Source organism: Aquila chrysaetos, chromosome 17 (genome assembly GCF_900496995.4).
Source record: "Aquila chrysaetos chrysaetos chromosome 17, bAquChr1.4, whole genome shotgun sequence".
NCBI classification, from domain to species: domain Eukaryota; kingdom Metazoa; phylum Chordata; class Aves; order Accipitriformes; family Accipitridae; genus Aquila; species Aquila chrysaetos.
This window is the reverse complement of record NC_044020.1, coordinates 22449332-22591606: the sequence shown is the minus strand read 5'-3', so window position 1 is coordinate 22591606 and position 142275 is coordinate 22449332. Positions and strand designations below refer to the sequence as shown.

The 142275-nt window shown below is 44.1% G+C and overlaps 4 protein-coding genes and 1 long non-coding RNA gene across 9 annotated transcripts; 2 read left to right on the top strand and 3 right to left on the bottom strand.

Annotated features, from left to right (window-relative positions):
• Positions 1-33919: 33919 nt before the first annotated feature.
• On the bottom strand, positions 33920-37921 carry LOC115352423. 2 transcript variants are annotated; one of them, XR_003927142.1, is made up of 2 exons: positions 37792-37921; positions 33920-34101 (listed from the first exon to the last, which is right to left on the bottom strand). It is a non-coding gene; the product is annotated as an uncharacterized LOC115352423 (long non-coding RNA). The 2 variants fall into 2 exon arrangements; XR_003927143.2 differs by having other exon boundaries at positions 33920-34244; positions 37792-37902.
• Positions 37454-81124, top strand: CCND2 (cyclin D2). Of its 2 annotated transcripts, XR_005934207.1 has the most exons (6): positions 37636-37891; positions 39494-39709; positions 42280-42439; positions 53290-53420; positions 72116-75000; positions 81115-81124. XR_005934207.1 is itself a non-coding variant. In XM_030040558.1 (5 exons), the coding sequence occupies exons 1-5, from the start codon at positions 37697-37699 to the stop codon at positions 72269-72271; spliced, it is 858 nt and encodes a 285-aa protein (XP_029896418.1). In that variant the 5' UTR covers positions 37454-37696; the 3' UTR covers positions 72272-76291. The 2 variants fall into 2 exon arrangements, 1 of the variants encoding a protein (XP_029896418.1); XM_030040558.1 differs by lacking the exon at positions 81115-81124 and having other exon boundaries at positions 37454-37891; positions 72116-76291.
• Positions 81125-84523: 3399 nt separating this feature from the next.
• On the top strand, positions 84524-97309 carry TIGAR (TP53 induced glycolysis regulatory phosphatase). Of its 3 annotated transcripts, XM_030040515.1 has the most exons (6): positions 84524-84645; positions 86724-86761; positions 88936-89057; positions 92731-92808; positions 95297-95407; positions 95833-97309. In XM_030040515.1, exons 1-6 carry the CDS (start codon positions 84614-84616, stop codon positions 96289-96291), a joined length of 840 nt encoding a protein of 279 aa, XP_029896375.1. In that variant the 5' UTR covers positions 84524-84613; the 3' UTR covers positions 96292-97309. The 3 variants fall into 3 exon arrangements, with proteins under 3 accessions (XP_029896375.1, XP_029896376.1, XP_029896377.1); XM_030040516.1 differs by lacking the exon at positions 92731-92808; XM_030040517.2 differs by lacking the exons at positions 84524-84645; positions 86724-86761; positions 88936-89057 and adding an exon at positions 90309-90518.
• Positions 97310-109792: 12483 nt separating this feature from the next.
• Positions 109793-113677, bottom strand: FGF23 (fibroblast growth factor 23). The gene is made up of 3 exons (XM_030040533.1): positions 113192-113677; positions 111086-111189; positions 109793-110560 (listed from the first exon to the last, which is right to left on the bottom strand). Exons 1-3 carry the CDS (start codon positions 113412-113414, stop codon positions 110123-110125), a joined length of 765 nt encoding a protein of 254 aa, XP_029896393.1. The 5' UTR covers positions 113415-113677; the 3' UTR covers positions 109793-110122.
• A 21800-nt stretch (positions 113678-135477) lies between these two features.
• On the bottom strand, positions 135478-139860 carry FGF6 (fibroblast growth factor 6). Its single transcript, XM_030040551.1, has 3 exons — positions 139214-139860; positions 138197-138300; positions 135478-136133 (listed from the first exon to the last, which is right to left on the bottom strand). Exons 1-3 carry the CDS (start codon positions 139551-139553, stop codon positions 135957-135959), a joined length of 621 nt encoding a protein of 206 aa, XP_029896411.1. The 5' UTR covers positions 139554-139860; the 3' UTR covers positions 135478-135956.
• Positions 139861-142275: the final 2415 nt, after the last annotated feature.

The following is a 142275-nucleotide window of genomic DNA, read 5'->3' as shown; positions in this document are numbered from 1 at the left end:
TACATTTCACTAGACTTTTCCATGCAGACATGCAAACTGAAACCACAGAAAATATTTTCATGCACCCTCCACCCTCCAGAGCAAACCCACCACGTTCTCCCCGACTCCAGTGAGGTGTGACGTGGCAGCTTCCTCAGAGGTGCCAGCCAGCTGCAGCAGGCAGAGAGGCAGCAGAACCTGGGTGGAGGGAAATAAAGCCAGCTTTTAGGTAAAAATCCTGTGCTCACTGCCTTTTTCCTTCTTTCTTTTGCAGCCGAGCTACACAGCGCTAAATCAATAGACTCACAAATCTGAGGAAGTTTATAAGCCACTCTTAGCAGACACCAGTGACAATCCTAAATATGAAGTGTCCACAAGCTAGCAAGTCCTGCTCTGGGGAAAGTGAGCGCACCTCCTATTGAGACCAGAGGGAGCTGCTCCCAATTACACTAATCCTGAATATGGCCCCATTACTGACTTTTTTTTTTTATTGTTGGACATTGTTAAAAAAAAAAAAAAAAGACACTGGAAAAATGTGCATTCTATCAAGTGTTGTGAAACTGTGTGGGTTGGAGAAGGCTCAGTTTTTAATAAAGGAAACATTCATTGCATCCTATTTCAAGGACTTCTGTTAGATAGAAAGGAGGCGGTAAGCAGGAAGCTGAAGGCTTTCTCCTGCTAGTTCTCCCTTTGCTATCAAACAATAACATTTTTAATGAAAAAGGAAGGAAAAAATGAAGGGGGAGGGGGGAGTAGGAAACGGTGTGACCGTGGAGGCCAGGGAGGTTTCCTTACCTTTGCCAAGGTCAGAACCTGGCATCACGTAGAGTGCGAGAGTGCTGGGTGCTCAGCTGGCTCTGTGGGGATCCTGACTGCGTCCCATTCACAGGAAAGGGTGACAGACTAACCTTTTTCCAGCTACTCTCAAGTTAATTCTTGAAAGGTTCCTATGGAGTAAAAAAAAAGAAAAAGTATTTTAGGGGTAGATTTAAACCAACCTGAAAACACAGCACATGCTCCTTGAGTCACGTCCAGGCACACCTACAGTCTTCAGTTCTATTACATTTTCTAAGGCATTTTCCACAGGGACAGTACAGGCCTCTAGGGTTTTAGGTATAGTTCATTCTTCCCAACTTCCCTCTGCTCTGCTTCCTCCTTATTGTTTTCATCTGCTAGTACATCCCTGCCTGATTTGTCATAATTTCATGTTGACATACTGTAGTAAGACAATTGCAGCTGCTCTCTCTGAAGAATGCAAACAGGGATCTGTCATCTCCTCTCCCTTCCTCCCCCTCCCGACAGGGATGGATTTCACCGGGAATGAAGGGACCATCGCCTCCGAGAAGTGGCTGCGGTCTGTCCATGCCGAGGGCTGGCAGATAATCCCTTGTCACTCGGATCGTTGTTTGGACATTACAGTTTATGTTCAGGCTAAATGCTCACCCGTCCCAAGTGTGTGTATGTTTATGTAGTCAACTCTGGGATGCAAACGGCATTCCTCTTATCATACGGAGAGAGGATATGAGCTCATTCATAAAGAATCCCAGCTCTGGGGTGCCCCGCTCACTTAATCCAAGCATCCCCTGCATGCCCCTTCTTCTGAGAGGGTGGAAGAAAAGCAAAGCACAGGGCTATTGGCTTTTAATAAGTGGGATAATATATTTCAGAGAGGAGCTCAGACAGGAGAGGAAATGAACTTGGCTAGACAGTCACTTAAAATAAAAAAGGAGGGGGGGGGAATTTGCAAAACTCATTCCATTATTTCATGTAAATATACTTGGCTGGGTTAAGACAGGCTGATATAATCATAAGATGCTGAATAAGACTAAAGGCCATCTCTCCCCTTTAGACAGATTTAGCAATGCAGCACCGTTTATTAGTCTGCTTGATAAAGAAACAAACAGATTATTGGCTTGGCAATTGCTGTCAAAATAAGCAAAGCTCTAAATGTTGTACTAAGCCTCTGATCCTGAAAAAAGGCCCCAGGACTGGTACAGCACCCAAATCGGCTCGCTGGGGCTCCACCTGGGCTGAGGGATCAGCTTGTGTGGTACGCTTTGCAGGTCTGGGCTTAAAACAGGAGCGATGAGCAATTCATGTTGCAGGCTTGTGACTCAGCGTACAGACAAATAGCAGCGTAACTGGGACACGGCGGCTCATCGGAAAGGTTTTCTGCCCGGGGCTTTGGTTGAACACATAACCCCCAAGTGGTGAAGCAATTAGTAAATGAGATTTAGGTGGGAGAAGAGCAAGGGAAGAGAGCTGTTGCCACCGAATGTGGTGTTACTGTTTGGGCTCATTAAAACAGAGGACACGAAAAAGCTGGGAACGGTTCAGAAAGGAGCTGCAAGGGTCCTGAAAACCTGCTACGAAACCAGAGCTGGCTCTCACCGTAGGCAAAGCAGGAAGCTACCACCTAAGAGAGCCGACAACCGCAGGCAGTGCCTGCTCTGCTCTGCCTGTGCCGCGAGCGTGCCAGGAGAAGGCAGGACATGTGGCACCGCCGCGAGCGTGCCAGGAGGTGCATCTCTCCTGCCCTGCTGACCCAGCTTCAACTGCTTTCCCTAGTTCTCCCCTTCCCTGGACAAAAATGTCCACCTCTGACATCCCCGCAAGATGAAAAAGCTCAGCTCTGCCAGCAGTACCAGGGTGCCTTGTGAAACACTGGAGCGACTTGGGTCTGTTTATTTTACCCAAGAAGATGTGCCCAGGCAAAGGTTTCTAAGCACTCACGTGGAAAGACCAGAGGGCTCTCACCTAGCAAGTGAAAAGCCCAACAAGACCTCAGATAGCCAGGTGACATGTGAAAAGAAGTGTGTTTAGGCTAGGGGTAAAATGTCCACTCCAAGGAGAGTTATCCACTGGAACACCTCACCCAGCTGTGAGGTTTCAACATAACGAGACCCCTTTGGATCACGGTGACTGACTTTCCCTCTGGGCATAGTCAAGTTCAGCCTCCAGATACGGGGACTCGACACAAGAACTGCTGGACAAGGTGTGTTTTTCAGTGTGAGCAGACAACGTAGTTTCAAGAGTGACTGCCAGCTGTAGTGCCAGAGGGGCTCCGAGCAGCCCCAGTGAAGTTAGGACACCATCTCAAAGTCCCAGGGAACCCAACGAAACAGAAGCTGCAGAGGGTGGAATAAAAAAGGCCTCATAATCTGCAGCTGAGAGGTAGACCAGTACAGTCGGAGCTGAGGAGGGACGATAGTATCTCAAAGGGGATACTAGCACCACTCAGTTCTGCAGTGCTCATACAGGGATGGAGCAGGTCCTGCGTGAACCTGCATCGGGGACCGTGTACACCCTGGATCTGTGCTTGTCAGCCCGCTCTCCAAGGGGGTTAGAAACAGCTCTCTTCCTAAATCCTGCCCCACTCTACCACCAGTCCCACCACAACCCACCAACCTACTACTCCTCAGGCTGAGCTACGTCTCCCGCACTCCTAGCAAAGGTGCCATGCAGGAGCACAGGCGCAGGGTGACACCGTCACCTTCAAAGGCTTGCTCAAGATCACACAAGAAGCCTGTCTGAATGCAAGGTTCAGAAATAACCTTCTGAGTCTTGAGCTAGTCTCTATCCCAGGAGGCACATTTTTCTATTGGGATTTTGTTCATAAAGCCATGTCTGAAATGTTCCCATCTTGCTCCTGTGCAAGTCAATGGGGTGTCTGTAGTCATTGTCAGCAGGAACAGGATCATCCATGTACAGTATTGAGTTAAAATGTTAGAAATTGAGACAGCTACACATTACAGTGAATTACAATTTTGCCAATGCATGGGATTTATCATGACTTCACGATACTCTTCTGTTTAAATTCCCAGCTCCTGAAGATATGTGGTGACATAAGCAACTCACTGGTATTCTTTAAGTGAATCTTCAGCGCTTGCTGCTGATGGGAAAGCTTAAAAATGTAACAGGAGATGAATGAAAACTGAAAAATGTGAACAGAACTTGAACTACTTTCTAAATCTCATTTTTCAGCCACTCCCGTAAATACTTGCAGCCTGAACTTTTGGCACTGGCAATATTTCTTATGCTTATGCTTTAAAGTGCGGGGTGCAGATCATAGTCTTTCAAAATTAATCGTAATTTACTATCAAAAAAATGCAAACACTTTTTTTAAGACCTGTAATTTTGTAAGTGGTTTATAATTTTCAAAAATGATTTTTAGAATGTTTTCTTTTAAATCTCATGATGTGACTGAGCTGGCCCCATTTTTTACTCATGTTTTCTGCCACATGATAACAGATAAAAATTATTATAAAAGAATTTGAAGGGAAAATATAAATTTAAAATGAAGATCATTTCAAATTTTTTATCAAATTTATTCATTTTTCAATTCAGCTAGTAATTTGGATGCTATTTTCAGAACATAATCTTGAATTAATCTAAAGGAGCCCCATTGTCAGAAGAATTCAGTTTCAGCTGTGAACATGCAGCGCACAGAAAATCTAGTCCCTCTGAGGTATCACATTATGAACAGCTGGAAGCGAGGCACAGAGTTCACCAGCCAGTTTAAAAACTCTTGCCTGTAATGAATTGCTGCAGTTATACTCTTTAAAGTGCAGAGGGTTGAATATATTTATTCTATATTGCTTTTTCAACATACATAGTTCCTTCAAATTCAAGCCAGATTTGCCTCTAGCAGGACACCACACATCTGGGGACACCTTTGACAATGCTGTAACTTCAATTCTCAGCCAGAAAATGCATGTGGTAGTAGGTACCTTATTTTCTGAAAGTATCTCTGTCGATATTTGTGGAGTGCTCAAGGGACGAGGATGGTGAGCGTGGCAGACAATCACAGGAAGGTGGTAATCGCTCTGTCCTCACAGCAGGGTTCAGCAGTGGATGGTGAGGTACAGGGCTGTACACTGACCCTGATGATAAAACAAATCCTGCATATCTGCTTACTGAGCAAGCATGATGGGATGGAGCTGGATGTTCATTTGTTCCGTCACTTCCCAGCCCTCAGGGTGCTTGCATTTAGTCAGAATGGCATTGCTTTTCCCATAACACGTGGGGTATAGCTAGCTGGGAGAAGGTACTTCCCTCTTTTAAAAAAATATAATAATGACAAAACATTTTCACTAAAAAAGTAACTTTGAGTTTTCTCATTTTCATCTAAAAAAACCAAAAAGAACCACGACTCACTCAAACATCCTCTTCAGTTTGGTAGGAAAAACCCATAGGCTTTCTAGAAACTGATTTTGCATACAAACTTCTACAGAATTAATAAACTGCTCTGTCAAATACATTCTGGCAGAAAATTTTCCACTGTTTCCTCAATTAGCGCACACACTTGTACACAAAACTGCATGCATATTTCTTTCCATTTCTATCCGGTTGTCTTGCAAAGGTCTAAAAGGCTCACAACAGCTCCTGTGAATGAGGAAAAAAGAGCACTGCATCCATTTTACAGATGTGCAGCAACATTAATCAGATTTACTCAAGGACACACAAGAAGTCTGTGCAACAGCTGGGAAGAAAACCCCAAGTCCTAGTCATGTGCTTTAGCCACAGAATTATCCTTACTCTTGGAAAAGCAGAGGGGTGCTTTTGTGGAAAACAATGAGTTGTAAAGCCTGAGGAAAATAAACTCTCCCAGGCTTTTTCTTAAGCAGGGCTGGAGAAAGAATTTGTCATAGAGGGGTTGCTTGTAGGGATGTTTAAATGCGGATTTTGGTCCCATTTGTAGTTTGGTTTGCTTTAGTAAATAAATATGTACATGAGTTTAGGTGGGCTTGAATAAACCTCCATCAGTGAAAGACTCCTTCACAAAACCACTGGTGCAGAGAAGAGCCCAGCTTCCCCCCGCTCGCATGCAACTCCACGCCCGTGCCACCCCACTAACGTCATAAATGCTAAATTCTTTCATCGTTGTTTGAAACAAGACCTCCATTATAAGCCCAATTTTGACTCTCCCTCTAGACGAAAAATAATCAGCCTGAACTTTCACAGGCATGATATTATCCCAGGGTAGAATGTCCTTTTAGGAAACTTGAGGCTGACCGAAAAAAGTTTTCAAGAGTTTCTGGGTGAGGGAAGCAGGGGGGTGAGAAGAAAGTATACAAAATTGAGCTGGTTTTATAATTTCCTAGCTTACTATTTAGGAAAAACCTTTTAGGCAGGAATAACCAGGGGGACTAAGGCAGATTTTCTTTTCCACATGGTATCATGAGATGCACATGCTGCAGCACCATCTGTAAGCTCTAATTGACCGAGCAGCCCCAGAGCAGCCTGCACCAGGAGTGGCGATGCAAGGTGGAAAGAGGCGCTGGAGGGGCTAGAACAGCCTGCAGGAACTTTGAGACAGTGAATAATTCGGGTGGGGAGGGACCTCTGGAGGTCCCTAGTCCAACCCCTTGCTCACAGCAGGGCTAATTCCAAAGCTAGATGAGATTGCACAGGGCCTTGTCCAGTCAAGCTTGGACAATTTCCAAGGATGGGTACCCCTCATCTTCCCTGGGCTCCTGCCCCTGTGCTGCACCACTCTCACAGGGAAAAGATTTTCCTAATCAAAAATCAGATTTTTTTTTCTTGTTGCAACATGTGCCTCTTGCCTCTGGTCCTTTCTCTGTGCACTTCTGAGAAGAATCTGGCTCTCCGTTTTCTGCCCTTCAGCCGGTAGAAGACCGCACCTAGATCCATCTGAGTCTTCTGCAGGCTGAGCAAACCCAGTGCCCTCAGCCTCCCTTCATACACCGCATGCTCCGGCCCCTGACCATCCCCGAGAGGCCCTTTGCAGGACGTGCCCCAGTTTGTTGAACTTCTCCTTGCCTTTCCTTCAGGAGGAACGCATGCAACGGTGGCACCTTGGCATGCATTGACTCACCCTACCTCAAGCTAGCCTGATCTGGCCGCGCCGGCTGCAACTAGGGCTTCAGATGCAGTGCACGCAGAGGGAGGCGAGAGGGAGAGCAGAAAGGCTGATGCCAGCTCAATGCCCTGGCCTCAAGGTCCAGAAGTAAGCAGATAGGCGTCTACAAGGCCAGTTCTTCCCAGAGGCTGCACGGAAAGGATGCTCTTCTGTTTCGTGCCTAGTGTGGTCCATCCTTATTTCCTTTCCAGGCCTCTCCTCCTCCAGCCGCCTCCAGTTTCCCAGCTGCAGAGATACACACTAGTGTTTTGAGCATGTGCGGTATCTGAACTGCTCGCCCACGGAGTTTTCCAGGCGGTGGGCACAGCTTTCCAGATTGTTCCACTCCATCGCGGCCCGCTGCAGCCTTCAGTGTCGCTGCCGACAGATTTTCCTCTGCATCTGCACAAAAAGAGCGTGTAAGGGACAGCCAGGGCAGGCAGCGGCACGGCTCTGAGAACTGGCTGTTCCGCACCAGAGGAACGGACTGGGGTTTTTGAAGGCAGAGTTATGCCTGACAACAGCTCAGTGATACCGCAGTTATCTCCGATGTACTACATGAAACTGTCCTTCGTCCAGCCTGGGGCGAGTCCTGGGGACTAAAGGTGGCTGAGTTGTTCGGTTCCTCCTCCCAGTAGCGGGGTGGAAGGGAAAAGAGGCATGATCAAGATGTTCATGGACAACAGTCGAGCCTTCTTGATAGAATTGCTTTCTGGAGTCACTCATACGGGGGATAGCTGAAATAATAGCTAACGCCAGGGGAGCTGCCTGGTCCTGGATCTTAGAGCACAAAGAACTTAATGTCTTTCTTGTGGCCCTGTATTTCCTGTATAACACAGGCTGTAGGCTCTGACTGTAGGTGAGGACTAGGGCTTTGATACCTTCTAGAAGCCTCTCCTTCTCTTAAATAATTCAAGCAAATGGTATTAACACGAGTTTTTGCACAGAAATTGAAACCTAAGTATGCCTGGTATGTGGTAGAGATAATCAGAGCAATACTGAAGCAGCATATGACAAATTTTGTCTTTCATGCATCTTTGTCTAACTCTCCAGCACTTTTGCTGTCTAATCTGTCCTCCACAGGACCTCTGCCTAATCTCTGTGTGGCTTCATAGTGCCATCTTTGGAAAAGAAAAAAAAAAGAAAACAAAAACAACTTGTCAGGGGCATATTTTTCCATTTTCTTCAAAAATAAGATACCCACACACCCTAAAAGCTACAGCAGCCAGAACTGCAGAACCAGCAAGAAGGAGTCTAAACCCAGTGGCAGACTGAAGACCTGATGTGCTGAGGCAAATGATGAGAGAAATCAGAGCTTCCTACTACTGAAAATAAGGAATTGCTGGATAAGCAGCAGAGCGTGTATCATTTTCTTCCATCCCCAGAATACCCACTGACACTAGGCTTTTAAAAACACAATTTTATTCAGTTAGAAAATCTATTTTACTATAACTTTCTGACATACAACAGTTGTAATGTTTTTCTCCTTCTGAGACTTATCCAGTTGCAGAGCCCTGGCAAGTAAAGAAACTTGGCTTTCCAAGCAATAGGTCCTCTAAAAGCTCTGTAGTCTTTGCAAGCTTTTTAAAAACTTTTTTTTTTAAACTTTGTTTTTAATAAACAGAAACCTTACTGACGTGACCTTAAAGACTCACCAGCACTTGTACAGAGCAAATCCATACATTAGCTGCATGCCTTCAACATCCGTGAGTAATGAGGCATCTCCAGCCCTACAATAAGATTTTGATGCCAGACACCACTGTCATGTATTTTCTCCCTCTCATATATATGCATGTGTGTGAGAAAACCCCACCTTCATATATGGTATGTCTTTCTAGCAACATTTTCACATGAGAGAGGGAGGCTGAGGTAATCTTATTATCACCAAAACATTGTAAAAACAGCAGAGCATTGGAGAACTTTAATCCTTTTCTAAATTATGGACTGAGAACATTACAATCGTGCTGAGCACAAAGGCAGAGCTGTAACTTGACAGGCTTGTATAATTTACAGCCTCCATAGTAAAAGAGGTGTTTTTATTAAATGACTGCCTGAATTTCTACAGCCACTTCAGACTCTGATGATACTGGGGAGGCTTGCATTTTGCTGCCATCATTCAAATCCTTCCCTTTCACCACATGAATATGGCTGGGATTCCAGTTCAAAACCCATATACAGTTATTTATCTATTACTGCTCGTCAGTTCAGAGCTGAGGCTATTTATGCTGGTACCTCATTTCACACACCTTAAATAGTTTTTGTTTCTCATTTTATAAAGTGAGTTTTCTTTATCAAATAAGCATAAAACATTAACTAAACAATAAGCAAAATCCATTTATCACCACGAAAATGCCCCTTGCAAAGGAGGCCTCTGTTTTATGTTCATGTATTCAAATTTCTATTTAAACTAAAATAACATATGACAAATAAAGAACTGAAGCTTTTTTGCTGACTGAATACTTATTTGCCATTGGTACCTAACATTATTTTTCCCTTCTGTGTTGTACGGAAAAGAAGAGCATTTGTACAGTGAAAGTTGTAAAAATACTTTTATCAGCATCAACTAAAGAATATTTTTGCACTGATAAAAGACCAGGCAAATGGGGTTGGTGACTTCAATCTCAACATTACAGTGCATACTCTAGAAGGATGTTTACGCTGCTGGAATGAAAACAATTCACAACCAAGCTTTTAACTTAAAATAAGTAATATAAATATTTATCAGACTAGTGTTCTAAGGCCTATATTACTAAACTATTTCTGTATTATATTGGGAGTGACAGCTATTGTTAAAATTGAAATGCTTTCATAGCCAAAAAACGACTGAAATCCATTTAGACAGTATGGAATTTTGCATTAGTGAGTATACATTTTCTGGGCTTAGAAAACTCAGGTCAGAAATTTCACAGATAGACCTTATCCTGGGAATGTGTTTTGTCTTAGCTTGACCTCTTCTGTGGATCCCACTGATATTTAGTAGAGAGTCTGCATCCCTCCCTCTTTCAAGGCAGGTCCTAGAGGATGAATTCTGGATATCATTCCACAGGATATAAGCAGCTGCTGAGCTTTAAGCCTGTGAATGCTACCATTGACTCCAGTGCAAGCAGATACACACTCAAATTAGCTAAGTGCTCTTTACTGGATGAGAGGCACAGCAGTCAGACCCTTGCAATATCAAGCTTTCATGCCCCAGCCGGTCATCCTCGGATCAACACTCTTCACTCTCAGAAAGAAGCTCCTTTGCTTTTCTTCATCACCTTTGACTGACATCCCTCTACAGGCTTCAAAATTAATTTTTTAATCTATCTGCCAAATGCTGTTGAGACAACTGGAGGTGGAGCATAACATCCTCAGCACAAATCCACAAAATCAAGGAAATGCATCTTCAGGCCGTCAACTCACATATGACACTCTCTCCTCCCCTCCCACAATTACTAACATGACACACCTCCCACAGTCTGCTGTGGGTGGCTGGGCCATGCTCAGAAAGCCAGCAGTGCTCCATGCCTTGCTCAGCACCATCAATTCATTCCCTCTCCACCTTCCTAGCTCTTCCAAGACATCCCTGCATGCCCTGCCTAGAGTTGCTACTGCCATCTCCACATCTATGCCAGCTCCAGCCATGTCAATGCTGAGGCCAAAATAATAAACTGGATTGGACCCACCTGACCCTATCTAAAACCCTAGAATTTCTATTTCCAGGAGAATTAGGAAAAGACCATGAGCAGAGACTCACCAGTGAGACTCACCCAGCTCAGCCCTGTGCAGAGCTTTATCTGAAAAACATTTTTGGCTGTTTGGGTACCACAGATGCTGTGTCACACCATCCTTAACTCTGCCCCATTCAATGTGCAAACCTTTATTAGGTTGCTTTTTTTCCTCCAGCTCTGCTACACCTGGTGCAGGAGTATGTTGTGCTCAGAAAAGCTGGTTTGGAAACAGGTGCTTGAGGAAGAGACATTAAAGGGAGAAAGAGACGTTTTGTCAGAAGAGCTGGAGATGAATATGGAGAGCATGGTCAGTGAGGTGAAACAGTGGCAGGAGAGATGAAATAAGTTCCTCGTGTGTGGCAAAAGAGAGGAGAATGCCAACTGTTTTATTATTTCCCTGACTTTACAAGTCTAAATGAGATATATTTCATACTTATAGAAGCCTAATTACCTCCAGTGAGGTTTTGCATAGCAATTTACACGACAGTTTAACCACTTAATGATAAAAATTGCATGCAGATGGATGGGGATAGAAGAGCCTTGCACTGAAGAACACACCTCCAAGCAGCTCCACATCAATGCTTCTGCATCAGCAGCTCCATGAGCACTAGAAAATCATTGCTGTTGAAATCCAGGGTTTACTGGTTAAAGAAGAGTGTAGTTATGCCTACCCCAGTCAGCAAGATCTGTGTACACTCAGCCCCATCAATAACATGAAGGTGGTGTTGCTTAGTAACGCCATGGATAATGGCTGGAAATGGAAGGAAATCTAATTTCAGTTTTAAATCAGCTGTTAAATCAGAAAAACTTAACATCCAGGACACTAGCCTTTTTTTACCAACTATGTATTTATATATATGTAGTCCCCACAAAAAAAAAAAGTCCATATATTTATGTATATATGAATTTAAAAACAGAAGGGGTTGAATTTCACACAGCATCTAATTTCAAAGACTTTCTGTAAGAGTCTTAAGAGTATTAAGAGAAGAAAAAAAAACTAAAAAAAAAAAACCAAACTGCAAAACAAATGTCAAAGGGCATTAAAACTAAGCTTACATGAAATTTCACACCAATTGGCCACCTAGATTAACCAAGGAATTTATGCTCCATTTTCACGACACCGTTATAGTTTTGGAGTCACTTCAAGGTACCGCTTTCATGCACTTGAACAGAGGGAGTTGCATTTGCCCACAGAAAGGCACACTCCTGATTGCTTTTCCAGGTGACATCTCAGATATTGTGTCTGGTATCTAAAGGTCTTCCAACTTTCAGTAGACTTTTAGGACTCTTTCTATATTTGAACACTCTAGTGTTTAATAAAAGCTGGCACTTTTGGTTCATTTACTGTTATTGTCCCACCTGAGCGTTTCATGGTGGCTAATGAAGTACAAAGTCTTAAACGAGTCTTTCTACATGAGGTGACTCTTACAGAAGGCATTGTGTTGCAGCTTCTTTGAGATCTTCTCTGTGCTGAGTTTTTAGTAATATTTTCCCCCAAGAGAAAAACAGTTCATGCAAAGAAAAGTGGCACAGTACAAGTCCCCGGAGTAGCACAAGGACAGCATGTCTACATGGCACCGTGCTTGAGTCGACAGGACAGCACTGCTTTTGGACCATGATAATCTCCACACGCAGTGCTGCTCTGCAGCATGGCGATGTACAAGTTCCTCTGGGCCCAATGATACCTTTTAGAATATTTTTGCTACGGGACTTTTTTCTTTTCCCACTTACGGTCTCTCTTTTTGTGGAAGTTTCCCGGTGTACAGCACTGTGTAAGTTTCTGGGGATCAGCTTCACTCAACTTTTTGCTCGTCTCACTTTTTTTCAGATATCCTTCTATTTTTCTGACTTGCACTGACTGTCAGACTTCTCTTCCGTCACAGGTCTGGCAAATGTTCCCACTGGAGATTCCTCATCTCGCCTCACACAGTTCTGCTTTCTCAAGAACATCCTGTTGCAAAGGATCTGCATTTCGGTCATGATGTACTGGTTTAAAAATAGATTTATCCAGAAATGATTTATCTCCTAATCATTAGAGTAGGAAATCCTGGAAAGGGAAAATGTTGTGAAGGGTTTCTCATTCACCAGGAAAAAACTCCGGAGAATTTTTAAAATCAGTTTGTAAATTCTTCAAAACAGTTTTCAGGCAGAGCACTAAGAGCCTCAGGAAAGCCTGAGCTCTGCCAACCTTTTAGAAGTGTGATTAGGCATCCAAAGCCATTTATGAACAAATCATTCACTGTCTATATGATTTTGGGAAGTGGAGAAGTCAACTAATTTTGTTGCCTTGTGACTCATCCATAAAAAATAAGAATTATAATCTTCGTCACTCATATTTGGTCTTTTTAGTCTGCTTAACGTGCATGTTACTCAGAATGAGGATTTTTCTCTCTGTTTGGTAGAGTTATAAAACTAGCAGGAATTACTAATGGTGAGAAGATGGTTCTGTAACCCTGTAAAAAATATTAATGGCATTTTTATTCTATTCTACATTTCTGTTTATGTTGTCTAATTCTTTAGCCGTCCCCAAAAAATAAATATTTCTTTCCTAAATGCTTCAATTGCTGAAAAATAACAAGTATGGGAGAAGGGGATTGCTTTTCCTTGGTAAAAAAACCCAGAAATGTTGATAAAAATGTACATAGTACTTTACAGAGAAATTGCTTCAAACTAAAATGTTTTCAGTTCTCAGAATTTATTTCAGGCTAATAAAATGAAGTAACAGTGACAAACTTGCAAGCCAGCTGCTAGTCTTTTCTCACCTTCCCACTCAAACGTGCAGGACATGAGGTAGACAGATAAAGACCTAATGACTGAACCAAGCCAAGGAGAGCGCAGTACCTAGAGAGCTCACCTGATTAGTGGGCAGGTGAATTCTCCATGCCCTCAATAGAAAGAATAGGTGAGAAACAAATCAATTCAAGCTAAAAGCAAGAAGGCTGTGAAGACAGAAGATAGTATTTCCACAAACTGCTTGGGTTCTCACTTCTTCCAGTCTCACCACATCACGCTCAGTGTTGCAAGTCTCACCTCATCAAGCTCAAATGAATTGACCATCACAAGTCTGACAGACCTGAGAAGCCTTAGGAGAGATCACCCAGGAAGCTCTGTAATCCCCAACATGAAAGACTACCAAAAGTCACAATAGAGTGGAGCTCCACGTTAGTGAACCCATTCCCTGGAGTGAAGGCTGTAGCTTGGTGGCTGTAATCCAACCAAGGTTAACGGTGATCAAAAGTCATTCTCTATTGACTGCTGATTGCAAAGATCAAGGTCAGTGCAACACATTCGTGAGGAATTAAATAATCTGAGTTTCTACTGAAGAAATGCACTTCCAGTCACCCCTTGGTAGCATGTCATGCTGGCATCTGAGAATTTTAGAGGACAATATGAAGACCAAATGGCTTGCATGCACCATGGGAAGGGTTATTAGTGCAAGGAAGGATGGCAAAGCTGTAAGAAAAGACCTGGATCCATTAACTATTGTTTGACACATATTCAAACCGCTGGGATTTACGTGAAAATATGTAATTTTCGAGTGCTAAGTCAGCCACAACAAACTCCATTTTACACCTTAGTTCTCTCTGGATGACTTTTGGTTATAAATCTTACCATTAGAAAAGGACTCAGCTGCAGTATTTCATAGAAGACAGAATCACAGAATATCCTGAGTTGGAAGGGACCCTCGAGGATCATCGAGTCCAACTTCTGACTCCGCACAGGTCAACCTAAAAATTAAACCTTATATCTAAGAGCATTGTCCAAACACTTCTTGAACACCACCAGGCTTGGTGCTATGGCCACTTCCCTGAGGAGCTTGTTCCAGTGCTTGACTACCCTCTCAGTGAAGAACTATTTCCTAATATCTAAGCTGAACCTCCCCTGACACAGCTTTAAGCCATTCTCTTGTGTCCAGAGAGAAGAGATCAGCACCTCCCTCTCTGCTCCCCCTCGTGAGGAAGTTGTAGACAGTATTTGGAGGGAAAGGATCAGGATCATCAGAATTTGCAGCACTTCAGAGACTCTTCAAGTCTGCAATATGGAGAAAAATGTGCACTGCACAGTTTACCTCTTAATTCTGGATTTTACCAAATTCTTTGTAGCTACTGCAACAGTGCCTTTTGTCATGTTTCTTGAGTCAGTCTATAAAAAACTGAACAGCTCCTCTGGTTTGGCATTGCTGGTCTTGTAGGCAACCTGAAAATGGTAAAAGTCATGTTTTAAAGAAAAAATGAAAGAACAGACACCGGCTGGCCTACCCTGCACTATAAGATCCTTGCACATTTACCTTTCTTTGTCTTTCTCCCACCCCCACTATTATTAGAAGGTGGTAGAATTAGAGGGCACTAGGGATAAGACATTAATGCAAAATGTTTTCCAATCAGTTTTGACATCTCAGGCTGCCACTGACAGGCTGGTGTAATGCATTTCATGATCAATAGCTCTAACCAACACTACCTCTCCCTCCAAATCTTTCTGCTCGTGTCTCATAACTGAGGAGAGACCTAGGAACTTTGAATCCCTGTAATACCTGAGCACCGCACACATCCATGAGAGGTTTTAGCATCATCACAGCCCCTTTTACAGACAGCTGAGGCATGCCCCAAAGTCCCAAGGTCTGCACCTAACTAGGAACAGAAAAATGGTCATCCACAACCTGGTTAAAAACCTTAGCCACTAGATAAACTCGTTGAGGTGTTGCCAAGACCAGTTACCGTGACAGGCAAGCTTATTTGCTCTTCTTCTTACTCTGCAGGTCTAGGTGACCTCTGTGGTCACACACAGAGACCTGCAGCTACCATGACCCCTCAAACAGCTTTTCTTTTTGCTCAAGAAAAATGAGTGCCTCTAAGTCGGTCACGAACTGCCACACCAAGTCACTGCCTGACCACGATGTGCCTGGGAGCTCCAACCATCCAAGTGCTACAGCCGAGGCAGGACGGCAAATGTTGAGTTTTTAATGACACCTACTGCACACAAAGAGCCATGGAAACTCCCCGGGATCATCCACCACACAAACTGTAGCAGCAAGTGTGTGCTGTCCCTTGGCACCTGGAAAGGGCAGCGGGCTGCATCTCTCCTCTCAGCTGCGGTGCAGTTTCAGTGGCACTCAACCTGGCCCCAGAGGCATTTTCCTGGATGTAAAACACCAGGCAGGCTTGGTTTTATTTTTATTTTTAATGCTATCTTGGTAGCAGTATGTTGCCTTCACGAACCACAGTATGATAGAAAATTAATCTGGTCTTAAGTAGCAAAGAGGAATGCAGTGAACATACATATGGCTGTAAACAGCAGACCCAAAAGTCGGGGGCCTGCTCTGTGCTCCCTTCTTGCTGGGTTTTGCACTACCTGCACTAACCCAAATATCCTGGGATGTGCAGGCGGCCATCTGTCCTTCTGTCATCACAACTACAAGCTCAAGGCAAACACCCGTCGGCCAAACGTTTCGGGATTTTCCGCAGAGGACGGGGCTGTGCATTGCAATGAAGCCCGCACTGCCATCGTGTTCAAGCGGCGGCAGGAAAAACTCCTGCAAGCCCGGGACCCGGCAGCAGCCGAGCCGGGAGAAGCCGGAGCTGCGGCAGCACGAGGAGCCCTCTGCCCCACCGCCTCCCCAGCTGCTCAGCTGCTGTCGGCCCGCCGGGGACGTGGAGGCAAGGATGGATATCTCAAGGATGGATGTCTCACTCTGCCCAGGGGACCGGGGGATGAGCTGCCCAGCCGGCCCTGCCACCCTGCCCTTCTCACCAGTGGCACGGGGAAGACTGAGGGCCATTACATGTAATCTGCTTGACTGACTCCAGACCGGGGTTATTAAAGGCTATAATTTCACAGCCAACATGCAGAGGCTTTTTTTTTTTTTTTAAAAAAAAAAAAAAAAAAAAAAAAGATGCCACTTCACCCTACCTCAGGAAAGCCATCAGGACCACCCCATCTCAGAGGCAGGGAAAGCCCTCAGCCGCACTGGGACCTGCTTGCCGAGGGCTTCTGCACCTCAGAAACTTTCAGATTGGAAAATCTGTGCTTTTCTCCCCCGCTGCGCTATTACGGCGGTGTTATTATTTGCATTACAGTGGTGCTTAGAGACCTCAGCCAAAGGCATAAGCCTCATAGCACTAGAAACAACACACACGCGCTGTTCCAGACTGCCCCTTCTCCAACACATTGTAACCTAAATGGATGCAGCAGACAAAAGCAGGCAGAAGAAAATAACGGTGAACCCATGACAGCATCGCAGTAAACAAGAGTTGTCTCTACTTTCGGGGCAGTTTGCTGAAGTGAGAAGAGCATAAGTAAGAATCATACCCAGAGAAAGTGAAGAATTTGTCTGAAGTCACACAAGAATTGTGTTGCACAGTCAGGACTTTAAGCATACAAGATGTGTTTCTGAGGGCAATATATTGTTAAGTACAGAAGCACTAGGCAAGATGATAAAAAAAAATGTACTCCTCTTTCCTTTGATTATTACTGTCTACAACAGGAGTGCCTCAAACGAGACTGGAGCCACATTGTCCTGGACACCCTACAAACACTGTGAAGCAGTGTTTTAATTTCTTTTTTGCATAAGTCTTTCTGCTGAGAATGAATTGGTCTCTGCACCAGTACAAAGTATTGAGCCTTTTATTTTTATTAAAAAGTAACTATATTGTATTTGTGGACCATGATTTATTAACACAGCAAACAACTCCCCCCTTGGCTATGCTGCAGCAATTCATATGTCACTTCATTAACAAAAGCAGTTTATAATTGTGAATGAGATCAGAATCTATGTCAAATCCCCAAATGTGCAACAAGGGTCAAATTTTACCTTGTTTTACAGGTCAGCAATTTATAGCCTTGGTACACCAGTCTCATTTCAGTGAAGATGTCCTAGATTTACGTCAATGTGAAAGTTAAGAATATAAGTTCAGGATTCTCCAGCAGGCAAACACAGGTTCAGGGAGAGGAGAGGAGAGGAGAGGAGAGGAGAAGGTTTATGGTTTTACTTCTTCAGATGAAAGCACAAGCCGAACCAAGGCAATCCTTTTGCAAACTTTGGCTTTTGCTCATAACATCTTTTCTGAATGGAAGGTCAATGGAAGATCAACAATAGATTAATTCTCCCGTAGTGAAGACTACACTTTTAAACTCAGATGGTTATTCCACACAGACACCTGCATTTATGTATGGGGAAGCCTATCAAAACACTGGAATGAAGACTGAATGGCCAACAGAATTTGCTCTTTTTGCTGGGGGGGGCGGGGCAGGCAGCCTTTAATTATATGATTACATGCTATTTCTCAAACTCAGAGATCTCCCACCTTATAACTGAGCTGCAACTTCACACAAAGATTTTCTTTCCTATCAGTAAGGGATTTGCTCCTGCAAGATTTAGAGAAGCTACCTAAGTTATTTTGTAGGGATCGTATTTTTCGTGTTACGCCCGAACCGATTCGATGACCAGTTGTCCCAGAGCTGAGGCCGTCCTCCTGCCTTCCTCCGGCTCTGTGTGCCACAAGCTCTGGAGCTCAGCTGACCTCCCGCTGAACTAATTTGGGGGACGGAGGGGGGACACACGACCTAAACTGGCGGCAAACTAGCGCAGCTGCAACAACTGAACAGCGTCCTGCTGGGTCGGCCCCGAGGCTGGCTCCCTGCCGGATCCGGGGAACTCCACCACTGGCACAAGAACGGCGAGGGGGGGATGCTGGAGGGGGGGGCAGGACCGCCCTGTTAAGCGGCAGTAGCTGTTTGATCAGCACAACGCATACTGCAGCCTCGGGTCCACTAGCTTAGTCTTTTCATACTAGGGATTGTGATTTTTAATTGTTTTCCAGCTGTGGATTTGCCAGAGGAGTGGTGGACCTCATCCACAGACGCCTAGAATACGTTAGCCTGTACTCCCTCCTTGGAACGAGTCCACCAGTGCCCCAGGTGTCTGTAGGTAGAGCGTAACGGCAAGCAGCATCAAATACTTTCAGATAAATGGTTGTCTTGCTTCCTTTGAAATTACTGCAAGCTCTGGCTGGTCAATGAGAAGGAAAAAAAAAAAAAACCAACAAAGGTTAAAATATCTTTACCTCACTGCTGGCAAAGAACAGGGAAAAGTCATGTTGAAAATCCAGTGGTTTATTCTTGGCAACTCTGCTTTGCTAATGCACCAAACTGGAGAGGAAGAAGAAACCATTACTGGCACCACAGCTTTGGGTCTTCTTCGGCACACAAAGCTCTGCCGTGGGCACAAAGTCTAAGCCCAGCCTATTCACATTCACTCTTAGAGAAACAACCAGCCAGCCTTGGGAAGACAAGCAAACCCGAGGCTTTTCGAAAGTGTTTGAAATGGATTAAGCCAGGTGGAATTGGGTCATGGGGGAAACGTTTTAGTTACATTAGGTCTGTATCTAATCTGATTGTGCTGCATAGACACCTCAATATACTACAAGCCAGCAAAAAAGTAGAGGAAGCCTAGTAAAAATTTTACAAGTGTCTTTTCTACAAAAACCTCTGAGCATCCATGAGTTTTTAAAATTATAAAATATGTATCCCCAAAATGAGATGGAGAAGTATAGCTCTATTTATAGCCCTGCTACAATGACTTTTCACAGAAAAGGTCATGTACCTATTATATGACTGAAGATCCATTGGTGCAACCCTACGTGAAGGGCAAACTTATGCTACAAGGTACTCATTTTGTACCGGAGCTTACTGAGTAGACAGTGTATTGGCCCAGATTTTTTCTGGAAGGAGCTGGTAAACAAAAACTACAAAGCAACTGGCCATGTTCCCGGGTAGGACAAAATCACGTTTTGCTGCCATTTACCAGTTAAGACTCGGCCGGCACGACAAGAAAGGCAGGACGAAAGCACCGCGTTTGGCTCTGACTCATTTCCCAGTGGCCAGGTCTTCAGCAGGATGGTCATAGTGTTGTATTTACATGGGCACCAATTTAATCAAACATAACCTTACCTGATAAAAACCTAAATAAAACTAAGTAATGACTTTGAGATTTAACCCACAGTTTGAAGTGTTAAACAGCCCTCCTACATTTAGAATAAATATTCCAACTTTCTTCTGAGGTTTCGAGTGCATGACTTCAGAGAGAAAAGGAACTAAGGTTTGGCATTAAGAGACAACAGGTATGCAAGGATGCAAACAACTGCATGCTGGAAAATGAAATCATTTAGAACTTGAGTTGAGGAGAACTAGGAACTTCCAACACCAGGAAAATATTACAATGTTTATTTTTCTCCTGCCTCAGGACTGATTCATCAAATGCAATAGTAAAAATATTATATAGAAATTGCAAAAACTCTTAATTTTGTCACTCTCTATCAAAACAATTTCAGCATCCCTTGACTGATATGTTTCAATCTGTTGAATTCATCTTATGCATTTCATTTTGAGCTAGCTCAATGTTCAGCAGCACTTTTCAGTGGTGTCAGGGTGCTGCCTCCTGCGAAGGAGCAGTGAAGGAGCTCACAACCTTCTTCATTGCTACAGGCCATCCCATCCATATTCTCTTGCCAACTGGGGTTGCTTGCTTAAAGGGGAGACTGCATTACATCACTGGGGAACATGGTCTGATCAGAGACCCAGCCACGGGACTGCAACTCCCCTTCCCAGGAAGCAAAGCACCATGGTTTAATGGGGAGTCTCTGCCAGTCAAAGCATCTGGGGCCATTTCAACATCAGACTCACCTGAAACAAAGCACTGTTGAGAAGCCTGTTAGGAAGATTCAGATTGGTTTGAAAATCTCAGCAAGATCTAATTTTTTGCTTGGAATAAAAGAAATATTTTGTGGTCACTGAATTGTTATCAAGTATGCAATGCAAGTAGCTCTCTTGGAGCACCGACACATGGAGAAAACTCTTAGTACAAAATGCCAGATGTATGAGGATCTAGTTTTGTTTTCCATTGTTTTCTCAACCAGATGGTTTTATATCATACCCCTGACCACGGTTCACAAAGCATCAAAAATTTAGCTTTAAAAAAAAATAATTATTATTCTCAAACTCTCCTTTTACTGCCTTGGATTGTATTTTGTTGTGGTAGATACTTGTTAAAGTTCATTCTCTCCTTCCATGCAGTCTATTCCTCATCACTGGCAGCACTGTACACTACTTCACAGTTACAGTGAACCATTTTGGTTCAAACATTTGTATCATCTCCACTATTGGCTCACAAGAACGTCCTTCCTCCCATTGCAGTGGCTCTTTTCCTAAGAAGCCTTTTAATTGAAGGGTAATTCAGAGGCTGGTCACTCCAACATGCCTACTTCCAGTCCTAGCTGAGACATCAAGGGCTTTTTCAAGGTATTTTTAGGTGTAAGAATTTAAATAACATACTGTTAGCCTATCCAACACTGATGGCTGGGTCATTTCAGACCATGAGTGAGAGACGCAAATGTCCAAAGTGATGAGCGATTTTGTTTGCTTTCCTTTTGACTGCTTAAGAGTTGATGCTTACTGTTTTGAAAGTGCCCTTTGGAACATAGTCCAAGGATGACACTATGTGAAAGCACTCCCAGTCACTGCTCACTTGGCAGGGAAGTGTTTCATCTGGTGTCGCGCCCAGTAACATGCCCTTCCCAGCGGCACTCCTTCTTCCCAGGATTTACAGCCCAGTGTAATCCAGGGTGGCCGTGAGACTCCCTCATCCCGTAAGTCCAGCTTCTATCCAAAATACAGTATGGAAACAACTCAGGGGGGCAGGAGGGAGTGGTATATTATTAGACATCTCCAGGGTAAGCGAATCATGGGAAACAGGCAGCAAGAGGTTGAGAAGACTGGTTTTCACCAGATAAATTTGATTAATTTTTGGATGGGTTACACAATTAGTGGGTGAAGGGAATACAAGAGATACAATGTGTTTGGATTTTAGTAAAATATTTGATCCTGTGTCCCATGAAGCCATCAGTGGAGAAATTAGTCCAAAATGGCTTGGAAAAGAAGTATGAACATGTGGGCTGCAAACTGGCTAGAAGACCGGAAACAAAGGGTAATGAATCAAATTGGAAGGACTTTGGTTTTTCTTTCCCAAGGTGTTAAAATGATCAGTGTTAGTACCAGTGTTATTAAACTGCATTCATCATCAAGGATGCATGAATGATCTGTGCATGAACAAAAGTTGCAGTTGATAAACTGGGAAGAAATAGAAACACAAGCAAGGAATCAAAAAAAAAAAAAAAAAAAGCAGAGGTATTAAGGAGTTTCTGCTGGAGCCTGGAAAATAAAGGGGTGGGAGAAGAATCAGGTGGGGATCTGGACTAGGGCAGTGATACTGAGGAGGGTAACAGTCTGGAAGTGGTGAGTTAAAAATGCACCTGGTCCCAGGGGTGCCCAGCGTTCAGGCTGCAATCCAGCAAACTCCCTAAGCAGGTGCTTAACTTCAGGCATGTAAATAGTTACGGAGTCCCTGAGAATGAAACTAAGCTGGCTAAATCTTTGCTGAATTGAGACCAGACTGCTCAGCACCTTGCAGATTGAGCCCTTCGCTGTTTTTCCCCCACGATGCATCTTTCATCTGCTCGATACGCATTTAGGCTATGGGCTCGGGGGGCTGTCTCTTAAGGAGCTGTACCCAGCAGCTGTGGATTCTGCTCACACAAAAGGATTTTGGAAGTCCAAATTCAGCTCAGCTTCAAGGAGAAAGAAGACTGAAAATTCCGCAGTTCTCCATGGACAAAAATTTCATCAGCAATGATAAATTGCTTCAGAACAGTCCAGAAGATTTCAGTTTGTGCTCAGATATTCTTTGACAGCGAGATCACACAAACTCAATATAAAGTCTTATTGAAAGAGTTGTTTCAAAGTGAAAAATGATACTATTTTATTTAAAAAAAAAAAAAAAAAAAAGAAAAAAGTTAGACTGGGTCTTTTCCTGAGTTTTCCTTTACACCATTTCAGAGAAACTGAAACCAGTTTACAAAAGAACTCAACATTTTACAGGATTGGCATTTTCTAACGAAAATTGTCTGATCTGTCCTTTTCTCCTTGCATTCATCTAGTACTTTTCTATCTTTGCCATAATAAATACTGAAATAATATTACTGATTGTCTGCATGCCTTGTGCAAGAATTTCTAATATTTTTTTTCTCACCAGCAATTCACATGCTACCCAGTGCACACTGTTCCTACTGCTCTCCAGTCCCAGGACTGGCAAACAGCCTTTCCCTTCACAACTCATCAGAAACTTCACCACCAGCTCTGCTTGGCCCTGAAAACTCCAAAGAGTTTGTCACTTTTTTGAGAACATTTCTGCTGGGTCAACTCTTTGTGGGAGGAAAAAAAAAACTCAAAACAAAACAAACTGGAAAACAGCATAGATCTTCCTCCACACAGTCACACTACCTAGAGTGTTTTATTAGGTCTTGTGGCTTTTTCTTATGGCCCCAAGTTCTGGAGCCATAGATTATGGATGAATTTTTACCTTCCCAGAAAAAAAACCCAACTTGAAAGTAAGGCTTCGGTGTTCAAACTTAAAAGGAATGAAATGTACCACTGTTTTCAAGCTCATGTGTCTTAGGGGATCCTTGCTCATGGTTTGTTAAGGTTTATGCTGGCAATGTAGCAGCTATCACACCAGGACGCCATCCGACAACTTGCTACATTACTATTTTGCCTCCTTATCAGAAGGCTTTGTCTCATCACCTGCCACCCCAAAGTCCCCACCATAGCTCTGCCCCAAACTCCAGCCGGGACTGTGCCGCCGCTCAAAGAAACCTCCACCATTCAGAAGAGAAAACACCCAGGAAACTCCCTGACAACTTCTTAGAAGCTCTTTTTCCCTCCACGCCCAGGTGGTTTTTGACTCGATAGTGACTCAAACCGTCACCAGAGGACTTCTGGGTAAAAAGCTTATGCAAATGAAGCTCTACCACTGACTATCCCTCCCCTTAATCAGCAACAAGTGGGAGCGGAGAGCTCCCTGGTCAAAGCCCCTGCCAGTCCAGCAGTGCCCCCCAACCTCCCCCTACCTCCTGCCCTCCTTGCAGAGGGGTCTCTTCCATCCCCCCGAACACTGGCAGGTGAAAAGGAGCGACGGTCAGGCTCACAACCTCATCCGTACCCCGCTGAAGGCTGTGATCTGTAACTGGGACGTTACTACCGAGGCACCATGAGGAAAAAGCTTTATCAAAAATGTTACGCAATGAAACACCTCAGAAGTGGTTAAAACTGAGCAGGACGGTGCCTACCAACAGAAGATGCTTAGGCTCCTGGAGACTTTGAGGGACACAGCAGGCATACACTTTTCTTGTGCAATACCATGCACTTTGCAAGGTTAAATTCCATCTGCCCTTCCAATCTTCTTTCCTTTACTTTTAGCCCGTGAAGATGAAGCTTGAGAAACTTACAAAGAGGAGATTATAACTAAATGGGAAAACTCCCAGAGGGAGAGAATTATGCCTGTGATTGGAGCCCATAGGTGTTAGCATCACCTCCACGGGAGCTGGCAAGAAGATTGAAGTGCTCTTCGTTTGCACCAGCTGATGAATACCATGCTTCCATGAAAACTGTGGGTTTTGCCTTTCCCTGGTCAACCAGTTTGAAGGAAGGTGTGGGTCACCATGCAGGGCTCCTCAGAGCCCTGAAACCTCCAGCATCCCTGGCTAGTGGTCATGCTGACATCCTCCGAACAGAAGCAGCCTGCTGACTGACAGAGCCTTTGGAAGCTGTTTGATGAAGAACCAATTTATAGGATCAACAGGGAAGTAAAACTCCCTGTTAGTGCAGCAGCTGACCATCCCAGCAAAGTCCTTGATCTATCCCACTCTTCCCATGGCTTTGCTTTGGGCTTTTCCTGCAGGACTTTCTCACGCAGTGCTGAAAAACCTTCTGAGCTGTGGTGGGGTCGTTGGGAATAAATGGTTGATGAACCCCTTTGAGCTCAGCACCTTTGTCCAGTGGCCAGTGATTTGCAGAGGACTTGCCTTGGTGATGAAGGTGATCCCTTCCAATCCCATGCTACTTCTTAGAGCAAAATTTTTATTTCTCTTGTCTACAAAGTATAGTCTCCGTTAATAAGGCTTTACGGATAATAGTAATTCCTTGGTGCAAAATATTAAGTGTGTAATATATTACTGTGTAAGCAATCCCCCAACACACTTTGTTTTCTTTAAGTCTCTAGCTAAAAGCGTTTTATAACATTTGGGTTGTCGCCGATACTGTGTTCCTTCACCTCAGCTCCTTGGTTTGTTCAGATTACTGCCAGATTTCTTAATTCCCCCTCATGCCAACTGAGATGATGCAGTATCTCTGGGCCAGTACCATGCTGCAGCCTGTCAAAATGTGATGGAAGATGGCCCTGAAGCCTTCCTTGACTTAAACTGCAGCTGTCATTTTCATTCAGTGCCCACTGTTGTAGCTTAGCTCCTGCTGGCACAGCACCCTATGCAGAGTTGAAGCTGTGCTTTTTGCTGCAGGTCTCCACTTTTCACACAAATGACAGTTTTAACTCTCCCCTCCTTTCCCCCCCCAAAAGCTTCCTCTTGCTCCTCTGACTTTTCTTCTCTCACCCTGTTCCTTCTGTGTCTAAGGTCCCACACAGTTCTCTCCCCTCACTGCCCCGTCCATGCTTTCACCACAGTATTAAGCCATCGTTAGTGGGAGCAGAAAACAAAAGGATTCAGAGGAACCTCTTCCCAGGCTCTCAGTGTCAGATGAGGAGTATTTGCAACAGGGTAGGGCTAGCAGCAACATCTCCCCAGCCTGAGACCCCGCTCTTAGGATGACACTTCATCTACACTGACTGGGGAGCACCGTCCCAAGCAGGGCTGGTAGCCACAACCCATGGCGGTACCGGCCACACATGCAGCAGGACAATGAGAGGCAGCAGGTGGGTCTGAACTGAAGGGCAGGGAGCCCAGGGAAGAAATTAGATGGTACCATTCAGCATGCTGAGCGGCAATCACAGGACACCAGATGCACTGCCGCTGCCAAGTTTCTGTAGGGGTCGGTGAAGGGAAGAGCAGCATGGCAAGGTCTGTGGGAGGGCGAAGAGGCTCTGCTCTGTTTTGTAAGGAGCACTTTCCCAACGTAAAGACTGGTAGAGGAGAAAGCGCACATTTGTCGGCAAGTGCCAACAGTGGGCTAGCTGTGTCCATTACACCGCTACCTCTTCACGCTTCTTTTCCTCGTCCCTTTCAGTTACAGGTCCTGGTCTCACCCATAGGATGAAAACGGGGACTAACTTTTCCAAAGCAGAAGCTGGCACTCTGGCTTTGTGTCGGTCTATGTGAGAGCTAATTCAGCCGGAGCATTGCATTTTTTTCAGTTGACGGCAAGATAAAATGTCTCGCAAGTCTGACTCTTCTCCACAAGGCTGTAATGCACATAGACCTACACCAACAGAGCAATGTGCCTTGGCAGGCTGACATTTGCCCAAGGCTGTCTTCACTGTCTTAAGCTGTTAAAAATCATGTAACATTTTCACTCTGCCCTTCTATCTGCTGTAAGCATTTTGTATAACAGGTGAATGCCATTGAAGCCTTCACGTAGTTCTCCTCGCAGCTCTCTTGTTGCTGGGGAAGTGGACCACAGGTCTAAAACAACTGGGCTGCCCTAAGAGAAGGTGGAGCTGAACCCAAGTCTCCTTGCTGGCACACGGACATGTGTCCCCGGGTGTCTGACTCTGCACAAACACAAATCCATGGCACAATCTTTGCCCCAGCAACCTTGCAATACCACATGTAAGCCAAGAGACGAATGAAGCAAAGCAGGAAAACAATGGGACACAGCTGAGCCAGTTCGGACCAAGGATCCACCCAGCCCTCTATCTTGTCTCCAGCTATTCCCAAATTTCTTTTACCGCTTTCTTTTTCTGTTCCAGTATCAGACCTGGGTTTGGTGCTTCCCCCTGCCTCCTACCATGCTCACACCAGAGCCCACCGCTGGCAGTGTCCCAAGCAGCTGTGACACAGGGCTCTCTCGGGGAGGCTGAGCAGAGCTGGGCATAACCCTTCTACCCTCCCTTATCCATCTGTCTGCATATCCCTCCCCCTGTCCTGAGCCCACACTGCTCTCCCCAGCACACACAAATGTCCATGCTGGCAAAGCCCCTTGGCAGAGGGGGCAAAGGGTGGCCAGCTCTGTGCCAAACCCATCGTCGTACACCCCGGCCTTCCCCTTCCCTCCTCAAAAAAGCCTCCTGCACTTTGCCTGGGGGGAGCTGGCTGGAGAACTCCCCATGGTGCCCCCTCCCACGGCACCAGGATCTGTCTCTGTCCTTGTGCCCACTCGTGCAAGAGTGGGCAGTGGATGGTGCCAGCTAAATGGGTCAGTCGCTGCTGGCTTGGGGTTTTATTCATATGTGCAGAAGAGTTACTTCAAGAATGGAAAAAAAGTTAAGGAAACAGGAAAAACAAACAAATAAAACTGACGTCCCCAGGGTCCACAGGCAAAACCCAAAGCTGTAAGGAAACGTGAGGGAGATGCAAGAACGGGACAAGCGTACACGATACTTCCCCACGTGCGCTCCCGTTGCCATCCCGCTCAGGAGACAATGGCAGTCAGTGTGCCCGGCTGGGCCCACCGTCCTCTGCCTGCCGAACAGCTGGCAAAATTTACTGAATCGAACCTCAGAGCGTGCCTGAGATGGACGTACGTCGAGATAACTGTATCTGCTTTCCTTGTAGACAGAGGGAAGCTATGTGATTTGCACGTGTCAGAGCTGGAGCTACCCGGGAAGCCCTGATCCTCTCTTAATCTCTGACCACTGAAAACAGGGGCTCCCCTTGGAAGGCAACGTCCAAGTTAAATGGCTGATAGAAATGTAAGCACTAGGCTGTGAGATAGCATTTCCCTTTCTGTCACATGAAAGATGAGTTCATTATAGAACATCCTCTCTGAAGCCTGTAGGGAAAAGCTTGGAGGCTCACAGATAGAACAGATTGAGTTATGTCTTCCTTCGCTTTCAATGAGTACAAGTACAAGGATTTTTATTGTCTGCAACGTTAGCAACATGGCATCGTCCAAAAGACCTTGTTCATTTATCAGCTTTCTTAAAAATCTTTTGTTCACAAGCCTGTTTGTGTGTGAACGCAGAAAAAAATTCAGCTCTATCTCGTATCAGCCTGCAGCTGTTCAGTGACAGAAGGACTCAAAAGCTACGGATATGAACATGGGAAAATCCACCCAAAGCAGAAGGAAGACACAGTAAGCAACAGCTGCATGACAAGAATATGCTGTTTCTGTAGTGTGAGATTAAAAAAAAAAGCTAAGGTTACAGTAAGCATCAGAAAGTTGTCAGCAAACATTATAATTGTGATTCAGTTCAGAAGAGAAGCAAAATTACTTCTCCTTCTAACTTTCTCTAGGTATCTGATGCTCTTCTGGACATATGTTCTGATTCCCAACAGGGTTTGGAAACTCTGAGCCAGGAGCTGGGTCCTTTGAACCATCTTCTAAGCGCTGGAGCCAGCAGATTTCAATCTGTCCCTGACTTTCACAGGAAAAAGGACAAAACAAGGAAAAAAAAATAACCCGCAGTCCCCCAACCTGCTAAATCCTTTCAAAACCCTACACGCAATATTCTGATTATGCATAACAGGGCTGTGTTCAGGTCACAGCATGTTGGACCTATGTGCTTTTTATGCTTCCTTAAACCAAACAGATCCCAGGCACAGTAGATTTCTAAGCGTGTTCTCAGGGCATGGGTCCTCCCTCGAGTACTTCTCCCCGAGACCCCACAGCCAGAACCAGAGACTAATGCTGGCTTTGCCAGCTCTCCGGGAGTTTCAGCTTATATTTCTGCAGGCACCCCACCCTTGCAGGTCCTCTACTTTATAATTTAGAACCTCAGGGATAAACCAACTATTAAAATACATAGCAGATCGACTATGTAACATTTGTCAAAATAATCACTCTCTACTTGAGATGCGCAAGAAAATATATAGAGCTAAATAGTGCAACAGAAGAGCCCATCTGTACTTCCCCGTGTCTGGTTCTTGGCCACCCTTTGTCAGCCCCTTTCCAGGTCCTCTCAGGAGGACCTCCTTTCACTCCTGCACAAAGTGGCATCACAGCAAATTGAAGCCTTTCTTCTGCAGCTCCAGTTCACAGGTACCCTCTCATTATAAAGCACTCTCTGGCAGAAGGATGTTCCTCTCGCTTTTTTACCTTCCCAAGGTTGCTTTGCAGAAGGCTTCTTAGCCCTGCTTCCAAGGGAGTGCTTGTCCCTCAATCCCAGCCTGCTCCAGAGAAGCTGGGAAGCCTGACCTTCTCCAGGATGGAGCAATTCATTTGTTATCTGAAGATAACAAGCCCATTCAGGTGCCAACAGTCTCTAATAGTCCATCTATTCATAGAGAAAGCAGCTCCACTCCCTTCTTTCCCAGTGCAATGTTTGTGAGATAAGGGCACAACAGAAGACAGTGCCAGAACATAAGGGTGGAAACCACCTATAAAATGAAACTGGGATTCTAGACTGTGCATAGATTCTTTAAAAATACTACCTATCCCGTCCACTTTGATGAGAGAGTTGTTTCTGTTCAGGTACTGCTCCGACATTGGAAAGGCAGTACTACTCCAAGATATGCTGTGACGCTCTTGTAGGACGTTGCTTTACACCACAGAGCCTCAGCCTCCCCTTTGTAAAATAGAAATGATGCTTTCCTAACCCGCGGGTCATTGTGAAGCATCTGTTCTGCGGATGGTCACTTGTACCAATGAGCCTTATAAATAAAGATCTGAAACCCAAGAAAGAAACAGTTTATGTCTGGGCATCAGAACAGCCACTGAGGCAAAAGGTGTCCTAGCCCCGTGCCCGGATTCTGCCAGCAGACAATACCAAGGGAAGAGTTGAAAAAAGGATGAGGAGCTAGCAGCATTGCCCCGGGAGCTAACTCCTGGTTCAAAATGGCAAGATGAGGTGAAAGCCCGGGTGAGAGTTTCAGCATACAGAGAAATGAGAGAGCAGCACAGCAGAGTTTTGCTAGGGGTACTAGATTTGCAACATCAGGGATGAAGAGCGAGCATAGCTCACAACCAAGAATGAAGCCGAGGGAGGAGACAGTGGAGGAGATCTGGAGGTTTCAATGAAGGAGAGCAGTGTGGAACATGTGCTAGTGATTTTCTTAGTTAATAAGGCAGTTTAGTTCCATTTACCAATAAAGCCCACATCTACAGATCCTGCACACTACATCCTGAGCTATGTATATGGAGTTATGCCAGTGGACAGCAAGCACCTATCACTGCTTCTTGCTGTTTTTCAAATACACCAAAGGAAACTTCAAGGTGATGGACAAACGTTGCAGCCAGGCAAACTCTGACCAGGCACAAGGGAAAGGTTCTTCTTCCCTGAGGGTGGTGCAGCACTGAGGAAGATTACCCAGAGAGACTGTGGGCTCTGCATCCTTGGATATTTTGGCTGGACAAGGCCCTGAGCAACCCCATCTAGCTTGGAAGGTGGCCCTGCTGTGAGCAGTGGATTGGACTAGATGACTTCCAACCTAACTCTTTCTATGAGTAATGTTTCTCTCAGACTTGTATATATTTACATCCAGTACGACAGCTGAAAGGCAGCAACCACCCACAGGGAGCATCAAGTCACGCATAGGAAGTTGTGAATGCCGGGGAACACCGACTTTGGAATCGGGGAAAACAGCAATCAAGGAAAAGGGTGTCCCAGTCGAGAGCAAACCAAAATGCCGTAGAAGCGAGGTAGCAGAGCTGCGAAGAGGAGAGCAGGACGTTTCTTCTGATAGCCCCGGGCAGAGGTAGCCCTTGAGGAATCGCTCCCCGTCGCCCAGCTGCTGCCGAAGTGTTTTGCCCCTGTGGGGTGATGGAGGAGCTTTGGGGGCTCTCTAAGGGCAGCAGCAGTGGATTTCACAGAGACCTGTGAGAATTTCTTTCCACTTCAACAGGGGGGCAGCTATCATTTCAGCTGCCTTCCTGTCTCGGTTCCCGCCCAAGCGACTTTCTCACCCACATCAGGAGTTTTGCCCAGACCAAACAGGAACCCCTTTAGACTTCGGATGTAACTCAGGCAAAGCAGACACGACTTTCACCATGCCTAGCAAGACACCCCAGTTGGCCAAAAAATACCTGCATGAAATCAGTCCTGGAGGTCTTTGCTCCCCGTTACTCACACAAATGCCCAGCAAAGACTCGACAAGGGCAGCAGTGCTGAGCATGAGGACTCGGGGTAGCAAGGGATGCTAAGGAGCTCATGGGCGAGAAGGGTTTCACACCACCCACAGTTTCTTACTTCTCAAGAAAACCATGTCTTCAAAAGCCATGTGGCACCTGGCAAGTGACTGAAGACTCTGGCTGTAATTGCCACTGTGAAAAGAGGCACAGCCTTTCAAAATGCTTTAATTTCACAACTAACTTCAAAATGTGTGCTGCTTCATTTGTAGCACACTGGTGCTGAGACACTCCATTACAGGAATAAAATACTGCATTCCCAAAAGAGAAGAAGAGAAAAAAGAAGAAAATGATAGTACTGCATTCAAGTGGTCATTAATATTATATGCAATGTAACATTTTAGGCTATTAATGTTTTAAAAGTAGTTAATTTTCCCAGGTGTAGGTGTAATTGACACAGAGCAGAGTAGTAAAATATCTAAAGTATTTATCCGTGGGAATAGCTTTTAATTCAGCAGGTTTGGAAGAGGAAATTAACAAGTAAAATTGTTTACTTCAATAGAGGGCATTTATTTACACTGTTTTATTTTGGTTTACTCTTGTTTTGGTTTTTATGTGCTCATCTGCTTGTCAGGCAATAAAGTTTTCTTCATTCCATTTGTTTGTTTGACCATGTTAAAAAGACTGAAGTCACCAGATCCAGAGAGTATTTCATAGTCCCTGGAATGCAAAGGGGACATGCAAGATACTATATCCATGGTTATTTAAGCCAGAATACTTGTGAAACTAGTATTTCTTTATGGACAGGTTTTGATGCTTTTACAGAGGAAGCAAGCCAAGTGCTGAGGGGAAACCTAGCTTTTCTTCCCTTTAAAAATCCACCTATTTTCAGAACTTGGATGTGCTCTATACATCTGCACAAAATGAGCAGTCCAGCTTATCCCCATAACAAGTTGTCACTTAACGCAGTCATTCACATGGTTTCCAAAACAAAATCTCATACTGATGTAGCTCCATATAAAATACCTCGCTATTTGCTAGACAATATATGCCTCATATGTTTCAGCAAACCATTCAGCGTGGGAACCTGTGTCAGGGTAATTCTCTCACTGCAGATTAACAGAATCATTACACTTACCTTTAAAATACAGCTGCTGCTGGGAATAAATACTGTGATTATTTAGCAGCTCACAGCAATGTTAAGACAACCAAGGCATGCAGTATCCCTTCCCAACTCCCCATAAAAGGAGCAATTTGCTTTGAAGGTCTTCCTCTCCCCTTCCCTGTTTGTATAGACCTGGGCATGCTACACACGCATATTAAATGTAAAATCTTTGCCTCGGTGTAGACAGAAAGAAAATAAACCAGAATTGAAGCGCCACATTTGTTTTGGTAAGAGCAAAACAACATGTATTGGATGAAGACTGAGAGACCGCAGAGAAAAGTCAGAACGTTACTTTTGAAGGAAGGTGTGTGACAGCATGATGCTTCAAAACTTGGAGATCAGCTGAAGGTTTGGGGACACAGAGTCTTTTATTAATCTCTCTTAACAGTCTGGAAGGAAAAAAGATTGTACATTTCATGCTAAAGCCATCTTTGAACTAAGAACTGATACAGACATCCCAGAGAGCAGGGAAACCACTCAGTGGAATGCAAGAGGTTAACAGCAAAGTCAATTTTAAGGAGAAAAGCAAGCTGATTCATAAGCAGAGGGAAAAAAAAGAAAGGGTTCTGTCACCTTCAGATCCTATCATACTATTAACGATGAAAGAGATGTCAGTGGTCCATACCTGTAATTTGTCAGAACTGTTCTTGCTCTTTCAAATATCTGCTCCAAAAGCCAACTTTTTTCCCCACGCCGCTTAGCAAAAAAAAAAAAAAAACGACAGTGTTTATGTACAGTTCTGCATACCAGGGGCCCAATCCTGTAAAAAAGATGTCAGGAGCTCTCCCTTGCCATTGAGTTCCTGGCGTGTGGGAGGCACCTGCGATGTATTCCTGCTCCCTGTAAATGAACCGCAGCCTTATCACCCAGCTCACCCAGGAGGGGATCGAGTCGGCAGCGGTCGCTGCAAAGTACATGGCACCCCCGCAAGATAAGGCACCAGGACAGTTAAGCAACACAAAAATTTCCCTGTCTCCCGTCTAGCAAGAACAATCTCAATCCTAGACTTTCAGCTCCAGCAGAAATTTCTCATCTGTTTCAACTCCTTTGCTGCAGGAGAAACTGCAAGATCTCACCCTAATTCTGCATGTGCCTGTGTTACCACAGGTTATGGGTTCTATACAGATTCACAGATCAAATCATTTTCAGGCCAGAACGCATCATGGGGATTATGTATCTGATTTTTTGGGGTGTAACAGTGGTCACAGAACCCCACGCTGTAACTCCTCCTTCAACTCTGCGACTGTGATTTGTGGTAGAATATACTTTTTAGGCTTTAACCCCACCTCACCTTAAAAACACAGCCCTAAAGGAAATATGAAAGTTTAAACTTGCAGTTGAAACGTTCACTTTGTTGCTAGCCTAAACGTACTGTTACTGCCTCCACCATCCTAAATCTCCCTGAATTTCTCCAGATTTCTCTAGCTTGATACCTTCATGTCAAACCTGGGAGTGTCTTCGGGCTAATTGTGATGAATTTACAAAGTCTTCCAGCCTAAAACCTGAGTCCCAGGTACATGATCATTCTTGTAGCTCTTTTTTGAGTCCCTTCCCATCTAGCCTAATAAAGAAATCTATGAGTGGAGTTGTGCACACCTTGCACTGGGCATTGCACAAACACAGCTCCTAATTACTGCTCTGAAGAAGTTTAAGCTAAGGAATGAGAAAGGATAAAGAAGAAACTTTGAATAAAACAGAAGGGAGTAAATAATTAAAAATATGTTAAGCAATCACACAGTACTCATTAGTTAATGCTGTAACTGTTGTGCCTGCATACAATCACCCTCTAAAGACAAGTACAGTTTTATTACAGGATATATTTCACCTGCTCAGTAATTATGTTGTTTAAGGTGGCTGTTACTGATAAAGCTGCCACTACACAGGTATTTGGAGTTGAAAATTACCTGCACGATTAAAAATAACTCCTTGAAAAATACATGGGCAATGTGCAGCAGTTCCTGTGGTAACCAAATCCTTTTCTAGTCTTTAATCAGAAACCAGACGAAAGAAAAGATAATTTTTATCATGTTGTTCCTGTTGAATGCACAGCATGGAATTTACCTATGAACAGCTAAAACTCAGATATCAAAAAAAAAAAAAGAAAGAAAGAAACCACCGAGATAGACTGCTTCCAGTGACTGAGGCTGGAATAATTTTATTTCAAATCTATTGCACATTTTATTATTCACAGTGTTTGTTTGCTTTTGGGGCTTTCCTCAGCTTGGACAGTGGAAACACATTCATCTGTTTCTTTTTTGGCTTCCAGTCGGTTTCACTTTCAGATTCTCATGTTTCACACTCCAGCCTTCAGGTTTCAAGCACTGCAAGGGAATACTTTCATTTAAACAAACAAAAAACCTGCGGCCGTCGGGCGCACATACAACACGTCTAGGGGGCTGCGGTTCAAAGGCAAAGCTTGATCCCACACTGTCCCCTGAAGCATCTTCAAGATGGTTCTCTGGGACTTGGCAAAGAAGAGAAATGAAGGAAATCGGAATGATGGCAAATTAAGGATGTATTTTTAAAAAAAAGCCAAGAGCCACCTCGTTTTGCAGCGCTCTCGGACTAACACCAATAAAATACCATTACATATTACCGATTTCATGATAACTGCGCGTGGGATTAACGTTGAGGAGCCGTGACACCAGACTTGATGACCTGATGGGGAAGGGCTCCCAGGGCATAAGCGGTGACCGCGGGATTGCCCCCCCCCGGCGGCTGCGGTGGGGCTGGGAGCAGGACAGCAGGACAGCAGGACAGCAGGACAGCAGGACGGGGAGGGGGGAAAGGCGGTTGTCCCGGGAGCGCGGTTCTTCCGCGGCCGCGGCGGCTCCGCGTAGCGCTGCTCCGCGGGAGCGCCCGCCTGGGGCTGCGCGCACCGCCGGGGGGGGGAACCATATACCGCCGACGTTTGATGTAATCCTTTATGCTTTTAAACGGGCGAAGCAGCCCAGCTAAAGAAGGGGACCGAGTGCGAAAAGTTTTTCTTTTTTTTTTTCTTTTTTTTTTCTTTTTTTCTTTTTTTTTTTTTCTCTCCCGGAGGGAGGGTGGTATTTAACATATGGCACTCGGTAATCTCTACACGGAGGCTGTTAAAACATCTGCTCCCTCCAAACGCGTGCGGCAGCGCCCGTGGGCACGGGGACAAGGGGAAGGGACAGCACGGGCACGCTGGCTTCCGCGCCCGCGGGTCCTCCGCCGGCCGCGCTTCACAGCACCGGCGTTTCCCCGTTGGGAAACGGGTACCGCCTGTATAAAAGCCGTCGCACCGGGGAAAAGTTGGGTAGGGGAGGGGTTGTTTGTTTTTGGGTTTTGTTTGTTGTTTTTTTTTTTCCACGACGTCGCTGCAGATCAACGGCACCTCCGCGTGCAGAGCTGGCATGCTTCCATTTATTGATTTAGGGTTTGCTTTTTTTTTTTTCCTAACGGGACACCCCCCCCTTCCCAGCGAGGTGGCGGGGAGGCAGCGGCCCGCCCGCCGCATCCTTGGCTGCTCCCCCCCGGCGGTCGCCCCATCGCGGGGTGCGGGGGTGGGGGGGGGGGTCCCCGCATCCCTCCCCCGGTCTCCGCGGCTCCCGGCAGCCGTGCCGTGCCCCAGACATCACCCCACTTCGGAAAGTCGGTGCTGGACAATTAGGACACCCGTTGTCTTCCCCACCCGAAACCCACATAAATCACAATCGCTGCATTGTCGGGCTACAAAGCCAGACGGGAGCGCTTATGAATTTAAGTTTGGAGAAGGAAAACGTGCGCTGACACAACACGCTCCCTGTTCACAGGAGTAGCCAGGAAGGGGAAATGAATGGTGGAAGTTAAAGAGCCTTTCATTGCGGAGCACGCCGCGTCGCAGCGGGTCCCCGCTCGCCGCCCTCGACGTACGGCGGGGGGGGGGGGGTGTGTGGGGTGTGTGTGTGCCCCCTCCTCGCTCCTTTCCTTCGCCCTTCTAAAACGCCAGCCTTGCCGGGTAAAGCTCTGCCCAATTCCGCCTAAGGCGGGCTCGGTCCCGGTAAGCTCCCGCCTCGGGGTTGGGGGGGGGGGGGGGGCGAGGGGCCACACACGGTGCCCGGCAGCCCCCGGACGGCGGCCCCGCCGGGAGCTGCTCGCTTCGGGGATGGGATGGGACGGGGGACACGGAACTGATTTTGCGGAGAAATGCTGCTAGCAACGCATGGAAGGCTCGGCTGGTCCGGCCCGGCGTTACCGGGGCGGGGGGGGGGGGGATACTGCTGGCTTTTTGGTGGCCAAGTAGCCATTTGCTCCGACGGGCCGGGTGAGGCGCGGGGCCGTCCCAGCCGGTTTTTGCAAGGGAACCTTTGCCGCCGGACTCGGAAGAGAGGCAACCCACGGCCAAGCCGGTCCCATCCCTCCCATCCGTTCTGATGCCGAAGGGGCGAAGGCTGGCGTGGGACGGGGGCGCGTTTGCCCACTCGCGGGCGATGACGGCCGGTCGCCCGCCTTTCCCGATACCGGCAGGAGCCCTGCGGCTCCCGGGACCGGCGGTACGGCCAGGTGAGGGGGCTTCACCTCGGCCCCTTCCCTCCCGAGCTGCTTTCGATGCCGGGCAGCATGCGTCCTTAAAATATAATCTGCCCGGTAACAATCAGCGCGCAGCGGCGAGAGCCCCAGAGCTATTGGCTATGCAAATAGAGGGAGGGGAAGCGGCTCCCCAAACTCCCCACTCACACTTTTAAGGCGGTATTTCTCCCCCCCCCCCCCCCCCCAAGCCAAGCCCACCTCGCCGGCTCCCGACCGGGGGGGGCCCGCTCCGGGGAGCGTGTTCCTGGTATAACCCGGCGGGGCCACCGCCGTTCCGTGCCCGCCCCGGGGGTAGCTCATCCCCCGGGGGCAGCTCCTTCCCCCCCTCGGGAGCCTCTGCTCTACCGTAATAGCAGGCAGCGGCAGAGACCTCGCAAAGTTGACACATATTGCAGGCGGGGAGCGAGTGCGACCGCCGGCGAAGTGCGAGGAGGGTGGGAGTCACCCGGTGCGGGACATAACTCCTTTCCCCTTCCCCCCCCCCAAAAAAAAAAAAACCCTCCCTGCGTCCCTCCCCCGCTGCGTTTCCTAGAAAGTTGTATCAGTGTGGCCATGCAGTGCTAAAACGGTTCGCTTGCTAGAAACGCGTGTGTGTGTGTGCCGGAGGAAGTAGCGTGGTGATTATTGTTCGATTTCACCCCGAAAACTCCGGGGAAGCCCCAGCCCTAAAAGGAGTTTTGGGGTCTTTTTCGGGTTTGCTGTTAGGCTGCAGGGAGCTCTGTCCCCCTCCGGCTGCAGACTAAAGGGGTGCCGGAGGGGGGGAGTGGGTCAAGGGATTGACTGGGGGGGGGCACACGATGATGGGACGTGGATCTGGCACCCCGCAAAGCCAGGACGTTTCATCTTTTGCCCCCATCGTCTCGGTGGGTACCGAGAGGGAGCCCTTAGTTTTTTGCAATAAGAAAAGGGGGGGGGAATAGATTCAGACGGGCTCCCGCAGAAGGAAAGTGTGGAACGGATTTCATTTGGTCGCTGGAAGGAAGAAAAAGAGAAGCTGTCATTTGTGTGTGTCCCTATACGAGGGCCTCCTGGTTCCTTGTTAGCTTATAGAGAGGAAAAAAAAAAAAAAAAAAGAAACCGCGTTTGATGTTACGTCTGACCAGCTGCTGTTCTCCATAATAACAAGAGAGAGAGAACTGCCTGCCCTGGCGAGTTGCGTCACTTTGCTTCAACTTTAGGCTAGAAATCAAGAGAGAGGGAGAGACGAGTTTCAAGGGAGGCAGGAGCGAGCTGGAAAGCCCTGCCGTCTTCCTCCCACCCACCTACCCCCCCTCCTTTACCCCTCTCCTTTCCCCCCCCCTTTCCCCCCCCCCCCAAAAAAAAAAAAAAAACCCCAAAAAAACTTTTCCATCAGAGAAAGAGGGAGATCTCTTTGGAAACATGGAGCTGCTGTGCTGCGAGGTGGATCCCATGAGGAGAGCTCTGCCTGACCCAAACTTGCTCTACGATGACCGCGTTTTGCACAACTTACTAACCATAGAGGAGAGGTATCTGCCCCAATGCTCCTACTTCAAATGCGTCCAGAAGGACATCCAGCCCTTCATGAGGAGGATGGTGGCCACTTGGATGCTGGAGGTTTGTATCCCGGTGCCTTCCCCCGGCCCCCTCAGAGCGGTACCGGCCCGGGGCGGGGGGGGGGGGGGCAAGGCAGGGCGGCCGGCTACGGGCTCCCCGCCGCGGGCAGCACCTCCGCTTCGCTTCGTCCCGTGTGTCCCCCCCCCTCCTCCTTCGCAGCCTCTCGCCCCTCCGGTCGCAGTGGGGGTTTCTTCTTGTTGTATATGTGTATCTCCCCCCCCCCCCCCAGAGCTCACCCGGTGCGGTGGGGGAAGGGGCGCGGGGAGCAGCGGCAGCCCCCCCCCCCCCAGCTGGAAATGGCCCCTTCCGGGGGGCTGCTGCAAAGCGGGGTGCAGGGGGGTGGGGGGTGTGTGTGGAAGAGTGAGTTGGAAAAGTCATTTGCAATTAAAAAGCAAAAGAAAAGCCGCCTCCGGCTGCGGGCGGCCGGGAGCGCTTGAGATTGAGGGAGCTGCGCCCGGGGCAGGGCGAGGAACGGGGGGGGTGCCCGCTGCCCCCCGCGTTTTGCCCAGCGAGGATTTCATGCCCACGTATGCAGTGGTGAGAACGTGCCTTTTTTTTTTTTTTTCGCCATGTTGCATTGCAACTCTGCTGAGAGGCGCCGAGCCCGTCTTCTTCCCCCCCCCCCCCCCCCTTTTCCAAGAAGGGGCTCGGAAATGCACCCCGCCATTGCGTCCCGCTCCCCCCCCGGCCTGGCGGGGGGCTCTCGGGAAGCCCGAGTCGGTGGCGACCCCCCCCCCCCCCCTTTCACCCCGATACTTTGGGCGGCAGCGGGCCCAGATCCCCGCAGAGTCGCTTGCTTTACCCTGGCCCCACCACCCATCGTTTACCCCTTCGGATCTCATTTGGGGGTGACTTTTCCCGGAGCAAACCCCCTGAGTTGGAAAGATCAGACTCTCCGCTTGGTTTTCATGTGCGATTTGTGCTTTTTCTCCCCGGCTCCGATTTTTAGTAAATTTTTGAAAGAATTTTTTCGCTCGCTCCTGCTAAAAGGATTCAGGCTGCTCGGGCTCTCCCCACCCCACCTCGCCCTCGCTGTGTCTCCCGTCCTTCCCCCCCCCCCCCCCCGTGCCGGATCGGGGGCGCAGGGCTGGGGGACACCCCCCGGGGGAATTTTTGCGATTGTCGGAAACGATAGGGGATCGTCCCGGGATGCCACCGGCACCAAAACCGGGAGCCCCGGGGAAGTTTTAATATTTTTATCGATTTTTTGAAAATATGACGAAATCAAAAAAAAAAAAAAAGAAAAAAATTGGGTCGCAAAAAAAAAAAAAAAAAGTCGGAGGCTGCTCGCTTGCTGCTGGATGGGGCTTTTCGGCTCTCCCACACAGTGTCTTGAATTCATTTCTTACTGAATGAACTAAAGGAATGTGAAAGCCGATTGACAGCCTTCCCAGCCTCTCCAGAGATCTCCCCCTCCCCCAAAATTTAGCTCCCCGGGAAACAAAAATAGCAGGACCCGTAGCAGGGAGGCAGAGGTCTGTTTCGTGGGATCACTCATTTATTTATTTTTTCCTTCTTGTCTCTTTCTCTCTCTCCACCCCCCCCCCCCGGCCCCAAATCCTCCCCATCCTCCCCTCCCCTCCCCACCCTCCTCGCTCGCAGGTCTGTGAAGAGCAGAAGTGCGAAGAAGAAGTTTTCCCTCTGGCCATGAATTACTTGGACAGATTCTTAGCTGTGGTGCCCACTCGAAAGTGCCATCTGCAACTGCTGGGAGCAGTGTGCATGTTCCTGGCCTCCAAGCTCAAAGAGACAATCCCCCTCACAGCCGAGAAGCTGTGCATATATACGGACAATTCCATCAAACCCCAAGAGCTGCTGGTAAGCAGCCCCCCCCCCCCCCCCCCCCAGCCTTCCACCTTTTCTCCGGCAGCTCTTGCGCTGGCCGCCTTCTCCTTCCCCTCTCCCTTTCTTTGCACGGCAAGCCATCGCTTTTGCCACCCCGGCCTTTTAAAAAAAAAAAAAAATCACCCTTTTAATTTTTTTTTTTTTTTATTATTATGCATTCAATGAATTGTCAAAAAAAAAAAAAGGGGGCTAAAGACTCTGGAGAGGGGTCGACCTGAAGACGGCAGGCGCAGGTTGCCGGCGTGGGTGAGGGGGGACACCCACCCACCCACAGACGGGACCTCCTCCGAAGCGGCCCCCGCGTGTCGTGTGTCCGTGTCCCTGTCCCCCGTCCCCCCCCCGGCCCCGCGCCGTGGGTGCGGGTGTCCCCGCAAGGGACCTCGCCGGGCGCACGTGCGCGGGGCGGGCGGCGCGGCACGGCGGCGCCACCTGGCGGCAGACACGCGTCACCGGGCGTGACTTCACCCCTTGAAGGGCTGCCAGGCGGGAGGCGGGAATAGCCCCCCCTCAGGGCCAGGGGCGGCCGGCCGAGCTGCCGCCGGTGGGTGCCTCTCCTCGCTGGAGCCCCCGGGGGACGGTTGCCGTCGGGTGGTGGTGCCTCAGGTGCCGGCCGGGGTTAAGAAGTTGGGCGGCTGCTGCGTGGCCTCGTTGCCGTGGTTCGCCGTAGGTTATCGCAGAGGTGGCGGAGGGGGTGTGAGGTGAAAATTCGGCTGGGTTACGCGAGGCGCTGTCCTGGGAGAGTTCGAGCTCGAGTCAGGCGTAAGGGAAAGCAGAAGCAAAAAGAATCACAAGTTGTTTCGGGGAATAACTAATATTTGCAAAGCGCTTCGTGGTGCAGAGCGCTAGGCAAGTATTTCAGCCTCGCAGCGAGGCGTTCCTTCCGTCAGGTAGCTCTGTTCTCGCAGGTCCCGGTGAATGCGCCTAGCCAGCCGAATCCAGGGAGAATTTCTCCTGCGAATGGCGGGGGGGGGGGGGAAGGCGCTGGGAATTCCCCCTGGGAAGAGGTCGGGAGCTCACGCTTCCGCAGAGAGCTTTGCACTGCAAAGCCCTGCCGTGGCCGTCCCAGGCGTGAGGTGTCCCGCCGGCGGTACGGGCCGTTAGGGAGGTGCCACGGCCCCCGGGCGAGAAGACGTGGAACGACGCGCCTACCTTTTGGTGCCACGTGGATTTAAGCACGTGTTTTAAGTGCCTCCCTGTGTTCAGTCCTCTGGGTGAAGCGCTCTTCTGTATCAAAATCTGTAGTGTTAGTAATGTGGGGAAGGTCAGGCCTTAGTTAACGTAATTGCCAGTACGTTCAAACATTTTACAGGTTTTTCTTGAGAAAGAAGAAACAGCCCCCGCTGGTTTCCGGGGCCTTTTACATACGTGCATGTGAGATTTTTCAAGCTATGGAGGGCTCTGTCATAAGCCAGTAGGAATGTCTGTAGGAAAGTAACGTGCTGTTAAAGCGGGCATCTATTCAGAGAAACGACTGCAGAAATGGCATTGTGGGGTCCATGTTTATGGTTTCTCAGCAACGCTGGTTGACGTCTCCTCGGCTGCAAAATTAAAGGACTTTTTTTCGACTTGCCAGCTCTACAAGCTTAGCTGGGGCTCCCCGCCACGCTGGGCTCCATCAGGCTCACGCATCATCAGGACTCAAGAATCAGTGCATGGAATTTAGTTAATAGCTAATAGTTGATGCATGAGACAGAAACGAGTCCAAGGCCTGAGCTTTGCTCACTCTGCGGGGCACTGTAAGGTATTCAAGACTTATTTTAAATGTTGAAGCATGCAGGTCTAGCCCTGCTTGAACCCCGTGGCTGGTTCTGTTGATGAGGTACCATTTCTACATGTAACCACGTTGCAGGGAATGGCGAGTAGTTACATAAGCGCCGGAGCTTTCCTTTGATTTCACTGGGAGTTTTGGGCGTGCAAAGAACGTGGGAATGGATCCTACGTGATTTATTGGCCGATAATTTGCACAGACTAATTCTTGGCTGTGTTACGTGCATTTCCTTTCTGCAAAGCCTGTCTTGGAGTAGTTTAAGCACCATCAAATCTATCTGCAGGAGCTTTTGAATACAGTTTTGGGAGGGAATGCCATCAAGCTAACTTCCCCACTTGTGAAAAAAAGAATGTATATCTAGGTTATTTTTGTGCATGGTTATCCCTAGGGCTTTAAATGGCTATAAAGTAAGGACTATAGCCATTTAAAAGAAGTTACTAGGAAAGGACCACAGTGACCTTGGCAATATCTAATTGCAGGCTAAACTTTCTGGGTGGGCATTCAGCACTGGATACAAAAAAAGTAAAATCTTGGCAGGAGCTGCCAGGTCTCATTATTTTCAGTAGAGCTTGACATTTCCAGTGTTTAAAAAGAAAAAAGAATAAAAAGAATAAAGTCAACAACTTCAAAGCAGTAGGGGCATACGGAAAAAAATGTTTGAGCAAAACCAATTTAGCAGCGATATAATTACAATCAGAGAAATGAGCGAAGCGGGTTTTTTTTTCAGGCTTGCTTATGCCTTTTCCTTTCTTCCCTCCCCGTCCCCCCCCTGCAGGAATGGGAGCTGGTGGTGCTGGGGAAGTTGAAGTGGAACCTCGCAGCCGTCACCCCACACGATTTCATTGAACACATCCTAAGGAAGTTGCCTCTACCTAAAGACAAACTGCTTTTGATCCGGAAGCATGCACAAACGTTCATTGCCCTTTGTGCCACAGGTAGGCCAAGGTGCTCTGGGTGCTCCTGCTGCTTGCCGTGTGGTTGAAAGGGCAGATTAGTCACTGGTGGTACGAAGGCTTTTCACCCCCTCCATCCTTACGTGATGCAGGAAGAGCGGCTGAAGAGCAGCTCAAGCGGGTGGGACTCTTTGCAAAAGGCATCATGAATCAGGCCCCGAAACTGCGTATAAACGGAATTCTGGCAGTCGGGAGCAGTAATGCAGTTGCAGTCCTGCTCTTCCTAACGCGTGTGGTGCTTTTGCAGTGAAGTCAGTAAGATGGGATTAGACCATACGATTTTCTACTTTGCCCGTTCACAACGTTTTTTTAAAGGGCCGCAGATAGTTTGTAAGGACAGATGTGGGACAGCCAAAATACTAGAAGCTGTTACGGCACATTAGCCCAAAATGCATTGGGCTAACGCATTAGATTAATGTGTTTGTAAATTTTTCATTAACTGGACGCTGTCCGGATAAAAGGTAAAAATTGTATTTTAGCATGTACGTGATATTACCACATCGCTGAAGCATAGGGAATGACAATTTAAGAAGTAATGACTTCTTTTTTAAACATTTGGGTTCTTTCCCTAACTTCACTCCAAGAAAGCAGTGAAACTAGTCTGTTTCATAGGGAAACGTTACACTCCCCTTTTGTCGTATGTTTGGCTGAATACAGTTTCTGAAGATTTAGATGAGAATAATTGCTTCTGTGGAAGAGAGGCTTTTAATTTATACCTGTCTGCAAAACACCGTTTTTGGTTTTTTTTGTTGTTGTTTTTTTTTCCTCAGTGACTTTTAGAAAATAAGCGTACTCTGATTTTCATCCCAAGGATTAATAGTTAGACCACTTCTTAGAAGCTAGACTTGGAACAGATAAACAGCATGCAGTGTTTTCCAGGGTTATTATCAAGTAGTATATGGCTCAATGTTTGAATTCACTACAGTTGGACATACCTGGTCCTTTGTGATAGGAACTGTTCTGCCTGCGTGTTTGCAGAGGGGGAAGGAAGATGGGGTGCAGCTTTTGGGTATGAATGTCTGCTGCTGTGCCTGCTTCTCGGTATTTGAGGTGTAGTGACTGCTTTTACAATATAGGCCAGTTTTTGCTACCTCAGTTAATCTGTTTTAGAGAATCTTATATGGGCTGGGTTAGGGTAGGTGACTTTTTGGTTGCCAAGATGCTTTCCCTCCTTTTCCCACTGCTGCGTGATCCTTTTCAGGCAAAAGACCACAGGACTCAATAGAAATACTGCTCAAAGTCTGCAGGATCGCTCTTGGTAATTAATCAGACATTTCTGGACTAATTAGCTTTTTACTGTAGGGTTAATCTGTTACATCAGCTTTGCCTGCTTTCTTTGTCTTCGCCCCTTACCCAGGATTCATTCACGCTGCCCTTTTTCTTCTGAAAAAGATGGTCTTTCCCATGGACGTTTCTCTGGATCCTAACAACACCATCAGCCATCAACCTCCAGCATACCTGGATGTTGTCTTCCAAACCAGATCAATCTTCTCTCTCTTTGCTTTCAGGTCCTACAATAGTGTTTTGGTTGGGTTTGTTTTATCCAAGAGGACATTTTCTTGAGTGACATAGATTTCTTTACGATTTAACTTTTCAAATTCTGGTTTGTAATCCTTTGCCCTTAGAAGTTTTCTGTATAACCAAACCATTGCGGGCTTGTGGACCATGAAGGAGTTTCCGAAGTCCACGGCTTCTTTCCACTCTTTCTCCATTAATTCTTCGATGGTTAGCTCCATGCTTTACTAGTCCATTTACTGAGATCCAGACCAGCATCCCCTTTCCCACCCTTAGCCCAGTCATGCACTTCTCTCATGTGCTTCCCCGTGTGATCTGCTTCTCATGTTGTATGTCTCCAGTGGGTGAACTGAAGTCCTTCACCTAGTGTTTAAAGAGGCAACAAGTCAGTTTCTTTTCTTGCAAGTGAAAGACATAATTGGCTGCGTACAGAGCTTCCCAAAAGACAGGGCACCATGGTGCTGGCTGTAGATTTTCTTTTCTTCTCATCCCATTTTCCACAAACCACTGTGTTGGCATTTAGTTTTGAGAAGGACCCACAACCCCTCGCAGTTTCAAAAGCAAAGATCTTACCCAAGCGCTCATTCCCAGTTTTCTACCTCATTCCCAGTTTACTAGCAAGCTACTACCCCCATTTGCATTACAGAAATGTTGTTGTTGCTGCTGTATTTCCCTTTCACTGCCACTCTTCTCAAAGTCATTCTTACCCTGCTCGGTGAAGAAAAGCCCCTTCTCATCAGACTTCCTTCCAGATCCAGTTGTCATTTCCTTTTCTTGTCCTATTTGTTGCAAAGCTCTCATCGGCCGCCATGTTTCTTCTTTCCCTTTCTCCCTCAAAGCTTCTGCTCTCTGCCAGCTGGGGTTAAGCCTGGTGTTTCATTTCCCCATTTGCCTTCTTTCAGCAATATGACCTCCTTTGACATGTGGCTGCCTCTTCCCTTGCTCCCTCCATGCATGTTTTTAGCCCAGTTTTGACTCTTCACTGTCACCAGACCTGACCTCGCTGGCTGGCTAACAGCTCTAGTCTGGAGCACAGCAATGAATCTCTTTATTTCCAGATTCATCTCAGTGCAGCTTTCTCTGCTCTCAAGTACTTTTTCTTCTTCTTTAGTGTATCATGCAAAATCTGGCGTATTTTGAACTTTTTTCCTCTAGCTGAGTTCTTCACCAGCTGCTCCGTTTTAATTTCCCAGCAAAAGCATTATACCAGAAATTCCCAAGTGTTCTCTGCCTTTACAAAGCCGGCTGTGATCTCGGTCCTGCAATACTGTGTCAGCAAACCGAGAAGGAAGCAACCATTAACAGTTCTGGATGTTGTGTTGGATGTGTAGTATCACTTTGATATTCATCTCTAGTCTCCTTTCCATTTGAACATTACTCAAAAGGAGATGATACTCAGTTCTTCTGCATATTCCTCTCAGTCATGTTTTATCATTTTGGCACGCACTATGTTTCTCTGCCTTTATTTTGAGCCCAGTTTCTGAAACAAGCTGCGTGGATATATATCCGTGGCCTCTCCCCAGTCCTTGCGGTGATTAATGATTCACATGAGCATGACTGAAACTGGAACGTATCCCTCTTTGCCCTTGGTCCCATCTGAACATACAGTTGCTGAACAAGACAGAAGCTTACTCCCTGAATAAAAAGTTTTCTCTTTCCCCTGCCCTGCACTCGCAACGCTTTCAGGAGCCTCCTTCTCCACTGGAAGGGGCCAAAAGCAACGTCCACCCACAGCCTGTCCCTGGTTGTGCTGCCAGCGCCGTGGCCATGCAAACAGGGTACTGTCATTAAGCGAGAGCTCAGGCTGTTGAGTGGGAATTGCCCATGCATAGACCAGCTTTCTTCAAGCTGCCTCGCTCTCTGTGCAGTAAGAGCATATAGATTGACACGCACTGGCATAGCCTAGCCTGTCATGATGTCATTTGTTTTCTCATCCCGCTGGTGGCTCCCTGTGCAAGCTAAAATCTCCCTTCAGGAGTCTTCTAAATTTTAAAGGCACTAAGAGGCTGCATGTGGAGCCCTTGTCCTTACAATATAGCTTGGCAAAATTGATCCTTACTGCTTTTTCAGCATGGGAGGATCCTCTTAATCTGTGACCCCAATGGAGATCGTCCTTCTTTTGCTCTCTGGGATCGCGTCGCTCTGCCGCTCTGACCCCACCTCCATCTGTTAATTGCTTTGCACCCTTCGTTCCTCCTCTGTCTCTTCCCACAGCACTCCACAGTTTGGAAATGTTTTCTCGGGGATTGGTGCAGGATGCCCCTTTTTATCTTGGTGCCTATAAGGGAATGGGTTTCGGGAGAGGACAGGCTGTGCAAGTCAGGCTTTTGGAAAGAGGAGCTGTGCGTCTCTGAACACAGGCTGTAATGGAGAGACTAATCTCAGTGAGGAGGTTTTCAGTGTTTTATTTAAGTGGCATGCAAAACTTGGAAGCAAAAGCTTTGCAGACTTGCAGAGACAGAAGGCAACTTGTGTAGATCCCTAGACTTGGCCCTTTGCATGGTCTCTTCTGTGCTTCAGCCGAGTCCTATGGCAGGTGAGATGTTCCTGTGATGGATACAATGCAGCATCTCATAGACTGGTGGCTTTCAAAGCCTGTGTCTGCAAAGACGCTAAGAAAGAGGAGGAAAATTTCAGCTTTAAGTCAGTTTTGTACAGTGTGCCAAACCTCTGCCCACTGTTTCTGGGACATTAATCATCTACATTTGAAAGCTGAGAAGGCTTTTTTTTAAACTTCTGGGCCAAATCCTGGGTCCTTACTCAGACAGAGGTTCTGTGGAAGTCAATGGGAGTGTTGTCTGAGCAAAGACTGCAAGATGAGGCCCACAACCCTAGTAGTGATTTGGAGGGTAACCACACAGAATGCTTTGTAGCACCAAGAGGTGTGTTTGGTCCCCAGGACTCCTGCTGGACAAGTCGACTATGCATCCTTCCCCTCTCAGCCAACGTAAGAGTTACTGGGCTCTGTCCTTGCAGAGGATAAAAGTGTGATACGAGTTTTATTCGGGACCTGTTCTTTGCAGAGGGAAAGAAAGAAGTCCACAGAGGCTTCGGTGTGTGGATTAATCTCTTAGAAATAAAATCCATGCTGCAAAGTGGCAGTGGTTGCATGAATACTTCTTGCATGACAGAAGAAAGAATAATCCACACAAATATATTGCCATACAAAAGACAGCTCTTGCTTGTTCCTGGGAGAGGCAGCTCATATCAGTATATTGAGCTTTCCAGCAAAATGAAGCCACAAGAACCATGCAAGCTCCATCAACAAGTAAGCAGGGCCTGGGGAATATTTCATACGAGCAGAATCACTCCTTAAGTTGTAGGACCCATCAAATCTGGGAAGATGAGGTGGAAGGAAATGGATGAAGAGAGCCTTTGCTGATACAAACTGGCATAATTCTAGCGCTGCCAGATAAATTGCCCTCCTTCTTACCAGGTGCACATCTGACCTTTTGGTGGTTCAAGCGCTAACATAATCCTGATCCTTGGTTAGGCTTCCTTAGTGAAGGTGTAGAACAAGTGAAAATGATAAGTGCAAACAGTTGTTCAGAAATAGTGTTTATGATCAGCTAATAAGCATATTATAGTGCATGCTCATACACTTTTACATAGACTGTTCAATGTGTTTCACTGTCTCTACCTCACTTGGATGGTTGTGATGAAGCATTAGCAATTAGTAGACCCATTTGTATAAAGGCCAAATACTTTTGCCTTACCGTAGCCCAGGAACAGAATTAGGTGTCTGCCCTCCTGCCTACTCAAAAGAGTAGAAGCAGGTCTGCATCCTTTCTTACTTGACAGTTTTTTGTTTGGTTGTACTTGGCACTGCCATGCCCTTTTTTGAAGGTTTTGCCTTTAAAAGCAGAAATAGTTAACATGGGGAAAAATTGCAGTGTCTTGTAGAAATAGGAGAGCAGGAGAAAAAAATGGCCAATGCAGTTAAAAGCAACTGTGTTTGAAAAAAAGGTAGCACACTGACGCTGGAATTGCATTCGGATCAAAACAGGCAAGAATTAAATTCACTACTTGCATTGTTTCCCTTAGACCTTTACTTTAAACTTAGCTGGTTAAATATAGATCCATGCTTGTCTTCATAGTACAATCATTGGCTGGGTGAAGTTTGAGGCTGGGTGAAATTTGACCATTATCTGTATTGTTTTATAAACTGGTATTGATGACTGTCATGATTCTGTTCTCCTGATGGAGGTAACAGTCCTTTTTTTTTTTTTTTTCCTTCCTGTGAGAAGCATTACCTTCCTCAAGACAGCAGTTTCCAATTCTGCATTAGCAGCTCTGAAAATAAACCTCTATCAAATTATAGAGATGAAAACTGGCTGTTAAAAAAACCAGCCAGCGGCCAGAGCAGAAACAGGGGTCATTGTAAGAAGGTAGAGTTCCCACCTGGCTTTGGCACACCGAGCACGTTCAGCCTGGATATTTGTCAGTACTCTTTTCCTTCCGGCAGTTTTCATTTATTGGCTGCAAGTTAGGGCTTCCCCTTGCAGGACCTCTCTGGGTTCCTGCCTCCAGTTCCCTCCTGCTTTAGACTGACTGTCAACCTTGCATTTCCCTGGCTCGGAGGTAGTGAAGTCCACTGGATCAGGAGAGAGCCCAGCAAAACAGCTCGGCTGCGGTGCGCAGGGTCCTAGAACCTGGCCACCCATGACATGTGCCGAACCGGCAGAAAAACCTCCTCGGCACATGCGTGCCGAGGTTCATGCCCTGGCTGTGTGAGCTCCAGTCTGCAAGCAGGGTGCGGATTCAGGGTACCCTGAATTTGTTTGATGACCCCGGCTGGCTTGTCCAGAGGTCGCTGTGTTTCAAAGGGCACCGTTTCTTTGTCGGCTTTGTTTGTTCCCAACACTGAAGTCAGTGGGGTTGTGCACGGTTGGTCCCTTGTTTTTAACATCCTGTAGGAAAAAGGTGATACTGAAATGGGGATGGGATGGTTTCCAGAGTCTGTTGCCTGGGAATAGAAGGTAAAACAGGTCTTGCTTTCTAACAGCCCAGTGTCTTCCCTTGAAATGTTCATGTGCTCAGATTCTTGTAGACTACACGTTATTGCACTACTCCTCTGACTTTTAACAAGACTCTTTTGTACTTTCCCGTGGAATTGCATAAATCACAACAAAGTTAGTCAGAGCCATGCCTTCGGTGCAGGCTCTGGGTGCCCATTAACCAAGGTTGCACATAGGTCTGAAAGAAGGATTTAGCCCATAGCCTTGCTTCAGGTGTCCAGTAAGAAGGGCTTTTTAGAAGATTCCCTCCATAATTCAAGGTTCATCATCTCCAACAAGAATTTAATGTAAAAGCGTATGTTTCAGCTTCACATGTTTAGGTTCTCTTGCTCCCCCTTTTATTTTGATTTTGTTTTAAATCTCAGGGCAAGCTTTTGACTTAAGTCTGTGGGCAGTTTTACCTGGGTGAACACTGAGTGAGGATGGCGGGACTTGGCTTGTTGTCACAAGTGAAGCGGGGATAGAGGTTTATAATTGAAAATAATGTGTAAAAAGCTTGTTTTGAATTTCTCGATGGAATGTAAGGGACTCGGAGGGGGGTTCTGCATCCCCTCAGATACGGTACTTAATATTTATGCTTTCATTGCACCTTGACAAACATTTCACGTAGTTATTGCTTTGCTTGAATATGGAAATATGTTAATTACGGCCTTTATTCCACTGCCTGCTCTTTTCCTCAGCCTTTTCTATTCAACCCTCTAGGTGGCCCAGCACAATGTGGCTTCTTTTCTTTCAATGAGCTCTTTCCACACTAATAGGGTCCAGGGTGATGTGGAGAACCATGTGCACAAAATTGGTGCACCACCCCCCATCCCTTTGTGGGCATGTCAGGTTAAATTCATATCAGCAGGAGGGTCACTGCCATGATTTTCAATAGCGCGAGATGAGGTGATGACTTCAGACAATGGTGCCACACTCTCCAGTTGGAGACACTTGCCTCACCAGTTGCAGTAGTTAATTAATATGCTAAAAATAGAAGCCAGTGATACAAATCGCTGCCTGTTGTACAACAAAGACTGGGCATGTGTAGCTTTGATAGCCAAGTTTATGGTGCTTGTTATGGAGGGAAGTTAGTTTAGAGCTAGAGGCAATGTAAGACTTTCTGGATGCTGAGCTTTAGTCACTCTGGGCCTCTGGCCATTCGCTCGCTGTCTCATTTGCATTATGAATGACATTAAGGGAACTAACAAGGTTATTGGGCATAGAAATGTTCTCATGTGACCCCACGTGGAAGCAGACCTACAGCAGTGCTAGTTGGCAGGGGCACTGTGGCTCTTTATTCAGCTTCCTAGGAAGACTGTTTCTGGGAGTAGATATAAAATCAACCACGAGAAAACCGGTGTTCAGATAATGTGAAGGTCCTGATGCAAGCCCCTAGGAAGGAAGGAAGTTCAGAGGGCAGGCTGGAGCTGGGTCCTTCACTCAGCCCGCTGTGCCTGGCCGGAGCTGAGCATGGAGTGCAAGACATGGGAGCTCCCTGTTGCTTGGGTCTCGCCACCAGCCACTCAGGGCTGGGTGAAGCTGCTCTGTGCAGGCTCAGTGACCACGCATGAGGGTGTGGGTCCATCCGGGCCTCCGAGTGGGTCCATTTTTCCCTGCTGCTGGCTCAAAAGATGGGTGGGAGGGGGTGGGTTTTTGTTCTCACCCACCGCATCATAGCTTCCATAGGGACTGTCCAAATGCCAGTAGAGTTTGAGAGGTTTCACGCCATCTTTTTACTACACCTTCCCCGAAACTTGAGACAAGGAGGGGTAAATTATGGAAAGTCCATTGCCACCCGTAGTTCCCATGCATAACTAGGAGACGGTTTGGTAAGTCCAAAGATTTAAATACGGGAGTCACATCCCAACTTAGGGCCACGTTGGCCAAGTGCAGCCCAATTCATGCCAGTGCAAGCACATGGGATTCACAAACCCAGGCAAATGCAGTGTGTATAGGAGGAGAAACAGACCCGTGGAGATGTAGTCTTTAATTTATCCATTTTCTAAAGAAATTAGTGGGTTTGCTGATGAATCGCTCTATGTAGATGACAGCACGATTTGGGAATGCTAGGTCTCTTCCATAAATGTTTGAACATTCTTAAATTTTATAGACATTTGTTCTTTGCTCTGTGGACCAGGAGGAGACTCTGGACAGTCATGCAAGCACATAAACATTTGCGACCTTTATAAAAAAACTCTTGTTACTGGAGTCCTTTAACCATTCCTGCTTTTCATGTTGGACTTTGTAAACTCGTGACCCAGCGATCACACTTCTTCCATGGAGCCACTAGCTACCAGATCAACCCACAGGAATGAGCTACTGCAGCAGTCACCCAGAGCTGAGTCCTAGGGCCCTGTCAATAGCCACGAGTAATAAGAGAGGCAAAATGGTGTAAAACGAGGGCCATTTCGAGGGCTTAAAATCCCACTGTATTTATGACCTGCTCTTGAGGTCTGGCCCGATGATAAGTGCAACCACAGGCTGAGGCACTGGGGATAGGGTGGGCTCTGTGGGCAGGGCATGTGCTGTGTGTAGGTAACTATTTTTCCTGCTCATCCATTTACAGGCTGGATGGGGCTAGCCCTTGCATGCGTGTGTATAAATCCATGTGAGGTAAATGAAAGCAATTTTGATTATGAAGGTGCAATTCTTGTTACCTTGACATGTGTTGAGATCAGCATCCTCAGGGCTGCCCTCATAAGTAGGAGTCGAGGCTCTCCTGTTGACTCACTCATTAGTGGGGGCGATATAACTTAATTTCCAAGATTATCGGCTTTCCTATGTACAGTGGGTTCTTACTATTATAATAGTGCATAATTATTATTTTTATAGTAATGGCAGTCCATATTCATTGCTTCAGTTGGTGGGAATTTGCTCCTTCGGAAGTAGTTTCTCAGAGTGTGATGTCTGCTGAGCTCCCCTGGTAGGAAGGACAGTGGGCTTCAGCAGTGTGCAATGGTGGGCTTGCAGGTGGTCACCTCCTGGTGGCTTTGTGAGACAGATAAATCCATGACAGGGTTTCAGCTCTTCTTTTCTCTCCCCACTTCTAACATTCTCCCTCCAGTCCATCTGGATGAACGTTATGACCTGAGTCCCATTCTTACATGACTGCTTTATTCCTCATGGGTCCCAAGGACATATTCCAGCCTGAAGAGCATGCCGTCTCCACAGCTATTGCAGTATCTGCCAGCTCAGAGTCTGGGAGGCTGAGAACAACTCTCCATGTGTCTAAAACCTGAGCGGTTATGCAGACATCAACAGAGTTACAGAATTTGTGCTAGCTGAACAGAGAGGACTTGGGATCTGCCCTTAACAGAAGGGCAGTTTTCTGTAACAATCTGTTTCTGTAAATAGACTGAATATATTGACTGTGGTTTATTTCATATTAAGTATTACTGGGGTTTCCTCTTCCTTCTTCTCCAGTCCTCCCAACTGAAAACTGGTAGAGAAGGGTTTGTTAATGGGTTATTGTTGAACCAAAGAACTTGCAAACCAAGTTTCATTTTAGGAAGATATCAGTAACCTAGAAGATCTCCTGGAAATGGTATTTAGTAAGACATGCCAATATACCAGTGCCTATGGCAGTGTCATAAACCATAAAATCATCTTATAAAGGTCATAAGAACATTTAGTTTTATTTTCATTTCTCTCCCGATCACCGCAGATGTGTGAGAAGAAGTTTGAAATGTATTTTCAACTTGTTTATTAAGAAATAGTAGTAATGACAAATGTGATCTTTGTTTTTTCTTTGATTACGTAGCTATGGGCTATAAGTGTTCTCACTTCCTAATTGCAAAGGTGGTAAAGATGAACCATTAATTAAAATCTCTTTCCCGGAGAGGTCTTTAAGTGCTCGAGTTAATTAGGTCTTTAAAAATTGACATGACTACAAATCTCAGTTTGGTCCTTTGTGATACCTTATTCCAGTTAGTTTTCTGGTTGTACAGAGAGCTCTAATGTGACCGAGACCCAGATTTCTGACATAAAACTACAGAAAACCTCCTTCTTCTCTTTCCTTTTCTTTAAAACTAAGGAAAGACTATTAAAAATTGTCCAGGTTTACTTTATGCCTCAGTGAGAATAAAAGACCGAACCGCATTTCCATTTTAATTTGCAGATCTGTTACCCCTCCTTTGACTGCTTGTGATGAGCAGTGTGACTAATGAGCTCCGCCAGACCAAAAAGAGTGGCACTTTTCCCTTTCTTCTACTTCTCCATTTTTTATTCTTGGGTGTGGTTTTTTTATGTTGCTTGCCTCTGATGTTTTGCAGCTTTTCTGGTCTGGGCTTGGACTAATTCCCAGATCTGTTCTTGCAGATTTTAACTTTGCCATGTACCCACCGTCAATGATAGCAACTGGAAGTGTGGGAGCAGCCATCTGTGGCCTTCAGCTCGATGATGGGGATAGCCTCACGGACCTCCTGGCCAAGATTACAAACACAGATGTGGTGAGTGTCCTGCATTCCTCTTCTCCTTTCACTTCTGAGGGCGTGGTGGAGAACTGGGCCATCAAGCCCGGCCTGATCCTGAAAGCCCAAGCAGAGTGAAGGAGGGGGGTGCTCCCAGAGTGAACGGGTTGCAGGCATGTGCCCAACACCTTGGTTGCGGTGCTTTGAATGTCCAAAGCTCCTTGGCCTCCTGGGATCAGTTTTCATTCACGCTTTGTTCAGCAGCTTGGTGGGGAGAGCCTGCTCTGCCTGCCCTGGCTGATGGTCAGGCGTGCTAGAGGGGGGAGCCGCCTTGGGTACCACCCTGGGCGATGGGGCGAGCAGGCAGACAGCATCCCCAGGGGCATAAGGTAAACCACTATGTGCGCCGGTCCTGTGTTCGCAACCTTGAAACTGCTCTTCTGGTTTGAAGGAAGTGAATAATGAGCTAATCCTCTGGTGCTGGCACAGTGTGAGGCAGGTGTAACCCAGGCTGTCTGGGTTTTTGTCTGTAACTTCACTAAGCTTACCCCATGAAGGGCATTTCTTGGCTTGTCAGAAAGTCCCATCATCAGTAGGAGAGGTGAATCGGATGGCATTTCAGTGGTGCTCAAACTGACTCAAAAGTGAGTTTTCTGGTCTGGGGTCAGCTTCTAGTGGAGACATCAGAAAAACCCAAACCTGACAGCTCTGCATGGCAGTCTCAGCAGAAAGCTGGGAGGACTGAAAGGAGCACTCGGGGTGCCTTCCCCCGTGGGGTGGTCCCTCTCCTGCTGTGCCCCTGTGTCGGTGGGACACTGCGGGGAGACCTTACCCTCCTGCAAATCCAAACCACTTTGTCTGTGGATAAACAGGGGTTCCATCTCTTGTGAAGCTGACGTGTTTTGCTGTGATGAAGTTCACTCAAAAGGAAGGAAAATGAGTGAGGCTTTCTGTAATGCAGGCCACTAATCAGAGAATGCTTTTTTTACCATAGAAGTATCAGTTTCCAATGCTTCGTCCTTAACATGGGCTAACTGCAAAACTTTTTATTGCTTTTACTTCACAGAGTAAATACACTGTGCAATTATTAGATCTATGGTAAGATTGTCAAGAGAAGGTTTGGTTTTTTTCCAGCGAATATTGTGCGTTTTGGTTAAAAAGGAATAGTCCAGTTTAACAAAAAGGGAAGAATGTTGCTATTCCTTTTTTTCTTTCAATCAGATTTATCCTAATTTTCCAGTGCAGTTCTGGGGCTTCCCATTTCTTTTGATTGGAACTGGGTTTTGCACAGAAAAAGGAACATTTCCAGTTTTGAATGCTTATTATGTAAATCAAGTAGCTGCAAAAATTTAAGATACATTTATTTCAGTGGAAATGAAAATTTTATACAGGTAGTTGCTCTTCTATGTCTGTTTTATAAGTGTGGAGAAACAGAGTGGTGATACATTACAGTAAGCAGCAGGAGTGTGCAAGAAGAAGAATCTGATATAACAATTTGGACTGCATGGCCTGGTCCAAGTATTGCACAAAGCTTGTGCAATATGTTTAGTTGTTAGATTTAGACTGGGTAAATCCATTAAGTTTACTTCATTTATGTGGCTAACAAGAATTATCTGTTACTGGTGCTGATACTGGCAGTTACTGACCGAATGAAATTTTCTCCTTGGATGGTTGGCTGACTGGATGTAACATGATGAGTTTTGGATGCTGCATCCAGCAAATGTCTGGGAGGACTCTTAAGACAAGTGGGCAGATGTGAGAAGGACATGAGAAACCAGGCGGAGGAAGACGAGGATTTAGAGAGAGACTAACATCTTGTTAGGAAAGGTGCTGTCTTCAGCCAAGGCTGTGAATATCCACAGAATAAAGAAAACAGTGCTAGCCACTAAGAGCTTCTTGTATAACTCCATGTCTTTAACTCCATTGAGTGTCTGAAAGGTTGGTGCCCTACCGCTGTGATTTTCCTTGTGAATACGATAGAATCGTAGACTGGAATCACAGAATAGTTTGGATTGGAAGGGACCTTAAAAGATCATCTGGTTCTAAGCCCCCCTGCCATGGGCAGGGACACCTTCCACTAGACCAGGTTGCTCAAAGCCCCATCCAACCTGGCCTTGAACACTGCCAGGGATGGGGCATCCACAACCTCTCTGTGCAACCTGTTCCAGTAAAGAATTTCTTCCTTACATTTAATCTAATCTACCCTCATTCAGTTTAAAGCCATTACCCCTTGTCCTATCACTACATGCCCTTGAAAAGGTGCCTTTCTGGCTTTCTTGCAAGGCCCCCTTTAGATACTGGAAAGGCTGCCATGAGGTCTCCCTGGAGCCTTCTTTTCTGCAGGCTGAACAACCCCAACTCTCTCAGCCTGTCCTCATAGGAGAGGTGCTCCAGCCCTCTGATCATCTTCGTGGCTCTCCTCTGGACGTGCTCAAGGAGGTCCATGTCCTTCTTACGTTGGGGGCCCCAGAGCTGAACACAGTACTGCAGGTGGGGTCTCATGAGAGCAGTGTAGAGGGGGAGAATCACCTCCCTTGACCTGCTGGTCATGCTTCTTTTGATGCAGCCCAGGACATAGTTGGCTTTCTGGGCTGCAAATGCACATTGCTGGGTCATGTTGAGCTTCTCATCAACCAACACCCCCAAGTCCTTCTTCTCAGGGCTGCTCTCCACTCATGACCTAGCCTGTATTTGTGCTTGGGATTGCCCCGACCCATGTGCAGGACCTTGCACTTGGCCTTGTTGCAAACCTCGTGAAGTTCACGGGCCCGCCTCTCAAGCCTGTCATAGTCCCTCTGGATGGCATCCCTTCCCTCCAGCATGTTGACGGCACCACACAGCTTGGCATCATTGGCAAACTTGCTGAGCGTGCACTCGATGCCGCTGTCCATGTCATCAGCAAAGGAGTTAAACAAAGATGTTAAACAGATGATGGTGCCAGATGAAGTTGTTCCTGCTTGGCTGCTGCTCGTTTTCATGCTTGTTTTTGCTCATGTATGCCCACACAACTGTTCATATCCTTGTGTTTCACACCCATCCTGGAACTGATCCAGCTCAAAGGGGGAAAGGACCACTTGTTTCAGAGTTGAGGGGTCAGGGGAGCTTGCTTGGTTTCAAAGCCGGATCAGTTCACTGATAGATTTCTGAGAACAGCCTCACAAACAACTGGGAGAGCTGAGCACTGTAGCATAGGGCAGGAGATGGGGACGAGAAGAATTTCTGTAACCATCGTTGTCTGTGAGCTTCTTGTACTGCAGCTCTAGAAATTACAGCCTGACGGACCAACTCAGTAGTCAGCAGGACAAGGATAATGATGGGAGCAAGGGAGTGACAGCGTGGGGTGAGGAACGGGAATGGAAATAGCCCTTACGGTGCCAGAGGAGGGACAGGGAGGCTTGTGGAGTGCAGGAGAAGAGAATAATTGGAAAGTTTAGGGGGAGCTTTCACAAGGTTGGTGCCTGTTTCTGCTGCTGTGAAGCGCATCACTGCCCACAGAAATCCCTGGGTCGTCATTTGGAAGTCCTTTTTGAGGACAGAAGCAAGTGGTGTTTGGGTATGACCAAAACCCAAACCTAGAACAGTTACCCTCAGCAGAGCTCACTGCTTTGTTCCTGTGCCATCTGATTAACAATGCAGTCTTTCCATCACCAGACCACGTTCCCCATATCAGTAAGCTCCAAGTAAACTTCTGATACTGTTTCCACAGTATTGTAGCACTTTTCAAAAGAGAGATGCCAAGGTAGCCCTTGCTGGTGTATTTGTATTTGAGGTGTTTGGTGGGTTTTGATCAACTGTTGAGTAGCTGGGTTCTGTCTTTCTGAAGATGGCAGGGCGTTGTCCTCTAAGAGCTTCCCTGTGCAGTCACAAGGATCTTTTCCCTCCTTGCTCTTTTTCAGCCTGGACAGGAGGTTTGGGTAGCAGTGACAGCATGGTGCTGACGATACTCGGCTCTTAGGTGAGGGCAAGCAAGCTCAACACATGGGCCACAAGGGCTACATCCTTGGGACCTTGCAAGATACTTAGCTGTGCCTTGATTCCCTGGTCACAGGGAAGAGCATTTCCCTCCCTCACCTGTCATTTTTGCCAGCAAAGAGATTTTGAGCATCCCTTTCTGATGCAGCCCTTGCTGCAGTAATCTGTTCCTTAGTCACCTTTCAGTTGGGTTATTGCAGTTCGTGCTGCATGGGGTCATGTTCAGAAAGTCCTGCAAGGCTCGATGCAGCTTCTCGCTTGCACAGCTGCTCCTCATGGTAGGGATTACACCCATGAATTTTCCTACTGCTCTTCTCTGTGTGGTTTTTTTCGGTTGCTGGCTGGTGCCTTGCTGCTTCACCTGTGAAGCCCTGCTTGAATCAGGATCCCAGTTGACTCTTCCCATGCTCAGTCTGCATACTGGGGATGTTTGTGAAGGCTTGTAGGGACAGAAGAAAAGTCACAGTAGGGTGTCTTTCTTGTGGAATTTTCTTTCTCCTTGGTACAGTAGAGCCCATGTTAATTGACTTGCCAAGCATGTTGCGAGCATGTTATACACAGTGACATTTGAGGAGGAAATGGCTTTTTTTGCTGTCTTGGGAGTTTTTCTGGATTCTCTTAATTTGATATTTATTGATATACACTTAAAGCTCATGTTCTTTATTATAGGAGGTATTGAAGGTTTCTCAGGCAGCCCGATGCTGCTTAATGTAAGGCCCTTTTGCAGCGTCTTGCAGATTGGACAAACTTTATCTCTCATGCTGAATTTTTCTATCCTGATTGTTTCAGTCTGAAAGAAAATACCTGCCAAAACAGCTTAGTAGCTCTTAAGTGGTTAGAAGAAAAAAAGATGTTGTTTTTTTGCATTGAAAATTTCTTCGCTCCTTTTCTTTGAAATTTAGCAGATGGCTTTTTTGTTAGAAATGTGCTTTTTGCCATCCTGGTGAAAATATTCCCAGATCTGGCTGAGCTTATATGACTTTGGAAAAAAAAATTTTAAAAAAATCACTCTTCCCAAACAACAAAGAACTCTTAACATTTTACTGGTCACATCTCCTCTCCAAGAGTCTGTCGGCACTGGGTAGAGACAAGCTTTCTTCCTTTGCTCCTGGTCTCAGCCCACAGCAGCACAGACTGCAGAGGAGAGTCTACTCAGTCCCCAAGTCAGACCACACTTGGGACAAAAGGAGTTTCTGGATAATTTAATCACCAAAAAATTTAAGTCTTTGCAGAAGTTAGAGGTGCTGTCATTTTTTCAAGTTGTTTCCATTGTTGTGGCAGAGGTAGCCTTAACTCAGAGTCTGTCTCCTGCAAGCTTTGAAGTCTTGGCCCAACCAAAGGTGGCCAGAATTTTTAAGTTGGGCAAAATAGTGTATTTGTCATTAGCCAGCTATTTGGAAATGGGAGAAATATTTTGGTAGAAACTTTCTCCGTGACTTTTGCATTGGAAAAATGCAAAAGGGCCCAGGACTGGAAACTTGCATGCCACATCTTAAACCTTGAGAGGGAGATAAGTAACTCAAAATGGAATCTCGGAGAAGTACGGCGCAGGCTTAGCAATAGGTAGTAGTATCAGCCTCATCTGTAAAGTGTATTGTTGGAAAAAATGTACTGGCTAGATTGTGTAAGAGTTAGCCCAAGGCTGTATTAATGAAGAGTAAAGACTATTGTAATATATTTTACTCTGGGACTTAATTAAAGTTGAATGAACAGCTTCAGTTCTCTCACTTCCTAATTTCTGGTGCCTGAGAGCTTGTTCGTGCAGCGACACAATTAATTCATCATCACTGTGTGAATGATTTTGTTTTCAAAGAGGCGGTTAGGGAAGAGGAAGAAATGAGAGCTCCTAGGCTTCAGGAGCATCATGCGGTGGAAAAGTGAGGGAACTCACAGAAATTACAGTTCTGCAGAGGAAAAAACTTCTCGCCCCCCCTGCCTCCTGGTAGCCCACAGGAAATGGCAGAGCTGGGGGAGAATCCTTCCTGAGCGGAGGGTCCCGGGGGCTTCTGCTTTTTCTCTTGGAGTGTGTGATTGCTAAGCATGGAGACAGATGATGGGACTTCCTGACTGGCTTTTCAAAAAATGTCATTGTCTGAGGTGAAGCATGAAAAATTTCAGCTTCAAAGTTGCAAGTATATGAAAATAAGAGAATGGTAATGAAATCCTGATGCAACTTAACTGCAATGAGCTTTTCTGAACTTTTACTGTTTTATAATGATAATTTGAGGGTGCTATCTGTTTGCTAGGAAATAGCAGCATAAACCAGGAGGCTGAAATCAATGGAGTTATTTTAGATTTACACTGGTGTAACTGAGACCGGAGTTTGACATTTAGTGCTATAATGTTTTTAATGGATGTTTCATTAAGAATTAGACCAAGAATATGTTATTAATAAACAGCATTTAATTTCGAACCCGGCTGTTGGGTAAGCAAACAACCAACACACGAGTGTTTCTTTCAAAAACACATCGGTGTCAGCTATCCTTGTGTGAATCCAAAGCAGTGCTCCAGACTGCAGACAAGATCGTACAAGGAATCCTGCCAGTGTCATTCTAGGGGTAACAGTTTTTTCTGATAAATAGCTGCCCTGGGCCATTTGGTGAAGGTTGAATCACAGTCTGAAGAGACAGTGACAACGAGGCCATGCAAACCTCGGTTTCATTACTCCTTCCACCTATGAAAATAAACACCAGGGAGCTACTCTTGGAGAAGCTGAGAAGCTCAGCAGCCTTATGGGTAGTGAAAGTAGCTCTGTGTGGTATATCTGAATTGCCTTTTCTGATCATTATTGTCCCAAAGAGTCGTTAAGAACTAGTCCCTCGCAGCTTCACACAGCTCTGCAGGATGGGGATTGCATGTTCTGATCTATTTTGCTGCCAGAGGGTGGGAACATTTCCTTTGCTGTTGCTTGAAGACGAGAGGAGAGGTTGGTGGGCAAAGAGTTAATAGACCTACTCACAGGAAGCCGCTGAGCTCCCTGTGCATCTCTTGGTGGGTCATTGCAATGGAAAAATAAACAACTCGGGAAGTCAGGAATTTCCATAGCATCCCAGACCAGCACTCCAGTGCACGCAGTATCCTGTCCCTGGTGGAGCCAGATGCTTCAGAGGAGGATACGAGCATCCCCGCTGTGTACAATTACGGGATGTGAGGAAGTATAGCTGAATGGGTAGGGCACATTTTAAGACCTTGCAATCAATATTCTGCTTTGCCGCAGACCTGTCTTGGGCAAATCTATCTCCTCACCTCCTGGAAGAGCAGCTGTCAGTTCAGTGTGTCAGCTCACTAGCCGTGGGTCTGGAAACCGCCTCTCTGGCCATGCCTGGCAGCGTTGTCATAAATCATGTGCGGGGCATGCATCCCCTGGCCTGGTTACTGCTTGCATCTCCCTTGAGTCTGTCCTGAGCCCTTCCATTCTCTGGTACCCCAGATCTCCGTGAGGAGAAATACATAAGGTTTCTGAGGAGCTCAAGAAACTACTGCAGGGATAGGTAGATGAGGTCTTTACCTGTTACAGAGCACCTTGGACCAGAATTTTATAGGCTAAAATCAGTGAGAATTAGGCACACAACTAAGCTTTAAAGATAACCCTACTTTGAGCAGAAGGTTGTGTTAGGTGACCTCCAGAGGTTCCTTCCAACCTCTTTCTATGAGGCTGAGTGCACTGAAACGTAGAAACAATTATCTCATATTAAAAATGTGTGCAGGCTTACATCATTGACAAAAGCTGGTGAGGTTAGATCCCAAATTAAGCTGGTTAGTAGCTGTTTGTGTAATAAACTCTGTAGCACCATAGTAGCCAGAACGGCTGGCTAGGTTCACTCTGTGTGATAGTGAGGGTTGTATGTGCACATAAGAAGCATCTTCTTCCTAGAGCCCAGCTCTGAAGGTTGCATCCGGACAAAAGGAGTTGTCCTCCCCAGCATCAGCAGCCGGGGAAGGGTTTTCAGGCAGAGCCAACACATAAGCTTGTACGTGGGCACAAGTCCTTTTTAAAAGTCTGTTTCCAGATGGGAACTTGTGTGTATTGATTGGTTTTGAAAATCTGAAGCATGTTTAAGAGCCTGAGGTAGAAAGAAAAAAGGAACCAAGCTTTCCTTAAAGTCTTGTCGGAACAGCTGGCTGTGAGCCCTTGAAAATGTGGAGTCAGGCTGTTCGGAAGACCAGGTCCATAATAAATTGCATTTAAAATATCTCCACTTAAATGTGCTACATATGTCAGTGCTGGGATTTTTTTTTTTTCCCCCAAGGTCTGAAAAGTCCCTTCATAAAGATCCCTGCAAATTTCTGCACAGAAACAATGTTCAGAACCACCAGGCTCAGGAACTCAGTTTCTGTTGAGCAGCAGTATAAAATCATGGAAATCTATCTTGAATGGATAGCATTTGAACATTGTCCCTATGGCACATACACCATTTATCCCCTCCTTTGTAGTGTTTAGGGCCTGTGGTTTTGGAACCAAGTAACAGGACTCGCTGTATCTTATCCTGCCTTATTTGTTGCAGACCGCATTTTGTATGCAAGGAAACAACAGACAAAATAGCCTCCAAAAGAAAGGAAGAATGAGATAGTTTCCTAAGTTGTCTTTGCCTGAGTTGGCAGCTGCTCCGCTTCATTCAGCTTTTTGTTCCCCAGTGAGTGCTGTGCGTGTGTAGCAACAATGGGGTGATGCAGTTACACCGCGGGCTCATGGCGGAGTTCCGTCAGATCCATTCATAAATACAGCCTCGGCCGGCGCGCCGAGGAAGCCAGGCCCCCCGAGGAACCGGCTCCGCAGCCCAAGCATCGCCGCCGGAGTTGCTCATGGGCCGGCGATAGATAGTCTGGTCAGAGACTTGCCTCTGACCTCCGGTGGGGAATCCTTGCTTGGCTCATACAGCTTTGTAAAACGCAGGCGGGTTGTCACAGCTTTTTTAAAATCCTGTTTTTCAATAAATGCTCGTGGCACTTACTACAGCAGGGTAAATTCACAGCTTTTCACCATTGCAAAGTATACCTTGTTAAGACAGGGATTATCAGCTTGAAATCCCAAATCACGTTAAGCAGGGAGTATAATTTCAGGCATGGCATCTGCCCCTGGATCACCCTGCCAGTGTTTTGGCTTCACTCTCACTTTTTCCAGTTCTGAAAACATTGTTCTCTCCTGTTGCTATGAGAAATACCCACACGAGCAACAGGAAACCAACAAACTGACTGTTGAAGCAAACAGTGGAACTGAATCTAGAAAGTACACTGTTGAAAGTGCTGAAAAGACCGAAAAATTGCAGAGAAAAATGTGCCATCTTTCAGATGCTTGATGTTAGTCATCTTATATATTGCATTATTACAATAATGTAGCAATAGTAAGTGGAGAAATTCTGGCATAGATGAATTTTATTTTTTTAAAGTGAGATGTCCTCATTAGTCTGCATGAAATGCCCTTTGGAACAGTAAATCACTATTTTCTGTACTTGCAGATGGAAAAAGAGAGACAGACACTTATCTGTAATTGATGCTCTTTGTTACAGTAGCAGAAATAGACACATTTAGGAGGGAGAATATTTCTGTTTTTAAACTACATCCATTAGATGTGAGATCACTGAGATACAGTATGTGTAGTAAATGGGCATGATATTCCCACAGCAGCTTTTCAGGCTCTTGTTTTGGAGAACGTCGGCAAGCTAAAGGCCAGCGCTCGGCACACGAAGGCCCTGCTTTGGGAAGGAATCCCTGTTTATGTCAACAATGAAGCATGTGCTTTGGAGAGGTTTGAATTGGGGCTTAAATGTGAACCAGCGGAGGAATCCTGCCGTCTTTTGTATTTAGGAGTACAGATGACACGTTCCATGCTGGAATTTATGTAAATCCCAACTCTGTAATGCATGTCTGATGGCTGCTTTCTTAGATTATCCAAGCAATGCATACATGACCGGTGAACAGTATTGTCACTTCAAATATTTCCAGCATCCCTTCCATTTATCATATCAGGTCCCGCACCTAAAAAAAGTCCTTTTCTGATTTCCCTTTTGCAATTAGTTTTAAGAAAGAGGAAGAGATTGGGGCTGTTAACAGTTATTTGTGAAGTAATTAATGTATATGCGGAAAACCAACCACCCTTTAACACAAAAACGCCAGAAGGCTTTTGCAGCATTCCCAGCTTTGGGACTTTGAGCACTCAGCAAAGCACCCAGGGTGTGGATCCAGGCTCCTAAGTCTCGTCAGGAAATACAGGACCATCAAGAAGTATCTGGTAGAGTTACAGCTCAGTATTTTGCATCGTTCGTATGCATATGTTATGTACTACAACAGCCCTACTGTTACTCTTTTGCTGCTGGTTGTAAAGGAGAGTAGGGTTTGGCTTTTGAAAGCCCTTGAGAAACATCCCACTCAGTCACTGAGCGGGATTGTCCTCAGCCTTGGCGTTGCAAAGGATTTCATCAGTCTGCCTCGCCGGTGGCTTGAGCTCGGCGCAGCTCGGGCTGTGGTAGCGATGGCGGGTGTGCCGATCCCTGCCGACTTTCCTGGGGTTGCCAAGCTGAGAGCTCTTTGGCAACTGGACGTCCATACGTCCCAAGCAGGGCTCTGAGATACGGTGTCACTTCTCTTCGGTCGTTTCTCACTGGTCTGATCAAAGCTGTTTAACTGGCTCAGGCTTTGGCTGGTGCTGGTCTTATTTATTCTGTGGTTGATGATGCACAAGACCTCACCATAAAGCTAAGATCTTGTCAAGGTTTAATAGATATTTAAATTTAACAGAATTAAAATGGAGCCTTGTTAAACAGTAGATTTGCAGTCTTTGGTTTCTTCCTTAAATGCTGCCATAATGCATTTTCTCTGGACACTGGTATTCCCAAATGAGTGCCATCTTGGATGGGCAAAAGCTGGGTGGCTGCAAGGCTCAGACCAGTTTCCGTGTACCTAGGCATTTCCCTAAATCTAGTTTTTGATAAACAAACAAACATTAGGAGGTTCGCTGGGGCAAGTTTTCTTATTTCTTCTCCCAGGCAAGATCAAAACTGAGATGCAAAAGGGGAATCTAAAAATGACGATACAAAAAGCACTGTGTCCTGAGGCACTGTGGAAGAGACCAGAGCTAAGTCCATCACTTCTGCACAGCATCCCTCATTGCCTGCCGGAGTCAGTGAGCGGCGGAGCTGTGGTGGTTGCTGGCACAAGGAGCGCACGGTCCGGCAGACCTGGGTGTTACGGGACCAGGATGGATCCACGGGTGCGCTATCGTTTCTGGGCCCTGCCTGGCTGTGAAATGAATCTGGTGGTTTTAATCTGTTTTACAGTGGTTGTCATTGTGGGAGTAGGTGCAATAAATACACAGCCGCAGTTCCCTTACAGTTACAGAAGCTCTGGATGGATTCAAAATGGAGAAAGAGAGAAAAGATGCGTGGCTGAAATAGTTTACCTTCTTGTGATAGCCCTCCACTATCAGCATTTGAGAGGAGTGATCTTTTTCTTTGTGGAGAAGGTGATGCACTGCTGCTCAGTTGCTGCGGGATCCGATGCAGAGACCATTGTCCTCTGAAAGGTACCATCTATCAGCTTCAGTTTGGATGGGGTGCCAAGGAAGACTTCAAAATGGCTAGATAAAGTCTATGGCGGAAATCCAAGCCAAGTTACTAAAACAGCTATAAAATGATGTCTTTTCAAGATCCCCCCCTTTTTCTTTTTCTTTTTCTTTTTCTTTTTCTTTTTCTTTTTCTTTTTCTTTTTCTTTTTCTTTTTCTTTTTCTTTTTCTTTTTCTTTTTCTTTCTTTTTCTTTTTCTTTTTTTCTCTTTTTCTTCTTTTTCTTTTTCTTCTTTTTCTTTTTCTTTTTCTTTTTCTTTTTCTTCTTTTTCATTTATCAGTCCAGTCATGATCTTTCAAGATGGAAAGGATGTCTTGTACCTGTTTAACTTAGTAAAACTGGGGTGACAGGCTGCATGGGTCACGATGAGGTGGTCCTGGAGCTCGGAGCAGTCAGGACTGAAAATCCCAGTGATGACCAGTGCAAAGCGAGAGCATGTTGGTTGAGTTGAGTGGGATGCCTCCCCTAATAGCTTGCCAATGCATTATAAACATCAGTTTAAAACTGGAAGCTGGGGAGCAGTATAGGGCATATATATCATAGAGGTGTTGAAAAGTTTGAGGAAATGAGTTATGTATAATATTCTGCAGGACCTTTCCTAGTGCTTGTGCTTTCTTTCAAGATTGTCATGCATGGAAGTTGAAATCCTTAATTGGTATTGACTTAAATAAGTAGATCCTCCTTCTAGTCATTTTCACTGCCAGCATTTCCATCACAGCCACGAGGGTAGTCCTCATTGGACACAGAAAAGCATTGCTTTTCCTTCAAATGCATTTCAAGTGTGCTAGTAAAATCACCCAGGGATGAAAAAGTTTCAGGAAAAAAAAAAAAAAAAAACAAGAAACCCCAAAGTTAATTGCCTTTTTAGTTCTGTACATGCTGAAGTAAAAATAAAACTATGGAATGGAAAGTACCTGAACTATTTTAATCATTAAAACTACTAGACCATATAGAAGAATGGGGAAGTTGATCCATGTGACACACACTTTAAAAACTTTTTTATAAAAACAACAAAGGCAACCCTACAATATTCTGAAGGAATGGCCCAGTCCCTGTATTGCAAAATCTAAGGCCATTACTTCAGTGCCCTATAGTGTTCTTTCAAGAAAGATTTGCTGAAAATAGTGCAATTCATACTTTTTTTTTCTTTGATAGGTTTTTTAAAGCTTTAATTTTCTCTTGTCAGTGGTATCTGGAGCTTGCAAAATGAAAGTCCACCAGTAAAATATGTACACATGCTGCAGCAAATCCACATGAAACTTGGAGGAGTTAAAAATACTGCCTCATGGGAATGCCAGGCTGTTTGTCCTGATAGGGTTTTTGTAGTTTTTGTATTGTGTCACTTAACTCTAGATTGACAGAAAGTTCCAGTGAAGCAAACAGAAGTGATAGCCCCATCTATGAAACAAGCCACTTGCTGTATCCCACTATGGCAATTGGGCTAAGAAGATACTCAGAATAAATTCATTATTTTCCTTTCACCTGTGAGATTACCATCCAGCTGGTGTACTTCATATATCTTAAAGCTAGTTGCAGACTGAGACAGTGCTTCAAGTGCACAGCAAAGGTGGTTTTAGGATTTTTCATATAAGAGTACAAGCACTTTGCTCCCATGTCACATTGGCCAGGTGTAAACTTCTGCCAATTCCAGTTTATTAAAAAAGCCATTGACAGGTTTAGGTGGCATCTCATCTGGCATAAAAACACATTGCTCAAATCTGTCCACAGCACTCTGACATTGTTCTGTGCCAGGTATCATCCGTTGTCCCGCAGCTACCACGGTGAGTAAAAACCCATCGTGTGACCTGAACACCTCAGCAGAAACGGTGGTGTGGGCCTGTGTGGGATCTTCAGCAAACCAGGATGGCTGGCGGATCGGGTAGTACGCAGAGCCAGGATTAACGATTGCACAGCCTCAGGTAGACGAGTTTGTTATATCTCCCATCATCAGTACTGGGGAGTCTGGGCTGCATCTGCTGGTGTGTTCCAGCTCGTTTTGCTGCATGACTGAGGTTCACTCATGAATCTAGCATTGGGGATTTTTTTCTTACTAGATTTTGATTGTAGAATGGGACAACCTGCAAAATAAAGGTTTCACCATTTTTGGTTTGTGCTGGCCAGGCAGTTTTGGCTCCTGGGTGGATGCTTCATAGACAAGACTAATTAAACAGAAGGTATTACTCAGACTAATAAAAAAACTGAGTTTTAGTATGCAAATAGCAACACTTTTGGGGGAAGCTATTTCATGCTGAATGCAACATGCTGGTTATTTTACCATAGTCATCTTTGTTTTAAAGAATTCAGTGGTACACTATTTAAAGTTCAAAATGTAAGTGTAGACCAGAGCTAATACATGACAGAAATAATACATCAGTGGCCTGTGGATCCCTGTGTGAAATAAAATCCGTGCAAACTGTGACAATTCCAGTCTGGGCCCCTTCATTGGTTTTATGTACAAAATGGAGACATCAGAAATTACCCATTTCTCTATAGGATTACCTGAAGATTTTAGCCTCTTCATACATTAAATGGAGCATCATATTGACCATCAGAAGTTTGTATAATAATGGTGTAAATGAACATATATGAGGGTGTTTAGAAACAGACAAAGTTGGCTCCAAATACTCAAGCCTTATGTTCTGTGTGTCACCACCCTTCCTTCCACAGGCCTGGCTGCAAGGAAATTGCCTCATTAAGCTCTCCAGTCTGAAGCTGCTTGTAAAAAATCTGGCTTATTTTCAGAAGGACATACTATTTTGAAATTGTGCACCACTGTGCTTTAACAGAAGAGATTCTTACATCCCCCAAAAAAGTGCATTATGAATATTGTCTGTTACAGGAGTCTCCAAACTGGTGCTCCTGGTCTTTCTTCCATTTGAAAATGCCTTGACCCTTGAAGTGACTTGGTGCCATTGCCCTCTCACAAACAGGTGAATGCTGACAATGGACCTAAAACCCGCCCAAGCTAATAACAGGGGATTTTCTTTATCCGAGTTTCTGATAGCTTTTGCCAGATAGGTACTTTGGAAGGAAGGCCGAGGAATTTGTCCAGCTCCCATTGTTAAACAAGCAGTTCTGGTATTAGGAAATCACTAAGCCCCCAGTAATACAAGAGCAATCCCCAGCTATTTAAAACCTTTACCTGATTAAACAAAAGTACATATTCTTACTTAAAAAGATCAGCTTTTCCAGCAGCAGCAGGAAAGTGGCAACAGACAGAGAAGCCCTTCTCCTTACCTTTTGCTAAAAGGAAAGGAAGAACCTCATGAGGTGAGGAAGGTTAAATTTTGCTTATCTGTCCTGCATCTCATCACTAGAAAATCCACTGTGCTCACATTTTATTGCATCTTCAAAGGCATTTGCCTCGGTCTGTCACTTTGGAGGCTTCCTGCTCTGCGCCGAGCAAGCTCAGACACTAAAGCTTCCCTTCTCGACAGGAGCAGGAGGCCAGCAGGCAGCAGCCCCAGCCGATGGGAGCGCAAGGGGGGACGGGCTGCTGCCCAGTGCTCTGCCTGCCAGTTTAGGCATACCCTCCTCCATCAAACCCCAGCTATAATGAAGCCTATGCATGAACCATGTGTTTGGTGACTCTGCGTTTTTTTGATTAACCTCCTGCTGGCACGGTTGCTACATGAGGAGTTTTGCAGCATGGGGTGCTGGGAAAAGCAGCGGGCGCTGGTGTGAGGATGGAGATGGAGATGGGGATGCAGCCCAACATGGGTCTACCCAGGGCCACAGCCTGGGCACTGGGATGAGCTGGTGTCCTGTCTTGGGGCAGGGGAAGCAGTGACCAGGCACACCAAGACCAGCATTTTCCAACACAGCCTGCCTGCTGTTTCTCTTGAGTGGTCATTTCTTTAGTACACCAATAATCCCTGCATCCCACTGAGTTGACTCGACATTTGAGGTGCTCCGTGTTTCTGAGCCCCAGGGTTATTCACTGGTTGCAAATGATAGCAACTATGCACTGGCTGTGGCAATGCAGTGGTGGTGCCCATGAGATACCTTTGATCTTCCAGGAGCATCGCTGCTCACAGAGCGTCAGGATGAATTACAGGAGTGACCGAAACCAGGGCATGACCTGGAGGTGGCTACAGAGAGCTCAGGGTGACCTCTGCAATGCGTCTGACGCAGGAGTTGTTCCAGTGTATGGCCGAGGACTGGTGTGACCAAGAGCAGGTTGCAGCACTCCCTTGCTGTATTGTGGGCTACACTGGTGCCTGCTGGAGCTCACGAGCAGCATGCAGTGCTCTGTGAGACAAGGAGCCTATGGCCAGTCACCTGAATTCAGTGTTTGGTGCTCCCCAGGCCATCTTGAACAAACCCTCTGTGTCCCAGCTTCCTTTGGCATCATGCTTCATTTGCATTCTGGCTCTGCAGCAGTGGTATGGCACATAGGTACCATTTTTCCTATAACCTGGTTTCCAGAGGAGGGAAACGGGGGTGCCTGGACTGGCAGGGGACTGCCGTGCACCCCCGCAGGGACCCTCCTGTGCTCGGCTGGGCTTAGATGCAGACAGGGATGGTGGTTGCCTTCCTCCAAAGCACAGAACTCCTCGACCGTAAGGGCTCTGAATGAATGCAGTATGCAGTTTTCTGAGCTGTGTATTTTGCTAACCTTGGGCTGCATTTCTTGAAGATATCAAAAGGTATCTGATCCCCCCCTCCATGTTCCATGCCCAATTCTAATTATACTTCTCAAAAAAATAAAACAGTTGGAAACTTTGCTTAAGAGCTGGCTAATGTTGGTAAAATCACCTGCTTTCCGTAACCCTTTCCTTGGACATAGCAGCACTTTTTTTGTTGTGGTTTCTCCCCTTCCATAAAAAAGCCAGCCTGAGGCAGAGGGCAGAGCGTGGGAAAGTTTAGCTCCAGTGACTGAGACTTGGGAAAGTTGCTAGCAGTGAGAAGCATTGCTTACAGCGGAGCTGCACTGGGGTAGGTACAGTATGGCTACAAGCCAGTTAACTTGACCACAGCTCCTTTTTCAGCAGCAGTCCCGCAGTCCCACAGTCCCTGGCTCTCAAGACAAAAGGTGAACGTGGGGAAGGCTCGGTCTGCCCGCCACACGCACACAACGTTGCAGCAGAGGTTTTTCATGTCACCATGCCCTGTACCCTTGTTTCACAGGGGTGTTACTCACCATGCTGAGGGAACAAACTCCTGAGTCAGATTGCTCACGGGTAGCCCAGATACTCAGGGGATTTCAGTGACATCTCTCTCTGGCTTTAGCTGGTGTGATCCACATCACTGTGAATATTTTTGTCTCTAAAACAGCTAGCATCTCATCCAACCCCTTTTTTCTGGGTCAGTTTGAAAAGCCATCCCTCACGGCCTCTCTTTGGCAGATGCACCTTCAGAGCAGGGCAGTTTCACGACAAGGAGAGGACATGATTTTGCAGCTAGCAGCTGCTGGCTAGTAGCCAAGAAAAATGGGTGTTTGTGACCCACCGGAGCTAGTTGCGTGCATCATGAACGTCAGTGTCGTCAGCAGAACAGATAGTCTGCATTTGATGTGTTTTCCCAGCCTGGCTAGGATGACAAATTGAACCTGCATACATGAATATTTCAAGCTCTCCTGAATAACCTGGTATTGCATGGAGAAAGTGGGCATTGTTGGTCAGCGCCCAGCTCCGCAGCGTTGCAGTCGCGTTGCATACTCAGTTCCCGAGCCGACACAGGCGCCCGTGGGACGCCGGGGAGGTCAGTGCCCAGCTCTGTTCTTCAGCTACCCTGCCTGGAAGTGGGAGTGGCAATACCGGGTCTCACCACCCCTGCCAGGGCTCTGGTTAAAATACTGTGCTGTAAAACTCCTTGCTACCAAAATCTGCGTTTCTCTGAAGTCTTTGGGAGAGACCCAGCTCTCACACAGACTGAGGCTTCAGTGAGTTTACAGTATCAGTACCTTTTCCCATATTGTAGGACGACTCCACAGGGCTGCTTTTAGAGAAACCCATTTATCATAGCACCACCTGCCCACCTACACAGTGTTGTACTAATACTCTCAACAGTCCCAGCATGCTGCACATAATTGTGTTTATACAGTCATGGCTTGGGTTTTCTTTTTCAGTTTTGGCTATAACCAAGTGTTTGTCAATGTTCTCTCACACTTTTTTTTTTTTTTTTTAAATACCCATATTATTTGGTCTTCCATCATATTATCAAGAATGTGGAACATCCTGTAATATTTTAATAGCTGTCGTCTCATTGCTGTGTCTGGTTTAAGTGGGGGGGATCCTTCGCATTTGTTTATTTATACTTCATGTTCATTGCAGGACTCCTAATGTACAGGGCTCCCAAATCTGTGTTGCTGTACTGTATCCTGCTCTTTCTCCAAGTGTTGTGTAGTGTAATTTGTAATGTATTGGACTCTGAGGCCTGGCTGTGCATTTTTGACTTAGATCTTTTTCTAGTAGCTGTCCTTGCTTCAATGTCTTCTGTGAATTATTGCCAATAACTGTTCCTCGGGCTGTTAAAATAGTCCTGCTCTCAGAGTGAAGGTGTGGGAGCATGTCCTACACCTCCTCCTCCTCCTCCTCCTCCTCAGCTGCTGAAATCACTTTTCTTCTCTGGAATGCACTCAGAGAATGATAACTTGGCTGCATGTTTGGGGCTGCATTGTTTGTTCCCCTTCTGTGAATTTTCACAGATAAACGGACCATGCTTTTGCCTTGGGGACCCAAATGCATGACTGATAAAAACTCAGCAACAGAGCACTGCGCTTTTTCAGGGACCTCAAAACTTCTCCTTCACTTTGATTTACCATCAATTTGCTTGATGGTAAAACTGAAGTGCCTCTGTCTGTGTGACTTTGGTATAGCACATGTCAGTTATTTCAAAGAATGCAGCTTTTTTGTAGTGAAGACCCACCCAAGTCACTTCACCCTGGGTAGGAGGATGCAGATATTCATATACCCCGCCCTTTGTTTTTTGCAACGCTTTGGGTTCCTGCTCAAGAAGACCACACAAATGAGCAAGACCAGGTAAAATATTAAGATTTGGAGAGTCTAATGAATATGGCATTAGCATTGTTTAACCCAGGGGGTTTGTACACAGTGGTTACCTGTGAGAATTCAAGGTCGTTTTCTGTCACAGCAGGTGCTCCTCAGGAACACCAGATTGATGCTCTTCCAACTTCTACTATCTCAGTAAGAAAAAAAAGACTATCTCCACTAACAATTCAATTTGCTTTCTGTCCTCTAGGACTGCCTTAAAGCTTGTCAAGAACAGATCGAGGCGGTGCTAGTAAACAGCCTTAGGCAAGTCCGGCAGCAGCAACAGCAAAGCAATCCTTCTAAGACGGTGGACGAACTGGACCAGGCCAGCACTCCCACAGATGTGAGAGATATCAACCTGTGAGGACATCGGCACAGAAAGTCACGCTTGCTCCCCCCAGCCCTTTTATTTTTGTTATTATTTTTAGAGTGAATTTTTTTTTTTTTAATCTGCTCCCACATAGAACGTATTTAAAGCTCTTTTAGGTAAAAAAAAAAAAAATACAAAAACTGAATAATGAAAAAAAAAAAAAAAAGCATTTGGTGCCTGTGTTGTTCTACAGAAGGGAATCCCACAATATATTTGGTAACTGCTATTTGATTATGTATCAGTGATATTAAATGCTTATAAAAGCATACAAAGTAGCTAGATAAATGTAAGCCTGCATTTGTGGGAACAAAGTAGAGTATACTTGTCTGTGTATTATGACCTAGTGCATACACCCCTTTTTTAGATTTAAGAAAGGAATCGTGTGTGCGATTTTATGGCTTGACTAGATTGCAAAGCAATAGAATAAGGGGTTTAGGGCAAAGTGGGAAAAGATCCCTGAAGCAATTGAACCATTTTGAATGCAGAAGAGATTTGCTGATCTGTCACCTCTGTTATTAGTCAGAAGTGTTTGTTGGATCTCTGTATGTTAGTTGTGTTTACTCTTGCTGTCTGTGGTAGCTGCTACCTAAGAAAGAAGATGCTTTATTTTGCCAGCCGGAAGAGCAGGTGGTTTTTTTGTTCGTTTGTTTGGTTTTTTTGGTTTATTTTTCTTTTTTTTTTTTCTCAAATTCCCCTCTCCCCTCTTGACTTTTTCTACTTTTCCTTCAGAAATGGTTCATTCTAAACACAGCAGCATCTTTGGCATAAGGGCAATTCCGTTTACCCAACTGTGGGCCAAGCCAAAGTTATCGAGTGTTCACATTAGATGGGGGAAATGCACCAATTAATTCCGACCAGTTGGCTAATCAGACCACCTCCGACCTTTGGATTGCAAGATGCGGTGGATCGTCTGTGAAAAGCATTATAGTCCTTTACAGTGCTAATGCTTCACATCAATGTTAACTTTTGGCAGCTCCTTAGCTTGGCCGTAAAGACATTTAAATGATGCTCTGTCCATCTTCCTTTTTAACATAACCTCACTGTGTTAAAGAAGATGAGATTTGGTTTGATCCCTCTTCTACCTACCCATCTTCCCCCACCGCCCCCGCACACTTTTTCAGCATTTCATTAACTTTATTGATCCACAGTGAGTGTTTTTATAAACCATTTCATTCGAAAAGCACTTTGAAAATTGTTCCTAAGGGATTAAATGAGATGGTTTATGACGATTTTGCTGAGCAAAAAAAAAAAAAAAAAAAGAAAAGAAAAAAAAAGAAAAGAAAAAAAAAGAAGAAGTCACAAAAGCAAAGCATATAGCTTTTTATAGTCAATATTTTCCAGTATCTGGTGTACTTGGTTAGTTGCGGTGTTGCTGGAAATACCAACACCTGCTTCAAATGACATTCCTGTCATGACATTCCGGATAAAAGCCTGACAATTTGTATTGTTCAGTGTCCCAGAAGGATCTTAATACAACCTGCATGCTTATCTATGGACAACGAAAGAAAATTGCAAAAGACACAAGTGGTAAACATCAAGGTGTGTGACTTGGAGTTTTATTACAAAGGTGTATTCAGTGTACTTGAATTTATTTTTCTGCTCCATCTGTAACGAAGAGGCATTTAGATGGCAAAGGAGTTGGAGCAACTTTTTTTTTTTTTTTTTTTTTGCACAATTGTATTAACAGTTTGCAAATATACAGTATGAAGCTGTTGGTTGAAATGTTAATGTTTGCATTTTTAAGACAAAAATCCAGAAAGAACATGCTACTTCGAAGAATATTATATGAATGGACTCAGCCGTATTTGGCTAGATGAGGGTAGAAAATGGAGTAAGATTCTAAGGTTTTGTTGTTTTTTTGGTTTTTGGGGGTTTTTTGGTTTTGGTTTTTTTTTTTTTTTGCGCTGCTAAGAAGCTATGATTTGTTTCATTCTTATTCACATTAACAGTACTTAGCTGTATTGTTTCACTGAGTGTGCTGCTATTTTATAAACATTTTTATAATATATTATTTTACTGCTTAAATTTCAAATCCTGAAGTAGATGGTTAAGTGGAGATATGATGAGTTCTTTGATTTACTGGAAATGCCCTGTACAGTTTTTTTTTTTCCTAATAGCGTGTTCATGATTATTTTTTTTATTTTATTTTATTTTTTCCTTCTTTCTTTTTTTTTTTTTTAAACTTCCTTTCTTCCTGATCACATCCTGCAAAGACGGTATACTTACCTCAGGTTTACTGGACAAAATAGAAATGGTTCCCATTTTCACAATACCTCACAACGTGACAGTTTGGTTTTTCCCCGGGGCCCGTGCTCCGGCCGTGCCAGGGAGAGGTTGCAGGCAACCGGGGCGCTGGCTCCCTTTCGGTCTTCGGTATCCTTTTCATAGTGGAAAAAATGCATTGACTCTCCGCCGGCGGCTTTGCCGGAGCAGGTCCGTGTTTCCCAAAACCAGTGGTGGGGACAGCCTCGCTCTCGCCACCGTCAGCCTCCCGCCTTGATGTTCCACGTTGGGAGCACCCGAAGTTCAGCGACGGTGTCTCTCCTGGAGGAAAAAAAATAAATAGTTAATTTTGTGGAAGCAAGACTCCGGAGCCGCGTGCGGCGTGTATGTGGCAGATCAGATCATTCCCTGACAGCCCTCCTACGTTAGCAAACGTGGCTTCGCGGGGTGGCGTGCCAGAGGGTCCCCAGGCGGTGGGATGACCTCTCCGCGCAGCGAGCGTGGGCACCGCGTCCATCGCGTTGGCGTGGTTTGCTCCCCTCCGTGCCGTAGGTCGCGTGTAGGCAGGAGTAGTGTTGAGGGCGCCTGCCCCCGCTCTTCGTCCCACCTCCTGCGGTGCCCCAGTCCCACACGAGGATCCCCTCCTGCAGTATCGTCCCCCCAGGGCTCCGCGGCGCTGACGGGGAAGGGGGGTGAGGTCCGGGGAAGGGAGGCGAGGTCTGCCACCGAGGTCGGCTCCTCGCGCGGCGGTCGGAGTTGCGCTGGAAGGGGCAGCGCCGTCCGGCAGCCCTGGTCGCTTGCAGGGACCCGGTCGCCGCCGGGGGCAAGAGTGTCCTCGGCTGCAGTGGTGTACTCAAAAAATACTAACCGTCTGGTTACGCCCGGAGGCGTACTGTATTTGAAGTCTGGAAAACCTAGAACTTGAGCGTTTTCACAGTAGCATTCAAAATAAAAATACTGCATAGTACTCCTTTTTAACAGACATTAAAGAAAAAATGTATACTATTATATTGCAAATGAGGTGTGAGATTTTTTTCCCCTGGATTGCAGAAATCATAAACCTTCCTACTGATTAATTCAAAAAAATGTGTTGCTGATTATACCTTCACAAGTGCCAAAGGATTGGCACAACTGCTAAAAGCGTTTCTCTCTCAGCTTCCTATTGATGGTACTTTGATGATCTTCCCCTCCCTCCCATTACTGTAGCATAGGAGCACCTCCTAATCAATTTATTTATATTCCCAACATGCTTGTGAAAGAGAAGAATACTGTTAATACCATTTTAATGTCAATGATTTATGCTTGAATAATTGGACAGCTCTTAATTACTTAACAAACCACCTGGCCACTGGATTTTTTCCACTATGTTTATTACCATGTTCTCATGTACCTCAGAAATCACTCTTGGTTGCACAGTTTCTGTTCTCAAACTTTTTTTTTTTTTTTTTTTTTTGGCTTTATCGAGTGTGATGCCATATCAAGTCAACGTTATTCTCTCACAATGTGCTCTTTAAGAGGTGTGGATGTTTATATGGTCAGGGGATGCTAGAAAGTGCGGTAGTAGACATGATCAGTGTAAACAAAAGTATTTAGAAAGTATGCGAGGTTGTTTTCGATGGATAAGACTCTGATACAGTGTAGTCTTGATTACCTTTTAAAAGGTCTTCTTTGTTCAGTGTTGTCATTTTTGTTAATAACCTGTTGTTTTGACTAGTTTAAAGATGGTTCTAAGAAAAGTGTTTTGGCGGGATTAGGTATGCTGTATGGACAATAAACTCACCTTGACCTAAATTTGCCTGTCTTGGTTTTATTCATTCAGTGTGAAGGTGGTGCAAAAGAAGATGTGATCAGAGAAGCCTCTGATCTAGACAGATGGTGTTAGCAGGCATATAAAACGTCAACTGTTGAATGCTGCAGTCACAGAACAAGTTTTCCTGTAAAACGTAGCTCGTTGCCTACTCAGTAGCCAAATTCTGGCATGTTTCTTCTGTGAAACGATCCTGTGAGATTTAAGGAGAACAAAGTCCTAAAAACAGTGAGTTGCTGGATCAAGACATTTCATGGAAATTAAATTGAGCTGGTGGAAGAGTCTTCGTAAGTACACGGGAGTGCACATTTTTGCAACTAAGTGAAATATTATTTAAGTCTCCACTTGGTTATTTGTGGCATTTAAATGGTACTGCAAAAATTATGTTGTTTTTCTTTCTATAAGCTTTGGGCAAACTGTGAGTAAAAGGAGGGGGCTCTGTGGTGAAGCCAGCGGGACGAAGTGAGCCTCCACGCGCCGAGTCTCCTTCCTCAGCCTGCGGCCAGGAGGTGGGATGCTCACCCTCTCCCGCTTCCACCTCTCCTGCTTGTAGATGCTTTGCTGTGAAGTGACCGACCTCCCGTGTGATGCGCTTGGCCTGTCCTCAGCATCTCTGCTCCTCCACTGCCATCCAGTAGCAGTCTTCTACTGAATTTCAGGCCTTTGAGCGCCCCTGGGGAGAGCAAAGAGGCACCAAAGAATGAAGAAGAGGTATTTGGGCAGACACACTGGGGAAAAAGTAACACTGTCATAAAGGGAATAATACAGCCAAAAACAGAGAAGAGAAATGAAAGAAGGAAAAACGGAAAAAAAACCCAACCAAGATACAACGAACAGGGAGAAGGAAATATACTCAAAAGGAAAAACACTTGTTGCTAAAATGAAGAAATACACGAGCAAAAATAAATACATATGAACAAACAGAAAAGAAGTTATGGATGGGGTAGGAAATACGAACTAAATCGTGAGGTTCTGAGTCAGGAGATACAGGTCTTTCTAGCCATAATCACACAACTTTGGGACCTGTGGCTTCAGGCAAAGTCTCGTAAGACTTCCCTGCAAAGTGACCTGTGAGCTCACAGGTTTTCTGCACCAAGGGTAGAGATTTTAAAGCATAATGAGTCCGAATGTTCCTCTGGCCACCATTTAACAACATGACCAGCAATCTGCAGCATTTTGTAGGTGTAACTTAGAGCCTGTGAAGAACTGGAACTTGTGAGGGTTGTTCTTACACCTTCCATTTGTGGTTTAAACCTCAAAGGGGTGCTCTCTGGCCTAATTTCATGTTTTAGGGGATTAATTCCTTTCCCACTATAACATCACCAATAGTCCTCCTGGATGTGCTCTGCGGCTTTGTGTTTTAAAAGGGTTTACTAAATCTAGATGTAGCAGAAGAGAGATTTTCTGTTGTGGTTTAAGTAAAGGTATGTTTTCAGAATTAGTGGATATAGGGCGCAGAAGCTAAAATTGAAATTAATTGGACACCAGCCTGTTCCCTTCCTTTAAAGAAAGCTGGCTGAGTGTTGAGAAGCCACATACAATAGGGTTAAGTTCCATTATTATGTGGCCTGTGAAACCATTTTGTATTGTTGTCGTCTTACCATCTGCAAACAATCTCTGCCCACCACAATCCTATACTTTACATAAGGACAGCCTGAGGATTTTAAGGAGGGGCAACATAGCAAAATCATGCTTTAAAACAACTGCATGCTGGACTTTTGTGTTTAAGAAAATTTCCAAGGCAAAGGAAAGAAAGCTTTAGCACTGAGATTCCAGCAAAAAAAAACCCGAACCACACAATCGCTTGGTGTTTCCAATCTCAGTATACGAGTTAGATTATGTTTTATTTTATATTTCCCCAAATCTTTCTGTAGGGACTAGAAATGCAGTTTATCTTTCTAAGCAGGGGATTTTCCTTTGTTTTCAAAGAAGGTATCCTTAATGCTCGTTTCAGGAGTCTTTTCAAACACTTCTAGTGCAATTGCTATATTTTTTAATTTGTCCATGAACTATGTAGCCACTCTTCATTCTGTGCTGCTCTAAAAAAGCAAAATTCCCTACAAATCTCATGCAACCAGCACAAGCAGAATGAAATTCTATCCCTGCTGAAGACAGTGGGAACTGTGCTGTTGACTTCTAATAGATTTAATAATTTTCCCACCAAGTCCAGTTCGTTCTTGCCTCATACTGTAAATTACTAGTCACATCAATAAATGTAAAGCTGATGTAAAGGCAGGTAGAATTTCTGCTAAGTCTGGCCAAGTAATTTCCTTTTTTTCAGCAGGAAAAGTCAGGATTTAGCTGCCAAGAGGTATGAGAGGTGTGGAGTCTGTCTTTCTCAATATGGAGTTAACCCTTGAGCATTACATCGGTGCTTCATCCTATTAAAATCAGCACACGGGCCTCCCTAGGTCACCAAAGCTCGCTCTCTGCAGTCACAGCCCATCAGTCATCCATACTCTGCCTGGAAGGATGCATAAATGACAAGCGCTTTCAAAGATACCGTAAATGGAATGTCCCGTGGGCAGGCAGGGGGAGAGACAAAGCATGCACTATCACATGGACTGCTTAATGGTAACGTAGATAATAAGGTACAAAAAGGTGTATTTTAATCTTACATTTCATGGGGAGGAAACAGGCCAGGAAAGCATATGGCTTTGCTCATGCAGGAGACTCTATTGCTGATATACTTTCACAGCCTTCTGCAGTCCCTTGGAGGCATAAACATAAGAGTAGTTGCATTCAGTTTTTGGAGAATTGTATTAGAGCCTTCTCTGTGCTCTTTGCAAATCGAAGCCAGCCAGCTGGCACAAAGGGAAACAGGCTATGCTCTACTTCTTTGCCCCCCACAGCACACTGAATCATTTCTCCCAATTAAGGGAAAGTTTATTTTAAAAAGACTTCGGGGATCCCTTTAGATCTTTGGAGAAAGCTAGCTGTACCATGTTTACTTTGTACCTCCTTGAAATATTAACCCCCACACACATACACTCTGTCATTTTTCTTAATATAATGATTTATTTAAAAGGGTTCCCAAAGGTGATTTGTATTTCGGCTGTGTGCAGCCGCAGGGGCACAGGTACCACAATATTTTTATACCAGTAGGAGTGTGTGGCAGCTGATGTTACTGCTGATGCTGCCAGGGGACGACAGTGAAAATGGTGGGGGTCTCAGTACGGATACTTGTCAGGGGAAACGTCAGGCCAGCGCTCAGCATGGGCTTCAGGTGCACTGGGAGGAAGGGCATCCCTCGGTAGCGGATTCATTAAATCAAGACCTGTTAGGCTTACAAGTTCAGGTGAGTAAAGCTGAGGTATGAGCTCCGTATGCAGTATGTCTGGCTTGAGGGGCTGCTCTGAGTTCTGCTGCAACCTGGTGGAGAGAGATAAAGGAGCTGATGGAAAGCACAGTAAGAAAAGAAAAGGAAAATAAAAAGGGGAAAATGTCTGTCTCCTTAAACGTCTGTCCTTCTGTGGAAATGATGTGGTGATAGCTCTGTCTTGTTATTGAGTTTTCTCTAAAAATAAACTGGGATGTTATTTGAGCTCTTCCAAAATGCAACATGCAGAAAGTACAAGAAGAATTAGGACAGAGCAGTGAAGGAGAGAGAGAAAGGTCAGCAGACTGGCTGCGTTCGGGACTGCGGCTCCTCAGATTACTTGGTAATGCTTCTTAGAGCAAAAACTCTGGTTCATCTGGCAGGAGACTAGCAAGCATCCCTGAAGAGCATTAGATTGACCTTTCTGATGACTAGGGTTTTCAGAAGTTGAACAAAACTGCAAGTGGGACATAACCGGCTGGAGGATGAAGAATGAATTCAGGATTGTTACCCAGCACACCCAAATAAAAATTTCTCTCAATTTTTCCAGCTTCCTCATGTTCAACCTCTTTGCTTCTCCAAGAAGTTTTTTATTTCAATTTCTTTGGGTTTGCCTCTTACACGCGACAAAGTATTGATCTTTCTGGAGTGCCCTGACAGTATTTAGTTTCCCAAGTTTAGGTATTAAGGTTTGGCCTAATGTTATAGAACTTTGCAACAGAAACTCATAAAATTTGGATGTGATTCTGCTTGATGGCTAGCAGCACCAGAACAAAAGATTAAATATGTAATCAAAGTGAAACGCAAAGCTTGTTGAATGGGAACTGACTAAAATTGAACTGTAAAACCCGAGGGTGCAGACTGCAGGAGGACCGCTAGATGCCGGTAATGTAATTCCTACAGCTGCAGCTACTCCTGGAGGTCCTCCAGGAGCTGCCTGGGGTTTCCTAACCTCTCGGAAAGTAAAATGTTTAACTGAACCTTCTCACTTCTCCCACAGCTCACCTGAATGCCTTCATCAACAGAAAGCCTGCAGCCATGACTTGAACTTTTACACATGGGGGGGTTGGCCAAATCGGTCCGAAGCGCCGTTGCAGGAGCAGGGAAGGTTTTCCGTTCAGCCGGACAGTCACAAGGGGCTGGCTCTGCTCCTGTTTGCAGCTGGTATATCACCCTGAAAACCATCTTAAAAATAATTGAACACTTCCCTAAAGTTACTTTTCCATGAAGGCAATTGATGTAGCTGCCGCAAAAGGTATTGCACAACCGTGTTCTCCAGCCCGTTCAATTCGATAACCGGACACAGCATAATCTCTGTGCTTGGATTTGACCAAGTTATGAATTTCTTCATGCCAGCACACCCTTTAGAGGCATACCACGTAGGGAGAGGAGTGGGGGAGGAAAAAAACTGAATAAATTCATCCTAGGTTTCTGCTGGGCTGGTGTACTTGTAAGAGCAGGAAGCAAGGTCAGATCCTGAATGACAAGTGGGCTGCAGGGAATATAGTCCAGCTGATGATTCCAGTTTTGTGTTCCTAATTGCCAACTGCTGTTTCATGGAGACTAGATAACCTGCCCTGGATTGATGATATTGTCCGATGTTCGTGATATGCGATACATATCATGATGAATTTATTAGATTTGAGTTTAATTTTTATTAGAATAAAATTTTCTCATTCAAAAATTTTTAATTTCCAGCTCCACAAAGGCTTTTTCTTCCTAAGATGACTTCCTCAAAATACTATTCCTCATCTGATAAGGACATCTACATCAATATTCCTAATCTGATGAGGAATAGTGCTCGTGTTAGCAGTTGTGCTTTATAAACACTTTGTTTCAATGGGTCAGTTTAAAAAAATAGGCTTATGAACACGGACTGCCATGATGTGCTACAGCAGATGAGAGAAATTACTGAGGAGGAAGAAATGAAAAATCACAATGTTAATGCTCAGGAAAAAATGTGCACATGCTATGAAGATGAAGAAGACAGGAGCAAAGGTAAGAGGACTAAACAATGGAAAAGGGAAAGATGATCTAGTAGCCAAACCACAAGGCTGTAAGTCAGAAGCTGCAGGCCTTTTGAGCTGTTTTCTCACACACCCAAACTCTGTGACTTCAAAGTCCCTTTAAAACTTTGCCTGAAGGGCTGTCACTTTTGCAAAGGGACCTGTATCAAAACACGCACTTAGAGGAATATAGACACACTAGCAGTGTTGGCTCGTATTTGTTTCTTGTCCTTCTAAAACATGCTTGAAACACAGCTGGGGTCTTATCATTGTAGCAAAACACAGTTGTTTTTAATGGTGATACAATAGAAATAGGTCAGAGCTGAGTCATTTGGCACTGGCTCGTTTAGAGGCTAGACGTGTCACTAGTCTCACCCTTTGAAAATGTCAGTTCTGAAAGCTGTGGAGCAGAGGCACTGCAGAAATACAAGGTTATGATGCCACACTGCCAAAGGAAGATAAACAGGGAATGAAACAGACCCAGTGTTGCATTAAATATTTAATTTAGCATCTGTTTTAAACTGCTATCAAATTAAACAATTTACGTTTTCGTCTTCATGTAGAATGTGTCTGGTGTTAAAGCACAAACCAGTTTCAAAGTTAGGTCAGACCTCTGGGCAACCCAGAAGAATTTCTCTGATTTTTAGATAACATTTATTCCATCTGGTTGTGAAATCCTAAAGGATATACACTCAGCTATCTGACCAACTAATATTTTGGTTAATCAGAATGTCTGTAATTCATAAAACTTCAGCTTTCTAAGGGGAAAAGGGTGATTTGCAGTCACTTCTGTTACTTTGTCCATTTTACCAGCAGTAATTTCATAATGCTATTATTTAATAATAGCAGTGGGCTCATTGCTCTCATTGTCTATTAGAAATCACCATTAGCAAAATGATTAAAATATTAATTTTAAATGCTATTTTCTTAGTTCCTGTGTACAATTATATCTCCTTGGATATTTTTGTTTACCCTTAAGTGACTTTCCCATTTATTTCCTTGCCTTTTGCAACCATAAAATATGTATTACGTGTTACTGTACTCTACATCAATAACACAGTGATGATTTGACCAAATTTTTATGGTTAATTTCCTAAAATATCAATCATTTTGAATCCTTAGCATTTCTGGCCAGCAGGACCTTTCCTGAGGTGAATGTTGTATTTCTGTGTTGAAGAAAACATCTTCTATGCCGTATCCTTGCAGCCTGCCGAGATTTACATGTGTTTTTTATGAATCTGCAAAAACAGGAAGTGGGGAAGGAACAGCAAAATAAATTTCTACTTTTGTAAGACTTTTTTTTTTTCTTTTCTTTTTCACTTTCACTAGGGAAAGTAAGAGTCTGAATGTCAAATCCTAGCAACTGAAGGAAGAATCCCCTTACTCACCCAGCAAGTAATGCATAGGCAACAGGAGTGTGAACTACAAAATGCAGATGTGTCTTGTATCTTCCCACAAATGCTGTCAGCTGGCCCAGGAAGAACACTGCCAGGCAAAAGAGGAGAGCGGATTTATTGTATCTAGCTCAGACGTCAGCTTTACTCCTGAGTTTGAAAACACCACTGTGATATAGAGAGCGTGTAGGTGGTAGGTTTGTTTTTCTCGCTCCCCCACAACTCCCCCTAACTCTTGTCTCTGTTATTTCCCAAGTACGATGGTGGCTGCGGAGCAAAAAGTGGCCTCTGTCCAACAAACCAATCTGCAACAGCCTTAATATGAAGCTCACCCATCCCAGGACTATGGAACCCAAAACAGTATTCCACCCATCTCCCATCTAGATCCCAGAAGCTGAAATGATTTGGGTAAATAGGACCTGAAGAAGATGACAATCAGTGCCATTTATCAGAAAATATATGGAGGCTCTGCACTTCTGCTGTGCAGGACCAGCATGGCCCCCGCTGGTTGTGGATGCCTAAAGCACACGCTGCTTTGCCTCTGAAACCGTTGCTTCAAAACGGCTCCCATCTTTGCCAATGATTTCTCAGGGGTGTGATTTGACTTCCAAGACTTTTAATCGACTCGTAATCAGTGTAATTTATCCAACTATTGATATTACTCTGAGCAAAGCCCTGTTACCGATCAGTGTTCTTACTTAATTTAGTCGACCTAACAAGACTGAATGTCATCAAATATTATGTCTTCCGCAATGTGGTAAACTTACTCAAGTCTCCTGTCATAGAATCATGAGATTATGTGAAAACTAGAGTTTTAAGGTGAAAGCCATCTGGTGATAATTGTAAGTTAAGAACATAGAACCATTTAGGTTGGAAAAGACCTTTAAGATCATCGAGTCCAGCCGTTAGCACTACCAAGTCCCCCGCTAAACCATGTCCCTAAGCACCACATCTACATGGCTTTTAAATACCTCCAGGGATGGTGACTCAACCACATCCCTGGGCAGCCTGCTCCAGTGCTTGACAACCCGTTCGGCAAAGAAATTTTTCCTAATATCCAACCTAAACCTCCCCTGGTGCAACCTGAGGCCGTTTCCTCTTGTTCTATCACTTGTTACTTGGGAGAAGAGACCAACACCCACCTCGCTACAACCTCCTTTCAGGTAATTGTAGAGAGCGGTAAGGTCTCCCTCCCTTCAGCCTCCTTTTCTCCAGGCTAAACAACCCCAGTTCCCTCCGCCGCTCCTCACAGGACTTGTTCTCAATGTGTGCCTTAAAAAAAAAACAACCCTTAAACCTTAAAAAACCGCGCTTTTTTTTTTTTTTTGGGGGGGGGGGGGGGGGTGTTGTGTGTGAAACGCACCGGACCTGAATTTCCCGCCAATCCACCACAGCGACGCCTCCACACGCACGAGACAGACACCCCCCCTGAGCGGTTCCCGCCCCGCCTTCTCCCGCCGCCGCGCGCCGGGGCGGGGCCGTGACGTCACCGGCGGGCGCGGGGCGGCCGGGGCGCCGCAGTGCGGGCGGGAGGGAGGGAGGGAGACTGTGGGCGGCTGGGCCCGCGCGCACCTGTGCGGCCGCGCCATGGTTCGCTTCGGCCTGACCCTCGTCCGGCAGTGAGTACCGCGGCACCCCCTCGCCGGTGCCGGTGCCGGGCCTTGCCCTTCCCCCGTCTTCCCGCTGCACCCCCCCCGCCTCGCCGGTGCCGTCAGCGGAGTTCCGCCCCCCCCCCCCCCCCCCCGGGGCTGTCCGTTAGGCGCGCGCGGCTCTCTCAGGGGTAACGGCTCCTGTCAGTCAGTCAGTCCGTCCAGCGTGGCGGGTGGGGGTGCGCCGTGAGGGAGCCCGCGGGCGGGGGGAGCGCCGGGCTGGCCCTTGAGGGGGAGGGGGGGGGGCGGGAGGGGACCGCGCTGTGCGCCCCGGGGGTCTCGCTGCCGCCTGAGGCGGCGCGGCTGTCCGGTTACCGTAGGGTGGCCTCTGGTGTGGCCGGGTCCGGCTAGGTACGTGAGCAAACCGATACAGTTTGGCACTGACGGAAGTACGGGGTGATACGTAACACTAGTAAGCGCTATTTGTGAGCTCTTGGGTGAGGGCTCGTAAGACCTTTCTCCTGCCAGAAGCTCTCTGGTGGGGCGAAGAGCTCGTTTAACATTTCTGCTGTTAGATGTTAAAGCGCTGGCGTTTGTGACTTAGTTAAAGTTGTTAGGGTGAGGTTTTCTTTCAAGCTACGGTGGACATTGAGAAAGATTTGGCGTTGACTAGGCTAAGTAGATCCAGCTTCCTGCAACTGACAGGTATAAAGTACTTAAAAAGTAGTTAACTGTTTAATTTTTATGAAAGCTAAACTTTTTTCCCCTTTAGCATAATACAGTTTAATACTTGATCAGTGCAGCTGGAGCAATGACTTTTTTTTTTCCCCCCGATTTTCCTCCTGTTAAGAGTTACTCTTGCGTTCTCTTAAAGACCTGGATCTGCTGGCTTGGTGCTGTAGTTGCAGCCTAACTTTTACATCTGCTAGAAAACGTGAGCCTGAAACAATTTCTTGAACTTGAAATCTTCAGGTGGGACTCCTGCAGACACTTCAGAAAGATCCCAGTTCATTTACCAGCAAATGGTTGGGAATTCATCCCTCAGACTGTGCTTGCGTACACTGTGCTTATCTTAGTGCTACTTGGAAAACTGCACGTTCTGCTCTTCCCCCACCTGCACCCCAATTGATGACCAGCAGGATGGACTCCATCCAGCCTGCTGCATTTTCCTCAGGAGGCTGGAAGTAGCTGTCAGGACATGGCGTGAGCCTGAAGAATTAAATTGCTGCCCCTGTGCAGGGAAGAGTTTAAAGTGTACTAAAATACAGTGTTTTGTCTTAAAAGTACTGGCCTTCTGTGATCAGTTACTTATTTGGGGCTCACCTTGAGGACTTCTGCACAGCAGTGTTGATAGCTCTCTGTATAAAAGCCAAGCAGCACACTTGGCCTTAGTACTGCAAAAACTTAAGCACGTGACATTTTGGTCAGGTGAGGAGTCTCAACAAAGTCAGCATGCTTAACTTTGTTTGTGTCAAGTTTAGTTCTTAGATTTTTCCTACTAAATAAATCAGCACATGGGTTTAGTTGCTCTTCTCTTGAAATACTGTCAGTTATGGTTTTCAAGGTAGAATATTCCAATTCCTAAAGAAGGTGATGTTCATTCTGCTAGTTTTTCTACAGCTCTGGCTTCTTATGCTCTGCTTCTTCAAGGAGTGCAGCCTGCTCTGCTGCTGTCTTTGATAATCTCTTGAATTGGCTTCCTTTTAAGGTGAAGAGGTCCAATTGACTAGCACCGTCTTTTCGTAGCAGGGCTCCAGAGTCTTCCTGCAACTTCCCTTGTTCCAGCATGGAGGTGTAATTGTAGTAGATAAATTATGCTGCATTTATGATAAATTTAAGAAATTACTTCCCTTCATTTTATCTCAGGTAGGTTTGTCTTAGTAAATATTGATGGCGTGATTGGGACTGACTACTTGAAAATGGTTTGGTGTTTTTTTTATTGTAAAGTCTTCAGATACATCTTTTTGAAAAGAAGCTGTGCTGTACTCTATCTTCATTTTTCATATTCAAACTCTGCTGTCTCCTGTTGGTATCTAATATAACAGTGGTTTTGAACATTCAGTAAATTTATTGTGAGTTAATTGTTTTTTGTTTATAATCTCTTTCAGTGGAGAAACAAGATACAACAAAGACAAGATATTGCAAGGTTAGTATCAGTTATTCTGCTCGCTTGTTAGAGATGGAAAATTATTCTTCCCTGGAAAATGTGAAATCCTGTAACCAACTGCTGAAATGTTACATATTGTTACGGAATAATATTGTAAACCTTAAGAGACTTTATTTGTAAGCCAGGATGTTAGCTTGAAAGCTTTACAGAACTATGAAGATTCTAAGTTGGTCTCCACAGAACATCAACAAATGGTGATGCATTTCTGGTATCAACGGGAGTGTTAGGATAGCTCCTTTTTCTAAACAGGGGAAAAAAAATTACCTGTAATCAAATAAAGCGATAGGAGCACCCGTTACTAAGGATGCCAGAGTGTCCCATAGCACTGTGTTAAATCTCAGTAGTATGAAGCCTGGGAAAAGGGCTTCTGGGGCTCAGATGAAAAGTGAGAGCTGCAGCTCTGGTGAAGAACCAGCCAGGTGCACACTTGTACGATGGAGTTGGTAAGGAGCTGCAGAAGGATGGATAAAGATCATGTTGTAAAGCAGGCTATTGCCTTAGGAAGGTAATCTGGCACTTGCAAAAAAAGCCTACGTTTGAGCAAGGAAGAATGAAAAGTAAAGATTGTTTAAATGCTTGGATTATTCAATCCCAGCTCTTTCTAGGAAGGCAGTCTTTAGACACAACATTTAAAACCAGACTTCTCCTTAGTGACTGCTGACTTGTACACCCAGAACTGAAAACGCTGAGCTGCTTGGATGTCTCTTGTAGGAAAACTGAGGCTCACCACTACAAGGAACCTAGTGGGGCGGTACTCTGAATAAATAAACTTTATACAGTGTGATGTGCTGTGAGGAAGAATCATGCTTCCAGATTTTCCTACCTGTTTTGACATTGCAGTTTACAGTTCTCGCAACATGGCTTTGTGCTTATGATAAAGTGAATAAAGAATATCCCCTGCTTTATGTTCTTAAAAGTACTAATGATGTCTTTTAAATTCCTAGCGCTGTGTTGTCAAATGACATGTAGTAGATTCTTCTCCCCTCTCCAGTGTAGAAAGTGAACATTGCCTTGTGTTTTGAGAGGTGTAAGACCTATACCAGCATGGTGGGGTCTGAGGTCTCACATGGCTGAATTACAGATGAGGTGCTCAGAACTCAAGTTCTGGGCTTCTGGTGTCCTGTCTTTTGCTGTTGGAAGCATATAAATGGTTGTGCATTTGCTTGGTGAAAATTGCTCTTGTCGTTGTTCTGGATCTGATGAGAATTGCACACTCTCTGCTTTGACTTCCTACAAAAGTAAAATAGGTGATACAAGTGTGGACATAGCAATTTGTTACAGGTTTGTCCCTCTGCCATAGTTCTTGGTTCTCCTACAGACTCTCTGAGCTGTGGCAGGAGCACACCTATTTCATTCAAGTTGGATTACCAAAGCGCTGGTTCTCTCTACACTGTCCTAGAGCTCTGTGACCAGCTGGTTTCACAGACTACTCTGGCTGAAAATAATTTTTGGAAGGGTTGCTGCTTTTCAGCTAGGTTTGTTCCATCAACACACTCGCCATGCAGCTGCACGAGGCATTAGTGTCAATGTCCGAGGTGGAGTAGGGGAGAGGAAGAGACCACAACAGATTGTGTTTACATCAACTGTAAAATTCTTGTGAAACTGTGTCTTTGGCAAAGAGTGTGCGCTACTTTCTGCATTACACGCAATCCCTTCTTGTTGCCTCATTTCTTCAAGGCATTGTCAACGTTGGGGGATGGGGAGGAGCAGGCATTTCATATTTGTCAGGACTCGACTCCTGATGTGCGTGGGTTTTTTTCTGTATATGTAGTGTAGTATCAACAACTTTATCTCAATTGTATTGTCCTTTTTCTTATGTACAATCAAGAGATCTGTTTACAGAGCTTCAGTTTCTGTTGTGAGATTCCTCTTGCAGGAAGCCTACCAATGACCATTCTAAAAAGAACAAGTGATTTGAAATGACTGCTCACGTTTAGAAAACATAGGCCTCTGTTTTACGTTTAAGTTTGTCATATGTATACAGTAATATAAATATAATCAATAATGATCCTTCTGTCTTCCTTGCCTGCACTCCCTTTTTTCATACTTTTCGTATTATGACTGAGCAGATTCTTTATTGCTGCTGTGCTTGCTCAGCTGCTAAATGATCTAAAATATGCATGTCTTAATGTTCATGGGTTTTTATTCTGTAGGTCAAGGAGTGGATGAGCCGCTCTCTGCAACTGGTTTCAGACAAGCAGATGCTGCTGGTTTATTTCTCAGTAATGTGAAGTTTACTCATGTCTTTTCAAGTGACCTCCTTCGAGCAAAGCAGGCAAGTGCTTCTTGAGGCAACTGAACGTAAATATTAGCTTCAGAATTTGGTATTTATTTTCTATTGATGATGCAAAAGTAATACAGTGACGGAGAGCCAAAAGCTATTTTGATGGTCTTAGAAGTGCAGTTTGAGTTGTGTAAAATTGAAGAAGGCCTCTACGAGTAAGAAAATTTTGATGAGAACAGCTCAGTTAGGAAGCGATGAAGGCCAGCTTGCCTTGCAGGATGTCATGCAGTGTTGTTCTTATGGATTTGCTGTTATTTTATATGTGCATAGGTTCTTGCTAAAGAAGTAATCCGGACTTAGGGGTAACACAGACCGAAGTCAGTTTTTCTTTGAAAAAACAAAACAAATTGGCTGTGATATTGTTGTACTGTCTTATGCATTGTGGCTGTATGCTGTGTTTTTCTGAGGAATGCAGACCAATATAGGCAAGATCAAGTTTTGCTGTAAAGTCAGTACAAGGATTATTAGATGTGCAGAGAGGTTGGATTTTGGCAGGAACATAACACCACACCTCTCACCTCGATGCATTATTTTAATAGGTTCATTAAAGAGGAAAAAATGTTAATTACTGGGTGCGATTACCTGTGATTTTGTGTGCAGGATTACGAAATACTAAAAAAATTAGGGAAACAGAACTTTTAAAGGTAGAGGCGTAGATCAGCTGCTCTAGGAAGGTCATATCTCCTGTGGAAGCTCTGTCCTTAATTCTCTCTTCTGTTACTGATGCTGTGATTTCAGGAGACGTGTAGGCTTCATGTGTTTGAAACTACTAAGTGATTCTTAATAGCGCTGCTGGTAGCTTGCTTTTTTGCTCTGTTGTCCTGCTACAAAAGTCTGTGAAGCCTTGCTGTAAACCAGATCAACAAAATCTAGCGTAAATCCCCTTTTTTTTCCTTAAAACATACACGATCAACATTGCTCATCAGTTTTGCAGCACTGTCCCATAAACTGCTGTAGCAGCACAACTTAGGCAGAAAACAAACTAGAGAGACAGGGAGGGAGGAGTGTAATAATTAGATATTTTTAAAATACATAATAACTGCCTGACAAGTCACTTCCTTTAAGTGTGTGAATGGCAGTGATTATGTTTAAAAACATTAATAGTGCTTTGTAACGTTCATAAGACTGTCTGTGCTATGTGCCTGCCTTACGGTAATTGTTTCTGAATGCTCAGCTGCTTGAGAGTGAGGTTGGTAATTTTTTTCTTTATGTTGGAGACAGCCTTTTCCATGAGAAGTGTTTGCACTCCCATAATGTAGAAGACAGACCTGAATTTGTCCTTTGCATAAAGGAAATGTGTTTTGCCATTTGTTTGACAAGCTATCCAGACTTTGCGGAAGCTTTTCCAAAGATGTGTAAAGCTGCAGTTTCCATTTGCTTGGAACTCCCTTTTTTGGCAGCTGCAAATCTATGAAGAAGTGTCCTTTACTACGCTGTCACTTCATAGCTCAGGTATGAGAGGAATGTACAAGTTTCCTTGCAAAAGAGGCGGGGGGGGGAAGGTTTTTAAAGAAACTGTTAGTGATGAAGTTTAGTTTTCCTTGCAATGTCTCCTGCATCAGCTGTAGTCAGGGTGTGTACTGGTTACTGGAACCAGGAGTGGTACGGGGTCCTCTGGCTACCGCCCATGGCTGACAGCTGAATGTTCAAGCCTGAGCAGGATAGGAGAAAACAGGGATGTGTGCAGAGAGTTGTACTAGCTGGGCAGGAATTCCGACAGCTACAGGAGATGCAAAGTGAGCAGGTATAGGAAATGCAAAGAGAGGCTTTGCAGGGAAGCCTGTTTGAGAGAATAAGCCTAGGAGGCAGGGTCCGGAAATTAGCAGTGTAGAGGAGAGCAGGCAGACCAGCAATGTGAAAATAAAAAAAGACTAGTTGGGCAGACTGGGCTGTGGTGTGAAGCATAACTCCCTAAGACTTGTAAGCTTAACAGAGCATAACACCAAAGTCTGCAGGGGAATATGGGGCCTACTGTGAGACGCTCATGCCATTGGGACAAGAGCTCTGCAGCAGTGAAGGTAGGTTCAGAACTGAGACAGGCTGAGGCCTGAGAATGATGAGAGTAAATCTTTGAGGCTTTTCCATGTATAAAGTGCGGCTAATATTGCTTCTCTCACTGTGGTACTGTGAAGATTCAGGAATGTTTCTGAAACATGCTGGTATTCTAGTAATGGATGGTGTAGGAAAGGTGCGAGGAAGTTAATCACTTCTTCAGAGCAGATTTTGGTTTCAGCACAGTAAATGAGTCACCAGCCCTGCAGGTATTTAAAAGCCGTGTAGACGTGGGACCTGGTTTAGTGGTGGACTTGGCAGTGTTAGGTGAACAGTGGGACTCAATGATCTTAGGGGTCTTTTCCAACCTAAATGACTTTATGATTCTATGTTAATATTTACAGTTCAGAGTATGAGTTAGTGCTGAGTAGGTGAATGTTGTCTATTCTATGTACTGAACAAATCTTGGTCCTGGAGAAATTTCAGGATGTAATCATTCAATTAACTGTACTATTTATATATACAAGGAAATTGATTCAACCCTATCTGAATTTTGACATTATTCTATGACAGATATTTAAAATTGCAACATAAAGCCTTTCCTAAGCAATACATTTAATAGGTCATAAAGTCTTGTTAGTACAACAAGGCTGCTTATTATTTGCCAAAATCCAAGGAGCCTTTTCAAAATGAGTTGTTTGAATGTCAGTTTGATTGGATGTGGACTTTTGCACAGGAATTCCAGCTGATATTACCAGTCACGACTGTATGTGAATCCAGTACAGCCTTCACACTTTGATGCATATAAGAACAGGAGCAGGTTAGCGGTCCTTTAGTTCCCATTGCTGGCTGTGGCAGCCAGACAGCTGTATAATACCCAACATGCCAGACCCTGTATTAGGCAATACTTTTTCCAAAGTGGTATCAGAATTTCCTCTTGATCAGTTGTCTTGCTCTCCCTGCACCCCCAAAATCACGTGCTTCCTTGGAAGGAAAAAAAGATACATAGCACAAAACTCAAGACATGCAGACTATTGTTAAAAGCAAACTAAGCCCTTTGGATTTTCTCTGTCTCTTGGCCGTGCTATCAAAAGACAGGTGAATACAATAAGCTAGATTATTTTTCTTCCCCAAGTGTATCATCCAGTGCATTTCTCCCTCGTAACATCGAGGCTGACACTTCAGTATGTTGGCAGCAAACACCCTCCTGCCTCTTAACTGCTTCAAGAGTATTTGATTTCTGAGATGCACTTGCCAGAAAGTAATTTAATTTTTAGATGCTATGTTTTTCACAGTCAGTTTAACTGATCAGTTTTTAGGAACGTACTGCTTGTGAGTCTGACTCAGGTATTACATATAAAGAATGTAGTTGGCATGATTGCTTTGTGAGTAGCAGTATAGTCAAGAGAAGATGCAGCTTTTATCTCGGTAAATCGGTAAATCCTGCTGCTGCTGTGCATCTTGCTGCCCACCTTTCATGGGTGCTAAGTGTCTTCAGCTTCAGGCCATATATCCAATTCTGACAGACACTACTAGCTGAAAAAGATTTATCTTGTTTGTTTGGGTTGTTGGGCACTACTAATGTGATTCACATTGGCTGTGGTGTTGTAAGATGGTCTAGCTGTCCCATGAGAAAACAGCCCATTGACATGACTGTATATTCACCTTTTAGACTGCTGCCACAATTCTAGGAAAAAATAAGTTTTGCAAAGATTTGGAAATCAAGTATGATGCAAGACTTCGAGAGAGAGTAAGTGCCAAAAGAGCTTGTTTTAATATTGAACACTGACCCATTTGAAAATGTAACTTACTGCTGATGGATATCTTGGGTTATTAAATGGTAGATTTAACAGTGGAGAGCACTATTTGATGTGGTTTTAATCACTGAAGAGTCAACTCTTCACATCAGGTACTATAAATTGTTTGCCTGACTGCAGAATTGTGAAGCAAAACCAAAATTTAGTGATAAGTGCTGTAACTGTGATGCTCTAATGATTTAATTCCCTCTACATGTAAATCTTACCTTACTTATCTTAAACGTAATAAAAAGCTTAGCTCTGTTTGGTAACCCTATGTGTAAAGTGTTAAAGATGCTCCCTCTCCCTACCTGCTCAAGCCCGATGGCACAACTCGATGTTGTCTTTTTAGGAGTTTATACCTTTTCATTTGCACAAAGACTACTGAAAAGCTTTCTGCTGCCCATGGAACGGTCTGATTTCCTGATTAGCCTCTCTGCCTGATAACAGGCATAATTGTACCTCCTGTCTGTTTTTAAGTATATCTGATCAGAATAAACTCGGATGCTGGCTGTTTCTGCTAATATGAATCACCCTTCAGATGCTACACTGAGAGTGTCAGCTGAATTTAAAATAAGGAAATGCTACAAAACCAAAATTGGGATGGCATATTGCCAGCAGGCAAATAAGTGTTTAAGGCACAACACAATTGTAGCATTTCCTATATGGATCTTCTTTTTCTGTCAGAAATTCCAGTTTTTCCCCTGAAGCCAGCAAGTTAAATGCCTCCCCATCTTCTTTAGTTGCTTTACCCCCTTATGTTTTTTTTTAATATTATGGGTCATGATACTGAATTTTAGAAAGAATAATCTTAAGTCTGTGTTACTTTTTTTTTTTTTTACCCTTTCATGGTGTTTGTATGGATGTATAGAAATGCCAGTACAGTGTCTGTGAGCCACAGCTTGTAAGTCACCACTCTGGATAACTGGAATTAAGTTTGAATTGCATGAAAAGAAGCAAAGTCCTTTAAAAGAACATATGTCGTTGATCCTATTAAGAAAGTATTATTCTCTAAGTCTGGAAAAATCTTTAAGATTAGGATTTAATTTTCAGTTGTTTCAGAGCACTTATTTCTTCACGTCTGTCTTAGTGTTCTTAAATTGCCAATATTTTGCTTTAGAGAAGGGAGTAAGAGGCTGAAGTAAATGTGTTTCAGTACATTTAAATTCTGAAGACTGTAATAAATTAGTTATTATGGCAGCTAATTGCATATTCACAGCAAGTGGATAGTGACATAGAAGTCAAAAAAGCCTCAGTAATGAGTACGTGTCTGTATCCTAGTAATCAACATCTGGATTTCTGTCATGCGTGTAACTGAGTGTTTGACAGTATAGCATCAGCTCTTACTTTCTCAAAATACTCATCATAACTGCAGCGTTTTCACTGTTTTCAGACATTCCAAGGAAAGACCAAAGCTTTCCATTTGAATGCATTTTTCATCTGTTGGTGACAGTGAAGTATTAATTTTCAGAGGGAGAAGGATTAATCTGTTTTACCATTGTTAGAGATGTGCCTTGGAAAGATCTTCAAGGTCAAAAATGGTAATGCACATCCAAGTGTATCTCTCCTGTAAAATACATTACAAGTGATAAATACTATGTTTGATAATGTGACTTCTAGTGATCCAGAATAACTACCTGGTATATGTGGGTTCTTACTACTGTTTCTTGTACGGGCCTTGCTTTTGGAGGTCTCGGGAATAAGCATGTCATTGAAGATAGTTAATTGCATGTTCTCTGAGTCCATTAGCATATGTTTTTAAGGTCGTTTTTTTGCCGCCTTGTTTTCTGAAAACACTGTCCACAGGAGTAATGTATGTCCTGAAAAAAATGGGGGGAGGCTTTATTGTGTATTTCTAATAGGTAGAGTACTTGTTTAGAGTGTTTTTTCATCTTTTTTTTGTCTTTTTAAAAAATGCTGATTTTAAAATGGACTCCTTCTCTGCTGTGGAGATTTCAGAGGTCCGTAGAGAAATTAGTTGTTTCTTACTTGTGAAAAGTAGTTCCCTGTAGTCTTTCTGCAAATGAAAAGTAAATGGGGTTTATCCTTGTATGAACAGCTACATACAGAGGTGTTTGCAGTGTAACCTCAGTTACAAAGACACTTGAATTTTGTATGCTAAGAATGAGTGTCAAGAATGTAGGAAAAAATCTCGAGGCAAAGATCAGGCTGAAGGTAGTGTTTTGAATGTTAGTACTTTAAATGAGATGCTGCTCTTAATGTATTTCTCTACCTAGCATATATCTATGCTGTAACTTAAATAGCAGATAGAAAGATACCTCCTCCCCCAATATTGGAATAAAATGTGAAAGGTAGTTAAGCCTGCACGTTACACTTGAGAATCCAAGAAAACAAAGCTGTTAAGAGATGTTTGCATTGGAAGCGGTACTGGAGACTTGATCTATCTTGCTAAACCCACTCTTTGTAACTTGCCTCTTACAGAAATACGGTGTTGCAGAAGGAAGGCCTTTGACTGACCTCAAGGCTATGGCAAAGACTGCTGGAGAGCAATGTCCTTCATTCACGCCTTCTGGAGGAGAAACACTGGATGAAGTATGGTATTTGTTTATTTGTGCCCTACTTTCTAGGCCATTCTATCAGTGCAGATGCAGCTACTGCATACTTAGGAACATCTTATTGAGAGCTTAGCCCAACTGAAGGTAGATATTTTCTAAGCTAAAAACACTGCTTGACCTGATTACAGTGGCTGCCAAGTAGGGAATATCTTTAGAACTAAAATATTGATTTTGAGATTGACTCCTCACAAAGCTCTCGTTTGCAGAAGGATGATGGCAATTACTCTCAACCTTGGCTTTGGAGGGCAGAGGAGTTTTTACAGTGTTCAATAACTTAGCATTGATTTCTGAGACTTGTCTGTGATAAATGTTTGTCTTTTAATTGAAGTAGTTATATCAGATTTCTGAAAGCTGAAGTGTCTTGCATTCTTCACAACATACTCTTCTGACCTTTCTCTTTAGGTAAGAGAACGTGCAAGGGATTTTTTTGAATTTCTGTGTCGGCTAGCTGTTGAATTGGAACAGAAGGAGCAAGACGTGCATGGTGCAGCAAGCAGAAGCTCAGGAACAGCTGAAGAACAGTTAGTTTTCCCTTGGACAAACCACTGTAGTGAAGCAGAACTTAGCTCTGGTAGCGGTGGAACTTCTGAAATATTAGATGCCAATATATTAGTGGTGAGTCATGGAGCCTACATGAGGAACTGGATCGGTTATTTCGTTTCAGATCTCAACTGTACTTTACCAACAAATTTAACAAAGTCTCAGTTGTCTTCTGTCAGTCCCAATACAGGAGTTAGTCACTTCATTATAAAACTTGAAAATGGAAATTTGTTAAAACCTGAAATCACATGTGTTTGTCTTAATCAAGACTCTCACTTAGTGGATGTGGGAGCTGAATGTGTAGCTCCAAAAGTGTTTTAAGAGTCTTTGTAGGGGGAAGTGGTTTTAGGTCACCATTATACTAAGCTTGGGAAAGGTATCTGTAGTAATTACTGAGATTGACTGGAGTTATTGACACTAAACTGCAAAACTGAAGACAGGCAACGGCTTACCATCTTAAAATAACACAATTTGCATGGTCCTAGTGCCCGATATAAGTTGGCACTAGAGAAATAACACAAATGTTCTTTATGAACAGAAACATACTTCAGTCACTTGCATATCTGCTCCTAGAGTGCATATTTTTAAAAACTTCTTTTCATTAGTCCATAGTTATTTTGACTATCTACAGGTAAAAGAGTTGGGGAGGGGAGAGGGATGGTACCTCAAAGACGAGCTATACTGTATTCTTGTTTTATTACAAAATGCTATATTGTAATATTAAACATATATGTTGTCTTAAAATAACTTTTTTGAATGCAATAGTATAACCTAAAAAGGAGCATTGCCTAGTGGAAAAGGTTTGGTACAGAGTCGGGAGGTGTTCCTGGCTCTGATACTAAATAGCTGTGAGACTCTGGGCAAATCTCTTTTCCATTTGTAAAACAGGGATGATGATATACCTACCTCGCAGGAATGTTTTGTAAGAAACTGTTAGTGTTGTTCAGACCTCTGTTAAAGAGTACTGTACACAAACATAACATATTTATTTCTAACTGTAAGCAGGATGAGGAACCTCATGTTCACATAGCTGAAATAATGGTCTCTCTTCTGAAAAGGAACCTTATCAATAGGGTGAGTTGTACCCAACTAGAATCCTGTTGTCAGTTGCAATTGTACACTTGATGGACGAATATTTTTGCCTAGAATTAGGCAAGTTTGATTGCTTTATGATTGCTTATAGTTGCTGTTAGTACTGCATTCCTTCCCCACTGGGGTGTTTGTAGTGTTACTGTAAAAGCTTATCTGACTTATGTTATTTATAATATCCACATACTTTTTTTTCATTTGCATATTTTAAGCCTGTTTAAAAAAAATAAATTAAAAAAAAAAAATTAAAGGCTCCTGAATAGAGCTCCATTTTGTTTTGTATTTCTTTTGAGGTAAAAATCTGTGTTAATATTACTCTATGAAGCTTTGTTCAGATCATATAACTTCCTTTTTTTTTTCTGAAAAACCCCAGGCTGGTCTTGAAAAAGAGCCCTTTTTAGGGCTGATGGATCAGTGCTATCCTGACTTACCTGGAAGAACCACTGATGTTAAAATGTTAAGGACATAGTTAAATTGCTTGCAACTGTACAAAATTAACTGTTTGACTGAAGTTGTAGTTTTTTTGTAATTTTTAAAAATATTCTGTCCTGTGTGCTTTAAACTACTTGGCTTCTTTGCCTTGAAGCAGCAGCTTGAATTTTGAGGAGGAACTTAACTGTGGCCCTACTGAAAAACAGCAACAGAATTACTTAATCTGGCTGTAGTGACTTTGCTTTTTCTATTCGCGTGGCTGTCATTCAGTAGGGAAGTTCTCTTGATTCCTACCTGCACACAGAACAGGGATCTGCTTCCGTTCTCTGTGCTGTTCGCCCAGTGCTGGTACTGCAAAAATGCAGAGGGTGAAGCAGGAAGTGTTCAGCCCTGCGGTGACTGGAGGTACGCTTCTGAGGTAGTGTTCTCCAGAAGCTGGAAATGAACCTAAGGCTGTTTACTTGCAGCGAGGCTTGTTTATCTAGCAAATACCTGTGAAACCATCTGCTGCTGTGTCTGAAAACTCGTCCATGGAGAGGAAAGCGGCTTACCTGATGTGTTTAAAAAAAAAAAAAAAACCAACAACAAAACCCAAACAAAAACGATACTAGTAACTGGTGTCAGCAAGGATTCAACTTCTGACACATTCTATAATGTGAATGACTGGACACCCTTAAGTTGGATTACCAAATTTAAATTAGAGTTTTGTACTGAACTTCTGCATCGATAGGCTAAACTTGTTACTTACTGATCGGCTGGCTTCCTTCCATTTCTTTACAGAAACAGAGGAAAGCCGCTTTGTTATGGCTCCTCTTTCCCCATATGAGGCAGTTCATAAATGTACAGGTGTTATCTGGGCAAAGTTTTGTGGCTAGGGGTTTTCCAGCAAACATGAAAACTTCATAATATGGAATCCTGGGAAACTTAAGATATCTCAATAACATAAAAACAAGCTTTGGTCAAAATGGCTCTGTATCAAGTTTCAATTTTCTGTAAGCAGCCTTTGTTCAAAACAAAGGTATTCTTAAGTGAAGTGTTTCAGTGTTACTCAGAAATAAAAATTTCTGAATTCAAATAGTGACAATAAAATATTTAGCAAATGAGTAAAATTTTTTTTCTGAGAAAGCCAGCCAACTGGAAAAAACCTTGGTTGGCTAACCATTAGTGACATTATGCACAATTACCACCCAAACAGTAAGTTTGTTTTTGTGACATTAAAAAGGGCCTGTTTCAAATCAAAAGCACAGAGATGACAGTGGTAGCTTGAGGAACTGCTCAAGACTTGTTTAAAAGTGTCCATAGCTCTTTTTCACAGATAAAAGAATTCATTCTTAATACACTAAAGGAAATAAGTTGTGTACACAGGAAAGAAAAATTTGCACAGACTCTTCGAGATTCTTGTGAAATGCATCTTCCTAGAGGGCTCTGGAATACTAAATTGATGATCACAGCCAAAGAAGGTAGAAAAGTTTTAATTATGACTACTAACAGAATTAATGGCAGAGGGTGGGAGGGGAGTTCATTCTTAATTTGCCTGTTTATTTCAGGAAGGCTAGTTATGTAGCAGGAGACTATCCTATTGGTGCTTTAAATAGCTTGAGCTTTCCTGTAATTGCCATGTCCTGAATTTGGTCAGTCATTCCATTAATACTTCTTGGAGCCAGAGTAACCAAGTTGGAGGTATGCATCCTTCATCAGCTAGAAAACTAGTGGAGACCTAACACGTTTTCCTCCCTAAGTCAGTAACTTTTGTCAAATATTTCAAAACACACTATGGATTTGTGCGCTTCCCTTAGTTTAAAAGGCTTCTTTTTCTTTCCTGCCTACCCTCAAGCAGGTTAAATAACATTTTGCTCTTGCTGGTGAGGTAGATGTCTTACGGGAACATCTACTTATTTGTTAAATGCTTTGCCACTTCTTGGGTAATACTCTTCCCGTAGGGATTTTTGACTCTTCCTCTATAATGTGCTTTACCTTCTTTTGATGTATTTGTAGGTGGTTAAAATTTAGACCCATCCTAAGAAACCTGTCTTTATGATTGTTTTCTTTTAGTAATTGTTAACAAATTCTTTTATCTTGTGTTCACTCTTACATAGGGCAAGCAGAAGGCACAATAGTGTCTAACGGTGAAAAATATCAAAGGGCGAAACCATTCAAGTTTTCTAAACTGCTCCTATGTTAATGAAGTATTTTTCAGTGAAAAACTTGAGAGCCAGAATCTCCTAATTAAGCTTTGTAAAACACACTAAATTAGTGCAAACACATCTGCCAGTGTCAGGGGGAGTATAAGCAGTCAAGCGTGTTTGGCAGTTCCCCTATTGTATTCTTTGTCCATGTATCTGCACTTGGCATTGCTGGAGACAGGATACTGGCCTAGGTGATTGTATAGCCTGCCCTAATAAAGTTACACTTTTTATTTGAGATGTAAGCATCTCTGTGCATTAAAAAGCAAATCAGTGATTTTGGAAGCTTCTGAAGTTAATCGTAAGCCTTTTTTCTTTAAGTCTGTGTATAGGACTGGTCTTTTTAAGTCTTTGAATCGACACTGAGATTAAATCTTCTTCCTGCTCTTTTAATAAAGTGACTCGTGTACATTTGTACAGTAATTCCTTACAGTTTATTGGGATCATGGGAAAAGAGAGCTGCAGTTATAGATGGTTCTGTTAGGAATAGTAACAGAACATAAATATTTGAGGGATTACTCAGTAGTGGGCAATGAATGTTTTGTCCTTGTGAAATGCCAGTCTCTAATTAGCAGCAGGAGACAAGGCCTTAACTACAGGGTGGATTTTCAGCAGTAGCTGCCAAGATGAGGCTGTGAAAGCAGATCAAGCTGTTAAACACATTACCAGGATGATAAGAATTTCAAGTGATAAGAAAAAGGTACATTTTTTTTTAATACCTTTGTAGGAAAATAGTGCTGAAATAAATGTTAGAAACATCTGAGCTTGCCCACATAATGGCCTGTAGTCAGATCTGAGAGGACAAATGTGTACTTTAACATGATCTTTTAAACTGGTGAAGGTTAAAATAAAAGCTGTCTTGGCAGGCTTTTTCAGCTGAACAATAGGGGAAGAAAAGGTGACTGTGGAGATCACCGAGATCAAGAGGAAATTCAGTCCGCTCCTTCCTAAGCTAATGTTTTCTTCTGATGAAGAGTCCAGTGGTATTCTGCTTGCAAAAAAGCAATGCTTCAAAAGGTAGGGGAGTTGTGACCTCCTTTGATAAAGTTGTTGTTCATGTTTAAGCAGTGCTTTACCAGGCTGGGCTTGATTTGGAAAAGGTGAGACAGGAGAGGCAAAGATGAGTTCAAAGTTCCCTGGGTGGTAGCACACTTGTTCCTCACTTTTGGCTCCACCAACATCATCTCCTGGCAGGTCTGCTAAATGTCTAGCAGTCACCACGCATGCACTTTGGCAGAGTGCGCTGGGAGTATCACAGTTTCCTTCCTCTAAAGTATTTTTCAAAAGGCCCTTTTTCAAGATATTTGCTCCATTCCCACAGTTCTCTGGTGGGTTTGTTTTCCAGACGCAGTCCTGTCTTTGCAATAGGAGGAGTTGGGGTTCCCCCCACACACTTTTTTTTTTTTTTTTTTTTTTAAGCACAGAATTCAGATCAGATGCATTCTCTATCCAAGTTTTTGGTATTTCATGAGACTGCCTCAGATCCACAGCCCACATGCCTAAAATAATGTCAGATTTTCCCCAGATGTGTCCCTCTTGTGAGGGCTTTGGTCATGAGCCTGAGGTTTTTGGATATATAGTAATCCCAGGCAAATGGCAGCTGCATGAGCACAAATCAACTGCACAGTATGTGAGCTGTTTCCCTGACATGCGCAGATATGCCAGACCCACTGTGTGGATGGTCTGTTTGTGCACGGTAAATGCAACGCTGTTCAGGCAGGTCCTCTGTGCTGAGACAGCTCTAGTGTCACTTGCAAACATCTCTGGGATTTCCTGGCATGCGGGGAGCCCCGTGTGAGTCTGCAAATGTCCTACCTGAACACCAGAAGCGCGTGGTGGGGCCCCTGAGAGCACAGTCAGAACAATAGCAGAGGCCTTGAGAATATGGGCACAGGAGGATACCAGGATAAAAACACAAATCCTGAATAGGCAATTACTGGTCACTAAAGGAATGCACTTGAGCTCCAGGCAGAACCCCTTTTGGGGCATGATTGGATGCGATATTCTCTCCCTCTGACGCCCAGTTGGTTGATCAAGCCATTGCTGAACTGAAGACGGGTGATGCACTAGACTTGGCTGTGATAAGTCATGAATATATTTTGGAAGAGCTAGCTATTGAAAAGTGAGTTTACTTAAGTTAAAAGTTGAGGCAAAAAAGAAAGTTTTATTTCAGAAGGGCAAGAACCACAGAATTAGTTTAATAAGGTCAGCTATGCTTAAGAATAGAATCATAAAATTAGTTTAATAAGGTCAGCTATACTTAGGAATCACAAAAGTAGTTAAGGTCAGCTATACTTAAGAATCACAAAATTAGTTAATAAGGTCAGCTATACTTAAAAGCCTTAAATGGGCTTAATATGGAAGAAAGGGGGGGGAAAGCTTTGCTTGTTTAAATCAGAGATGTAAAAATTATCTGGAAGTTACATCCCAAACATGCCAACATTACAGGGAGGGTCTCTAGGCCCAATTAGATCGACAGTCATCTCAGAACAAATTGCTGATTCTGGGAAGAGAGCCTATAAAGAGTAGAAAGAAAGTGGTACCATATAGAATATTGTATCTTAGATATGAAATGATGAGAATTTACAAAATAAATTAAAACAAGTAGCAAAACCATCTTGAGATATATATCAAAATAGAGCACAAGGAAAGGAGTAACAGAAATGTTGCAGTGTGTCAATGGAGTAGAAATTAGATAGTCTTAAATTACATCCCCAAAATGCGTTATTTCATTTACAGCAGTATTGAACACAAGGGTAAAAGAGGATGGATAATGGGAATGAGGGTAGGGAAAATACCACATTTAAAGCCAAGAATTAAAGAATTTAATATGGTCCTGTCAGGGGAAATGACTAATCTTTATCCCAGAATTCTGAAAGCACATCTAAAATTACACATCCGTAAGCAACTATTTTAAATAGATCTGTCAAGTTGGGTGTGGAACCATATGACTAGAGAATAGGAAATAAAATATTTTTTATTTGAGAACAGAGGACAAAGTAATCTTACAGAACTGTTGGTTTAACCTTAATAACATTCAGGGCTTTAGAACAAATTCTGAAAGAGAATGTAATTACACACAAGAGAAGTAAATGAAACCTGGAATATAATTAAATGAGGTTTTACCATAAGTAGTTCACACTACACTAGACTGGTAGTTTTTTGATGAAATAACTGATGTCTAGGCAAGGGAAAAATGATGCAATATGATCTAGGTGAATTTTAATTGAAGGCTTGACACAGTGCCACGATGGAAACCATCAGCTCAACTAGAAAAAAAAAAAGGTAAGGTAGGTATGCAAGCAATTTATGGGCATATGAGTAAGTAGTAATGTCTAAGGTCAAGCAATGAGCTGGAGTAAAGTTAATATTTAAGTTCCTCATGGGGCAATTTTTTTGTAATGACTTTGAATAAAAATACAGGAGTGTGGAAATGTTACCGAGGAAGCATCATCAATAACTACATCACTGATGTTATGATGTAACAGAATAATATCAGAATATCATGCAGAGGAAGAAATGATGAATTTGAGGAGTGAAATTAAAGACATGGCATGAAACCACCTACTACAGACTGCGAGCTCAGGCACTTCAATACCAATGACATGAGCATCCTCTACAAGCTGGAAGATAACTGTTGAAAACAACAAAGGAGGAGAATAACCTGGGCTAATGTCAACCTCTGACTTACTATGGGTAGTTGGTGGTGTTGCATTTAGAAGGACAAGCCTGATCCTGAAAGGTGTCTGGTCAAGGTAAGGAGTCAGTAATGCCATCGTACTAGCACTGATGAGATCTCACCTGCAACACTAGGTGTAATTCTTGCCACTTTCAAGGAGGAGCTGGGAAATGTAACTATCTTGAAAATGGGAAACGATGACCCGGGTTAAATAAATCAAAACCCTTGAGTTTTTCAGATAAACACCAACAGCATTTTGTAAAAGATTTCGTCTTATCCAGGAGTTGGTGTTTAATGCATGGTTAGTTCTGGGAGGAATGAGTAGGCAATATTTCACTTCGGAATGTTGCTGTTTCTAAACTGTGCCTTCCTAAGCATGTTGCTTACCCTGAAAGCTGACAGACAGGAATGAAGTTCACCCTTGGGCAGATGAACGGTACAAGTCCTGCATCTCATTCAAATGCTCAGAGTAGGGTTGAAGAAGGGGGGAGCTACTTTACAGGAGGATTTCAAGCTCAGTAAAACACCAAAAAAATCATAGAAATGGAGCTTAAATTTAGTTAACTTGCCAATCTTACTACTTCTTGAGTCTTAAAATCAGTTCTTCTCCCTTCTGAAAACATTTGGGCTGTATCTAGGATCGTGCCTTAGCCTCAGCAAATAGACTCCTGGCTTACGCACCAGATGTTGTTCGAACACAGTGAAGGATTTTGGGGGATGAGGATTTGCTCAGAGTTCTGGAATGGGTTTGTGGTCTTATTCAACTTGCTGTCCACAGTGTGCTTCAGCAAAACCACATAGCCCTCAACTAAGTTATTGAACAAAATATTCAGATTTCTGTAAGATATTATCCAGATCAAGCATTTAACAGAACACAGAGTAGAATGGGATGCGTGGTAGGTTAATGAAGTTTTACAGAATTAAAGGAATAAAGATTAAAAGGAAGTGTAAGAGTGCTGAAAGATGCGTGAATCATCATGCTTTAGGATCTAAAACACTGTCACAAGGCTCAGAAAAAAACAGGTGCTATGTTATCATTATTGGGACCATCCTTTCAGTTGCCTGGTACTGGTCACTCTCAGGAACAGGAGTCTGGACCAGGTGTGACCCTTTGTGTTCTGTCTTCCTCTGTTAGAACAACAAGTCCAGGTAAAAAAACTTAAGGGTTCTCTTCTTTCTTTGAGTAGCCAAATATGCCTCATAATCTTCATTTCCTGGTAGTGCCTGAGACCTGTGTGTGACTAGCACCCTACTCTGTTTTTTCATGCTTTTGCAAGCACACAACTCATAAAAATAAAACTTCATTCATCCTTGTGAAAAACATGAGTGTTTGGGTGAAAGGGGTGCAGAAACATTTTTTGTCTTTTAACTTCAGCACAAATCCTCCATATGAACCCCTTTCTCTCCTAGCCATGGACTTTCTCTGAATGTCTGTGATCTTCTAAAAAGCACAGAATCAGATAAGAAACATAAAAAGAGGGTGAATCCCTGTTAAGTCTAGCTAAGGAATGAAGACAAGGGTAGGGAAAAACAGGATGGTGAGTGATGAAAAGAGCCTAGCAAGACCCTGTGCAGCAGACCGGAGAGCAGAACCAGTGGTTGCATGAGCCCGCGTTACGCTCGGCAGGTGTGGCTGGTGCTAGAAGGTACTTTGTGCTTCCCTGTTACGCCCAAAGCACTAACAACCTTTGAGCTTGTGCTGGCAAGTCCACCGACAGCCTAGCCCATGCCACAGGAAAACGCGGGGGCGGATGGGTGTTTCGCAAAAGCCTTTTTGTTCTGGGCTTTGGCACCACTGCTGCCTGGTACTGTTATCAAACAAGCTTACAGGGTTATTACTGAAGAGCAATTTGTAAAATTACACGGTTTGCAATGAGATAAAATCTAGCAATAGAAAGAATAGCTGGGGGCTCTCAAAGTGGCCAGCTCAGTCTCCTCTGCCCCTTGTCCTTGCAGCCCCTTCAGCAGCCCTGGAAGGAGAGAGCACTGGCCAAGGCAGTGTGAGGATCTCTGGAGGGAAGGTAGAATGTTATGTCAAGGCATCAAGCTACTGTAATTCCAAAACCCCACCCAGGCAAAAGAAACAGGGATGAAACACAGATGGGTGATGTCTACCTGGCACTTTGTTCTCTGTCGTGAGAAATGCTCTCTGTGCTTGTTTTGCTCCCCTCAATTTGCAGGCACATGTTACCCGTAAGAAGGCCGACGCATCTGATTCTGCTGACTCTTTAATTTCGTTTTACCTGAAAAATGAAAATTGAAAAGTATCTTTACAAAAAAATGTTTCAGGTGTGTACATACATACACGGACTAGTTTACATACAGCCCAGCTTTCTGCTGGTCCTTTGTTGCAATGTGGGCTTAAAGAGTTAGATGATAAAGCTTTCTGTATCTGGTAAATAAATAGACAACACCCAGTTAAACCTTTTGAGATGTCTTTCAAGAGTCTCCATTCACACTGCTGTTCAAATACTGTCCTTTAATGTCACCATTTACAGACACTTCTAGAAAAAAAGTCGCTTCACTTTTCAGTTGCATTTTCTAGAATTTGTTTGTCCTAGAGATGGGGTTCAAGTGCTTTTTTTAGGAGGTGTCTGCTTTTGGAAGGACACTAGCAACAGGCAGTCTGGATTTCATTGATTGTCCTTTACCATTATCATGCATGCTGTCCCCTTCAGTGCTGTGCTGAGGTACCTTGCACTTGCTTGGTGTTTTATTTGAGTTACTCCATGGAGAAAATGGTCTCAGAAATTATTTCTAATAACACCTTATGATCCATAAAATGATAGTCTTTGGATTGTTCCTCTTTCTCGGCATTTCTTCCTTGCTTTAAGATCCAGTTGCAGTTTCAGTTCCCAACAGAGCAAGCTTGCTGGACAAGGAGAGACAACAACTGAACAAACCTTCGTGTTTGCCCCGCTCTTGGAAAGAGAGAGGTGGCAGAGGTGGTTTCTGGGGCCACAGTTGCCCTGCAGCATGCTTCCTTCTTATTTCGCTGTGCGCAGCTTTCTGTGAATGAGTTTGAACAGTCCCAAGGCAGTACTGAGACTTCAAGTGTGGGGGAGACTAAAAGATACCAGCTGATTTTTTAATGATACCTTGGCATCTATTAAGTTTCCCATATGCTTCAATACTGTTGCACATTCCTGCTGTGCTTCTTCCTGCTTTGAAATCCATGGACCTAAACTTTAGTAATGGGAGGAGAAAGGGATCTTGGAGAAGAGAGGAGAGTTCCCCACCTACCTGACCACCCTCCCACTGAAGACCACTGTCCTCTTGCCCACAAAGTGCAACAGTGCTGTGGTACCTAGTGGTAATATGATGTTTCTCTTGGTATTGGCACCATAGCAGATGCAAATGACGCTACTGACTATGGCAGGGCTCCACAGGGTATCTGCGGTGAGGGGAAGCACGGTGAGGAGATAATCTATCAGACCTATGGGCACTTGCCATTTTGCAGCTCTCTGCTGGGTCTTGGGTGGCCTGGGGACAATTGCAGGAAAGAACTGAGGGTGGTATCTGCAATTTATTCAACCTGTGACCCATCTGCTGCAAAACAGAGCTTTAGCATAGCCCTAGGAATGAAGTTAGAATATTTTGTATGAGCAGCAGTAAGTGAGCAGTAATGGTAATGTACCAAGTATCTTTTACTCTAAGGTTTTGGAGCCAGGATCACACATATTTCCTAGCAGGACTGAATGGCTAGACCAGTGGTTTTCCATTGCTTTTGGGTTGCAGAAGTTTCCCAGTAGAGGCAACAATGCCTTCATGGTCAGTCTAGACCTACTAAGACTGTTTTTCTCATCATCTTTGACAGAACTTTCATGGTTGTGGTGCATGGAACACCCAGGAAGCTGCAACCTATGATGCTGAAAATCACAGGGGATAGTGGGAGACAAAAATTTGCAGACATAGCTAGTACCGTTTGTTCACTCAAGTCCTTCTGGAATGGGGAGCTTGAACAGATGATGCAGAATCCACAATTTGGAGAGAAGGAAAAGTTTATTGGTACATTTATAAAAGGAAACAGTCTCTATAATACATTGTTATAAATATTTATAAATATTATGTGGGACTTAAGACCCACTCAAATAAATAAATAAATATTGCAATATAAATAAGTAATGCTTTCTCACTAGCTGGTGATTGCCAGCATCTCCTTTGAAGAATTAATTCTTTTGACATTTCAATACAGTTCTCTATAGTTACAAAAATGTTTTTTGATGCAAAATCCACTGTGCATTCACTCTTAGCTTAGGGTCTAAATCCCCTGGCTACTGATGGAGTGAGCAACCCTTCTTACATTGTTCTAAGATATGAATATAGAGATGGTCTAGAGATTTAACCCCACCGACATTTGTCATCAAAGTTTGATATGGGTTGAGACAGAAATTTTCATGATTCAAACTGTTGGAGGTCCATTAACTCAGAGTCCTAGAGAGCTCTGTGGAGCTTACAATGATTTATGCAAAATGAAAACTTCGCTCGTGTACTTGCACTCCAGAGATCTCAAGGAGAAAAAGCCAAGAAGAATGGTATGGGATTCAAGTAAAATTACTAAACTAGAACATATAAATAAAATCACACCTCTCCACTGTATAGACAGCAAGGTTAAAAGTCTTGCTGTATTTTGAATAAACAAGAAAATACACAGCTATCCACCTGCCCTGCGATTCTCCTAAATCTGCTAGAATCATTCCTTTCCTTTCAAAACTAATAAAAAACATGATGAGTTTAGAGGATGGAAACCAACAAATTATGAGACAGAACTCTTGGTCTAATCCTAATCATTTGGCTTGTCCTGTGCTCCTAAGAACTTATGTGAATTCGGAATCACTCCACGCAGGAAAACTCTTCGAACAGCAGAATCAGGGCCTATGAGTTTTCTAATGTAACAACTTGGATGTTGTAGATAAAGAGATAGCTTGTATATATACATATATAGGGGGAAAAAAGAGATTTTTTTAAAATGCTGTTGGCAGGACAGACCCTGCACTAAATCCAGAACAATTTCAATGAAAGCAAGAAACACAGGGGGCCTTATTTTGATTTGGTTACACTGCTGTAACTCCAGTGGCTTCAGTGAATTACTTCACGAGACAGAAAAAAGAACAGGACCAGAATCTGGCCTAATGTCTTTTGCATTATTGCTATGAGCACACTTGGGACAAATGTACCATTTTCAGCCTGTTGTCAGGCTGTTAAATATACTAAATAAACAAAACAGTAGAACCTGCATCTTGATGTGCAGAAAATGCACACACACCAAAATAAAATCTCTTCTCAAGTATCTACCTCACTGGATTTTTGTGCAGCTCATCAGTACCTTGCTATTGATTTCTGCAGACTACATCAAGAATAACTTTCAAAACCACGCAGATTTAAGATTACAGGAAGATTGGATCAAAATGAAAAGAAATAAGGGAGAAAAATAGCCAAATATGTACACAATTTTCAGAGTCCTTGTGGAAATGAATATAGCTCCACTAAAACCAATCAAGCTATACTGAATTCTACCAGCTAGCAATTTGACACCTAAATTACAATAAAAAGCTCTGCTCTGCAGATACTGCATTTAACTAAAGATTTGTAAACTTCAGATGTATAGATGGAGGTTAGATTCTGGTAAGTAAACTTACCCATAATATATACCAATCTAGGGAAAAGGTTTTGTCAACATTAGAGATCTCCTGGTTAATATTAAAGTAATTTCACTCTTACAAGTATAAAGCATCTGATACCTGCTCAGAACTAAATAGAAACATGGATGCTAAACTTAGATTCTCCTTTTCTAAATACAAACCTAATTTTGACTCATTAGATGAGAGTCTTCATGAGCTATTAATAGTTTGACGCCTGTAAGGCATAATTTTTTGCATTTTTTTTTCCCTGTATAGTTCAGCAGTGTGCAAAACAAACCATCCTGCTAAACACAGTATTGATTATTCGTGATCCTGGTACTTCTGTCAGGGTTGGAACTACGCAAAATTAATGAATGTCTTTACATTATATTTCTATATTTTGATGCTAGAATTTAGTGAATATAGAAGTGTGACAGAGAAGCACTTGAGAGACAGTGAGACTCTCCTCTTTTTATCCCAAACCTCAGCTTGGATTCAGTAAGTGTCAGAAATGACTCTTTCTACCCAAAACCATTTGATCCTGTCCTGTTCTCCTATCAGTTACTCCAGTTTTCCATGTGTGTTGTTCCTATGACACCAGAATGGTCACTTTTTGACTCATATGGGCGTGAAAAGAGACTGAAGCTCCAACTTAACAGGTAAAAACATATATAGTAATTTTTATATAATAATATAACACACCATTGGTCAGTTTGTCTGCTGTGCTTGCACAGCCAAGGATGGTGCTAGTAAGAGGATTCCCTGTCTCTGTTGGAATCTCAGCTGCTCCAGGTCTCTTCCCAGTTACACCAGTAATGTAACACCAGTTTCTCATTTTATTCAAGTGCATTCTTTTTTTCACTGAGGCATACTTCAGGTGATTCAGAGCCTAAAACATTTGGATTGTATTATTCTTTCCAAAAATGTATCTTCTTTCCGGTAAAACAGAGCCCCAACTGGAAAATGTCCAACTTGTTTTTTCAGTAAACTGTCATCTGTAAGTACAAAATTTGAAATTAAGGATTTTTTTCCCCAATGTCTTTCAGGTTTCTGATAGCCATTTTGACATTCAGACTGAGTGTGCTAGACGGTTCCTTTTGCCTATGATATTTGCCCATGTCTTCAATTTGCAAGTGGCAGGGCCACAGTTATCTTGTAATATAAAAGCGAGGACTTGCGTACCTCCTGGCATCCATCATAGCGTGTGGGTCATCTGGGTTGACCACGTCGTTCTGGTTGATTCTCATGGGTTCTCTGGGCATGTGGGAAAAGTCTGCTTGCTGCTGCAACTGAGATCCGAATGCGGAGATCTTTCTCTGTGGGACCAGGATCTGGTGAGGATCCATTGGATCGATTTCTGCACTTCTAGTATTTCTGTGGGGCTCAGGTGTGTTGAATCGAAACAAAGGGATTTCATTTCTCCTGGACAAAAACTGGGAGTATGGTGGTGGATTCATACCAGGGAAGAAAGCTTGTTTAACTCTGCCTAAGCTAACCAGGAAGTTGTGTTTGGGAGATTGGTACACATCATAGCCATTTTCCAGCGTCCTGTGGTTGAACACACAGTCCTCTTGACTGAAGTAATGCTTAGGGAAAAAAAAAAAAACGATACCTGTGAGCAGAGGGACTTGGTGAATGACAAGTGCCGATTAAAGATGGAAAGAGGGAGGAGATCTTGCAGCAGGTGTTTTTCTGATCTGCCAGCTCTGTGACTCAAGACAACTCAGGCTTAGTCAAATGTAGATCTGAGATGCATGCCCATGTTTTCAGCAAAGGTATTATAATGATAACATTGTTTTCTTTTAGAGGGCTGCATTGCTTGTGCTACTCCCAACCCATGGCTCTATGCTACAGTAGGAATTCAGACTGGTCCATCACCAGATCTCATTCTGCCCTAGTTTACCCAAGCAGGAACTCAGATGATTTTTGTCAGCTCTACAGCTCAATACAATCAAAGAGAGGAAAGTTTAACCCAAGTGGCAGGTCCCCAGCTCACTTAAATCTGCATCCTCTGCTGTAGTTGTACAGATTTGCCCTAGGTGAGGAAACAGGCACCACAGTAGCAGACTGCACCTGCCTTTCAGTCTTGAGTCTCAGCAAAGGTCACTCACCGAACCAAAAATGTTTCCTCTCATGTCCATACATAGGTAGCGTCCACTCTTCACACCTGTGATTATTACTGAGCCAGCACCCTCGGACTTGATCATTAGGGCACCTGTTTAGAAAAGCAAAGATGTCAAATCCAAGACCCAGTTCGACACTGCAGCGTTGCCTTACAGATCCACAGCTGCTCTGGCTGGAAGTGTCCTCTGGGGATTTGCACCAACCTCCCACGTGAGCTGGGACTATTGCCCACCCGCAATCAGCTTAGCCCTGGCTTTGTCTGTCTGAGTTTTGGGAAGCTCCCAGGATGCCACCACATGTCCAGGCGCCCTGTTCCGGTGCTGCACTAATGTCCCAAAGACAACTTTTTTTCCCTATCATGCCCTCTGAAGTCCCAAACCACAGGCTGGGGACATTGCCCTTAGTTCTGTCATCAGCCACTACCAGGGGGAGTTTGTCTTCCTCATGTCTGTGACTGCCCTGTGGTATTAGACTATCCTTAACCTCCTTTTTGCTATACTAAACAAGCCCAGCTCCCTCAACTTTTCCTGATAAATCATGCTCCAGGCCCTGACCGTCCTGAAAACCCTCTCCCAGAGCAGCTCCAGTTTCCCCACATCCTTCTTGACCTGGGGTTGCTATAGTGCTCCAAGAGCAGTTTCACCAGTGCTGAGTAAAGTGGGAATAACAACTTTCCTTGATCCACTGACCACAGGAGGTGGTTTGCTTTCCTCTCAAAGTGAGCGTGCTGTTGACTTACGTTTGACTCAGTGCCTGCCATAACCCTCAGGTCCTACCCAGCAGGGGTTATTGCAGCCCTGGTGCATTTATCTGGCATCTCAGTGGTGACCTGGCAGAGATTCAGTCACCATCCCTTTCATGACCCCTTTCGTTGTCTGATTTCCACCCTTCCTGCTCCACCATCCTAAATACTGATGTATTTGCTTCATGGCAGCTATGGGAAAAACATAATACTTTTCTGTCTGTTGTTCTCTAAAACATCACACTGGTTCTTGGCCAACATACCTAAAATGAGTTTTATAACACCTTTAAATACGCAGGAAGAATAACAACAGGACAGTACAAGCATTCCTGCAAGTATTTCATTAGTAATTCCTAAAAAAAAAAAAAAAAAATAGCAGAACTTGATCCTTTTTTCTCCTCTATTAAATTACGACTTTTAAAAACATCCTTTCCTCCTTATATGCTTATGTAAAAACATCATTACGTATGCTTACATTTTTAATTGAGTGTATGAAGAAGATGCTATGCAGCAATAATAATAAACACGGCTTTATAATGCCTAGCTACTTGTGATTTGAGTGCTGCTAAAAGAGAAGTACTTTTGAAATGCTATGAAAGAATCCTAAGTCTTAAAAAACTCCCATTTTTCTACTAAGTATAGTGTTTGGGCCAGGTATTCAGCAAAGGCGGAAGAATACCTTAGTTTTCCATGAAACCAAACTATGATGAGACAATTTGAGAACCTTTTAGTTACAGTAGGGAATAGTTACTTCTCATGAACCCCAAAGGCTTAGCACTTTTTTAATGACAGTCTGGCCTTTTGTAGTTTCCCCCTTTTTAACCGACCTTTGCATACCCATGTTCTATGCACATTAGAGTTAATTTTAGTAGTTATCAGCTCTCTACCCAAAAATAAAGATTTTATGGGTGCTATCAGTTTTCCACCACTTCTGTGGTAAGTTCCCTCAGTGCACTTCCTTTGGTAATACTGTCACTGCAATGGGAAGTAGCTATTTGGGGGATGTCATCACCAACCTCTGATAGGAACTTCCACAAGAAGCTGCGGGTAAAATCATGAAGTGAATGATAATTCAGGTAGTTTTTGCTTGCAGAGTATTACAGGAACCATAGGACTTTACTTCTTTTAGGCGAAGAATGAAATTCCCCATCCACCAGATTTCTTTGGGGCAATTTTATTTGTTAAACAAAAGGACGTTTATAATTATGTATATTTTCCATCCCATAGCTACGTGCCTCTGTCTGCCTGCCTAATGAGAGGAGGAGATTTTCTATAGGCAGTGAGAAAGCAAAAGTCTTGCTCTCCCTCCCCTGCTCCCATGAAGACTGAGGGTCCATAGTAAGCTACTTACTGTAAATGGTTTGGTGAGGAACACCATCGACGTAGCCATCAGCGTTGATTTGGAGATGGAAGCTGTTCCTCTCCGTATCTGTGTAGAGGTGCGTCAGGTGATCTCCATTCCCCCAGCTGGGATTCAGCAGCGGAGAGGAGTTGGGAAAGGCGAGGGTAGCCTTCAGGCTACAGAGTACCAGCGGCAGGTACCCCAGGCAGCTGTAGGGACTGCTCGGTGGCATGGCTCGCTGTTCGTAGCCGTTGGTCGGTATCTGCAACTTGATACGCCTCTGCGCTTCTCGCTTGCCCTTGGTCGCCTGTGTCTGGAGCGTGAATCCTCAGACAGGTTCCCTTCTTTTCTGCAGAGGCTTATAAAGAGCAGCAAAGTGACATCACACAGGAAAAACTTCTCCACATCCTTGATTTTTGTCAAAGCAACATTTTAAGTGTCCCGAAACCTCAAGGGAAGGATCTCTGGCTAAGGTGCGGGGGGGAAAAATGTAAGGTTTCTAAAGACAGCTCACGAAAGCTAATCATATGTTCAAATGTTATCTACAACCCTGTGACATCTGAAAGCTTCCCACGCCCCTACCGTTAGATCCAGGAAGAGCAATCCACTGCACTTTACTTTTGCTGAAGGGAATGACCCTTCAGACCTGAATTATCTTTCTTTTTCAGATATGTTTATTCAGATTCCCACCTCCCCTCTCAGTTTCCAGACTACATTCTGATTTAGTGGAAACATCAAATACTGCTAAATTTTTTTGCAAATATATCAAAAGGTGATATTAGGTTGTCCTGGCCCTGATTCCCCCTTCGCTATGTTGTAAGTTTAGCAGTGAGCCTGTTGGGCTGGTATTTGTTGCTCCGTTTAAGCAAAGGAAATTCGATATGAGCAGAACCCACTTCAAATAAGCTGTCCCTTTTATTTCTCCTGTTTCGAGTCACCTAAATAATTCAAAGTTGGCCAAACAACTGAAAATTACCTGTAAAACCCTTAAAAATTGCATGTTTCTCCCTGCATTGCACATCTGGCTGGCAGTCTTTTACAGAGTCATACGGGTTAGCATAGCCAGTAGATCTAGGATCTGGATCAAACCTGAAATCACTCATATTGGCACATTTTTATTACTTCAGGTACAGCAAGCAAGCTTGGAAGAACTACAAAGGGACACGACCAAGCTGAAAAGTAATAAATGGACAGCAATGGTAAAAATGTTCCAAGATACAATACCTGCTTTTCAGTTGTCCTGCCAATGTTCTGCATCTTTACAAACAGATTTTCTGATTTAAAAAAATATGGTTTCATTTATTGTATGAAAATGCTGTACTAATGGGAGGGACACTGTGTATATGGGTAAAACAATGATGATAGGAATAACAAGTTATAAAACTAGACTGTGTCAAGGTTTCTTTCAAAAATTAATACAAAACTGAAAAGAGTACCAAACAATAAATTAATAGGTTTTTTTTTTAAAGAAGCCTGAGGACTGTAATTGTAGCAGTCTTAGGTTCAGTTACAGTCTCTAGTTGGATGCAGTATGCAAAATTCTTAGTTTCATTAACAAGCTGTGGAGCAGTGCCATCAGCACCAAACATATTATGGATTGATACAACTGTAACCAACTGCAAAAGCTGATCTGATTTTTTTTGTTGTTTAAAATTAGCAAAACTCTGCCAAATTCTTCTGGCACACCTGTGTAAATCTAGAGACTTGCGTCACTGTATATACACCTGTGTAAATGACAGCATTTTTTAGCCAAAGTGTATAAGGGTCATATCTTAAACTGAGTAGACTGACAAAGCTGTCTTCACTGAGAGGCAACCTAGGCTACAGATGTTTTACTGGTTATAACATCTGAAATGTTTTAATTTAAAAGATAGCTTGGAAGGAAAGGAGGGTTATTATTTCTTCTCTTTTTTAAAGCAATATATCTATTTATTGTTGAAATTATCCACCAGTATTTTTCACTCTGGTACTAAAAGAAATGTTTGGGGGTTTTTTGTTGTTGTTTATTTGCTTTGTTTTTCTCTTGCTCCCTTTTATTGGACTACCATGGAAACGTGGATATGTATACTTCAGAAGCAGTTGCAAAAGTTTCTGCGAGAGGCACTTATAGGATAGTGTATCCTTTTGGAATCTTTTGTGATTCTTTTGTGAATGCAGTTTTTCTGGTTTGATATTTCATATTCATCATTACATTCTTCTGTGCTTGCCATTATGCACTGATCTGATCTCTCTCTGGTGTCTTAACTGCAGAAAAACTCTTCTCAGATGTTTGAAAAATTTATTCAAACCCCATTTTAGCACATGCCAATTGTGAGCAGCTGTTTCATTTTTTTATACATCAAAAAAGCAAAGACTACTTTCACATGCTTAAATTGTTTGCCATTTTCAAAAGTTTCCCATAGGGTAAGCAAAACTCCAGACTTTGCTGAGTTCTGTTTAAACTGCTGGGCTAAAGCAAATTTATTTAAGTCTCTGCTTGTGAGGATGATAATGCAAATTTTGCCTTTTCATAGACATTTTTTGTTTGTTTTAAACCTATAAATGCCCACTGTGTGTGGTTTCTTTAACAGTCCATTTCTTTTGTATTTCAGGCTGATCCATTTTTTTTTTTCTGTTGGTATGCCACTTACCTTCTCCTACCCATTCGGCTGTTGATGAAGTAACCAGGTATATGAAAGCTTGTTTACTTCTTCAGCTGTGTCTGTTAGTCTACTAGAAGTGATGACAACCTTTCTTCTCATGTATCATTATGCTGTTGCATCAGTAATAACAGTATTTCTGCAACTTTTACTGCATATGTCAATATTGCTTTTTTAGATCTCTATATGTTCTGAGATGTTTGACGAATCGAGACAGCTTTTCTCAGTTCTCAGTAAAGGATTAGCTGCAGAGCCTTACAGATTTTGCTGGTTTTAGAAGAAAGAAAACAATGGAACTGAATTTGAAAACCAAAAACATTTCAGCAAACTCAGCACTGCTGTTCTTTAACTGCTACCTTAGTCCAAATGGATAATTCAGGTAGTACTAAGTTTTGTTCAAATATGAAAATAGGTTAGTCCCTCCTGTGAGGAGCCTACACTTTTCAGCAGGTAAGAAGGAATGTGGGTGCTGTGAAAACAGCGGTGTGAGCACATGCGGAGCCTGAGACATGCTGGTGGGAAAGGGCAGGTCTGACCTATTCCTCGGGGCTGAACACAGACATTTCTATGGTCAGGATGGCCACGTTGCCACATTTCCCACTTCCCGTTGCAGGGATGCTACACAGCCAGTGTCAGGTGCCACGGTGGCAAGGGCTTTCCTTGGAAGCATCCTGCAAAGGCAGCTGCGAGACAGCCCAGAGGTACCACCCATGGTGGCTGTCGGGAACCACTGAGGTAAAGTGAGGAAATTCCCACTTCAGAGCAAGCTTGAAAGGAAAAGATGGAGAAGACAGGCGCCAGCTTGCTTGCTGAAATTTATTGGAGAAAATCATTGATGCTCTGCCCCTTAGTGGGTCTCATTCCCCTCCCTCTCTCTGCCATGCCTTCATCCCAGGCCTGCTCCCGCTGCCTCCTTGCTCCAGGGGCAGCACAGGTCTGGCCGAGCCAGTTAGTCTGGGCGCTCGGCTGGGCCAGGTGCCTCAGCTGTAAAGCCTGTGATGCTCGTGCCTCGCTGGTACAGCATGTGCTAGGCATGCTAGCCCAGGACACACAGCAAATGGGACACAAAACACTGAAAAATCTGTAAACGAACATCATAACTTTCTGTGCTGAATGAAGCAAATGTTCAGTGGAAAGTTTTGTAATTTATTTAAATATGATCCTTTCACTGCAAATTATACTGAAAACTGTACACAGAAGGAACTGAGTTAGGGTGCAGCCTGGGATCTGACTTTCCCCCATTTTGACTGCTTTGAGTTTCAGCCTTAGGTCATTTTTTGATCAAAACTTACTGCTTCAAATCTGTAAAACCCTGATCTCAGCAACTCTATGTCATCCCTTGTCCCACTGCTAGCAAAGTAACTCCTTTCTTTTATTGCTTATCACTTCAGTCAACTGCAGAGGACTTATAAGGGAAAGGCAAGCTTTTTTACAACAAACGTAAGTTACTACAAGTCATTTGCTCTCAGTTACCTTTTGCAGAGCCCTTGAAAGTGCTTTATGCATTATCACAAATTTTCAGGTTAAAAAAGGTGTTTCCTACTCAGTATAATGGGGTTGCCTTCCAGGATCCTCCTACAAGTAAAAATGCACGTACCCTCACAGTGCTGGACTACCTTTCATCAGGTAGAAGCACCTGTAACACTGTTGCTTAATAAAACATATTGACTTATATTTAAACAGGTGTATGTCTTGTCCTTTTGCAGAACTCTGTGCTATCTGGGTATCTGGGATGGCCTCAGGAAGCCTCTTGCTCTCTGCCGTTTCAAAGATCACAAGGGAATTTGGGTTGACAGATTTGAAACTACCTCTGCTTTTAACAATTTTCTTTGCACTGCATCTCTTCAAAGAGGTCAGAGAAATCAGGGTCCCTTCCCTCTGCCTCCCCTTCCTTAAAATCACTGTAATAACTGGCTCCGGGACAATCACATCTTCAGTGTTAGAAATACAAGGGTGGAGTGCCTCTCCAGAAGTTATTCTAGGAATAATGACGCACTAAGTCAACGGTATGTACAGTGGATGCTCTGTGTGTATGTGTGTGCATGAGCTTTTGCCACAGACTTTACCCGGTGTTGTTAAACACATCCTGAGTGACCTTATTTGGATGTCCCATTCTTGTCACACTGCCCACGACTAAAGAAAACATCCTGGCTAGGTTCACCTACGTGAAACAAATGAGGTAAGCACAGCCCACTGGGTCTGGGACCGCAGGGTGTACTAGCAGTTTCTGCAATGTGCATGCCAAATATATTGTTTTGGGTCTTCTATTTTTTCCCCCTCACCCTTTCTTTACATAGTAGACATTTCTGAAATCCATTTCCAGTTTCAGAAGTGCTAAGTCACCTGCACAGGCAGCTCAGACAGGGATATTGCCAGAGCAGCTTCCTCGATGCCTTTCTCTACAGGATGCGGGATGTATGGTCTTCTTGAGAAGTGCCTGTCTTTTCTTCTTGGCACTTTTCTTTCCAGTCAGACAGAAGACTGGCATAAGCTTTCAGCTCTGGTTCACAAGTCCAAAACGGGGGGCAGCTTTTTACCAGTGGCTTTAGAGACTGTGAGCTTTCAAAATTTAATGCAACAAAGACAGGCAGAAAGAGAAAGCCCCAATATTTCACTGTATTCCGAGGAGGAGGTAGGTAAGAAAACAGACTTCCCTGCCTGTAAATGTCCCAGATGGGCATTTGTGATGCTGGTTGTGTTGTTTTCCTCTAACTAACTGAACTGAAGGGCCTCATTCCTCCTCCAGCTGAAATCCTTGGCAGAGCTCCCAGCCAAAGCAGAACCAGTCCCTAAAAGGTTGTGTTTTCTGAACAGAGAGTGTTTCTGTCATTTTAAAGGGTCTGAATTTTCTTAGGTATTGTGGAATAGAGTATGGTTACAGTCTGTGATAAAAGCTGCTGATACCCTCCATTTCCAAAGAGATGCTTCTAGTTTATTGAAACAGCATCTCCCGAGTTGTGGCACCAGTTCCTCTGGGGATGGGAAGCCCCTTGCACATGTAGGGACCTGCTTCTCTTGCAGCTCAGGTCAGCACCTGGACACAACCAACGCCATAGATCATCTCATATGCTTGGTGGTAGGTAGATGAGAGGATGCCCTTGCCCTAGGGCAAGACAAATGAGAAAAGTTGGTGGGGATCTGAGGGTGGGTCCCAGCACAGGAGTAAGTGGGGGGCAAGTGGTCAAGGTCGGAGGTATAGGCGTGAGGGGGTACACAAGGAAAGTGAAGGAAGAGGGCATGAAGACAGACCTTTTTTCACGTTTGTCTGTGGTAGCTGCTGCCCTTTGTATATGAGCAAACTCTGAGGTAATCTGCTTGAGTGATGCAGGTGGTTGAACCAAATGCCCTTTCTCAGTGCCTTGTGGTATCAAGTTCTTCTGATAATCCATGGCTTAAAATATGTACATATATTTAAAAACACATAATTTCATCTCTTAGTGTGCAACTTGTAATTTCATCTAAGGTACTGTAAGAGTGAAATAGTTTCAAGTTAATTCTGCTCCTACACACATACTTGTATCAGCTGTCAGGTGTTCTTTCTCCTCAAAACTGGACAGCCCAACTCAGTCTAAGCTCTCACACTGAGATCTCTGCATGTTTTCTCTGAGCGTCCTTTGATTGTTGCTCTTGCTGCTCAGATCCCAGCCTGAACACCTTGATTCGCTTCAGTCCACCCTCTATAAAATAAAATCCACATGCGCAACAGTAAGAACCCGCAGCACTTCTCCATCCCTTGTTTCGCTGCACGACCCTTCTTTCTTCCCTGGATACTTCTCCATTGTTTCCTATATTCCCTGATGCTGTATAGCCGAATGCTCTTTAACCTGCCAGACCTGAGAGGAGAAGGTTGTTAAACCTGTGCCAGGCAGCTTTTGCTGGCTGGGTTTGCCATGAGTTGGGGTGCAGCTCCTGGGGTGGCAGAGCCCTGGCAGATGTCTGCAGGGGTGAAGAGCAGCTGAACCAGCAGCTGAAGTGTCTTGGTAGGCAATAACATTGGGTAGGCGAAGAATCAATAAGGTGTTCCTTTTTTTTAAAGAAAAAAACCCACAAAAACAACAGTAAGATAACTATAATACCTTCCCTTTCAGCTGCAGGGGAGAGGAGCAAAAAGATGAAAAGCAGCCTCTGAAAGACTCCTTTTGGTTACACTCTAAAGGCTGGAGCTTAGCTGTTTGTGAAGCATTTTGCTGACAGTGGCTCTGGTGTCTTTCACTTCTGTTCAGTTCTTCTTAGTACTGGAAACACAGTCAGTGTAAATAAAAATGTACCCTTGGGGAAGCCTTCTTTTCCTGTGCTGTTTTTCAGACTTGAAAGAGAAGCATTTGGGTGCTTAGGGTTGAAGGGAGCTTAAATTTCTTGATGCTCTTATCATGTTTGATGTTTGATTATGGCTGCTATATTGAATCCAAACCCTCATAGCCAAATGCTTCTGAAATAGTGTTGCTATTGAACTGGTCAAGGAATTTTTTTTTTCTCCTGCACGTCAACACACTGAAAGTAGAGAACTCAGCTTTATAGATACTTCTTTAGATGCATGAACACCTTGTCTCTCATAAAAACTTGTGGGGGTTGGTGGCACTTAGGTTGAAGTCCAATGTTGTAAAACATGCAGTCTTTGAAGGACATTTGGTTTCTCAGTTGCAATACGAGTATACTCTTGAGAAATGCATGCCCTTACACAGGGGGCTAGGAGGGATGGAGATGGCAGCCTTATAAGCAGAAGCAAAAGTTTTAAGAGACACTTTTTTTTTAAGCGATTGTTTTCTTATTTTATGTTTCCAAATCTGGTTTGGGGAGGAAAAATTCAGTATGCCCTCCACAACCCTTAGGTTTTCAACTTTACAGCAATGATATTTGATCTTGACATAGGTGAAGATAATGTCTAGGCAGTCTAATCTCGCCAGTCTACCTCCACAGCTTTGCACCTGAGTTTTAGTGATTATGCAAGTTCTGAATTTTTTTCTGAAGGAGAGATGACATTTTAAAAATGAACCTCTCTAGCATCAGTTTGGTTTCAGATGTAAAGAAACAAAGAACAGCCTTGCAAGATCTAAAAGATACACTGGTATTACAAAAGATTCTGACAAAGAGATTTGAAATGCAACTATAAAGTAATTCTGAGTAGTGTTTGCAAACCAGAGTGACATTAGATTAATGAATGGCACTGAAAAAAGGAGGCATTAAAACTAATAAAGCAGGAGCAGAACATGCAACATACTTTTTTACCTTAGTCAGAAAAAAAAAAAAGGAAAAAAGTGAACGAATTGGTTCCCAGCCTTCTCCATGGATGGTGCTTTATTTCAAACAGCCTGCTCTAACAGCCCTCTGTAATGTACACTTTCTGTACAAAACCTGTACATTAAAATTCATTAAGACTGAGAGTAAGTATCAGTAATTTAGGGTAAAATATGCTATGGTCACAAGTTGCAACAAAGGAAATTTTGGTTGGAGAGAAGTTAAAAATTCTTCCCCTGAGAGTGATCAAGCAGATGCCCAGAGAAGCTGTATCCCACAGCCTTGGAGATATTCAAAACCTGAGTGGGCAAGGCCCTGAGTGAGCTGATCTAGCTTGGGACTTGGTGCTGCTGTTATCTCAGCTTGGACTAGAAACCTCCAGGGGCCCCTTCCCACCTAAATCTTTCTCTGATTCTGTGACAATGGACATGGTAATGTATGCCACTGCATTCATTGACAGTTTCTGATAAACTAATAGGATAATTTCCCCTTGTTAGATAGAAGATGAGAATAAATTATAAACTTTGTTCTAACCTCGTTTTAAACTTACTCCAGTCTCTCGGGTTCACATGTTTCACTTGGTTCTGCCTCCTGGAAGAAGAGATAAAAAAACTTAGGTTAAAGAAATGAAGAAAGGAAAATGCAAAGAGGGAGTGGGGAATGCAGTGAAACTGTCAAAAGACAAAATATGCAGACAACCTCATCATCAGCCAAGGGCTTTTTTGCCATGGGACAATAATAACATACCATGTGACTGGTATGGTTAGAATTGCTTCAGTACAGTTGCATGTGTTGCTCTTTAGCTCTGAGACTTATTTTTTAGTGGGATCTCTTTAAAACTAAAATTCGATTTGAGAAACATTGGCCCTATAAGTTTTTAGAGTAATTTTTCAATGCGAAAACCTAAACAGTAAATTAAGAAGCCCATGACTGAACCAAGCATTGCTCTTGTACCTAGTACTTCCAATGCAAGGAAAGTAGAAAGATTTCCTAAGCTACTGCAAGACTAATATACGATTCTGGACTCCTTTAAAGCAACATGGAGATCAAACTTTGTAAAGGGCAGGGCAAGTTAAGTAACAGTGACTTCATTTTTTCACCTAAAACTGTGTTAGCTCAGCTTTGCTCAGAATCTGGGGTCTGTTTGTTGAGGTGCTTCTGTGACAGGGGCACCTGGAGCACATAGACAAGGATTTATTACATTGAATGGAAATCTGGCAAAGGTATGTCTTGACCTCTGCCCTTGATTCAAGTTTTCCAGAATTTTCCAGAATTTCACAGAATGGCTCTTCAGGTAGATTTGCAGCTACAATATTTCATTGTGTATTGCAGACACGATAGTTCTTCATGTTGTTTTCTCAGCCCGTCACACTGCTGGCAAGGAGGAACTTGAGTGACATGTTGCGACCTGGATGCACAGGTTCATCAGCTGCTGGGACACTGATCCTGCACCTGGGCCCTACTGATCTTTGGCCATTTTCACAGCTGGCACAAGCTAGTGTCATGCCAAGGCTGGTTGGGAAATGCATTCTCTTTCAAAGAAGACAAGCAGGCTGGTTTCGTTGTCTTTATTGAAGTTTTGGACTCTCATCAAACTGCTCAGTTTTCTAAAAACAAAGATTTGCTGGCTGACTTTTTGTTTTTTAACTTAGAAATGCAACCTAACACTTTTTTAATTAAAAAAATGTTCTTTATTATCCTTTCCATAGCCCTAATGGACCTTCTTACATGCCAGAGGCTGGTTAGTCCCCCTGCCTAGCCTGAACATGACTATGTCTCTTTGACACTAGTGTGGCTTCAAGAATCCTTGCTGCATGGTTCATTCATCCCTCAGTCTCCACTTCTGGGGAAAGAATTGAGGTGAATTCAAGTTAACACCTTCATGACAGCTGATGACGAGCTCAACGTAAACTGAGGTTGTACAGAATGCAAACATAGGTAAGAAATTTCATACAGAAGAAATTTGACAGTCACCCAAGTGGCTTGTAGACCTGCATGTTGATTGTTATAGGGGTGTAGAAAATAAATCCTATGTGATATTATCCTGTCTTCTTCTGAAATCTGCAAGTTCACCTTTAAAATCTGCAACACAATGTCTACAGGTTTGCTTAAGATTTACAGAATGTGACACTCATACATGTCCCATACGTGCCCGCTTCCCTTTCCCACATTTTCTATCGCTCTAGTCATTGCCTTTGCAAAATGTTGTTTTCTGGAGAGCTGGCATGGAAGGGCTGCAGCTTATCTGTCTAGATTCTGAAATCTGCCCTGTGGTACAGTTTGCCCGTCATTGGCATATCCAGTTCTGCTGACCTGCCTGCCCAGGTAGTGTGTCTTGTGTAAAAAAGTGTGTTCTTTCTTCTGGCGTGCTTGCTTCTAGGTCCTTAGGAATACTGAGGATCCAGATATACAGCTGCAACAAGAAAATCAGTTCATGCATCCACCTCCTATTGCAGTACACTGCGAGGTGGCTAAAAGTAGGCTGACTGACTGTTTTATTTTGGGAAAATTCTTTGTTTTATGTAAGGTCTCCTATTTCCCAACATTGCTGTTAGCCTAGCACTGGGATTTAGTGCCTTTGCATAAGGTTAACTACATGATTATATTAAAGTACTTAACATTTTCACTAAGGGACTGTGGATCAAACTAGGCAAGATCATGAAGTTAGAGTCAAATAAGTTGCTTGTGCTACTTGCTGTTCCCATCAGCTCAGCCTGAGATCTGAAAGCCTTGCTGTGTGTAAGCATTGCCAAGAGTCAAGGCAGGGTAAGGATTTGTCATGTGTCCACTACTTTGCAGTAACTGCTTGTGTTTTGACCCTGTGGTAAACGTAAGCTGGCTTGTCCCTCACTGGATAATGAGGTAGTTAAAGTGCTATTGAAAAAGATGATGATCTTACTGAATGGCACCTATGCTAGTTATCATAACTACCTTCCTTATGTTTTCACAGCAGATCTATTGCCTCTTCAGTAAAGTGGAAGATTTGTGTTGGCCCAGTGAGCCCTGGGCCTAGGTCACAGAAAGAGTAACCCCAAGAAAAAAAAAAAAAACAGGCTCCAATCACCTTGAATGACTCAGGATGGATCAGTTCTCATAAGAAATATTTAAGAAAAAAATAGATGCTCTTCTCCGGGCAGCCCTGAAACAAATATAATTGCAAACAACTCTGTTGGTTTATGCGTTATCGCTAGTAATTGCTCATTTGATATAAGTTGGTATGGTCACATTGTCCTTGGAGGAGCTATTCTAGTGCTGCGAGCTCTGGTCCATGAAATCATAAGCACACAATAAAATTGTGAATTGTAAACAGTTAATTTAGGGGACAGAAATTTAGTCTGATCAAGGCATTTTGGTCCACACCCTGTAACAAAAAATAACCAACAATAATATGAATGCACGCAATCTAGGATTGAATAATATGTTCACATCTCATGATCCAAGGACACAGCTTGTTCAGCTCATTTGGACTTATTGGCCCCTTGGATTTTGGCCAAACACTTTTCAGCAGACTACAGCTTCCAAAATAAACATGCTTTTGGGTTGAGCTGGATGCAGAGCTTGGCTGGAGAGAAAAAAGAAATCTCCGCTTGTGGCTGCATACTTGGTTGTTTGGTTTTAGGATTTTTGTCCAGTGACAGCTATTTCATCAGCCAGGATTGGTCACTGCAGTTAACTGTAATTCCAATTTGCATTATATATATATATTAAACCTAGAGATTCCCACATTGTTTGTCTTAGCCTCAGTCTCCCTCTCAGTTACCCGACAGCTGGAAGAGATTCTTACTTCCTCCTTTACTCTTGCATTCTGACAAAGAAACCAAATGTCCTCTTGGCTTCTGCTGAGTCACTTGTGATTCCAAATGTGAGGCACAAGAGCTTGCAGTTGGGTCATTTTTCCAAGGAACAAAGTTATCTCTAGTTAAATGTGTGGGACCTAATTCTGTCCTCCATTACTTAAACTGATGCAGAGCAGGGTGGCTTCAGCAAATGCCAAAAGTAAAACCAAAAAAATCAGAATGCAAAAGAGATTTGGGGCTGTTTATTTCCTTTTATGAGCATATCTTAAGTTACATGGCCAATACTGACCAGCACTCTGAAGTCACAGAGACACCTTTAGATCACGGCCTGCAAATGTCTGTCAAAGATGCTGAATATCCTCTGCTTTCCTTAGCAACAGTGGGAATGGAATTAAGCATTGCTGAGCTCCATAGGGACCGGATTGTTTCACAACATTTTAATTTGTTTGCAAATCACTTAATGAAATCCAGACAACAGCCTCACCCCATTGTCATGCGCTTACACAAAACTCTCTTAAATGAATGTCTGGCAGTTCCCTTGAGAGGCTGGAGAGGGAATCCCCGGGTTATAGACTCTCTGCCTTTGCCACTCCTTGCCCTCTGAGACTCCTTAGTGTAAGAAAGACTATCAATGCAACCATTAAAAAAACAATGGCATATTGGGTTGCATTAGCAAAAGCACAGCCAACAGATCGAAGGAAGTGTTTATCTCCCCTTTGTGAGGCCACATCTGACACCATGTCTAGTTTTGAGCTCCACGTTGCAAAAGAGTTGTTAACAAGCTGGAGCAAGTCCAGAGAAGGGTCACTAAGATGTGTGCAGACTGGAGCACGGGATGTACAAGGAAAGGCTGTTGGAGCAGGGTTCGTTCAGCCTGGAGAAGACGAGGCGGCAAATCTGGCTGCAGTTTCTCTACATAAAGGACAACATAAAGAAGTGATTATTATTAGGATACAGAAAATACATTGCCAAGGTATTTGTCCACTCCCCATTTATCAGAATTGTCCCAATCCAGCAGGTATGGTTAACAGTTTTCTACATCATCGGTTTTGCAGTGTCCCCTGCATAGAAGAGACAGCGCAGAGAGTGCATTTTGTCCACGGTCACAAAGGAATCCCGTGGCAGAGCTAAGAACTGAGCCTGGGCCCCCCAAATGCTAGTCCAGCACCTTGTACAATGCTCCCTGCTGCCTCCTCAGTTACAGAACCCCAGTGCGAACCTCTTCCCAGAGCTGTCTTTCTCCTCCAGTTCCAGAACCAGAAAGATTGTACAGAATTACGAAAATTCATGCTAACCTCTCCCTAATACTGCCACTTTCCGGACAAACATGTTGTTCATCTCCAGAGCGATGATGATGTATCGCAGTCTAGGAGGTCCCAGGTGAGGCTGGTCAGGGCCATTAAGGCTAATTAGTGCCCTCGGGGCTCTGGCAGCAGCCTCTCTGCCCAGCCAGGCGTGTCCTCGCACGGGTCTGGGACCACTTGAGGGAATACATTGCTGTGGGGCACTAGTGGGGTTTTATGGGGTGCCGAGCCAGGACAGAAAGAGCAAAGTGGAAAGGGAGGCGGCAGGAGTGACTTAGGGCTGGGGGCTGGTGGTGGGGTTTGGGCTGCCGGCCCCCGATCAGCCCCAGGGGCTGGGTGGGCCTGAGGGAGAAAATGGCGCCGCCGGAGGGCTTGGTGCTGTGGGGATGCCAGAGCCCCGGGGCAGGCCGGTTCCTTGGGAGGGCCTGTAGGGCCCGGTCCCCCGCGGTCAGAGAGCAGCTCCATGGCGCTTGCCTCGGGGCTTGGGAAGGCCTGAGCTCGCTCTCGGGGGGCCGGGGGTTCCTGCGGCCAAGCAGCTCTCCCGCGATGGCCGGGCAGGGGCAGAGGGGCAGGCCCACAGCTCGACGAGGAGGGTCACGGCGCCTGACGTCCTCACGTGGCTCTGGCCCCATCCGGGCTGGTTTAAACAAGATGGGGCCCAGAGGCACGCTTGGTCAGGCCGTTGGCCTGGCCTTCTGCAAGGCTGAGATTAGCTGGCTGACTGACGACAGGGTCAGGCAAGCCCTTTGCTTGTGCGGCATTTTCCTGACCTGTGAGAAACTGGGCCCAGCTCTCACCTTTGCTGTGGCTTCTCCTCATGGTTCCTAAAAGACAGGCTTTCCAGAGCTGCTGGAGACCCCGTGAAGTCCCTGCTGCGGTGTCCGCCGTGCAACACCAAGTTTCAGCAAGGAGAAAAGGACCAGGAGGTAATTAGGTCTTCAGGTCCCCGTGAGATTTCAGCATTGCATCCCAACCCCTTCTCCCACTCCTAGGATCAGCGTTGGGATCCTGCGCAGAAAATCATAGAGACTGGACTGGGGGCTTAAATACACTGGGCAAGCCTGAACCTGCTTCCTACCTTCCTTATAGCAGCATAAATGTCAGGTCACATTTACCTACGTAATGTACAGGGTGGCCCTTTGGTCTCAGACTGTGTCAACCGGTTACTTCCCAGTAGATTCACTTTTAAAAGAAAGAAAAATGTATTAACACTAGGATGTCTCACATATCTATTGTTTGAACTAGGGAGAATATTTTTCTTTTCCTACAACACAGACAATAAGGACCTGTTAAATAAAATTTGATATTTTCTGCCATAAACTTTCTTGATCTAAAAGAAATGGGTGAAAACTCCTGAAAATCAAAATGTTTTCAGTTATCACTTTTCTGATGTACCTGTTTGCATGTTCTAAGGAAAGTAAACAACTTATCTGAAAGTTTTGTTTTTTTTTTTTACTGAATTGAAAGCCTATTTTTTTTCTTTCAGGAAACCTCTGGCTACATTTTTTCATGGAACTGTACTACAGTACCTGCTGCACTTCTAGAAAAACTGTGCTGGCTCAGTAGTCGATGGAGAAGTGGCTATAGCATTTGTATAATGCTCTAGCTTTTGCTGGTGAGGTAAATCTCTGTTCAGCAAATTTCTTAACAATATGCTTGTTTCTAAGTGTGAGTGACCCCTCCTGTTTTTGTAATTTTTTTTCTTTTTCTGTATTTCTTTTTCCCCCGAGTTATCGTTTGTGCAGGTAGCACACAGCCCCCTGGCAGTCACAGCACCAGCACCTTCCCTGGGGCTCCTGGGCCTGCAAAGAGCATCTCCAGTAGTTGATGAACTGGAGACTGTATCATTCGTGATCACTTACGGTCCCACAGCACTATTTGTAATAATGGGCTCAGTGAGGTAACAGGGAAAAAAAAGGGATTTCTTAGCATGCTTTAAAATTGCTGTCTTCAGTATAATTTGGGAAATGCTGCTGCTTCCTGCTTCCCCACTCAAGGTGCTCCATGCAGCTGAACAGTATTTCCTGCCACAGGTGTCACGAGGAATAGCAGGGAGATTCAATGAGCCTTGCCATTTTATATCACAGAATCACAGAATGGTTTGGGTTGGAAGGGACCTTTAAAGGTCACCTAGTCCAACCCCCCTGCAATGAGCAGGGACATCTTCAACTAGATCAGGTTGCTCAGAGCCCCGTCCAGCCTGAACTTGAATGTTTCCAGGGATGGGGCATCTACCACCTCTCTGGGCAACCTGTGCCAGTGTTTCACCACCGTCATTGTAAAAAAATTTCTTCTTTGTATCTAGTCTTTAGTTTAAAACCATTACCCCTTGTCCTATTGCTACAGGCCCTACTAAAAAGTCTGTCCCCATCTTTCTTTTAAGTCCCCTTTAAGTACTAGAAGGCTGCAACAAGGCCTCCCTGGCACCTTTTCTTCTTCAGGCTGAAAAACCCCAAATCTCTCAGTCTTTCCTCATAGAAGAGGTGTTCCAGCCCTCTGCTTATTTTTGTGGCCCTCCTCTGGACCTGCTCCAACAGGTCCATGTCTGTGTCCTTTAAGGCATTCTGTGTGGCACTGCCTTTGATGCCTAGGCTCAGGTTTTATGTTTGCAAAAACCTTGACAAATCTTCAAGTTGGAAAATTTGGAGTAAAAGCAAAGTAGTTTTCATGATCCATTTACCTGCCTAGTGTTATGCAAAGTTGCTCATCAAGAAGACACCTGAAACACAAATACCGTGTTCTGTGGCTTCCCAGTTCAAACTGTGACTTTCCTGTATAAGGGTCCAACAGACACTAACACTCTGGGTGACCTGAAGCCTATATCCAATCACAGCCATGAGGTGGTAGCCTCCTTTCCCCCTGGTGCCCAGGCCCGTGGTACAGAACCCATGCCTGGTCTCTGACATCTAGTTGCTAAATAACAAAATAGCCACCAGAGGGCAATAATAATAACAGCCAATAAAAAATTGCAGTAATCAGCCTCAGGAGGTCAGACTCTTTCTACCTGTCCCTAGTACCGCAAGCGTTAGGTGGCATTCAGATTTCGGAATAGCACTGCTGCCGCCCTTTTCCCTGAAAGTGATCTGGGGTTGCGCTGAAGCCACGCAATTCATGTAGTTGGGTCTTCCCCCAAATCTTGTGTACCTATAACTGAGGTAGCCTTGCATCTGTGAATTGTCTGAAAGCCTTTTTTTTTCTTATTTTCCTTTCCCTTCAGGAGATTGAATCCTTCAGATGATTTCTGCAGCCATTTGTGTTGGTAGGGGTGAGTTCCAGTAGGAAAAACATTTTCCATTCAGTGTGCAGGTCAGATGTGACTTGTATCAAGGCCTGACAGGAAGATGCCATCAGCTCTTAGACTGCCTTCCAGCAAAGCACGAGCTGCGCTGGTGGCCCCTTGAGACATCTGTCTGTGATTGACCCCTTTTGAGTTGCTATCCAGAGTTTCATCCAGAGCTTAATGAATCATGAGGCCGTCACAGGGGCTGTTGGAGGGCATGGGTAGAGGGGATTCTTCCTGATATGACCTCCCCTAGCTTTGAAGTTGATCCTGCATTGAGATGGAGGTTAGATTCAAGCCCTCCAGCAGTCCTTTCCCATCTAAATATCTGATTCCATGACCAGGATGTTCCCAGGGCAATACCTGTTTAGCCCTTAACTTTCTTTGAGCAGAAAGTGTTTCCTGCTCTTTCATATTTACTTCCCCCCCACCCCCTCCATCTTTCTACCATTTCTGGGCAGGTTTTGCTGGCTTCAGGAAGGTGTAGTGCTGCCCGCTTTCACCTGTGCTCCTCACACTGTAACCTCCAGCCAGCTCAGGGCTGGCATGTCTATCAGGAGCTATTGACAACCCAGGCTCATCAAGCTAATGAAAACAGCACCTGCTGCCTCATATAGATGGTGGCTCATCAGAGAAGCCAGAGCCTGAGTAAGTGGACAGATTATGGGTCTCTGCCAATGGCTTCAGGCCAGGGGACACAGAAGGCAGCATGACTGGGGGGAGGAGGGAGAGAAGGGACATGCCGGGATACTCCTGCTCTGCTCTGGGTGCAGGGAGAGACTTTTCAGAGGAGTGGTTATATTTTCAGTGACAAGTCAGACAAAAAGACTCGGAAGGAAAGAAGAGACTAGAGGAACAGGATTGGTGCAGGGAGCTAGGACAGGTGCCTTTTTAATCCATTTGACTAATTTTTTTGTTTAAATTGCATTTGCCCTTGTCTGTTAAAGCTTCTCCTTCCCTGACAAGCATCCTACAGCTTGTCCAGGGCGAGCAGTGGAGAGTTGCTGAGGCAGGAACCCAAGTTGAAGTGGTGAGGGGAAGGATAAGGTTACAGTGTTGCAGGTGTACCTGTAGAAACAGGTACATCATTAAGTTTCAAATTACCTGGGCGGAAGCAGAAAATTATGCAAACCGAGCAAAGTTCAGCCAAAATTTTTTCCTGCTCTTCATAGACGTATGGGGCTTAGCCACCATCTCTTGTCCCCCAAATTACCTGAAGATTTTTCATCCCTTGAGCTGAAAGCACAGAGTGGGAAGGGAGCATGGGAACCATCCGTGCCTCCCAGGGCACCTGGGCACCTACTGAGGTGTGTCTGGCCAGCATCACCTTTCAAAGTGCAAACAGCGATACAGGGAGAAGAAACTAGCCTGTGTCTGAGGGGGGGGTCTTGTGAGCCGGCCATGTGTAGCCTTTTCCTAGCCTCTGCAGATGACTCCTCACCAGATCATTTCTGTTTCGGTTTTGCTGGGGCTAGGTTGGTTTACATCAGCTGCCAGTTTGTCCTGTTGTTTCCAGTCACTGCCTGTGGGCTGTGTCTCTTCTCCCGTTCCCAATTCCACCTCCAGTGACTGGCCTTCGAAGCTGTAAACAAGGCACTTCTATAGCAGAGAGAAGCATTTCTTAACCCACCAGTGAAACATAGTCCTCTTTCAGAGGAAACGTGGCACATACGCAAGGCAATGACATGCAAGGGTTTACTACGACTTGTAAGTAAAGGGAGTTATTATGGGGAAACGTAGGCAGCTGAAACACAAATGCAGAGAATGGCGTTTAGCCAGCATGGTGCTGCTGATGTTCTTACGCTCCTGAGAAGGGCTGCCAGCAGTCAGGGCTTTGGAGACTTGTCCGCTCTGCGATATCATGCTGGTATGGATTAAACAGTGCACTTGAACCAAAAAGCAGGTGGCACACTCCCAGCTATTGTTTTCTAATACCTTAGTCCGTGTCCCCAGGCTGGGAGAGGTCTGTAATCATTTAACTAACTGAAGGACTAATTAAATGACAACCTGGGAGTGGAGAAAGGGAGAGAAAAACTTACCAAATCACTGAAATGTAGCAGTGTTTCCAAAATACCCAAAGATGGCTGCAGGAAGCTGCTCTCCCAAGTCCCGGGCAAGAAGAAAATGCCATTTAAAAAAAAAAAGCCTTTCTTATTTAATGAAGTAAGGGATATGCATGGCCAGTTACGCACTGAAGAGCACTAGCAACAGGAGAGCAGCACTAGAACCTCCCCAGGTAAAAAGCATTGGAATTTAGACAGGTGACTATGACAGCTCGTCTTTAATCACATCACACTTTTATTTTCCTTCTTTTCTGTGAAACTCCCAGGTTCTCTACAAGCACAACTCTCTTATGACTTCGCAGCCAAGAAGTCTGAAGAACACAAAAGTCTACCACAATTTTAAGTGCACCAATACATCCTCTGGTTCTAGAGATGAATAATAACTGTGTGTGTGGGGGGGCGTTAATAGAGCAGCTCTGAAGCAAGGAAAAAAACAAATGTTAAGAGGGATTTGGAGTCAAAACACTACCAAAAATGTATAAAAGTTTATTTTATGAATACATTAAACTATTGTGCGCAGCACATACATATAAAAATAGAAGCAATTTCACAAACGATTGGACAGTTTTGTGTTTCTTGCAAATTTACAGTCTCAATTGTGAGTCCATATGGAGTCAGAATATGAGGTATATTTTAGTGAAAAAAAAAAATAACGTGAGAACTTTGGCACCATTTTACTGTGCAAAATAAAATCTTGGAATTGAAATAGTTAGTGAGGTATACAAAAATTACTCTGCTTTTCCACTGTGTGTGTGTCTGCATCTCTGCATGTTTGGGGAAAATCAGATTATTTAAGAACATGATTCAGTTCCAGTCAAGACTGTTTTCTAACAGAGGTGGATTAGGTCTTAAATTATTATGGGAACTGCCTATGGAAGAAGAAACCTTGAAAATAGGTATCAACTCCACAGGAGAATCCCAAGTGGAAAATATGGGTAAGACAGGCTGGTGTGGGGCATTCACAGCAATGCTTTCAAAGCTTGTAGCCCATTTCATGACTCCGTGTTAATGCACACTGAGATGAGATATTCTTTGAAAAGGACCACTGCAAGAATTGTTAATAATAGGTTCCTGATTTGGCCCTGATTTGGGAAACTCCTTTACTGTCATGAGTTTTCTTTATGTAGTCACGTATCCATGGGACTCTTTTGAAGAAAGCGTTGTTTGAGAGTTTGCCAGACTATGCCCATATTCTCTCCATAGCCTCTGTATCATATACATTCAGCTTACAAGTGGTTTGTTTTGTTTTGTTTTTTTACCTCTGTGCCAACTCAACAAAGTTATCCTGGGTTGTGTAAAATGAGTGGTGGTCTTCCTAAATCCCCCTCCCCTGCAGGTAATAAGGGCCTGAGCAGGAGGAGGTGGAATTTAGCTAATGAAGCACGAGGCAGAACAGGATCAGGCCATTTCCCAGGCAAGTTGCATAACTTCTTGAACACTGCCACAGTGCATTCTGCTACCGTGAGCTGCCCCTAGACTGCTTGCACACCCGCAGCAATGCGTCAACACGTGCCTTAACTCCTCTCTTGAAAGTAACCATGCATTCACTTAAGAAGCACCTCTGTCAAAGTATCATATCCAACTAGTCTAAACTTCCACAACAGTTCAGTACTGCACTATTTGTGCTGGAGGGGTTTCCTGCCACAGTTATCACTCCTCACAATGGCATCTTTCATTGTCACGTCTGACAATGATGTGATTCACTCTCATATTAGTCAGGATTCCTGGCACTGGGAGACCTTTTTTGATTTCAGGGTTGACTTCAATGTTGATCTGGCTGACACTGATATGTAATAAGGAAAAAGCAGTGGTGTAAAGAGTAACTCAGCAGAGTGACTGGTGGGGCTTTCCAAATGCCCACCAAAACCGCATCCGCAAGGGTCTGCAGTTCTTAAGAACAAGCTCAGCCCAGCAGGCTGCGTCCAAACAGACTTCTTGTGACCTGGTCTACCGTTCGTTCTTGCTGTTGACCAGTATGTGCAAAATGGAGTCAGTGAGTCTGATTCTCACCTTTTATGCCAGCTATCCCATTATTTATCAGTACTGGCAACCGCAAATTACTCTAGACTGCACTGGTTTAAGAGGGAACAGACTTCATCCTATCCTAAGGACACTGGTTTAAGCTGTAATCAGAAACAAACTTGTGTGTCAGCATTCAAGCTATGATTTCTTCTACATCCACGTACTCTTCCATCCTTCTTCAAACTTAATTTCAAAGACAATTAGGAATATAACACAAGGATACAGGTTGCCAGCTATGTATTTCAGCACAGCTGTAGTCTTTCTATCTGTACCTCTAGGGACTCTAGGTCAACGTAACTGTCTGATATCCTCCAAACTTTTCTCTGACCCACTTTCCCCACTCAAAGCATCCTGCTTTTTCTCTTAAAATGCACATTTGTCCAAAGCAAACTGCCGCACACATTGTGGATGAACAAAGCGTGCCAACTTGGCTTCTCTCTACATACTGCAAGATCAGAAAATGAAGAGTAATTCCTTTCCTTCACCATATCCAAAGCGTCCCGTTCATGTACTGTAAGCAGTATTCTCTTCTTTTTTCTCTTCATTTACACTGTGATCACCACTTACATTTGAGCAAAATAAATTCAAGTATAAGTCACACAAAAGGAGCTGGAAAACTGTATCTTGTTCACAAAACAATTGTCTTGAAAATTTTTCAGAAAGCGTGGCTGTAGATACATCCTTGTAGGTGAGGTCTTTGGGCCAAATCTTCTGCAGCTATAAACTGGTAGTCTTACTAGGCTGGTTTACTCCAACTGAGGATCTGGCCCTGACAGTGTTTTTCATGCATGTCAGAAGGCTCAAATTCATCATGAATAGACACCCCCTGCAAATAGAATGGCATGTCAAGGCTGGACATAGCCACATTTTGGCTGGACGTGGGAGATTATCTTGCACTCAGATGTTCACTTCTGCAGCAGCATGGTCCATCTATGCTGAAAATGCTCATGCTCTGACATTGCATTGAATCTAGTTTCAAATTTAGGAGCACGCCATCAATGCTGGAATCCCAAGGCTTCTGGTAACTGACATTTATAGTGACTATTGACTTAGGGCCTCTTAAAATACTCTTTCAGAGGCACAGAGAATGTAGCTTCATTGGTGATCTGGAAAAAGGTTGTCAAAATAGTAAGGCAAAGTTATGCACCATTTGTATGGCTTCTAGGAGAGCTTTGGAGAGTATTTCATATAGCTTGCTGTGTTGTCTTTGAAACTGATGCTTTGCAAGTGACAGAAATTGGAATTATGGCACAAATTCCTCTGTCCCAACCCAGGAAGGCATGCTTATATAGCCTCCTTCTTCCTCTGTCCTTCATACCTCAGTGAGGTATGATAGAGAAGAACAAAATATATGTAAAGGAGTAAATAGAAGAAAATTCAAAACAAAGAAGTTTTCTAAAATCAGCCTTTGCTGGAAGCTTTCACGAATTTCTTACATTTTATAAAATGCATCCTGCAGACCAGTTCTAGTTCTTAGAGATTAACAAGGTTCAGCCTATATGAAATACAGTGCCTTTAAGTATTTATGTTCTTTTATGTGTGTATGCATATAAAGGCACCTGGACATCTAGAGACTGGGATGATTGATTCATTAAAAGTATGTAATTACACAGATACACACTCACACATCCCATGTCTATATATAGACATGTATTTATATTAAAGATGTACACATCTATATTTGAGGTGAGTCTAAACTAAGCTCACAAAATGCCATTCAAAATCCTCAGCTCCAAATATATTTTGCATTTGGGACCCATCTGTGATTTATCCTGTGGCCCTTCCTAAGGGAAATTGATTGTAGGTCTTCATTTTGCCAACAAGTCCATGTGAGGAGACCCTGGAGAATCCCTTCAGAGACAGAGGGGCTCTGAGGGTAGACAGTTTGCATGTGTAGAAACTGTTGTGAAATTGGCACCCTAATGATCAAAATAGATTGAAGACTTTGCAAGACAGGACACGGTGTGTAGAAAGGGAGGTGCAGGCAGATATTCAGATGGAGTGAACTGCCTGTAGCTCTGGTGAAGCAAAGTCATCTGATGATTTGGCCCATGATATGTAAACGGCTCACTATGAAAGGTTATTATCTGAGGTAATTGATATTATTTAGTAAATAAACTATGATTGATTAGACGATTACCCACAGCCATTCTATGTCTTCCAAATACTTCCTTTGCACTCCAGCTTGCACTTTTCTCTGTTCAGCACCAAAGGAGGCACACAGCCATGTAAAAGTTGTACAGAGTAGAAGAGAAGCAGCATCGTAGTACATATGCTATGTGATTAATCTAGTACAAATATTTTTATCCAAATATACACATACATATATAGATTTTTTTTCAATGAACAGTATAAATACTTTACCTGGGAGATTATTCCCATGTGCAAAATGAAACAGTTTTTCCTGGGATTTAATCTTCTGCTTTGCTCATGTTCATATTCTCGGTAAAAAGTGTGTCACAGTCATAGCAGGAGAAACCTTGTTTCCTCTCTTCACTCTCCCATGTTTGCTGAGTGCTATGTAAGCACCACTGTAAGCATTTGATTCATATGCATTGTAGTTATTGGGCAGCAAGGTTTCTTTGAATTTGCACTCATCTTGGAAAACAGCCTAAAGAATAGGAAGGGGTGGGGGAAGAACAAAGCAGGTAAAATAAATATTTCATAAAGACTCAAGTCATTTTTCTTACTAGCATTTTTACAGAAGAACTTGTAGTGTGCAACAGGTGGTGCCACAGTGACGGCATCCAACAATAAATCTCCCTCCTCAGTGCTAATTTGGTGTCAGATGAACTCAGATGCCACCTGTCCAGATAATGGACTGTGTACTTCCTGTGACAGATCAAGTTAATTTGTCATAAATCATGGATTTCTTCATTTTATTTGCAAGCAATAATTTCTGTCAGTGTCATGCCCTTTCGCCCAAATGATGTAGCTTTATTTCACACCTCCCTTCTGCAAGAGGTCCTGCAACTTATAAAAGAATGATACGCTGGCTGTCAAAACCTTCGGTTCTCTTACAAACAGCAATGTCCAGGGAGAAGAATTTGCTGGAATAAGGCATTTGAATAAGACCTCAGATTAGGACTAAATCTTTTCTGTTGTTAAATCATTAGTGATATTATATTTGACTGCTAGTGAGATATGCAGAAGGTTCTAAGCTGGGAAAACAGCTTTATTTTTCTTCATGTCACATCACGTAAATTCAAGGAGAGGGAGTTATCTGGGAGAAGAGGTGCAAGGACAAGCAGGAGACAAATGCAGAGCAGCAAGGAAATTAAAAGAGAAAGCAGAACAATTCCCCAACATCAAATGTCTGGCACATAAGACACCACCAGTGCTGTTCTATTTGGACATCTGTGTAATAACACCATTCAAATCTTGTAACACTTTAACTTCGGGCACTGCACTGTGCAATGGAAAATGCACATCTCTTACAGCTTTTAAAAATACCTTTGAAAATAAACAAGAGTGGATTGAAACTGGGGGAAAAAATCAAAGGGAGCTCTGAAGTCAGACCCTGCATTTCTTTAGAAAGACCTAGTCAAGCAAAGCAGTTGGGCTTGCAGCATTGTTTAGGTGCTTGAAATCAGACATGATTGTAAGAATATTCCTGGAGTGGAACCTTAAAATGTCCCACTGTCATTATCTGTGTGAGAAGGAATCAGTCAGATTAGTAATGGCTATGGGTCCTTCACAACATCTGGTATTTTATTAAGCAGCTGAAAGGCTTTGTTGAAATTACAGCTGTTTCAAAGAAAATGACTTTGTTGTTTCTTGACAACAGAGATGAATGCAATCACTGCCATTCATTACTTCGAGAGGGACTGCTTTTGCCTATTGCCCAGAGCCAGCCTCTTTCAAACACGCTTCCTAACAAGCGCTTTTTCTGCTGAATGTTGGGACTGGAGATGCCTTGCTCAAGCCTCAGAGATTAAATTGCATTTAGATGGCATAGCTAGCACTTTTTAGATGAGGATGATGCTGATGGTGTTTCAGTATGACTTGCATACCATTGTTAATAGCGCTTACTGTTTTCTCACCCTCTGGGACTGATCTCACAAAATTGGTGATTAAAATAACCCCCAGCGCATATGTTGACTCTGTAGGGTAGACTTCCTATTTATTCTTCATGGTGTGGTTGGTTTTGGTAGGGGGAGGCATGTGGTCATGATGTTACTAACGGTAGCTAGTATAGATAGCTCTAATTGTACCTCTTCTACACACACCTGTACGCACACACATAGGCATGCAATCACATACACACACACACACATGCTTTCCCTCCTAGGGGTTTTTGCAGAGCACACCCTTTTGCTTTACATACAATGCAATGCAAAAGGGAATCAACAGGGTTCAGCCCTACTAGAACGTGTTTGCAGTGCTGAGCCCTTAGAAGAAGCCATCTAATTAATCCATACTATTTGCAGAATACATTCATTTTCCTAGGGTGCTCCTGGTACAATCTTATTGGAAAGCTTTAAAATAACAGACCTCTAACAGCCATGCTGCTTGTTGCATTAAATAACACTGATGACACCAGCCTGGGCAGGCTCCCTGTAATTGAAAGGCTGTTTTCTCTGCTTGTAATCAGAGATTTCCAGGAGGAAAAAAAACCCCAAACCTTTGCAGCCTTTGTTTAAGCCTTGAAAAACTATTTGCACTTGTACTCACTGTTCCATATAACTTCCCCTTGTTGTTCATTGCAATGAAGAGAGCACTTTTCACACCAAACAGGCTAACAACACCTCTCTCTACAGTGGATATTTCAAAGAGACCTAAAAAATAAGAAGTTCAATAGAAGTGTTATCACAGAATTTAGAGCTAATCAAAAGCAATTCAGATACAATTTATTTATTTTAAAACCCTAATGAACTTGTCATATTTGCTTTATTAGAGTTACCTCCCTAGTCCAGCAAGATAGAAATACAGAGAGAAGATCTTGTTTTTTCCTACATGCTGTAGGATTTTAAAATATTTATTCTGGAATTGTAGTCACATGCTGTATAATCCTTTCACTCTATCAAACTCTCTTGATCTGTCAAACTCTTGGGCTTTCTAATACGTAAATTATTTTTATCTAAAATGCTATAATTACAGAGTGTTTGTTATTGAGCTTCAGAGAAGTGTGGCTTGCATTTTGAAGTCCCCCACGATATCTTAGCTGCAAAAGATTTTAGCAACTGCCCTCTACAGGAAATTCAGATCCATAGGGCTAATGCTTTTCTTTAATCTTATGGTAACAGAACAGCACCCATAAGAACAGGCAAACCAGGAACAGCAAGCCCCTTCTGTGACTGAGTGTCCCAAAAGTACTAGTCGGCTAGGATTCAAAAACCATGCTTTGGCACTCTAAGCTCAGCGACAACCTCCAGAATTCAAAAGGCAAATGAGAAGGTGAGGAGTGAGCAAATGCAGCAGAGAGACAGTTTTCAACCTGGTTTGTCTTTTCTCATCTGTGCAGTAAAGCAGAGTAAAAATAAGTTGTATCTAATTTGGTCTAAGCATTTCTAACATGTTTCAGCCTGGAGGGTTCTAATGTTTATTGATCCCAGAGACTTTTAAAAGGCAACAGATGTAGCACAGATTAATAATATCAAGTAATAACATTTGCATTCTATGAAGGGTAATTACGAGAGTTCACAGCAATTAAGTGACATCTATTCTATTTCATTTCTGGATGCAACTCACTGTATTGGTTTTCATTGTGAACTCCGCTTATCCTTCCGTCTGGGAGGATTTGAAGGTGAAACCCGATGCCCACGTTGCAGTAAAGCCTCCGCTGCCTCTTGATTCCTAGCAAATAGTCACTCTCCCAGTTCACATCTGACTTCTCCCCTGACATCCCAGCAATGGACCTGGACAACAGAGATTGCCATCCTCTTTCCAGCAATGTGCCATTAGTTCTGCTTACAACTGGATGTGTTGAAGCAATCCCAGCTAGAAAACCCAGGAGAACGAAAGCAGGCAACGTCCGGTGAATGCTGGCTTCGCAGGACATAGTGATGAGAAGTCTTTGTGCAGTGGCCATCCGGTTCACCTCCTGGGCACGTGGTCAGAATTAATGGCCCTAAAAATACCGCCCTTCTTGTTTTTCTCCCTTCAGCATGGTGGCAGAGGCTTATTTTTGGAAAGCAAATAGAGATTGCTGACATGAAACTAAAGCCTGATAGCAGTTGGGTTGGAAGCAGAGACAGGCCAGCAGGACTCAAACTGGTGGGGACCATGTTTTGTAGATCCTGCTCTCCGGTGGGCATCCTCAGTTATATTTGATTGACCCATCTTTATAGTGCAGAGGCTGTCCCTCCCCACATCATCACTCTGACATCAACAGCTTGCCAAAGGTAAGCCTGCCACGGCTGTAACACTAACCTGCCGTCCTCCCGGGCTGGCTGAGGTTTGATGAATGCTGTCACCCAAGACCGGAGGCAGGAGTGGGGTTTCATTGGCTCTTGAAAGCAAAGGAGTCAAATTGGTTGGGCAGTCGGAGGCCTCACAGGCGGCTTCCTTATTTAGAGAAGAAGGTGTAAAAACAGTTATGGACCTCATCAGTGAGCAATGCAAACTTTGCAGTCACTTCCTTGGTGGCATGATCACTGGGTGTACGTCAGGGCAGCTCAATATTTGGGGAGAATTAGCTTGAAGTGGCCATTGCTCTTTTTGTATATACCCAGCAAATCCAATGCACCTCTCACTATAGCGGCCCACACACTAACAGCTTGCCTGTACCCCTGAAAGGAGTGTTCCCAGCTGGTTAACAGAGAGGTAAGCCATGTTAAAGGGAGAGGAAGCCCCAGGTCTTGCTCCCACTGTTTTTATGCAAGCACATTTCTGCTGCTTGTAGCAGCAATTCTGCTGAGCAGGGCATGCAGGCTGGAGCATTGATCTTGCAGTTACATGTAGCTGGGGACGTTGATATGTTCTTAAGTACTGATGTTTTTCATTGAGGTGACTTCCAAATGATCACATTTATTTGGAGAGGGTGCGTGCCTCTTGCAGGGGTGCAAGTGTATTTGTGTTTGCAATCGTCTTGCAAACAAGACAAGGGCTTAGGTAATGCGTTAAAGAAGAGGAAAAAGAGAAATGGCCACACCTCCCTACTGTTTCACTGTCTCTTTTCCTCAAGCCCAAATGCTCTCTTTTTTTGTAATAATCTATGAGCATCTTAATTTTCCTCTCCTTCCATTTGCTCAGACTGTCTTGTTTCCCCTCATTTTGCACTGATGCTGTTTCAGCTTCTTTGGAGCTGGACAGATTAGACTTTTATCTTAGTTAGTTTCATGGGACTTATTAACACATTAGTGGGAGGAAAATGGCTGAGATTTATGCAAATATTTCTGCCATTATGTCTGTCAGCTTCTCACAGCACAGAACTTGTGTCGTCTGTGTCATTTGAGATGCCTGCACATTAATAAGGAGTGTACCTGGAAGTGTAATTGAACTGAGCACACCCGGCGTGACATACAGTTTCACATTAACAGGGGTGTAATATGAGGCCTTGGATACTGCAGGCACTCAAGCAGGAACACCATGAGTGAAGGGGAGGCGATAGCAGCCCTGAGGCAGGTGAGCAGTTAGATTTAGTGACGCATGAAATACTGATTATTCTCTTGAGAGAGGCTCAGCTATAAAAAGATTGGGAACCACTGGACAAGACCCTGGCTTGTGCCAGGTGGCGTTTCAAAGCCTCTCTGCCTTTGTTGAAGCAGCAGAATTCAGAATTCAGAACTTGGAATATCTTCTGCCTTTTGCTCGCAATGAAAATCTTCAGACCCTTTTCTTTCCTGCCTTCTAGTTCACCTCATGATTTTTCAGCTATGAAAAGTGCATATATAATTTTTAGCAAGGAATAATACTAGTATTTTACACCCCCTCAGCATAGCTGCAGTCTTTATGAGAGGCCAGCGCTGGTAGTAATCAAAGCCCAGGGTCACTGTTATAGGGATGGAGCATTGATTTCCTAGGTTGTCTTACGCTATAGTCTGAAGACTTGCCAATTCCCAATGCATGTGACTCCTAGAAACATTGCCTAATCTCAGAGCCATCACTGTCTGTAAAATATGCATTGTAATATTTTTTTTCCAATTGATCTTTTTTTCCCCTAGAGAATGTTTCAAGTGTAATTTTGCAGTTTGCTCATGATCAGTGTCCTAGGAGGGAAATGAGAATACAGCTGTCAATCAGCAGGCAAAACAGCATTTAGTGGTTTCATGAGTTGAGAGAAGAGGGTGCAGGGCTGGCTTTCTGTCATTGGCTTTTGATCACTTTTGCACCTTTGTGTCTTGTTTGTCAGGTTTCTCATAGTAAAGCCAAGGCATGGGCTAAAAAAGCTTCTGTAACTTGTGCTGGCACATCTTCCACTGCAGATTCCCAATAAGCTATTCTGATGGCCCAAGTCAACAGAACACTTTGTGGGATGCACCCCGTTGCATCCCGGTACTCTCAATCATAGAGTGAATACTAGATGATAATACAAAAAACTGGGATAAATTCTGCCAAGTCTATGGGATGCATTGCTTTGGGTTTTAGTCAGCCCAGCTGGAAAGTGACTGCTGAGAGCTGTGGTGGGCCAGGGTAGCTAGACCAGGGGACAGCCTCCCACCTGCAGTTTTTCACTGAGCAAGTGGAACTGACAGTATACTGTATGGAAAGGGTGGCCAGATTGCTTGCTTGCAAAAATCAGGACTTCTCTTGCTTGATCTGGAAACCAAAACAAATAGCTAAAAATTGTGATTTCACTGGGACATCTGGCC

Coding starts and splice junctions, on each gene's coding strand:
- CCND2 (XM_030040558.1), top strand. CDS start 37,697: ATGGAGCTGCTGTGCTGCGAGGTGGATCCCATGAGGAGAGCTCTGCCT. Junction 37,892..39,493: donor TGGCCACTTGGATGCTGGAG/GTTTGTATCCCG, acceptor CCTCGCTCGCAG/GTCTGTGAAGAGCAGAAGTG. Junction 42,440..53,289: donor CATTGCCCTTTGTGCCACAG/GTAGGCCAAGGT, acceptor CTGTTCTTGCAG/ATTTTAACTTTGCCATGTAC.
- TIGAR (XM_030040515.1), top strand. CDS start 84,614: ATGGTTCGCTTCGGCCTGACCCTCGTCCGGCA. Junction 86,762..88,935: donor CAAAGACAAGATATTGCAAG/GTTAGTATCAGT, acceptor TTTATTCTGTAG/GTCAAGGAGTGGATGAGCCG. Junction 89,058..92,730: donor ACCTCCTTCGAGCAAAGCAG/GCAAGTGCTTCT, acceptor TTCACCTTTTAG/ACTGCTGCCACAATTCTAGG.
- FGF23 (XM_030040533.1), bottom strand. CDS start 113,414: ATGCCACCGAGCAGTCCCTACAGCTGCCTGGGGTACCTGCCGCTGGTA. Junction 111,190..113,191: donor TCCTCACCAAACCATTTACA/GTAAGTAGCTTA, acceptor TTTTCTAAACAG/GTGCCCTAATGATCAAGTCC. Junction 110,561..111,085: donor GAGGAAACATTTTTGGTTCG/GTGAGTGACCTT, acceptor TTTTTCCCTAAG/CATTACTTCAGTCAAGAGGA.
- FGF6 (XM_030040551.1), bottom strand. CDS start 139,553: ATGGCCACTGCACAAAGACTTCTCATCACTATGTCCTGCGAAGCCAGC. Junction 138,301..139,213: donor TCACAATGAAAACCAATACA/GTGAGTTGCATC, acceptor CTTATTTTTTAG/GTCTCTTTGAAATATCCACT. Junction 136,134..138,196: donor AGGGGAAGTTATATGGAACA/GTGAGTACAAGT, acceptor CCTATTCTTTAG/GCTGTTTTCCAAGATGAGTG.